At 43.9% G+C, this 143,546-nt stretch overlaps 2 protein-coding genes, 3 long non-coding RNA genes and 1 pseudogene across 47 annotated transcripts in view; 5 read left to right on the forward strand and 1 right to left on the reverse strand.

Moving 5' to 3' along the window:
• Positions 1-956: 956 nt before the first annotated feature.
• RHOT1 (ras homolog family member T1) lies at positions 957-63,160 on the forward strand. Of its 42 annotated transcripts, XR_014079429.1 has the most exons (23): positions 957-1,187; positions 18,660-18,718; positions 20,908-20,989; positions 23,015-23,058; positions 23,346-23,399; positions 23,685-23,737; positions 26,346-26,454; positions 26,849-26,950; positions 33,489-33,587; positions 34,124-34,232; positions 34,988-35,108; positions 37,292-37,376; positions 37,967-38,112; positions 39,342-39,442; positions 40,836-40,966; positions 44,442-44,525; positions 45,529-45,648; positions 46,866-47,068; positions 48,131-48,226; positions 49,910-50,032; positions 57,716-57,747; positions 60,446-60,646; positions 62,066-63,160. XR_014079429.1 is itself a non-coding variant. In XM_081579743.1 (22 exons), exons 1-21 carry the CDS (start codon positions 1,112-1,114, stop codon positions 60,841-60,843), a joined length of 2,049 nt encoding a protein of 682 aa, XP_081435869.1. In that variant the 5' UTR covers positions 957-1,111; the 3' UTR covers positions 60,844-60,855; positions 62,066-63,160. The 42 variants fall into 42 exon arrangements, 35 of the variants coding, with proteins under 35 accessions (XP_081435869.1, XP_081435863.1, XP_081435866.1 ...); XR_014079430.1 differs by lacking the exon at positions 57,716-57,747 and having other exon boundaries at positions 60,573-60,646; XR_014079433.1 differs by lacking the exon at positions 57,716-57,747 and having other exon boundaries at positions 18,664-18,718; positions 60,573-60,646.
• LOC145541960 (uncharacterized) lies at positions 1,789-3,788 on the forward strand. Its single transcript, XR_014079437.1, has 2 exons — positions 1,789-2,225; positions 3,033-3,788. It is a non-coding gene; the product is annotated as an uncharacterized LOC145541960 (long non-coding RNA).
• On the forward strand, positions 8,768-15,855 carry LOC145541961 (uncharacterized). Its single transcript, XR_014079438.1, has 2 exons — positions 8,768-11,356; positions 11,423-15,855. It is a non-coding gene; the product is annotated as an uncharacterized LOC145541961 (long non-coding RNA).
• On the reverse strand, positions 20,091-20,465 carry LOC145541959 (large ribosomal subunit protein eL31 pseudogene; annotated as a pseudogene).
• Positions 63,161-87,951: 24,791 nt separating the features above from the next.
• Positions 87,952-91,026, forward strand: LOC145541962 (uncharacterized). Its single transcript, XR_014079439.1, has 3 exons — positions 87,952-88,149; positions 88,288-88,425; positions 88,709-91,026. It is a non-coding gene; the product is annotated as an uncharacterized LOC145541962 (long non-coding RNA).
• Positions 91,027-96,908: 5,882 nt separating this feature from the next.
• The window catches only part of RHBDL3 (rhomboid like 3), a 56,899-nt gene continuing 10,261 nt past the window's right edge, over positions 96,909-143,546 (forward strand). Inside the window, exons 1-7 of one of the 2 annotated variants that reach the window (XM_081579791.1) lie at positions 96,909-97,346; positions 98,901-98,924; positions 117,303-117,461; positions 121,705-121,929; positions 125,675-125,823; positions 129,751-129,863; positions 135,752-135,852. In XM_081579791.1, coding sequence (XP_081435917.1) covers positions 97,242-97,346; positions 98,901-98,924; positions 117,303-117,461; positions 121,705-121,929; positions 125,675-125,823; positions 129,751-129,863; positions 135,752-135,852 — 876 coding nt within the window. In that variant the 5' untranslated portion in view covers positions 96,909-97,241. The remainder of the gene's footprint in view (positions 97,347-98,900; positions 98,925-117,302; positions 117,462-121,704; positions 121,930-125,674; positions 125,824-129,750; positions 129,864-135,751; positions 135,853-143,546) is intronic. The other variant, XM_081579792.1, reaches the window with a different exon arrangement.

Below are 143,546 nucleotides of genomic sequence, written 5' to 3' on the forward strand. Positions count from 1 at the left end.
ATCCGGGTTTGATCACTGATGCGGGAATTACAATCCTGCATGCCAGCATACCACGGCCAAAAAAACCAAAAAATCATTTTGTAATATTCAACATAGGAAAAAGAGGAATATTATGCTCAGTGTTTCTTCATTTATTCTATATACCTCTCTATCTATCATCTCCCATTGTATTCCAAGCTCTGTTCAAGCATTAGACATATAACAACAAATTCCTCCAGACAGAGAAAGTTAGGAAGAAATTAAGGCAATGTTAGACAAATCAGTAAGAGTTTATTATTCAGTGCCACCTATATGCCCAGTATTGTGCTGGGCAAACCTATGTTAAGAGAAGTATCAGAAGACCCTGCCTAAAGTAAACCATACACAGAGAGGAAAAACATTTAGTTTGGTTACAAAGAAATGAAGCTGCTTACACTGAAAGAGTAGAAACTAACTTCATTATTTGGAATCATATTTTATAAGCATCACAGGTAAAAAGCAGCTAGGATGGTGGACTTTGGGTAGTGGAAAGGGCTCGATCCTGGCAGTCAATCAAGCACTTTCTGAGGGCTTTGGCCAGTAAGGTGGGGGAATACTGCAGAAAACCAGATAGATAGGTCGCTGCTCACCTGGAGCTTATAGTCATTCTGGTGAGAATATTCCCGCTCCGAGTCACACTGCCAAGTTCTAGCTATCTGACCTTGAGCGAGGAACTTCTCCTGCCCCTGTTTTGTAAAAGAAATGGTGTCAAGACTAGTGACTCTGCCACTCAGATTCCGGGTCCAAAGCTTATCCTGGCCGGTGTTCCCCGAGGAGGGTGGGTGAGACTCCCAGGCGATGCGCTCCGGCGAACGGCACAGCTGGGGCGCAGCTGTGGGACGGAGAGCGTTCGCGTTCCGAAACCGCTTGTCCCTCGCGGCGCCCCGTCCTCCCCGCCGCCGCGGCGGAGCCGGAGGAGGCGGAGCCGGCGCCTTCCCGGCTCTCGAGCGGGGAAGCTGCTGAGGAGGCGGCGCGGCGGGCCCGGGCGGCTAAGGCTTGGGAGGGGCGGCGGGGGGAGGCTGGCAGGCGGCGCCGGCGGCGCGGGGAGAGCGGCGCGGCGGGCTGGGCGCTCCCGGCGAGAGGAGTCCGCTCCATGCCTGCGGGCCGAGGCCGGCCCCTGCGAGCCGCCGGCATGAAGAAAGACGTGCGGATCCTGCTGGTGGGAGAACGTGAGTCCGCGCGCGCCGGGGGGCGCCGGGCAGCCCCTGCCGTCCCGCTGCCCTCCCCTCCGCGCCCGCGGGCCTCCCAGCTTCTTGGCTCTTCTCTTTCGGCTGCGGCCCTCGACCTCCCCCCGGCCCTCTTGAGACCTCCCTTCCCGGTCCCACCGTCGTGTTCCACCCCCACCCCCCCAGCCGTGTCTCCATTAGCCCCTGGCCCGGCCTCATTCGGCTGAAGGTCCTCGCCTCCTTTCCTACTTGGAATCCTTTCCTCCCGGGCCTCCCCGTTTCCGAGGCCGCCTCCTCTCAAGCCTCTTGTCTTCCGCGGAGATTCCCCTGTCCCCGCCAGGCAGGTGCTGGAACAGGCAGGCAGACCGGAGGCCAATTGGAATGGCCTGAACCGGTTCTCCCGGGGAAGCCAGGGGGAGGGCTGCAGGACTGGGCGACTTGTGGGCAAGGTCAGGTGTCTATGCCTGTTTTTGCGCTCGCGGTCTCCCTCCTTCTAGACGTAAGACGCGGAGCATTTTTTTAATCGATGTTTACTCTTTGCATTGGAATCGCTCCCGGTACCCTGGGTTATTTTTCCTCAAAAACGGACTCTCAAGTTCAAGTTATCCAAGTGTTCAATGAATGCTTATCTGAGGAGGGTCCGTCTGTTGAGAGAATTATTGTAACCCTGAAGTCTAGTTGCCCTCATCTTTTAAAACATGATTGTAATAGAATACAATAGAATCAAACTTGGTAGTTAATTTTAAAATAACGGGCACACGTGAGACCCAAATAGACCAACATACATGTGACAACACCACCCCCCCCCAACCCTGAGATGCATAGATTTCATTTTTGAAAATGTAGTAAAGGAAGCATGTCTGTTCACTGACTTGGGGACAGAACAGCAGGGACTGCTTGATATCTGTTGTGCAAGGTACATGACTCAGTTGGTAGGACTAAAACAAGAAAGCGGGCTGGGGAGGACTGGATTGTTTGTTTTGAAGCATTTGGTAATGCTCTGGTTATCCCAGGTGTCTCAGTGGTAAAGAAGCCACCTAGGTCAGGAAGATCCCTTGGAGAAGGAAATGGCAACCCACTCCAGTATTCTTGCCTGGGAAATCCCATGGACAGCGGAGCCTAGCAGACTATATAGTCCATGGGATCACAAAGAGTCAGACACAACAGTGAAAAAACAAGTTAAGGCTCTACCTTTGCTTGCTTTGAAGCTTTCTTTTCTAAACTCCTGTTCCATTCTATAGTAGCTCCCCAGGTCACTGTGGTGCTCTCCAAGGAAGAAAACTAACATACTTTTATTCTCTTCTGTAGAGTTCTTTGCTGTTCATTGAAATCCCTGTTCACCTGCTATTGAATCAATAGAAATTTTCCTTTAGAATCAAAATTTAGAAGTAAGCTTAGCCAGACACAGTTTACTTTTTGGTTTAGCTGTGAATTTTAGTTTTAATTTAAACCACGTATGTATCTCAATCTGTGTTTTGCATGGACTTCCTTGACAAAGTTCAGGAAGATGATTCATGTTGATGCATTTGGAGCAAGATAGGGAAAGTAGTGAGTAGATGATGGGCAGAAGAAAACTGCTGCTTGAAAGCAGCAGAAATTTTTTTTTTTTAAAGCAGAAATTCTCTTGGTTTTAGTATTGAATTTAGCAATTACATGTAATCCTTAGTCTGTAAAGTATCTAAATGGAAATGCTATACATATGTAAGATACATGGTCAGCCTTAAGACATTTAAGTTAAGATGTTAACAGTGTTATTTATGGTGGTGGTTTAGTTGCTAAGTTGTGTCTGACTTTTGCGACCCCATGGACTGTAGCCCGCCAGGCTCCTCTATCTATGGGATTTCCCAGGCAAGAATAAAGCCTTCTTTTCTGAGGAAGACATTTTTCTTAAAGAGAATAGTACCAAAAGCTTTAGGTCAGCTACCATATATACATGATTTTATCCCACATTTAAGAATACTAGAAAGAGTTATACTTATTTGAAATATGTAATTTCAGTTAGTTATATTAAAGGCTTATATCCTGGGGGGAAATGATTGAAACATTACTTTTTGAGATTTAATGTATCTTGACAGCTGCTTAGCCTAGCTGTAAATGCTAGATAAACAGGGTGACCAAGACTGTTATTTTTTGGCTCCACTAGCGGCATGTGGGATCTTGGTTCTCCGATCAGGGATCAAACCCACGCTCCCTGCATTGGAAGCATGGTGTCTTAGCCACTGGACCACCAGGGAAGTCCCAGGACTGTGTTAATACTGGTCCGGTACACAGATTTATCAGAAATAATAATTCTGTTGTATTTTTAAGATGGTTCAGTTCAGTTCAGTTCAGTCGCTCAGTTGTGTCCGACTCTTTGTGACCCCATGGACTGTAGCACGCCAGGCTTCCCTGTCCATCACCATCTCCCGGAGCTTGCTCAAACTCATGTCCATTGAGTCAGTGATTCCGTCCAGCCATCTCATCCTCTGTTGTCCACTTCTCCTGCCTTCAATCTTTCCCAGCATCAGGGTCTTTTCCAATGAGTCAGTTCTTCGCATGAGGTGGCCAAAGTATTGTATTTAAGATGGTTAACTAAGGGAAATAGGAAAAGAAAAGAAAAAGAAACATTGTCTCCCTTGTTACTGTTTCTCTATCACTTGAGTACATTTTATTGCTGTTAGTGTCAGTCCCTGCACCACACAGCAGCAGTGTCATTCACTGAGGCTCCCAAATACTTGTGAGTGGTTTCAGCATTCCCTTGGCTTAACCTGTACTGTACTCTGAAGGTGAAATGGATCTTTTCTTGGCCCATCCAGAATTTGGATTCTGAGCCAACAAGATTTTAACACTAACTAGTTGCTTAATGCCTATTGACTGCTTAGATCAGAAAAGCTACGCTGTCTATAAATATTAAAGTGTTTATTTGCAAAGAAAGCCAAAGTATTTTTATGTATCTTCTTTACCTTAATTATTGAGCATATTGAATACTGTTAAGGCCAAATTAAAAGTCAAATACCATTCTTTAAACAACCTTTAAAAATGCAAACACACAAAGCTTAGTTTTTCAGGTTATAACCTTTCATAATCAATTTCATTGGCCAGAGTTTTCATTAAGCTAGATTCGCATTAGTATGCTTAACAAATGTCCTTGTTATAGTATGAGGAATGAGCCTTATTATTATTAACCTTTTATCCAAATCATGTATCTGCATTAAGAGTACACAGGATAGTCTTAGTTTTAGTGGCCTTATTTTAAATTAAACTGAGATATATTGGTCTTCTGGTCAAATTAATTAAGAAAGTGGAACTGTTGTCCTCTTTTTAAATAAACCCGGTAGCTCTTTTTTGTCATCAAAAAAGAGTTTATCATCAAAACCTCTGCCAAACTAGCTCAAGCTTTGGTTGGCTCTGGCCTAGGCTTTTGTAACATCTCCTTAACTGGTGTCCCTGCTTCTAATTTTGTCCATTCTCCATGTAGCAGACAAGAGTCATCTTTAAAAAATATCTCAGCTCCTGTTACCCAGGTTAAAAATTCTCTGATGATTTCTACTTTCACTTAGAATAAAGGCCATTAATTACACTTTGTAAAGCAGGCCTAATGAAGTCCTTCACAGTCTGGCCGTTGCTTTGCTCTTGTACCACTCCTGTAGTTTGCTTTCCCTACAGGAAGGCGTTATCCTTCCTCCCTTGCATAAGTGTTCACTTGTTGTTGTTGTTGTTGTTGCTTGGGCTGGAAGGTAAGCCTCATAAAGACCGTGGATTTGTCTTGTTTATTGCCATTTCCCCGGGGCCTAGAATAGGCCTGGCACAAAGTAGGCACTCAAATAGTTGTTGAAAGAGTGAAAGAGTTCAAGCTAGTTTATTTAGACTTTGTTTCCTAAACCACTCCTCTTAGTCATAAAAATATGATCATTCTCCTTTCTTAAAATCAAATCTGCTGTGGTTATTGTTAGGATTTGAAGGGGCAGCATTCATCCAGTCTCTCGTTCCATGTTCTTAGCTTTATTTTGTTGGGGGAGATTCTTGTGTTCTGGCAGTGCCACGTCTAGTTCATGTCTTGGCTGCCAGGAATTGTAGTCCTTGCCAAAAGAGGTCAGCTTCTCCTTGAACCACCAGAGGCCATTTAGAAGTTTGAAGGAGTTAGAGAAAGATTCTTTAGGTATAAGAGTTAAAGAGACTTCAGGAATAAGCTAGTAAATATTTTAGAGAAAGACTTTCAGTGATCCTTTTTAAAACCACATTGCTCTCCATTCTGTTTGTTGTTAGAATGACATTTAAAGATTAAACTGCTCCAGTTTCAATTATACTGTGTCTGGGTGATAGACACTCAATGCATTATGGTACCTACTATCATCTGGGTGATTGGCCACAGGAAGTCCAGTCTACTAGGTTGGTGCAAATGTAATTGGGGTTTTGGACAGTGAATTTTAAATCATTATAGCTAGGCTCAACCATATCTTTATTAATCAAAATAGGAACCATTACAATCAACACATTTTTGCCAATGAGAAATAAGTTGATTTATTCCTGAAGCAATAAAATCCATGCTCTGGGATTCAGCAAACTCTTGGAAAGCATTTTCTGCCTCCTTCTGGTTGTGAAAGTGTTTTCCCTGCAAAAAGTTGTCGAGATGCTTGAAAAAGAGGTAGTAGGTTGGCAAGAGGTCAGGTGAATATGGTGGATAAAGCAAAACTTCGTAGCCAAGTTCGTTCAACTTTTAAAGTATTGGTTGTGTGACCTGCAGTCAGGTGTTGTCATGAAGAATTGGGCCCTTTCAGTTGACCAATGCCAGCTGCAGGTGTTGCAGTTTTCAGTGCATCTCATTGATTTGCTGAGCATACTTCTCCATTGTAATGGTTTTACCAGGATCCAGAAAGCTATAGTGGATCAGATGGGCAGCTGACCACCAAACAGTGACCGTGACCTTTTTTTGGTGCAAGTTTGGCTTTGTGGAGTGCTTTGGAGCTGCTGCTTGGTCCAACCACTGAGCTGGTCATTTCAGGTTGTTATATACAATCCACTTTTTGTTGCATGTCACAATCCAATTAAGAAATGGTTTGTTGTTGTGTAGAATAAGAGAAGACAACACTTCAAAACGACAGTTTTTTTGATTTGTGGTCAGCTCATGGGGCACCCACTTTCTGAGTTTATTTGCCTTTCCAATTTGCTTCAAATGCAGAATGACCGTAGATTGATCCATGTTGAGTTCTTCAGCAGCTTCTCATGTAGTTGTAAAAGAATCAGCTTCGATGATGCTCTCAATTGGTTGTTGTCAACTTCTGATGGCTGGCCACTGCGCTCATCTTCAAGGCTCTCATTTCTTTTGCAAATCTTCTTGAATCACCACTGCACTGTATGTTCATTAGCAGCTTCTGGGCTGAATGTGTTGATGTGAGTTTTCTCCACTGTTTTACGACCCATTTTGAACTTGAATAAGAAAATCCCTTTTTGTCTAACTTAATTTCCCTAGTCTAAAATAAATATAAAATAAACAGCAAGTAATAAGTCATTAGCAAAAACCCATAAAGCGAGAAATGTACATGAAAGTGGTGTATAACATAACCACATTTAAAAATATATTCCAGTATCAAATGGCAGAATTCTACAGTGCAAAACCGCAATTACTTTTGCACCAACCTAATGCAGTCTGTTTTGTTTATATAGAGAGTCTCTTCTATATCCTCCTTATACATGTACTCAGACTTGTTTTATGCTGTCTTTTCTGCTCTTCTGGCGCCAGTTGGGCACTAGTGTTGATGGAGTTTGAAGGAATGGATAGATTACAGCATTTGTCCTTCTGCAGCTGACATCGTCTGCATATGGTTGATGAAATTTTCTTTTGGAACAGTGCTCAGCTATTTCCCCAAGTACTTAAGTTTTGCAGTTTAAAATACAACTTCATCGTCACTCTCCTCCTCCTTTTGTATTCTAATTACAATAACTTAGGAAGGGCCAACAAGCCTTCTTAATAAAGAAGCAGATAAAAATGAGTAGATCCCTTTGCTACTTGAAGCATGGGGTGTTTGTTATCAAGAAAAATTTGCCAAAATGGCTGGTAGGATGGTAATTGGAACCAGAGAATGTTATTTCTGCTTCATGAATATTAAGAATTTGCTGTCATTTAGAACTGGCTGTTCAAAAGATTTGATGAAAAGACAAATTTTTAGCCTGGATAAATCTAGATAATTTACTCTATAGTGATGAATTATGCTTCCCATGGATGACCTACTTAGAAGCATGGAGTTTCAGACTGAACTGTAGCATGTTGTGTTGAACTGAATCAGAGGGCCTTCTGTCCTTGGGAATAATTGTGGCCATGCTTGTAATTTTTGTAGATCACTTTAATATTTGTCAGGCAAAATAGAGGAAGTAGAGACCATCAGATGGCTGGCTAACAAAGGATAATTTTTTGTCCTCCATATCAATACTTATATTGTATATAATTATTAAATTTAATTACTGTTATAAAACTGTACTATATAAAATATTTATAATATATATTGTATTTATATTAAATGTAAATTTTAATTGATACAATAACTAGAGAAGAGCTTGGGATATTGTTCCTTTATGGAAATAATTTTTATTTTTTGGAGTAGTTAAAACTACATAGTGCTTATACTCATCTGACATTGTCATAGGGACTTTGTGTTTTTTTGGCCTTGACCAGGGATTGAACCAGCACCCTTAGCAGTGAAAGCATGGAGTCCTAACCACTGCACCTCCCAGGGAATTCCTATATGGGACTTTTTTGATCATAGGCTAGTTTAAATAGCTTTATTTCTAATATTCTAAAATATTTTTCCTTATCTTCAAGGCATTCATTTATTTCTCAATTAAAATTACCTTGAAAGTGGCCTATTTTAACTTTAAACCTGCTGCTTTATTATTTCTTTGATAGTCTCACTCAAGGTTAGGTGGGTAGATCTTAAGAGAAGGAAAACAGCTCTAGTTTTTTTTTTTATATGAAACTTTTAGTATTTTATTCATTTTCATAGTTTTACAGTATTAGTAAAGATAATGGCCATTATAAATAAGTATAAAATGAAAGTTGATGAAAAAATAACCCCAAGTCTTCCTGACTCCCACCCTCCCATCAAAAAACTAGCTAGTGTATGGCAAATATCCTTTTCGCACATTATCTTTAGGCATATATTCACTTTGTAGTGGTGGATAGTTTAGTCGCTAAGTCGTGTCTGACTCGTGTGATCCCATGGACTATAGCCTGCCAGGCTCCTCTGTCCATGGAGTTTTCCAGGCAAGATTACTGGATTGGGTTGCCATTTTCTTCTCCAAAAACAGCCCTAGTTTAGATTCTCCAAAGCATTTTGAAACTAAATCATATCTGTGTAACCCTTCATTAGTTAAAGCAGCTAACATCTCACTGCTCCTCCAAATGGAAACCCAAAATGATACTAGTGAAAACATGCCTGCTTATTTTCTTCCCAATTCACTGTACTCTCTCTCTCTCTCTCTCTCGCTGTTATTTTGAACTTGTTTTAGAAAAGGAAATCACTGTTGGATTTTTATGTGGAAGAGATTCATGTTCTTTGATTTTTTTTTTTAAAGGTCTTTTATAGACAATTACTTCAGAAACTAGATAGGATTGTTTTACTGTAGTGAGTGCCACACTGCCTTGGATTCTTCAACAGATGAGGCAGAATATGAATGAGTAAACAGAATATCACAGTCTGAAAGATAGTATCGATACAAATTTATTCATACTTTTGGGTACTGGAAATTTATTCCTACTCTTTGGTACCGCTCTCCTAAGTCTGTATGATCAAGCATAAGTAAAATTTTTTAATTGTTGCTGTCTTTCCAAGGCCTCCTCTCCCTCAGGCTGTTTCCTTTCCTGCCTCTGAGGCCTGCCCTATTGGAACAGACGCAGTGGCAGGTCTGTGCTTTTGCAGGAGTCGCTGCAGAGAGCCAGAACTGCCCTGAAGAGCTGAGCTGTGAAAAATTCTGATTTTCTTCAAAATAGTTATCTTTCTCTTCTGAAAATATCACTGGAGATACAAATGGTCCTTTGGGAAAGCAGAAAGGGACTATGACTAAAAAAGGGTTGTTCTGAGAAGAATGATAAGAATGGATGCACTTTAAAGGTTATGGTCGAGGAACACCTGTCGAAGACCTACATTTTGCTAAGGGAACCTGAGTGATGGTGATTAAGGAGAAACAAGCCCTTAGCTGTTTTAGAAACTACTAGGCATTTTGATATTGTTAAGCAACATAATTTTGAACATTTTGTTTAACATTTTGAGTTGAAGATTCAAGGGTAGGTTTCTTCTGAAACTGGTGAGGGCCTTAGAATGGTAGGATACAGATAAAATTTTTTAAAGATAATGAGTTGGCCAAAAAAGTTCTTTCGGGTTTTTCTGTACACTCTTATGGGAAAATCCAAACGAACTTTTTGGCCAACCCAATAATTCTAAAAAGGGGATTATGAGAAGAATCAGGACATTAAAGTAGGCAGACTTCTCAAGACCCAAGAGTGGGACTTGTTTTCGTGACCAAGGAGTATCTGAGTTATTGAGGATCTGATTCATTTTTTTCTCATTCCTAACATAGTAGATCAAGGATAACGTTGTAGACCTGTACAGCTGACCTTTGAACAGCGCGGGTTGGAACTGCACGGATCCACTTATCTGAGGATCTTTTTCAAAAGTAAATACTACAGTACTCCACAATCCGCAGCTGGTTGAATCCAGGGATGAGGATACAGAAGAATTGCTGATACAGAAGGTCGACTCTAAGTTATACTAGGATTTTCAGCTGTGCATGTATCAGCATCCCTTACCCCCGGTTGTTCAAGGGTCAGCTGTCTACGATACCCAGGAGAGTTCTTCAGAATGGAAGAATTTCTGGGGACCTCTGTGCTGGCGGTAGTTGTGGGGTTTAGGAGACCAGGGAAAAAGCCGGCATCTCTCTTGGGGCCAGAGAGGGCCCAAAGTTCAAAGGTCACAGGTATTGTACAGGCATTGGATCTTTTAAAAGGTTTGGTAAATATCTGGAGTAAGAAGAGGGTGGCTTGGCTCATTTTAAAATAACCTTTTGTTGTTGTTTAGTTACTAAGTCGTGTCCAGTTGACCTTTGAACAATACAGGGGTTAGGGGCACCGACCCTCTGTGCAGTTGAAAATCTGCATGTAGCCAGCCCTCTGTTTACTGTGTTCCTCTGAGTCTATGATTTCACATCGCAAATCTGCAGATTGGTAGTACTGTGGTATTTGCTATTGAAAAAAAGTCTATCAAGGTGGACCCGCACAGTTCATACCTGTGTTGTTCAAGGGTCAGCTTGATTTTACCTCCATTGTGAATAATCATGTGGAACTAGGTGAGATACTATAAATGTGGAGATGAGTACTAACTTGAGCTGGCTGAAGGTTTGGAGTTGCTGGAACCCTAAACAAGGTCGTGATGAAAGGAGTCATTTAAGTTATGAAATGCTGAATGTAAGTCATCATGTACTAGAAATTCTTGGACCCCATATTGGCTTCATGAGTCCCTCTGTGTTCTTACAGATAGATGAATGTTTTTGTCAGATCACTGTCCCATACACAGTTAAAACAGGTAACAATTTGGGGATCTGTCTGCCATTTCGAGGGTACTGCAGGGTAAGTTACCGTTAATGTCACATGCACTTTTTTCTGTTACAGGCCTGTTTTCTAGTTGTGCTACATGCTGGTTTAGATAAATCATAAAATATAAACATTAATAACATCTAATCCATTTTTTTTTTTTAACTGATGGGAAAATGGAGGCCCAGAGAGAGTCAGTGACAACTGAGGGTCACACTGTTAATGGCAAAACCGGTTCCAAAATCCTGCTCCAGTGCTTGCTTAACTCCTTTAATTCAAACTTCTCCTCAACACAACTACTACTGTTTTGTGTATTCAATGTGTGCCAGGTATTGTCCCAAGCATTATGCATCTGTCACCTTAATTAATCCTTTTACCACGTCTATAGAGCTGTTCAGTGTTATATTTTATAGATGAACAAAGTGAGGCTTCATGACTTGCCTGAGGAAACACAGCTTATGAGCGCTGACACTGAGATTTCAGTCCAATTCTGTCTCATTCCAAAGCCTATGTTCTCTTTTTCTTTTTTTGGTGAAATGTTTGTATAAAATGTAAAAAGATTCATATAACAAATACCCATCACCTGGCTTAATAAATAAAACATAACCAATCAGTTGAAGCCCCTTCCTCGTTGTATTCCCCCATCACCTGGCTTAATAAATAAAACATAACCAATCAGTTGAAGCCCCTTCCTCGTTGTATTCCCTCCCTTCCCCTCAAAGGTAACCAACCACTTTCTTGAAATTCAAATATGTGCTGTTAGCCACTATGCTCCATTTTACTAAGTGCATTTGCTAGCAGCTACAGATTCACCAGTGAGCAAGGAAAACATGTTCCCTGCCCTTGTGGAGTTTCCTGTGGGTGATAGTGAAATACTTGTTTCTTAGTCTTTCTGGAGATACTCGTTAGCTGGTAGGACACGTCAGGTTTTTGCCAGGGAGGTCTAGGAAATCCTTCAGGAGACCACGGGTGATGTGCTGGAAGGTGGCTTAGATGTCTTTACTGATTTTTTTTTTCCTTCTAGGGAGCTTCTTTTATGAGCTTTTTGATTTCCTGCTAAATTTAGAGAGAAATTTTCTCTGGGAGGAGAAAATACTCACTTCTCTTCCTGCTCTTCCTTATCTCCCCTTCCCTTTTTAAAACAGAATGATTGAACATGGCACTCGATCCATGCTTATTTTATGGCAGCTTTATCTGTTGTTTTATACATTTTCCATATTATCCCCACAGAGTATCTAAGACTAAACTTTCTTAGAAGACAACTAGGTAAATACTTATCAAATAAACTGGTTAGGAGTCTGCAGAAGAAAGATGGGTCATTAGAAGCATAATACTCTGTGTTCTTCTAGTGTTTTTCCTAGTTTGGTTCAGGCAGGGCACAGCTGTGTCTGAGTGGAACTTATACTCTTGGATAGAAATTCTGTTAACAGTGTTTCTCAGTTTTTTGAGCCATCGTTTCTTTTAAGAAATACAAAACCATCATGCTGTCTACATTCTGACAATTTTCTGAAACTACCTGGGTGTCCTACAGTTGAATTCAATTTTGACACTAACTACCCTGGATCAGCCTCAGATCCTATAAATTAAGGGGCAAGATCCCCAACAAGATCACCTTTACTTTTTAGTTTCCATCTGCAAGTGGGGTCCCCAGACTATCCAGACTTCTTTCTGGCTGACTACAATTAGGGGCTTCCCACAACCCCCTGGGTTCCGTAATTCACTAGAATGACTCACAGAACTCAGGGGAATGCAGTGCTTAAGATTACACAGATGAACAGTCAGATGAAGAGGTACCTGGGGGAAGGTCTGGAAGGGTCCTGAGCTCAGGAACTTCTGTTCCTGTGGAGTCAGGGTGCGCCATCTTTATGGTCCATCTGTGTGTTCACCAGCCAGGAAGATCCCCAGAGCTTTGATATGTCCAGAGTTTTCATAGAGGGCTTCATTAGGTAGCCCCTTCATCGAACGCATCCTCTATTACCCCACCCCCACTTCCCCAGAGGTTTTGGGGTGGGGCTGAAAGTTCCAACCCCTAATCACATGGTTGTTTTTTTCTGGCAGCTGACCCCTATGCTGAAAGCTGTCTAGGCCCTCCCTTCCCCTTTAATAAGTCACCTCATTAGGATAAACTGAAGCATGGTTGAAAGAGACTAGAACAAAGGACACTCCTTTCGCTCAGGAAATTCCAAGGGATTTTGAAGCTGTGCCAGGAACTAGGCATAAAGACCAGCTGTATTCTTTATTGTATCACATCCTCTTTTACTAGTTGTGATTTTGGGATTTTGCTGGTGGTCCAGTGATTAAGAACCGCCTGCCAATGCAGGAGACACTGGTTCGATCCCTGGTCTGGGAAGATTCCACATGTTGTGGGGCAGCTAAGCCCATGCACCACAATTACTAAGCCCGTGCTCTGGAACCTGGGAGCCACAACTGCTGAAGCCCTAGAGCCTGCGCTCCACAACAGGAGAAGCCACTGCAAAGAAGTCCACACAGTGCAACTAGAGAAAGCCCCGTGCAGCAATGAAGACCCAATGCAGCCAAAAATAAATAGATTAAAAAGTTATAATTTCAACATCCATTATTTTTTTACTAAAAACAAGTTGAGCAAAGTAACTTTAGAATTTTTTTGAACTTATTTTTTTGATTGCCTCAGCAGTTTCCTGCTATTCACAACTCTTTAGTTACTCTTAAGAAAAGCTTTGAATGGGAGAGTTCCAGGAGTTCCCAAGAGTAGGCCTGATTTCCCAAATAGCAGTGCTGAAGCTACAGCAATACCATTGTGTTTGGGGCAAGGTGAAATCAAGTTATGTACCTCTGATTTTCTTGAGGAGATCTCTAGTCTTTCCCATTCTGTTGTTTTCCTCTGTTTCTTTGCACTGATCACTGAGGAAGGCTTTCTTAACTCTCCTTGCTATTCTTTGGAACTCTGCATTCAAATGGGTATATTTTTCCTTTTCTCCTTTGCTTTTCCCTTTGCTTCTTTTCACAGCTATTTATAAGGCCTCCTCAGACAGCCATTTTGCTTTTTGGCATTTCTTTTTCTTGGGGGTGATCTGGCTCCCTGTCTCCTGTACAATGTCACGAACATGCATCCATAGTTTCAGGCACTCTATCAGATCTAGTCTCTTAAATCTATTTCTCACTTCCACTGTATAATCATAAGGGATTTGATTTAGGTCATACCTGAATGGTCTAGTGGTTTTCCCTACTTTCTTCAATTTAAGTCTGAATTGGCAATAAGGAGTTCATGATCTGAGCCACAGTCAGCTCCCGGTCTTATTTTTACTGACTGTTTAGAACTTCTCCATCTTTGGCTGCAAAGAATATGATCAGTCTGATTTCGGTATTGACCATCTGGTGATGTCCATATGAAGAGTCTTCTCTTGTGTTGTTGGAAGAGGATCTTCTGAAGGAGATCACCATTATCTTCATTACCTCCACCATAGTTTCGCCCCAGGTAGATAGCAGGGAGGGAACACAGCTCCACCCATCAACAGAAAATTGGATTAAAGATTTACTGAGTATGGCCCCACCCATCAGAACAAGACCCAGTTTCCCCCTCAGTCAGTCTCTCCCGTCAGGAAGCTTCCATTAGCCTCTTATCCTTCTCCATCAGAGGGCAGACAGACCGAAAACCACAGTCACAGAAAACTAAACCAATCTAATCACATGGACCACAGCCTTGTCTAACTCAATGAAACTATGAGCCACACGTGTGGGGCCACCCAAGACGGATGGGTCATGGTGGAGAGTTCTGACAAAATGTGGTCCACTGGAGAAGGGAATGGCAAACCACTTCAGTATTCTTGCCTTGAGAATCCCATGAACAGTATGAAAAGGCAAAAAGATAGGACATTGAAAGATGAACTCCCCAGGTCAATAAGTGCCCAGTATGCTACTGGAGATCAGTGGAGAAACAGCTCCAGAAAGAATGAAGAGACGGAGCTGTCCTTGAGAGATGGTAAATGTTTAGAAAAGTAGACCAGAGATGGGGGAGGAAGAAAACCATGTGAGGGGGGCCAGGATTTATCATGGCTTGTTTGTGCTTGCACAGAACAGAATGGCCTTATTTGAGTAAATCATGTATGAGGACTAGCAGGAAAGACAGATAGATGATCTGGGGTTAAATTATGTATGATTTTCAAAGGCCAGTAGAATAGCGACACTTTGATGAGGTAGGTAATTGAGAGTCAGGGATGGCTTTTGATCAGGTGAGTTAGGAAATGTAAAGAATGTGCAAGAAAGATGGACTAGCATTTGTATTGCTAATATATTAATGAGAGGAGGGACTGGAAAGAGGGGTAGAAAGTTGTGAACTAGAAAGTGTTTTGGTAAAAGTGCTATATTTAGGGAAAAGTGGGAACAGAGAGGAAGGAATGAGTATTAAAAATGTCAGAGGAAGTTTGACAGAACTTGAATGATCAGTACAGAGAAAGGGTTAGGCAAAAATGGTTACGCTTTTTTTTTTTTAATTTTAGCTTTTTATCCTGATGTATAGAAAGAGTGTTCCTTGGTGAAAATCTCATAAATCCATTGGCATATAATCTCCATGAATATAAAAGTAGGGAAAACGTATTGCCTTGATCAGTAGTATCCCCCTGACTTGGAATAGTGCCTTGAGTGTAGTCGTGCTCAAGAGATGCACAGAAGGGATGCAGGAATGCATTTAACATGTCAAAGTTGAAGTAAATTTCAGTTGCCATCTGTAAATTTAGAATGTGACAGTTTTTACCACCAAAGTGACTTTTGTTTTTTAAGAAGGAAAGTTAAAACCTTTATATAGTGAGAGACGGTGATAGGTCAGGTGCTCTGCTAAGCACTTTCACTTATATGATGTTTAATTCTTACTGGAACCTTGAAGAGATGGTATTATTATCTCCCTGAAAGTGTTGACTTTTTCTAGTCCCCCAACTGATACATATTTATAAAATCATATTGTACATGGTGAAGATGATACATATTTGAGACTTGCTTCAAAGTAATTCATGAGAAAGGACAAGAGAGAGTATGCAAAGGAGATGAGGTTGAGTGATGGGTTCACACACTGGGTTACACTGTAGTCACTAATTCTGAAATGTTTCAATTTTTTAATAATAAAAAAAGGAAAGAAGAAAATCATATTGTTCATGGTGATATATACTGGCCTAACTGCCATTGTTTAAAATGAAACAACTTGAGCCTCCAGATAATGACTGTAATGGATTATAACCCATAGAATATAATAATCCATGAGACCACACTCATAAGAAACAGAAGGGAAAGTTTTTTCTTACAGGAGAATGCAAAGTAATATAGGAGAATAGATAGAAATAAAAAATCACCGTCTAGCCGCCACTATAGCAATACTCGCTTTAGGCAAGAAGCTTCAATGGCTGCTAAACCTAATAGCCAAAAGTTTGATGAGAACCAGAAAATTTACATAGTCTCAAAGTACCTCCTCATAAGATGTTTTTTAATTAGAAAAAAATAACTGGAGAAACCTAACACCACCTCCTCCGAGTGATGACAGTGAACATCACAGTAATGGGACAAATTGACATTATCTCCTTTCTGCTATGGCACACTGAGAGGGACACAACAACACTTCTCGCAGATTCTGCCAAAAAAGCAGAGCGTGAAATTAATCGTGGGATAACATCATAGAGACCCAGTTGAGAGAGATATTGCAGAATAAATGACTTGTAGTGTTCAGAAATGTGAAGGTCATGAAAGATAAAGATGGAGGAAAGCCTCCAGGTTAAAGGAGACTAAAGAGATATGACAACCAAATGGAACGTTTGATTCTGGACAGGAAAGATTTTTCTTTTCTATAACGGGTAATAGTGAGACATGAATAAGATTTATAAATTACATAGTAGCACTGTTTTGGGTGTTAATTTCTTGATCTTGACATAACTTGATTTAACTGTGATTATGTAAGAGAATGATACTGTTTCTAGGAAATACTAGAGTGCTTCAGGGTAAAGGGGCATCATGTTTGTGATTTACTCAAATTTTTTTTTTAAATTACATATATATATAATATATATAGAGAGAATAATAATGCAAATATGGTTAAATGCTAACGTGGAGAATTTAGTTCAAGGATAGACATGACTCCTTTGAATTATTTTTGCAATTTTTCTGTACATCTGGAATTTTCTAAAAATAAAAAGAGCCAGAGCTGCTGGATTAGTCACCAGTGAATCAGTGAATTATTTTAATTAATTTACGTAGTATTTGTGTATGCAGTGCCCGCTGACTTTTGGGATCGTCATTCATTTTCTGTATTACTAACGTGTTAGAATGGGTTATTCTCCTAGGTCTGTAACTAGTCTTCTAGTGAGACCATGAGAAGATCACTGTGGCTGGGTCCCAGGCTCTTCATCTGAAATTTCTGTGGGGAGCTGGATAAGTTGACTTCAGTACCTGGCTCTTAGCAGTTCTCTGATGATGGGCTCCAGATTCTCTGACTCAGGGAAATGTTACCTTATTGTTAGCCCCTTGAAGAAGGCCCAAGCCTTCTCACACGTGTAAATTGAAAGGATCGAAGAGTCAGAGCCAGCAGATGCCTGTTAAGCACCTGGACTGCCGTCTATCAGCTGTAGCCGCTTGTTTGCAGGACGCCCTCCTGAGTTGTTTTGACCAGTATTCTCCTCTCCAGCCAGTCATTATTTTTCCGGAGACTTGACTTGTAGTTTTAGTCACACTTTCTTTTAGTCACTTATTTAGCAAAGGAATGTGACTTTCCTTGACTTTAACATTTTCCGGCTCTTTTATATTTAGACTTTTGAAAACTATAGTCTGCTATTACAGCAGAGGTCAACAGGCAGGTGGACTGTTTTCCTCTAGAATCACAAAAGGATTTTAGTTGATAAGCATTTGAATGTCTAATAATAGTAATCATATGATCAGAAAATAATGGGAATGAAAGTCAAGTTTCAGAAAGAAAATTAAGAATTTAAGGTTGTACATTAAAAAAACTGCTAGGTTAGAAAATGTAACAGGAAAGTTTCTTTGCTCTTACTAACCCTTTAAATATGATACCCTAAAAAAGAAAGGATGTAAAGATATGAAGAAATAGACACTCTGATCTTCTATTGGTAAGGATGTAAATTATTCTTTTTTAGCAATAATATAACAGTATTTATTAAAAACAAAAAGATCATGCATGCTAACTTGAGTTGCTCTTCTGGGAACTTATCCTGTAGAAATTAACATTGCAGCACTGTTCATCATTAGATTACATTAATAAATTATGACACATCACACACTGGATTCTTATACACTTATGAAAAAATAATGTAGGAAGCTTTTTAAATGTTAATATAAAATGCATTTATTATTACTGCTTTTAAAAATTGTGATAAAATATACAAAATGACATAACATTTTTACCTTTAGTAAATATTCTGTCAAGGGCATTAAATATGTTTGCAATGTTGTGTAACCATCACCACTTTCTACATTTAAAACTTCTTCATTACCAACAAAAACTCTGTATTTATTAAATAATAACTTTCGCTTCCCTCTCCCAAGAGATTTTTAAAGATTGTCATGGAATACTGCCCTAATACATAACTAAGTGATAAGAATTGTAAAATAGTATAAATACTCTGATTCTACTGTGGTAAATTATTATAATATGTTAATATGAGTGTGGGAAGATCTGGGAGACTACACATATTAAACAGTTTATGGTGGATACTATGGGAGATTTTTACATTTATACTGTATATTTTAGAAATTTTTTGTTTTAAACGGTGAGCATGTGTAACTTTTGTAAGCAGAAAAAAAAGATGTACTGAAAATTGGTAATTTAAATGCCTCTGATCCTCTGATTTTAGATAACAAATAACAGACTTTGCTGTGTGGTTGCCAAATTTGAGCTTTATAGAATCTGAATACTTTATTAAAGTAATCCTTTTTTCTTTTCACAGCTAGAGTTGGGAAGACGTCACTGATTATGTCTCTAGTCAGTGAAGAATTCCCAGAAGAGGTGGGCATTGTGATTTCTTTCCTACATTTAAAATTTTTATCAAAATTGAGTTAAATGAAATACATTTTAGGGTTTTTTTGGCATGTGTTTCCTTTCTGATAGTTAATGACTTTTAGAAAGGCTCATGTTAGTTTTTACAAAACATCTCTGAGATATAGGAGAAAGAGTCAAACCAGTTCTGAGTTCACATAAGGCCTTTGTGTTTCTTACTTTAGACCTTGGCTAGGACATTTGTCATTTCTCTGCCTTAGTTGTCTCATCTGTAAAATGGGAGCTGAAAGGGATATTAGGGGTGGTCTAAGCTGTGTAATTCTTTCTTAAAAATAAAATGTGTTTAAAAGCCCCAAATATAGAACAGATTGCTTTAGTTGAAGTAAGGATGAAATGTCTGGCTCCCCACCTGCCTTCTGTCTGACTCTCCCCAGTCTTTGAGACATCATTAGAGCCTCTAGGATTCTGATACATATGTTTGAAAATCTCAAATATTATCCACCTACATCATTTTACAAATAAAAAATCTTAATTCATTCCACCTTTGCCCACCTCAAAGAATTGTTGTGGGTCTCAAATGAGATAAACTTACTAAAGTAGCACCAAAAGCATGGTGGTTTTGTTATTGCTGGCAGTGTATTTATTTACATGTTGGAAGATACAGTATGGTGAACAGTTGCCTAAATGGTGAACAGTTGCCTAAAGCATTATGTAAAGATATTGTTACAAGGAATGGAATCAGTGCAAATGAGATAAAGATTATTTCTTTTTAGTTTCTTTCTTCATATAATAGATATTACTAGCGCCATGGTTTGCATTTATCATTTATTTGCTCTTGTTTAATTAGGAATATCTGTGCAATTTCATTGTTCAGAGAGGAATTTAATGTATTTAATGTGGTAGTTATTTCAGTAATTACAGTTGTCATGTGACCATTGTTTCTTTCACTTTTTTCCTCTTAAATAAGGTGGTTAAATCATAACTTAATTTCTGAAGTGGAGTGTATTTTCATATGTGGTTTGTGAAATCAGCAACATTAATTATGATCACTTAGAGTATAATACCTAAAAGTTTTTTGTGATATTTTAACTTAGATTAGAATTGTCATTTTATCATAGTCCTTTTGGGTGTGGATAAGGAGTTTTTTTAAATGATGGAATTATTATGCTTAAGGTTTATGTAGCCAAACAGTTATCATCTAGAAGAGATAAATTTTGATAATTTATTAATTTACTTGAGGATTTCTTTTTTTTTTTTCGGCCGTGCTGAGTGGCATGCAGAATCTTAGTTCCCTGACCAGGGATGGAACCCGTACCTCCTGCATTGGAAGTGCAGAATCTGGTTTTTTTTTCAGTTCATAACTTTATTGGACAATCAGCAGTTAGTTCTCATCCACATTAACTGTCTGTAGATTTTTGAAAGTGGTGACAGGCACGTAGGTAGCCCAAGTGTAGAGCTTGTTTGGGGAGTCTTCATCTTAATTTTGTTTTCTGGACAGCTGCATACAGATCCAGTATGGAACATTCCTTATTTCTTTGGCTGAGACAGCTCTGTTGAGCCGTGTCAATGCGAACATCTGGGGTTCCCATCTCCTTCATGGCCAATTTCTGGATTTCTTTGAGTGCCTGAGGGGCATACTTCTTGAAACCCACTCCATGGATGCATGTGAATGTTGATAGTGTATTCTCCTGGCCACCACCTCGGTGATGGTGGGTCAGCCCTTTCTTCTAGCTGTCTTTCTTTGTGTGGGTGCCATCCTGCTGGATCATAGTTGGAAAGGACAGGAGCACGCAATCTTAACCACTGGACTGCCAGGGCAGTCCCTTTAGGATAGGTCTTCAGTTGTAGAATATCTTAAGCCTTCAACAAAATAGAATGAAAACTACATTTTAGAAATCTAATTTTGAAACACTAAATTAATTTAAGTATTGTTTTGGAAGCTGAAGTATCCTTAATATGTCCTGTGCCCACACAGGTATAAATGTGCTTTTTTTTTTTAGTGTTTTATCATATAGCTTTAATATGTATTTGCATCTATGATAAAGCACACAAGTAAACATTTAAAATTATAATAAATACCTGTAAAGGTAAGCATGGATGAAAGGGCTAATTATGCATGAATTTACATAATCTACTAAAAAGTTTGATTACTGATATTCAAAGGTTTTTCCTTCTTTTATATTTGTTTACAAATGAAGGTTCCTCCCCGGGCAGAAGAAATCACCATTCCAGCTGATGTTACCCCTGAGAGAGTTCCAACGCACATTGTAGATTACTCAGGTAGTAAATGTCTTCTTGCAGGTGGAGCTGTAGCGTTAATTTAAAAGTCCTTAAAAAGATACTTACTAAGTGTTAAAAAATGTTTTAGAAGGGGTGTCTCTTTCTCTCGCAGTAAATGATCATTTACTCTTCTTATCTCATCCCACACCCCACAAAAAGCCTCCACCTTGCAGTTCTCTGTCCCTAATTTACTAAGTTGGGTTCCATAATAATAAAAGGGAAAGGGGGATGGCAAATGACCAGATAAATTGTAACCCTCTTTGAATTAGCATATTTGCAGAGAGTTCTGTGTTATTTTGTTATCAGGCATTCAGGCATGCTCTGGTGATGTAGAAAGAGTTCTCATGTGAAAATTTGTTGAGTTCTAAGTTTGTTCTTTAATTTGTCAAGAGTTTGTCCTGAAAAAAAAAAAAAGTTAAAACAGGTTGCTTACATTAAATGATAATGGAAGCACATCATCTATATTGTTTTTAATAATGTAAAGTTTTTCTGCACAATACTACTTACTTTTTAATCATTAAATTATTTTGTCTTGTTCTGGACCTTCTTTGGGAAAGGAAGGGTCAGTTGTAACATGTATCACTGATGAGGGCTGTTGATAATGGGAGAAACTGTATATGAAATCAGGAGGTATATGGGAAATCTCTGTGCCTTCCACTCAGTTTTGCTGTGAACCTAAAACTGCTCTGAAAAATGAAATCTATTTTAAAAAATGTGTATAACCACATTGGTAATACTTTGTTTTGCTGAGCTGGTATCCCATCCATTCTAAAAATGAAATACTAGAACTGTACAGTCTAATACCTGTGACTGTTGAACACTTAAAATGTGTCTAGTCTAAATTGAAATGTGCTCTAAGTATAAAATGTAAGTGGATTTAGAAGACAGTATGAAATAAAGTACAGTATCTCATAATTTTGCTGTTGACTACATGTTGAAATTTTAGTATTTTTGATACTTTGGGTTAAATTAAAAAGTCATTTTACCTGTTTCTTTTTACTTTGTTTAAGGTGACTACTAGAAAATTTAAAATTCCATGTATGGTTTATATCATATTTCTGTTGGACAGTACCGTACTAGAAGCTGAGGCAGGTTGGATGCTCCCTGCTACAGTCAGTCTCATAACTAGCTCTGTGTATAGAATTATTCTTTTTCAGTGTGTGTAGCTACATGTTTAGATTCACGTCAGTATTACAGTTGAAGCTTTAACTGCTTGATTATTCAACTTATGAGAAGATACTTGAAATACGGCCAGTTATTTAGCATTAATTGAGATACCATTGTACTCATTTGTAATATGAGTTTATATGTCAGAAATAACATTTTGAGGGGAAGCAGTAATGTAAAGTGATCTAATATATCAATAATTGCTTTGCTCTTCATTTGTTTACTTTTCTCTCCTCTCCCTCTCCTAGCTATGTATCATGCCCGTCCCCTGCACCTGTGGGATTACAGGCATATCCCTCCATGAGACCAGTTCTAGCCAGAGAGATGGGCGAGTGAGGGAATTCCTGACTTTTCCTTATCATGCTCTGGTTTTGCCTCTGGGGCCTGGTTAAGATTACTTCTGTCAGCTTTCTAGATCTTAAGCTTGTTTTTCCCAGACTCGCACCTGGCTTTTTGACCCTGTGTATATAGACTTTTTGTCTGGGCTTCTGACTCTTTAGTACCCAGTCTTCTAGCTTGAGTTTCTGATCTCTTTTGCCAGTCCCTTCTCAGCTTTGGATCAGATGCTGGCCCAGATTTATCACACGATGCTTTGTGCTCTTCCCTGCCTAACTTATCTTTGTGTAGACTTGTCTCACAGTGCCAGCCAGCTTCCTTATCATAGTTCCACTCTTTCCTTTCTCTCACTTTCTCTGTTCTTTGCCACTTGTCTGGCAGTACATCTTGTAAATGACATGAGAGGTGAGGGAGGTTTTGAGGGATGTTAGATGGATGTCAGATGGATTTTAGCTTGGTTGTTCGTTCATTTTTATGAAAGTGTTTAAAATATGAAAAAAAATTTGAATTTGTCATTTGTAGAAGCAGAACAGAGTGATGAACAGCTTCATCAAGAAATATCACAGGTGAGTTAAAAAAAAAAATAGTTCTAGGTTTGTTTGTGGGAGAACAGTGATGATCCTGTGTCTGCCATTTCCTTCTCTCACAGAGAGGGCTTTTTCAGTTCTTTATTGTCGCTGCTGATTTTGAGTATGTATTTTTGCTGTAAATCCTTTTACTCTTAGAGGCATGCTAAGTTTTTTAATTTTCAAATTTTTTTCTTTGTTTGACTGAAATATATTAGCTAGCTGGTAATTAAATGCTACATTTGTATTATTTTAAAATACCATCGATTTGTTAATTTTTCTTATAGGCCAATGTCATCTGCATAGTTTATGCTGTTAACAACAAGCATTCCATTGATAAGGTATGAATATGTGACTTTTTTCACTATACTTTGTTAAATTTCAGTGGGGGCACTTTTAAAATTGATCCTCAATTTAGAATTTTAGGAGTCCTAGGGTAGAGTATTTTTCAAGGGAGATCTTCATTAGGCCTTGCTGCTGCTGCTACTGCTGCTAAGTCACTTCAGTCATGTCCGACTCTGTGCGACCCCATAGACGGCAGCCCACCAGACTCCCCCATCCCTGGGATTCTCCAGGCAAGAATACTGGAGTCATTAGGCCTTAACTCCTGTTAATTTTCATTTTAGGTAACAAGTCGATGGATTCCTCTCATAAATGAAAGAACAGACAAAGACAGCAGGTACTTTTTTCTCTCTCAAACTTTGTATATTGAACAATTTCAAACTTAGAGAAAAGTCACAAGAAATAGTGCAATGAACATCTGTAAACTATTCACTTAGATCTGCTAGTTAATAGTTTGCCATATGTGCTTTATCTAATAGGTCTGTTTATACACACACACCTTTATCGGAGAGGAATTACTTGAGGCAGCATACCTATTTGAGAGCAGAGCAGAAAATAGAGCTCTGAAACTGTAATATGCCCTCTCTCTTGAGATGCCCTTTTGAGGACTGGCATTACCCCAGTCATTGAATGTTCACCATGTGAAATATGTAAGAGCACAGTCATTATCATTGTTTAAAGTCACTTTGTAATGACTTACTGACTGAGCTGAAAGGAGCTCTCTAGAGCTATACTGTCCAGTGCAGTAGCTTCTAGTCAATTGTGGCAATTTAACTTTAAGTAAAATTAAATAAAACTAAAAATTCGGTGCCTCGGCTGCAGCCACATTTCAAATGCTTGATAGGCGCTTGTGGCTAGAGGTTAGGGTAATAGACAGTACAAATAAAGTTCATTTCTGTCATCACAGAGGTTGTATTGGACCGGACTGCCTTGGAGGAAACAATGCCTCTATGCTCCTGACACTTGCTTTTCATGCTTATTTCTTGAACTGTTTCGAGGACTATTCCAAGAAGTCCGTTCTGCCAGGATCCATGAAACACTAGCTTGAACAACTGAATTTTTAAAATTGACTACCATGACAGCTTCCTAAACTGCTCTCTAGAAACTAGCTGGCTAGTTTCTAAAAGGGGCTGGCATGCCCCTTTTAGTGTACCATCTGAAAGTGTCCTTCAATGTTTGGGAGATCTAATTGAGCTTTCTCAGGTGTGGGTATACCTTTACCCTTCCCTGAATCATAGGAGCATATTTATTTCTCTTGTGGTTGATTTGTTCCAAGGTGGTCTATTTCATTAATGTATGGACTTCACATTTTCCCAGTACCTTCTTTCCTGGGCTTCATACCTTAAGTTTATATTTGTTACACATATGTTCTTATCTAGGACTTCTGTGGACCATTATTATGGTGGGCCTTAGTCAGATGTGCCCATCACTGTCACCTGAGGTACCTTACAACAATATAGATGCCTTTGCTCTACTGTTTGAGTTTAGGATTAGTACGTTTGGATTAAGGCTTGGACTTGCATGTTTTCTTTTTTTAAGATCCATAAGTTATTCTGAGCACACCTTTGGTTGTAAAGCAGTGCATTTTGGGGAACTCTCCTGGCTCTATTAACAATCTATGTTTGGGTTATGTAGTGGGCCAGTACTTTTACACATAAAGCCACACTAGGTGGTTAAATAAATGCCTGCAAGTGCTTCTTTTACAATCTGGAGTCCCAGCTAGATGATTTGCCATCTCTTTAAGCTCTCTTATGGGTTGTAAAAATAATTGTTCTCCACTGGGCTAGTTCTCGTTGGCAATCCCCATTCAGATTTCTGATAGGCCTTTCAGATTTAATTTATTGAAAATAAAATTTTTTATTCCCTGCCTATTCCCCACTGCCCTCACCCTCAGATTTCTCAATCTTTTCTCTCTCAAAAGATCTGTTCATTTTGGGGACTTCCCTGGCAGTCCAGCGGTTGGGACTTCGCCTTCCAGTACGGGGAACTAGGATCCCACATGCCTCTGGGCCAAAGGACCAAAACATAAAACAGAAGCAATATACTGTAACAATTCGATTAAAACTTTAAAAATGGAAAAAAATCTACTCCTTTTGTCCAGCCAAAAAAATCTATGTACTTTTTTTGATTTCTATTTTCCTTCAATCTCCATATCTAATCTACCATTGCTCCTATCTGTTCTACTTCAAAAATATATTTCAAATCTGAAAATTTCCTGTCTTCACTACGCTAATCCAGGATACCACATTAAAAGAACTTTCTATTATTGAAAAAAAATCAAATATTTACAAAAGTAGAGAGAATAGTATAATGAATCCCTCTGTATCATCCAGCTTCAATGATTAACAACTCATGGCCAGTGTTGTTTCATTTATTATCCCTCTCTTTGGGATCATTTTGAACAAATCAGACATCATACCATACTATAACTATTTTGATATGTATCTCTAAAAGATAACAAATGACTGCATTTAAAAATGTCTATCAGATCATGTCATTCACCTACTTATAACCCTTCTGTGGCTTCCCATTTTACACTTAAAACACACTCTCTTTAGCTGTAAAGTCCTTTTGCATCTGGCCTTTGCTCTTCTCTCCAGCTCCACTTCATATGTCTTCCTGTTTGACCAGTACTCCTCAGCTGCTCTGGCATTTTTCTGATCTCCGGACTCATGGGGATGTTTCTTCAGTTTGGGGCTTTTCCACATGCTGTCCCTTCGTCCCAGCAAGCTCTTTCCAGGTTCTTCACCTGTCAGATTCCATCTCATCCTTCACTCCTTGCCTCAAAAGCCACCTTGTCAGAGGGATTGTTCCCTGATTACCATGTATAGTTAGCCCTCTTCAATTACTTTATCATTGTACTTTACCAGGTTACAGTGTACATTAAAATAAAACCTCATGTCTTTTGCCTTCCTTATTATTACCATGTGCCCTGTTTATTTCAGGCTGCCTTTGATATTGGTTGGGAACAAATCTGACCTGGTGGAATATAGTAGTATGGAGACCATCCTTCCTATTATGAACCAGTACACAGAAATAGAAACCTGTGTGGAGGTATGCCTTCTCATTTGATTTTGAAATTTACTCTTGGTGAATTCTCACTAAATTGAGGTTCAGAATAGGAGATGGGGGAAGATGTGGGGTGGGAATAAATTTCCTGTTTGTGAAGTCACATATATCAAATAAAACAGAGAACTTTGAATTGGCCTCTGAACTCTTTGTAGACAATCATATGGTGATATCCACTAAGAAAAATGCATTTTTTCAGTTTCTTTTTTTTTTTTTTTAATGAATTTATTTATTTCAGTTGGGGGCTTATTACTTTACAATATTGTAGTGGTTTTTGCCATTTTCAGTTTCTTAAAGGAATCTTGATAGTTAACAAAAATGTTTTTAGCTCTCTCTCTCTGAATTGCTTTGAGTGAAACATTTAAAATTTTCTTTTCAGTGTTCAGCAAAAAATCTGAAGAACATATCAGAGCTCTTCTATTATGCACAGAAAGCAGTTCTTCATCCTACAGGGCCCCTGTACTGCCCAGAGGAGAAAGAGGTAAACCCTCCATCCCATCAGACCATGTTAGTAAGGACTGGGATGTGTAGGTAGCAACTCCATTATGATACTGATTGTTTGTAACTCTTAAGTATTCATCTAAACTGCTGAAATTTAAATTTATTGCTTATTAAACTGTTATATTTCCTAGATACTTTTCTTCAAAGACAGTCACATTTAATGCTCAGAATAATATGCCAGGTCAAAGACTATTTTAAGAAATGTAATTAAAACAAACAGAAGAATTGGCAACTGTAACAACAAAAGTCCAAAGACTTAACTAATGGTCTGTTTGGTTTGCCACTGTAAAATCCACAAACTTAGTAACACAAGGGAGAAACTTGTATAATTATTTGACATGGATACAATATATAATACAATTAGAATACTCTCTTTTGTTCCATAGCTTAGAAACACAGTAATTCCTTAATGAAATATCTAAAATTTAACGATATTTTACCAGACTTTTTTTCTGCCAAAGTATAAAGGTTTTTTTTTTTTTTATTATGTGTAACAGGCGAAATTATTGAAGTCAATAAACTTACGGAATTTCACACATTCTGGTTCTTTCCACTGCCAATCACCATAGACTTTTAAAATTAAATTTTAAATTGAGATATAACTCACATACCATATAAAGTTAACTTTTTCGTTCTTTTCAGTGATTTTTAGTGTATTCACAAAGTTGTGTGTTCATCATCACTGTCTGATTTCAGAGCATTTCATCACCCCCAGAGAAACCCTGTACCCATTAGCAGTCACTCCCATTCCCTCCTCCCCCTCCCCCTAGTTTTTGGTGACCACTAGTCTACTTTCTATCTCTCTGGGTTTGCCTGTTCTGGGCATTTCATATGAATGGAATCATACAATATGTGGTCTTCTGTGTCTGGCTTCTTTCATGTAGTGTAATGTTTCCAAGGTACATCCATGTTGTAGCGTTACTAGTACTTCATTCCTTTTTATGGTCAAATGACACTTCATTGTATGGATATAGCGTATTTTGTTTATCCATTCAACTGTTGGTAGATAATTGGATTGCTTCCACCTTTTGGCTGTTGTGAATACTGCTAAGAATATTCACACACAAGTTTGAACCCCTGTTTTGAATGTCTGTTTAGCAGTGGAATTGCTAGGTCACATGGTAATTCTATGTTTTACTCATATTGAGGAACCACTACAATTAAAGTCCCAATTTCTCCACATCTTTGCCAGCACCTATTGTCCTCCCCCTGGCCTTTGTTTGTTTGTAGTCATCCTGGTAGATGTGAGTGGTATCTTACGTTGTTTGAACTGCATTTCTGTGATGGCTAATGATATTGAATATCATTTCATGTGTTTATTGGCCATTTGTGTATTTTCTTTGGAGAAAGGTCTATTTAAGTATTTTATCCATCTCTAAATTGAGTTGTTTCTTTTGTTGTTGTTTTGAGTTTTTAAGGAATAGGAGTTTGCTGGGGGAAAAAAGCTTCCTGAAAAGATTTGTTTCAGGAAAAATTTATAGTATAGGTGAATGGTTGGAGAACTGACCCATGGGCCAAATTTGGCCTGCCACCTGCTTTTTTTTTTTTTTTAATTTATTTTTTCATTGAAGTATAATTGCTTTACAGAATTATGTTGGTTTCTGCCAAGCATCAGCATGAATCAGCCATAGATATATATATGTCCCCTTCCTCTTGAACCTCCCTCCCCATCCCAGCTCTCTAGGTTGTTACAGAGCCCTGGTTTGAGTTCCCTGAGTCATACAGCAAATTCCCATTGGCTGTCTATTTTACATATGGTAATGTATGTTTCCATCTTATTCTCTCCATACATCCCACCCTTTCCCCCCTGCCACCATGTCCATAAGTCTGTTCTGTATGTCTGTGACTCCATTGCTGCTCTGCAGATAATTTCATCAGTACCATCTTTCTAGATTCCATATACATGGCGTTAGTATATGATACTTGTTTTTCTCTTTCTGACTTCCTTCACTCTGTATGATAGTCTCTAGGTTCATCTACCTCCTTAGAACTGACTCCAATGAGTCAGTCATTAGCATTGCTTTTTTGGCTGAGTAATATTCCATCATATATATGTACCACAGCTACTTTATCCATTCATCTGTCTACCGCCACCTGCTTTTATGTATCTTAGCCTGTGAGCTAAGATACATTTTGCATTTTTTAATGATTGAGGAAAAAGTCAAAAAGAATAATGTTTTGAGATATGGGTAAATTTATATGGCCTTCAGATTTCATCATTCATAGGTAAGTTTTATTGCAGCACAGCTATGTTCATTCCCTCACGTCTGTCTGTGCTTTCCTGCTGTGAAGGCAGTCATGTGGTTGCAGCAGAGCTGGTCTGTAGTAACTGTCACCACACCACTGCTCAATGCCCTGCGAACTGCACTGGCACACTTCAGACTTGGCAGCAGTGTCTCATATGCCACATGTACCCCTGCACAGTAGCATTTTATATTTTTATTACCAGTGCATGCATATGCCAAAACAAGAGAAAAAAAGTGGACCTTCAGATGGCAAAACAGATATATTTTCTGAGCTATAATTCCAGCATCAGTTTTTTTTGGACCTCGATGCACATGCAGAGGGAGTTTCCTTATTTCCTAATCCATTTGACCATGCAGTTGAGGAGCTTCCACCCAACCTTTAGTTGGAACTGATTAATCTGCAGTGTAATGACATGTTAACACATAAATATCACAAAAAGAATCAAATAGAATTCTATAAATGCCTTCCAAGTGATGAATGTGCTCAAAGAAAGTTATATGTTTATGGATCACTATTGGGACTGCTTATCTGTGCGAAAAGACATTTTCAGAGATGAAATAGTGAAATCTCATTATAGATCAGCATTAATAGCTGAATATCTGCAATTGATTTTCATGATAGGGAAAGCTAGCTTTTTTAAAGTATAGTTGATTTACAATACTGGGTTAGTTTTGGTTGTGTATCATAGTGGTCTTTTTTTTGTAGGATTTTTTGCAGATTTTATTCCATTATGTAATCCATGGGGTCGCAAAGAATCGGACACGACTGAGCGACTGAACTAAACTGATAATCCATTAGAGTTTATTACAAGATAGGGAACATTGACTTTGAACCCCAACTGAGCCAATCGTTATCCCTCCAAGAAGAATTCCATCCTCTGTAATATTAGTAGACCTATAGAGCAAAGGTATACTCAGTTATTATTATATTTTAAATTTAATTAATAACTTTGTGGAAATTTGGTTATCTCTTGCTGTGTAAATACCTACATGATATCCTTGATTTTGCCTGTTGGCCCCCAATGCCTAAAGTATTTGCTATGTCCTTATTTATTGTTAGACATTATTATTATGTCTTTATTAATTGCTTTACCATAAAAGTGCTGACCTCTGGTATAAATATTAATCTGAGTTGTCCCTTAATCTGACCCTGATTTAGTCTTCCTTAATCCTGGTTTATATTCTTAACTGAAATGTTTCTTTCTAACTTGCCCTTAATTCAATATTTCCGAAATTCACCTCATAATAGTCACTAGGTGTCCTTGCTAAAAATACAAACTCTGGAACTTTCCTAGCAGTCCAGTAGGCAGTCTCATTCTATAGAGATTTACCTCTGAGCTTAGCCTGGCAGTACATTGAATCCCCTCTGTTGGTTTGTTCTCAGTTCTCTAACTGCTACTTTTTTCTTAGGCCTATTATTAGTTCTGCTAATCTGCTAATCCTCCCTTCCCTAATAAACACTTACTACCATCTGTTAGTCATTTCTTAGGCAGACCTGCCTAAGGTAGACTCTGTAACTTTTAGAGACTATGTGCCTTGATTTATACAAGTAGAAGCCTTGAGTCTAAACTTAGAATAGAATCTTTTATTTAGATAACATTCATAAGCTTTTAACATAGATTTGAGGTAGGTAGGTCAAATCAAGATAATTAAAGCCTGAATGGGAAATATGTTTCCAGTGATTGATGGACTCTGTATGACCCATGGAATCCTCTGCTTACCTAATAATGAAACAGATCTGTGTGAGGATTAGATGACTTACGTGCAAAGTGAGCTTATTTTTATTACTGTAGAATTTGTCTCTTTTGGAGAGGGATGGGACTTGCCTTGTGGCTCCGTGGTAAAGAATCCTCCTGCCAGTTCAAGAGACATGGGTTCAATCCCTGGGTCAGGAAGATACCCTGGAGAAGAAAGTGGTACCCCATTCCAGTACTCTTGCCTGAAAAATGTCACGGACAGAGGAACCTGGTGGGCTACAGCCCATGGGGTCACGAAAGAGTTGGACATGACTTAGCAACTAAACAACAACATTTTTAAGTTTTATTGAAGTGTAATTTTAAATGTGGTTAAGAAGTAGTCATTTTTTGGTGTTATATTTTAAGATGGTTAATATTTAAATATCATATTGAGCCAGTACCTTAGAGCACTTTAGCTTCTGATGCATTTCAAGCTTTAATGAAAAATGCACCACTGTTTATTTTTCTTCAGTTACTTTTTTTAACATAGCATTTTATGATACAAGGAAAAAACACTTGCAAATAAAGTTATTTTTAGATTCTGGTTTTTGCATCATTCTACGTATTGCTCCTTTTTGAAACATCTAGATTATTATGCAACAGATTTTTAAAAGAAGAGAAAATATAACGTGATCTTTAGTAATCTTGAGTATCTAATATTAGGATCATATTTACAGAAGAAATAACTTATTTTACTTAAAGGGTTATCCATTACATGTATACGTATGGCTGAGTCCCTTTGCTGTTCTCCTGAAGCTATCACCAAAATTGTTAATTGACTATCAGTCAGTCAGTTTAGTTCAGTTGCTCAATCGTGTCCGACTCTGCGACCCCATGAATTGCAGCACGCCAGGCCTCCCTGTCCATCACCAACTCCCGGAGTCTACCCAAACTCATGTCCATCGAGTCGGTGACGCCATCCAGCCATCTCATCCTCTGTCGTCCCCTTCTCCTCCTGCCCCTAATCCTTCCCAGCATCAGAATCTTTTCCAATGAGTCATCTCTTTGCATGAGGTGGCCAAAATATTGGAGTTTCAGCTTCAACATCAGTCCTTCCAATGAACACCCAGGACTGATCTCCTTTAGGATGGACTGATTGGATCTCCTTGCAGTCCAAGGGACTCTGGAGTCTTCTCCAACACCACAGTTCAGAAGCATCAATTCTTCAACACTCAGCTTTCTTCATAGTCCAACTCTCACATCCTCCATACATGACTACTGGAAAAACCACAGCCTTGACTAGACGGACCTTTGTTGGCAAAGTAATGTCTCTGCTTTTTAATATGCTGACTATACTCCAGTACAAAATAAAAATGTTAAAAAAAAGTTATTCATGATTATGGATTTGATAGGTTATAGTCCATTTAGCACTTTTTTATAAAGACATCCCTAACCATGCTCCCTAAATGTTTGACTTCTTTTTCTCAGTTCTTTCTAATCTCTTTATATCTTAGATTTCAGCTTTTTATTACTTTATCAAATTGCTCTCCTAGAGCCCCTATTTAAACCAAAAAAAAAAGGAGGAGGAATTGTGCATATTTTGGAAGATAACCGTTTCTTACTATTTTTAAAAGAAATTATTTTATGCATTTAGGTTTGTTATGTGACCAAAACTCATCATTACTGCTTGCTCTGGATAGCCGTATCATGGGAGTAAATAAACTAACAAGTATTCATTTTCTCACCTCACCATCTCATTTCTCACACTCAGACGTCCATAAGATATCTCCCTCCACATTTGCAGTGTTCAAAAATCTCCCTGAAAGTTTTATTTTCTCAGACTTGTTGACCATGATTTTCCTATAGCAATTATACAAATTAGAAGCACGTGGGCCTTATTTTAAATAGTCAAATATTTGTTCTATCCGTTATAAATCCTAAAATAAAAATTGTCAAAATAAATTTCCAGCAGCTTTTCTTATAAAAGTTTTACAGAGTCACAAAAGGCAAGGTTCTTTTTTTAAAAAATATAATTCTTATCTCATAATAGGCAAGTAGTAAAAAAAAAAAAAAAGAACTTTTGCACATCAACCAGTGCTGTTTTGTCATCTTCTTGGGAAGAAGTACATTTTATATCCCACCTTCGATACATACATATATAAACACAAATTACAGATCAAAACATTTGGTCCTGTTTTGCTGCTAGAAGGTCAAAAATCAGAGAAGTTGAGAGAAAAAAGCCTTTGCTATAGTTTTATAAGTCAGCTCATGGAATGAGAGAGGGCATTTTTTCTAAATGACTGGAAGAATGACTTTTTCTAAAGTTGGATTTCTCTTTTGCTCATCTTCAGAGGTATGTGGTCATGAAGGGAGAGTTTAACTATTCCAGATATTGGTCCCAGTAAATACTGTCTCATTTACTTAAAATGGCTTGAGGATAAAAGTGGCTTTGCTTTAATTTTTCATGTTGTTTATATTTGATGTTATGTATTTGACAATGAAAACATTCAGAATTCTCAGTATATTTATGAAAATCATATTTTAAAATCCTAACTATTTGCATTAAAACAATTTATTTTTCCTCAATGATTTATAGATGAAACCAGCCTGTATAAAAGCCCTTACTCGTATATTCAAAATATCTGATCAAGATAATGATGGTACACTCAATGATGCTGAACTCAACTTCTTTCAGGTAGCCTTCTCTTAGTTCAGATATTTTTATATCTTGATTTTTTTTTTTTTTTTTTTTTGCTGAGAAAAGCTATAAAAAATTTATTGGCATGACCAATGGTATTTTGATAAACATGCATCTCTTTTATGTAAAAGTCTCTCTTTCACATCAGGCTATTTAATCTTTACCTATGGGATAAAATCTCTTTTGCTTAGGAGTTGAGGGGACTCTGAGAGATTGTCATTTCACAGTGTACAATGGGTATATTAAGAATGACTTGAAGTCTGAATTCTGAATTATTTTTCCTTCTCGGTTTTGTATAACATAGTTACACAAAGAGCTCTGTGTTTTAGGAACCCAATGGGGAAGGTAGGGAAAACATGCCCTTCTTGGTCTGACATGCTTTACTTAATACAAAGTAGAGGCTGTCCTAATTCAGAATTTGTTTCCTTTGGTTACAGCTCTTTGATTTAATGTTGCTCTGTGGATTAATATTTGTATTATTTGTGACTTTAGTGCTGATTTGTTTTTAACTTTATTTTTATGTCTTTTGCCAGAGAATTTGTTTCAACACTCCTTTAGCCCCCCAAGCTCTGGAAGATGTCAAAAATGTGGTCAGAAAACATATAAGTGATGGTGTGGCTGACAGTGGATTGACACTGAAAGGTGGGTGAAAGGTGCTTTTGTCCCCTTTTCAAACTTTTAAACAGTTTGGCAGCAGGCAGCAGTCTATAGTGCTATCTAGATGTTTAGGGAAACGTCTGTATTTACTAGTGTAACTAACAATCTAATCTGGATGTTTCAGAGTTGGAAGAGGCAGGCCTTCGGTGGAGATAATTACCTCCACTGTCAGTATAAATTAGAGGTAGGGAAATTTATTGGATTTCAAGAGTGCAGAGTTCCCTCTGAAGATAAAAGAATTCTGAAACAAATTTATCTTAAAATTCTTATTACTCATAAGCATCCTCTAAATAGAAATTATTTTTAAGGAAGACATTTTGTCTCCCAATCAAATTTACCAAGTACCGAATGTTCCAAGTACCAAGTAAAATATGTTATAGAGCCACAGTGAAATCAGAAACCAATTTTCTTGTTATAGAAATAAGCACACAGATGTAGAAAATGATTTCATTTGTTTTTATTGTATAATTTGTGAATGTCAGTATACACCTTGGGATGTGTTTTTGACCCTTTCATCCAGTACCACCTTTTGCTGACCTGGGTGTATATATGAAATGATTCTGAAATCAGCTCTTTGAGACACTCATAAACTTGGTTTTGATCTGACCTTCAGTATGCACAGCTAGTACACATTATGTTCGTGAGTCTAGGTCTTGCCATTGTGTGTTACATGCTTGCCTCCCATGTGACCCTGTACCCATTTTCACATCAGCTATATTTACTAATTTATTTTATTTCAGGTTTTCTTTTTTTACACACACTTTTTATTCAGAGAGGGAGACATGAAACTACTTGGACTGTGCTTCGGCGATTTGGTTATGATGACGATCTGGATTTGACACCCGAATATTTATTCCCCTTGTATGTACCTTTGGCTTCTAATTGATTTCACTTGCCAGTATTTTAAAGTTTTATTTAGCACGTAGGTAGTAGGCTTTGAGCTACTTGGGAATAATTTAGATTTATAGAGCTGTTTATAGCAGGGTTTCTCAACCTCGGCACTGTTGACATTTTGGACCAGATAATTCATTATTGTAGAGCCTGTTCTATGCATTACAGGATGTTTATTAGCACATCCTTAGATGCCAGCAACACCTCTTCCCCTAGTCGTGACAGCCAGAAATGTGCCCGTGGGAGTGAGATGATCCCCACATAAGAGCCACTGATTTATATCATGGCTCAGCCTCTTGCTCTTCTTCTAATGGAGAATACAGTTATCTTTTAAAATTCGTTTTATTGAGGAAGGAGATAAGAGAAGCTAGATGAACTTGTTTTTAGAATCAAAGGAGTAAAAAATACATTGGTTAGCATTTTTCTTTTCTTGAGTCTTTGTCCTCCCTGAGTTTTATAGCCTATTCTCAGTTCAGGATAAAGTACTTTTCCTAAGCAACTAGTCTCTCTGTGGTTATTTTCCTTTAAATAGTGATGTGTTTAAGTTCTGTTTGTTTAGCAATGAACTCAGCATCATCCTGAAATAGGAGACTGCCTTATTGTAGGATGCCTCTCCTGTACCCAAGGGAAGTAGGCTTCTCAGGGAGGTGACTTCCCAGGATCAGGCCTTTGAGCCTTTTGCCTTTTTTCTTCATTCTTTCAATAGCACATTATCTTCATGTTCTCCTTTTTTAATTTTAGCATGCTACTGCTATCTCTCCGTGTAAGGGTTCAGAAAAACTGTCGTTTTTTCCTTCCCCATTACTGAGGAAGCAAAATACTTTCTGGTTGGATTCCTGGTCCATTAATCAGCTAAGTTGAAACTTCCCTTGTCAAAGTTATTCAAACTTGGCTCAAGTAATTTCCCAGATTTTTCAATAAATGTGTATGGAATGAATGCATTTGTCCCAAGACCTTTTTATCAAGCTTTCTTTTCTGTGCTATTTATGTGGGTAGATAAATTCTACAGAACGTAGAAGGTTGCTTATTGCTTTCTAAAATATGACAGGAAGGAAACTCCATCTTTTACGGCTTTGGGACTTACACTAAAATCTCTCTTAATTTCTTTGTGTGCTCTACCTTTAATTTTTTGTAAAATAGCCCCTTTAGAGCAACGTCTGAGTCTCCTCATTAAACTCTCTATTCCCATCCTTCACATTGTGGCAAGAATTAATACTGATAGATACATAACACAGATTTTGCCACGTCACTTTGCCTTCCAAGACAGGATAAAGCCCAAGCTTCTTAACCGGGTATAGAAAGTCATTCACGATCTGTTCTGCTCCGACTCACTCTCTGCCTTCACTCTAGAAGTAAATACTAAACTACTTCTAGTCTGCAAATCAGATATTATTTCCCACCCTGGGCTTCTGCCCATGGTATTTTTACTCTTCCTCCTTCTCCCTCCAACCCAATTCATGTCTGTTATCCTTCAAGTCTCAGTTCAAGTGACAGTGTCTCTCAGCAGTGCTGACACCTTCCCATCTCCAGACCAAGGTGTCTGCTTTCTCAAGAGCTCCCCTAGCATCCGTAGTTTGCCCACTCAGCAGTTGCCTGTTTCTGTTGAGACAGTGAGATTATCTACTTGTGTTCTGTCTCCAGCTTGAATGTGGTTCCTTAGAGGTAGGGAGCCTGTCATGTTTTCATGTCCCCAGTATCTCGATGCATTTGATAAATGTTTATTGATTCAGATTTAGGGTGTGTCAAAAATCAAATCAGGCAGAAATAACATCTCTTCACATCATTTTCAACTCATTACAATGTTGATACTGTATAAAGCTCATAATTTTGACTTACAATTGGTTTGTAGGAGAAACTACTAGAAACTGATTACAGTTTAATCAGTATTGTCTATACATTTTTTAATACAACCTGCTCTTCAGATAGTTATGAAAGTGTATATGTTACCTTGGAAGGAGCACTATTATGGCTCTTCTGAGGATTACCATAGCAATGCAGTGACTTCCCCTGGGAAAGTCTGAATGGCTGCAGAAAACATATTCTGTAAGTGCTTTCATCTTACAAAAAGAACTTGTTGCAATTTCATATTCATTTCTCAAATTAAATTTTAATATTTGATTAATGATTTATTTTACTTTTGTTTTCATCAACAGGCTAAAAATACCTCCTGATTGTACTACTGAATTAAATCATCACGCATATTTGTTTCTCCAAAGTACTTTTGATAAGCATGATTTGGTAAGCTTTCGGCTGCAGCTTTCTGTGATATATGATAAAATGTTTTTCTGTGAATAACGTAGCTCTATTCCCTGAGCTATTGGGTGCTCACGTCATGTGTGCTAAGTTGCTTTAGTCATGTGCGGCTTTTTGCTACCCCATGGACTGTAGCCCACTAGGCTTCTCTGTCCATGGGGTTCTCTAGGCAAGGAAACTGGAATGGGTTGCCGTTTCCTTCTCCAGGGGATCTTCCTGACCTAGGGATCAAACCCATGTCTCTAATGCCTCCTGCTTCGGCAGACACATTCTTTACCACTAGCCCCGTTCATGTCACATAGCCAAAAATTATTCAAAAGCTCTTAAAACTAGCAAAAATACGTTTTCTTATTATTTACTTTATTATTTTCTCAAGATGAAGAGGTGTAGTTTCTGATAGATTCTTGCATAGGTTTCCTTACATACCTGCAAGGAGTTTTCTTGATGAAATGTAAAATTTATTTTCATGGGTTAGTTTTTGGAAGCATAGCTTTGCAAGATTAGGAGGCTCTTGTGTTTGGGAATTATCCTCTTAGATATCTAAACATTATGTATACTTCCTTGTGTATCTTCAGGATAGAGACTGTGCTTTGTCACCTGATGAGCTTAAAGATTTGTTTAAAGTTTTCCCTTACATACCTTGGGGGCCAGATGTGAATAACACAGTTTGTACAAATGAAAAAGGCTGGATAACCTACCAGGGATTCCTTTCCCAGTGGACGTGAGTATAGAGCTCACTTCTTTCCTCTAGAGTTACAGCTGCTTTGAAATTGTGGTTCATTGCATGCATTATTTTGTGAATTTGTCAGGTTGTATGAAATGCTTCAATTTTAGCTGCTTGTGAGCAGGATTTATTAATATGGTGCCACTGCTATCTCTAAGATGAACTATAGATGTTTATAAATTTATCAGGAAGGGATGTGCTTGCTTTTGGACTATGTACAGGGAAACAGTAATATCAAAATGAAACTGAACATTAATACTTTAAAAACAATTTTATTGGAGTGTAGTTGATTTGCAATGTTGTGTTTTAATACTTTTTTGATTAAGGGAATAGGAATCATCACTGCTACTGCACAATTCTTTTATTTTTGGAATATGTGTGTGCTAAGTCACTTTAGTCATGTCCAACTCTTTGTGACCCTGTGGACTGGAGCCTGCCAGGCTCCTCTGTCCATGGGATCTCCAGGCAAGAATACTGGAGTGGGTTGCCATGCCTTCCTCTAGGGAATCTTCCTGACTCAGGGTTCAAACCCGAGTCTCTTATATCTCCTGTGTTGGCAGACGGGTTCTTAACCATTAGCACCACTTGGGAAACCCATATTTTTTGGAACATGGGGAGAACATATTTTACTTGATGTGGAAGACACTTTGAGGGATTGTTGTTTGCTTTGAATACACTCTTAGGCTTAGTGAGGGTATCTACAGTCTAGTTACAGCAAAGTTGACCTATTGTCTAGGGTGATAGGAAAATCCTCTGCAAATACTTCAGCCTTGGTGAGAATGACTTTCTCAACACCAGGATCTGTTCTTTTTTTTCAACTCATAAGAAAGGCTAACTGATTTCAAGTGCCTTTCAGCCTTTTAGTTTTGCACCTTTTGCAAACCCTTTCAGAATTAAATCCTTAACTAGCCAGTATTTGCAATACAGTATGTAACTTGGGAAGCAGATAACATAAAATACCTGTGCTTTAGATCTTACCTAGAGCACTGGGTGCTCTTGGTGCCCGCTGCTCATCTGTGTGGCTTTGCTCTTTCCAGATGTTGCATTCTCCTCTTTCTTCTTTACCTGAGAATGTCACTGGAGGAAGAGCTGTGGTTGGGCACATGGGAAATTAAAGCAGTCTGACAAAAATTATCTGGGTCTGGTGTTAAAGCTATTTGAACTGTTGTAATTTTTTAAAATATATATTCTTTTAGAAACTTCTTGCATTTTCAACTTTTTCCTAGGCTCACGACATACTTAGATGTACAACGGTGCCTGGAGTATTTGGGTTATCTAGGCTATTCAATATTGACTGAACAAGAATCTCAGGCTTCAGCCATCACAGGTAAGTATGTAAATATTTTTTTTTCAAGATTCCAGTTTCATATGTAAAAAGAGCGAAAATAAATGCATCTTCATTAGTCTTCCCATTTATACTCTTGTTTTCCCATGATTTGATAATCTCGTTTGAGTTGAAATGCTTGATTTCTTATTTATCAAGAAAGAAAGAGTAAAGGTTTTACTTCTAGTCTACCCCTGAGGGTACTTTATGGATGAAAGGTAGGGAAGGCTATAGGCATTAGAAGTATTTACAGCCCATCTTGTGTTTTAATTTTCTTTAAACATTAAAAACAATGTGTATTAATGCATGATCCTGATATTGAACTGATTGTACATCTCAGTTTTATAACATTTTACCACATTAATAAATCTTTCACAGATCTTATATTGTTAAACAGGCATTCTTGCCAAACAATGTGCTCCATTTAAAAGTATATATAGATGTAAAATGAAATAATAAATTAGGGAACTGATCATTTCAAGAAGTTTTTTATCCTAATTGGTTGGAAAAAATGCCGTATCTTACAGGAAGCCCTGTTACAAGAAGACAGCCTATGTGAAATTTACAGAGCAAGTAACCTTTGAAATACTTAACCAATTAGACAGTATTTACCTCAGCACCAAAGAATAAGGAACTAATTAGCCAGCATGAGGTTCTTTCACTCAACAAAATATTGTGGACATATTTCTATTATCGATAAGTGTATTTTATATATCTTTAATATTATATAATGTATCATCATATGGATAGTCTGTAACTTACTGAACTATTCCATAATTTTGTGTTTTTTATCATTTTCAGTTTTTTGCTACTATAAATAGTGTCTCTGGTGAGCTTTCTTGTAGTTGAATCTTTGGGTGCAGCTTAAGGAGGTCTCTTTCCCTCAAAAAAGATGCCTGTTGCTCTGCTGATACACGATTGTTTTCAGCACTGCCTCTTTTGCAGATTTACCTTGGAAATCTAGAGTGCCTGTCACCTTTCTGTTTATAGACCCAAGAGAGTGAAGTTTTGAGGTGGCATCTTTCAGTTTATAATTTGTTACGACAGTAATAGAAAAAAAGATGAGATGTAGTGTGGGCTATATTCGTTGTAATTTTCGTTCATTTTGGGGATATTGTTTTCTTACATAAAGGTACTACTTATTTTATGATGAAATAAATATGTGGTTACTAGAAATTTACAACTGACTTTCAGAAATGCACCTTTTTCACTAAAGAGGCCTTTCTGTATTATCTTCTATACTTCATTTTACATACAGCTTGGCTATCATACAGTTTGTTTATTGATCAAAGGCTTCATAAAAATAATGAGTAAAAGTATCATATTTTGCAGAAGGCGAAGTGAAGCCTCAATGAGTCTACATGGTACATAATTAGCATTTTATTTTCCTTTTTAGTAACAAGAGATAAAAAGATAGACCTTCAGAAAAAACAAACTCAAAGAAACGTGTTCCGATGTAATGTAATTGGGATGAAAAACTGTGGGAAAAGTGGAGTTCTTCAGGCTCTTCTTGGAAGAAACTTACTGGTGAGAGCCCAGAAAGTTAGAACTTTACTCAGTAGATTTTTATAGTCATGTGTTTACATAATTTTTTCATAACCATTAACCTTTTTAGATGAAATATAGGTATAATAGTAAAGTACAACTAAAGTGTAACAGTAATCTCTTTGAACTAGCTTTATCTTGGCTTCATTGGTGTTAGCCATCATTTGGGTTTTTTTTTTTAACGTTTAGATGGAGATTAAATAAATACACATAGGAAAGTATCAGAAACACGGCTTGGCATGAAGTAAATGTAGCACTCTACATTGCTGATATCTGATTGTGACTATTGCCTTAGGAGGCTGACATATTTTTAGGTGAAGTTCAGTTCAGTCCCTCAGTTGTGTCCGACTCTTTGCGACCCCATGAATTGCAGCACGCCAGGCCTCCCTGTCCATCACCAACTCCCGGAATCCACCCAAACTCATGTCCATCGAGTCGGTGATGCCATCCAGCCATCTCATCCTCTGTCGTCCCCTTCTCCTTCTGCCCCCAATCCTTCCCAGCATTAGGGTCTCTTCCAGTGAGTCAACTCTTCGCATGAGGTGGCCAAAGTATTGGAGTTTCAGCTTCAAAGTCACTCCTTCCAATGAACACCCAGGACTGATCTCCTTTAGGATGGGCTGGTTGGATCTCCTTGCAGTCCAAGGGACTCTCAAGAGTCTTCTCCAACACCACAGTTCAAAAGCATCAATTCTTCAGCGCTCAGCTTTCTTCCCCGTCCAACTCTCACATCCATACATGACTACCGGAAAAACCATAGCCTTGACTAGACAGACCTTTGTTGGCAAAGTAATGTCTTTGCTTTTTAATATGCTATCTACGTTGGTCATAAATTTCCTTCCAAGGAGTAAGCGTCTTTTAATTTCATGGCTGCAATCACCATCTGCAGTGATTTTGAAGCCGCAAAAAATAAAGTCTGCCACTGTTTCCACTGTTTCCCAATCTATTTCCCATGAAGTGATGGGACCAGATGCCATGATCTTAGTTTTCTGAATGTTGAGCTTTAAGCCAGCCTTTTCACTCTCCTCTTTCACCTTCATTAAGAGGCTTTTTAGTTCCTCTTCATTTTCTGCCATAAGGGTGGTGTCATCTGCATATCTGAGGTTATTGATATTTCTCCCAGCAATCTTGATTCCAGCTTGTGATTCTTCCAGCCCAGCGTTTTTCATGATGTACTCTGCATGTAAGTTAAATAAGCAGGGTGACAATATACAGCCCTGAAGTACTCCTTTTCCTATTTGGAACCAGTCTGTTGTTCCATGTCCAGTTCGAACTGTTGCTTCCTGACCTGCATACAGGTTTCTCAAGAGGCAGGTCAGGTGGTCTGGTATTCCCATCTCTTGAAGAATTTTCCAGTTTATTGTGATCCACACAGTCAAAGGCTTTGGCATAGTCAATAAAGCAGAAATAGATGTTTTTCTGGAACTCTCTTGCTTTTTTGATGATCCAGCAGATGTTGGCAATTTGATCTCTGGTTCCTCTGCCCTTTCTAACACCAGCTTGAACATCTGGAAGTTCGTGGTTCACGTATTGCTGAAGCCTGGCTTGGCATTACTTTACTAGCGTGTGAGATGAGTGCAATTGTGCGGTAGTTTGAGCATTCTTTGGCATTGCCTTTCTTTGGGATTGGAACGAAAACTGACCTTTTCCAGTCCTGTGGCCACTGCTCAGTTTTCGAAATTTGCTGGCATATTGAGTGCAGCACTTTCACAGCATCATCTTTTAGGATTTGAAATAGCTCAACTGGAATTCCATCACCTCCACTAGCTTTGTTCGTAGTGATGCTTTCTAAGGCCCACTTGCCTTCACATTCTAGGATGTCTGGCTCTAGGTGAGTGATCACACCATCGTGATTATCTGGGTCATGAAGATCTTTTTTGTACAGTTCTTCTGTGTATTCTTGCCACCTCTTAATATCTTCTGCTTCTGTTAGGTCCATATCATTTCTGTCCTTTATCAAGCCCATCTTTGCATGAAATGTTCCCTTGGTATCTCTGATTTTCTTGAAGAGATCTCTAGTCTTCCCCATCCTGTTTTCCTCTATTTCTTTGCACTGATCGCTGAGGAAGGCTTTCTTATCTCTCCTTGCTATTCTTTGGAACTCTGCATTCAGACGGGAATATCTTTCCTTTTCTCCTTTGCTTTTCGCTTCTGTTCTTTTCACAGCTATTTGTAAGGCCTCCTCAGACAGCCATTTTGCTTTTTTGCATTTCTTTTCCATGGGGATTTTCTTGATCCCTGTCTCCTGTTCAATGTCACGAACCTCCATCCATAGTTCATCAGCCGCTCTGTCTGTCAAATCTAGTCCCTTAAATCTATTTCTCAGTTGCACTGTATAATCATAAGGGATTTGATTTAGGTCATACCTGAATGGTCTAGTGGTGTTCCCTACTTTCTTCAGTTTAAGTCTGAATTTGGCAATAAGGAGTTCATGATCTCATCCACAGTCAGCGGTCTTGTTTTTGCTAACTCTATAGAGCTTCTCCATCTTTGGCTGCAAAGAATATAATCAGTCTGATTTCAGTGTTGACCATCTGGTGATGTCCATGTGTAGAGCCTTCTCTTGTGTTGTTGGAAGAGGGTGTTTGCTATGACCAGTGCGTTCTCTTGGCCAAACTCTATTAGCCTTTGCCCTGCTTCATTCTGTACTCCAAGGCCAAATTTGCCTGTTACTCCAGGTGTTTCTTGACTTCCCACTTTTGCATCCCAGTCCCCTATAAGGAAAAGGACATCTTTTTTGGGTGTTAGTTCTAAAAGGTCTTGTAGGTCTTCTTGGAACCATTCAAGTTCAGCTTCTTCAGCGTTACTGGTTGGGGCATAGGTTTGGATTACCGTGATATTGAATGGTTTGCCTTGGAAACAAACAGATCATTCTGTTGTTTTTGAGATTGCATCCAAGTACTGCATTTCGGACTCTTTTGTTGACCATGATGGCTACTCCATTTCTTCTAAGGAATTCCTGCCCACAGTAGTAGATACAATGGTCATCTGAGTTAAATTCACCCGTTCCAGTCCGTCTTAGTTCGCTGATTCCTAGAATGTCGACGTTCACTCTTGCCATCTCCTGTTTGACCACTTCCAATTTGCCTTGATTCATGGACCTAACCTTCCAGGTTCCTATGCAGTATTGCTGTTTACAGCATCAAACCTTGCTTCTAGTAGCAGGCCAAATCATAGTGTAATGAGAATTGCCAGCAGGTGGCTCAGTGAATACAGTTTACTTCCTTGTCAGCTACTGCTTTCCCTTTCTGCAGAACAAATGCATCTCTTATTTTAGAGCCTAAGAACTAAGAAACAAAATCAATATGCTCTTTGTACTGATAAATAATATATAGCATAGGGAAGAATGTCCTTTTTTTGGTAACACACCCACACATATACACAAAGTACATGTGCTGATGAAAACTAGTTACTGTGATTTCTTACTGTAAATACTGAGATTTTTGGTTGTTTTCAGAGGCAGAAGAAAATTCGTGATGATCATAAATCCTACTATGCAATTAACACTGTTTATGTCTATGGACAAGAGAAATATTTGTTGGTAAGAAATTTTCTGGCCTATAAAGATTATTAATTATTGGGTTTAAAATGACTCTTTGAGAACATAATTGGATTTAATTTAATGGCTTTTGTGTGATTTTATTTTTCTACCTGACATAGTCATTAGATTTAATTTTAATTCTCTTAAATCTGTACCCTGATTACATGGGTGTAGATACAAGTAAAAATTTATCTATTTGTGTGCTTAATTGTATGTAATACCACCATAAAAAATTAAATGAAATCCACTTCGCTCTTTCTTCCATTTATATTTTTAAAAATTACATCCTTTACTATTGATTAGAAATTAGTTTGAAGGCTTTAGTGCAGGTGTGTGGTAGCTTATCTGTGGTCAGTGATAACCTTAATGTACCATCCTTTGCTTTGTTTTTGATTGGTGGGGAGGAAGAGTGGTGTGGTAGAAAGCAAAAAACTTGGGAATCGTGTGTGTGTGCTCAGTGATGTCCAACTCTGCCACCCCATGGACTGTAGCCCTTCAGGCTTCTCTGTCCATGGAATTTCCAGGCAAGAATACTGGAGTGGGTTATCGTTTCCTTCTCCAGGGGATCTTCCCGACCCAGGGGTGAACCCAAGTCTCCTGCTTGGCAGGCTAATTCTTTACCACTGTGCTACCTGGGCTTCCCATTGGGAATCATCTGAATTCAAATTTTGGTTTGAGTTATCTTTGGCAGTTGACCTAATCTCTGTAACCTGTTTGTTATCTTTAGTAGGTAGAGAATGCATGTAAAGGGCCTGCCCAGCACACTTTAGTCACTCACTAAATGTTAGTTTCTGTAGGACCTTAATCACCATTTTTCAGCTACAAAAATCAGAAAGCTACTTATTTATCTCTGTGTTTTACTTCTAATGAGTCTGAAAAATTATGCTTAACTAGTATTTTTAAATTAAGAAGTCAAGTTAAGCAAGTAATAAAACATCATGACATTAATTTTGCATCAGTGTTATGATACTTATGTTTCTCATTGTCTTTTTCTTTTTCCAAGTTGCATGATATCTCAGAATCAGAATTTTTGACTGAGGCTGAGATCCTTTGTGATGTTGTGTGCCTGGTATATGATGTCAGTAACCCTAAATCCTTTGAATACTGTGCCAGGATTTTTAAGGTTTGTTTCAATTTTGTCCCATAACTAAGTTTAACTTTATGAGGAGTTTAGTGGAATTTTAATGTGTTTTCTAACCAAGGAAATACAACAAAATTATCTGTGGAGCTTTTTAAAGATACATAACATCCTATCCCTAAAGGTTCTGGTTTCATTGTGAGGTGGTACAGTCCCAGACATCTGTATTTTTATAAATACTTTTTTCCATGAGTGATTCTGATGTGTGTCCCTGGTTAAGAACCTCTGCATTAGTGAAAGTTCTTAGGCATGCATATGGTTTACGTATTGCCAATTATACCAAGAAGATTAATAGAGCAAGGGGATAAACATGAGACTTCAAAAGTTGTAAGTTACTTTGAGATTGTCAACAAGTTTCGATAAGAGTAAAAAAACTATATGTACAAAGGAATTTACTCTAGGATTGTTTTTAATAGCAAAAACCTGGAAATAATCCACATATCTAACAATAGGAGGGTAGTTTACCAAATTGAGATAAAATGATCTTGTGAAATTTATATAGTCATTAAAAATAATGGTTTTGAATTCTGAAAGCATGGAAAATTCAGTATTTTTCAATAGTAATATCCAGCATGACTGCCACTATGTAAATATCTGTGTGTGTACACACACACACACACACGCACATGTGCTTAAGGACTAGAAAGTGGAAGTGTTAGTCACTTAGTCGTGCCTGACTTTTCGGGACCCCATGGACTGTAGCCCGCCAGGCTCCTCTATCCATGGAATTCTCCAGGCAAGAATACTGGAGTGGGTAGCCATGCCCTTCTCCAGGGAATCTCCCCAGTCTCAGAATCGAACCCAGATTTCCTGCATTGCAGGCAGATTCTTTACTGTCTGGGGCTACCAGGGAAGCCCTAAGGACTAGAGATAATATAAAAAAAATGAAAATAGTGTGTTTTAGGATAGAAGAATTTAGGTGGATTTCTTTTATTTCAAAGTGTTAGATCTTTAAAAAAAATTTTTTTAATTATAGTGAATTTGAAGAATTGTTATAGATTTGTATCGTTATCTGCATTAGAAAAGTGGCCCTGGGCTTTTATGCCACTGACCTAGACAACTGCCAGTCCTTGCCTCTTCGTTCACTTTCTCCCTGAAACTGTTGATTTGCTTATCTAGAGAAAAATTTCAGTGCCCGTTGAATAAAATTTAGTAATTTTTGAGCTTGTCATAAGATTTTTATTTCACTTTTTATTCTATAGCAACACTTTATGGACAGCAGAATACCTTGCTTAATCGTAGCTGCAAAGTCAGACCTGCATGAAGTTAAACAAGAGTATAGTATTTCACCTACTGATTTCTGCAGGAAACACAAAATGCCTCCACCACAAGCCTTCACTTGCAATACTGCTGATGCACCCAGTAAAGATATCTTTGTTAAATTGACAACGATGGCCATGTACCCGTAAGTACTTGCTCTGCCATCATTTTCATGTTGCATGGTTCGTGGTAACATTGCATGTCATTGTTAGCCATGAGGGTGGAATCTCTGTCACATAGAAGTTGTTCAGCAACAGAGACTTTGTAATGAGAAGGGACAAGTTTGAGTAAATGCAAGTTTAGTTTGAATACCAAAATAAAATTGTATAATTATAATTATATAAAGTATATATAATCTGACAATATTTGAATATTTTTGAGCAGGCTGTAACTATCTTAATAGGATAGTACAGTAAAACTCAGCCCCTCGCCCAGCATTAAAAAAATTAGTCTTACTGCCATAAAGTGGGATTGACATCACGCTAATAAAGCATTTTCATATGAACAAAAAGTTCATTTTTACAATTTTTTTCTGCTGATTAATTGACTTTGAGTATGTGAAGAATTCTAAAATCTTTTATGAATCTTTGTTTAAATTATGGGTATGTTTGAATTCAGGATATAACATCTTTTTTTAGTGCTGTTAAAAGCAGTTGTAATTGGAATTCCCTCTATATAAATGTTTTACATTAAGTGTTATGAGCCACAGATTTTATGTACATTTATTGTATATCTATACATGCATATGCACAAGCACATAACTGTGGTCATCTTTGTAGTTTACTAACTGCCTTAAAATTGCATGGCTCTTAATGGCATTCTCCTCAAGTACTGTGTTTGTATAAATTCTGTTCTGTGACAAGGTAGTTTTTCAGGCAGTGCGTTTCTCAGAACTTCATAGTTTATTCTATTTATTATTATGTTATTCTCCAAGTTATTTTTTTCTTATGAAAATTACAGTATAACAGAGTAATACTCAAAAATTGCTAGAAGCTGAGGTTTTTCCAAAAGGGTGTTAATTTGTACAGATTTTTCAAAGCAGAGTTAACTTTATTGCTATTCCATTAACTAATACTTTAAAAAAATGCAGCAAACCCTTGAAATTCTATTTGTATTGGAAGAGAAGTCATTCCTATTACTATTAGATAAGCAAAACCTTATTTCTGTTTTACCTTTGCTTTAAAACTCTCGTGTATGTTATCTACAGAGAGGATCATTACAAAGACAGACTCTACCGAGACATGGGCAACACTGATAGAATAGAGAATTTGAGAAAAATCTGGGTCTTTCTAAAAACTGCTTTGTAAGTTACTTTTTCTTTATGGCTTCCTTTGTAAGTTACTTTTTCTTTATGGCTTCTGTGGGATTTTGTTGACATTTTCTTGTAGATGACCAGATCTCTTTCACCATAATTAGTAATTATCCAGAAACGCACTGCTTGGTCAGGGTTACTGCCTAACTGTATACTATGGTGTCTTTTTTTTTTTGCTATGTAAATGCACTATCTTAATCTTGTAAATAACTGCAACTGTGTTTTTAGATCTGCATATTTAAAATTTTACTGCAGTATTTGTGAGAGTGTGTGTGTGTGTGTGTGTGTGCGTGCACTTGTGTATATGATAAATGTACATACACGGACACTTGTTTATATGGTTAATCCAAAACTACTTCTCATGAAGCATCTCCCTGTTGCTAAGCATACTTTGCATCCCTCCTTTTTGGTGGGCGGAGCCTGTGTATGTTGAAGAGTCAGATTCAATTATAAAATAACAGATGGATTCCAGTATGACAGCTGGCAGTGACTTAGTACCAGTGCTATGTTCATCATCACAAGTCAAATTTTAAAGTGGAGTATCTTGAGCCTATAAGAGTCTCTTGAAAAATTAATTCTTGTTTTTCTTCATGTTGAGAATTAGGCATTATTGGGATGCTGCTAATTTCCACAACCATGCCACCGTGTGCTGTGGTCTCATCAGATCTCACAAGCTAAGCCAAGTCAGTTTGGGCTAGTCCTTTGAGAAGGACTTCTCCTTTAGAGAAGCCTCTAAAAAATGTTCAGGTGTTACAGGAAGGGATGTAATTGATTCATCAGGTGGCGCTCTTCAGAGTGGGTTCTGCGCCAGTACCTCTTGAGGGGTGGTGTGATGGCCTTGTATGTCTGAGTGGCTCTGACCACTGAGCAGTCATTGGAGACCCCCTGCTTTGGTTTTTAAAGTGGAGGTGAAATGGCTCCACGTGCCTGTACCAACTAGTGCAACTCATTCAACCAGAAAGGAGTCAGAAAGCCTCCCTAAATTTTGTATCTAAGATCAATTGGATCCATTGTTGATTTTTATACCCTTACCCAGAGTTTCACGTTATCATACTTAGCTGCTGGTAGCAGATGAAAATTAACCCCATATTTTGGGTTCAAGTAGAAATATATGAAGCACTTTGATTTCCTTGGGGAGCCATGGTGCTTGATGGATTAAAGACGATGTTCATATCTCCTCAGGTCGAATATACTCGTCTTTTGACTCTCTTGTGTATTTGTCACTATTCTCCTTCCTGGTTTTCAGGCATGTGTGTGTCCTGAGGGAGGAGGAGGGGGTGGTTATTTCAATGCTAGCCAACTCTGACCTTTCGGTGGATGCTGTTGCTTACTCAGTTTTTCTTTTATTGATTTAGATGAGGGTGCCATCTATTGCTGTGCATATTTATTCCACTAAAACCCTTGTACTAATAATTCTATCCCCCCTCCCAAAAAAGCAAATGTGTTAGCTGATTTTCCTCAGATTTTCTGTAGGGAGGGAGGAGGGAGCTATTGCTGTTGATTATATTTTTTTGTAAATGTGGAATTCTGCACAACTTTAGCATGCCCCACGCTGTCCTTTTCCTTAGTGTTGCTTATGCCTAAGTCTTTTTTTTTTTTTAAGTTGGCACACTCTGACTTGTGCCATATTTGTAAGTAAGAACTCAACTCCTGTCCTTCTGTGTGTTTTCGCAGCCATGCCCGGTTACGCTGTATGTGCACCTGCAACAGGTGTACCTTTTGCATCTGTCAGAGCTTCCTCAACTCAGACTTGCTGCAATCTGTAAAGAACAAAATCTTCACTGCAGTTCTTAACAGGTTCTTAACTTTATTTACTGGGTACCAGGCATTCTGTTAAAATACAAAAGGAAAAAAGTGGATGACTATTTATTGCATAGATACTCACTACCAAGACAACAAGCCAACTGATGCCCAACTAACTTCCACTAAAATTCTCACCGTGGTGACAATGTTTAGTTCTGGAATCATCCTCAATGTTTAAAAATTAATAGATATATTTAGGGGACTATAAAGTAAGATTTTTGCCTTTTTAATTCTGAAAGTTAAAGTATTTTTTAAATTAGAGGATAAAAATGTGTAGGGAGATTGAAAATCTTTTGGCTGAGAGTTGCAGAAATAGAATAGGATTTTAGTAAGGAAAAGAGACATTGATCCCAAATGTTATAATGTATTCAGCTTGCATTCAAATAGTACAACTTATAAAACCATACTAATGTGAACAGTGTCTTGGGTTTGAAAAACTTCTCTGTTGTTTGTTTATAGTTTTTTTTTTTACTTTTAAGTAACTTGGATATTTATTTGAAAAGAAGACAATAGCCAACTTTAAGGATTCAAAGGAATATGGAAAAGGGAAAAGATCTATAGTACTAGTTTTTGAGGTCTGTATAACTGAACCCAACACATGAAGTTTGCCTAGAACATAATACGTTTTTAAAAAAGAGCAACAACAACAACTAAATAGGTTGTATACATTCCCTCAAAGCAATAAACTTGGAAGTTATGTTCTTATTCCGGTCATGCTGCCTTTGTTCAAATTGATTTTACATTTTGTGAGCATTTAAGAGCCTAATTAATGTAATATTAATTTACATCCAGTGTCAAATTTTTATATGTCTATGGATGAATTAGGTTTTCGAAATCATCCAGATGTCATTGGGAGTAGGGCTTAATTAAGACAGATGATCAAGCTAAGTAGATTTTGGTTAGAAATGAATCTTATTTGGGTTACTGTTGGACTCCCACTGAGGGCCAGAACTGTACCAAATGAGTAGGCTGTTTTTTGTGTCCACTAGCAGTGTGGACATAGCTACTACTAAACAGTGAGGCTCTATCTTATATGCGTCAGAAACAGACTCTGCAGGCATCCTACAAGAGTCTCAGTGATGTTTTTTGAGCACTACCAGCTCTGGAATAAGAATGCAGCTGTCTGAGGTGATTGCTTTGAAGGGATCACCACTCTCATTTGGTGGTGAAGTTCTGCCTCTTGTCTTTTGAATGACACCTTGTAAAGAGGAGCACAGATTCTCTCATGATGGCTATCTGAGAAAATGCAAGGCTAGTTCAAACCAAACAACATTCAGGAGCTGTGGAGTCAAAAATGGTAGAGTTGGAAAAGATTCTAGGATTCATCTGGCCTAACCTCCCCTTCGACTGACTTCCTGAGAGCCTTCTTGAGAGAGTATTGTTTGTCTGCTGATGGCTTTCCTCATTGGAGAAGGTTTTTACTTTTGTTTTGTTTTGTTTTTTTTTTTTGACTAAAATGATTGCCCTTTAACTTTCTCTCCTTTAGTTTTAGTTCTGCCCTTTAGAACAACATACGACTATTCTACTCCCTCTTCAACATAGCAATCCTTCAGACATTTGAAGACGGCCATCATGTCTCCCCTAATTTTCTCTTCTCCAGGTAGAACATCCCCATTTCTTTCAGCTGTTTCTTAATTTAGTCGGTTTAGTGACCTCATCATTTCTCGTTTCCCTCATCTGAAAGCCCCTTAGGTGTTCAGAGTACCTCTTAACAAGTGCCCCTGAGAATGGAGAACGGTGCTTCAAGTGTAATCTGACTTTCCATAACGGTGGGCAGTCATGTTCCACAGTTAGGACAGCACCTGTCTACTGCATGAACTCACTGTGTAGAAGCCCCAACCCACTGTGGATGTGTATTAATCTTGGGGTTAATTGAAATCAGATTTTTTTCATGTGAAATGCTATTAAAGCAGTGTCCCCTCCTCTCTAATTGTGTCTTTGACATTTTTAGTTGGCTCTCTGAATCTAACTGCAGATACATATATATCTCTATTAAATGTCATATTCTTTTCAGTCCATTTGTTCTAGCTCAGTCATTTCAGACATTGTTTCTGTCATTTGTCCCATTATATATCTTTCTCAGCATTGTGTTCTTTGCGAATTTGGTAGCTATGTTTTTTTATCTTTCAAGTTAGTGATAAAAAGTAATGTTGAATACCCAGCGATTAGAGAGTGAGGTCACTCAAGCAAGCAAACCCCTTTAGTGCTCTACTACAGAACTCTTTTCCCAGTGACACAGATTCAGAATTTTGGGGGAAAGATTATTCTGCCAATTAAAGATATTTTATTATCTGGCCCATGTTTTACTTTGTTATCTTGCAGGAAATTTCATGGAGAGCTCTTTTGAAATCATTAGAATTTCTACCACATTCCTCTGATCTACCAATGTGTTAATTTTATCTAAATAGAAAGTGACATCTATTCGGTGTCTTATTCTTGATGAACTTACCCTTGGCTCCTAATAATTGCTGATCATAAACCATCTATTTCCTTCTAGAAGCTCTCGATTGTACATAATTGCAGATTGATTTGTTGTCTGCATCTTAAGTGACGGTTTTAGTTTTAGGTTGGTTTAGTCAGCTTCCCAGTGAAAGAAGTTGGGTGTGCATTAATGGATGAGATTGCTCATCATAAATTGCTCTGTACAGTGATCCTTGAAGAAGAATCAGTACATTTTGTCATTCCTACTTATAAACTAGAAATAATTTAATGGTAATGTCAGCATACATCACTGACAATTGGTAATCAAGAAGGGAAAGATTGAAAAAGATGAGGAGGGGAACCCATGTACTTTTCAAAGAACTCCTTCCTCTTTCCTGGGAGGTATTTCACTAATTTATTTTCTAGAAGTCCAGTGGAAATTTATGAGTTCCATATTAAAGTTTCTTCTAATTCACAAAAGGATTGTTAGATGAGGTAGGCGAGGATGGAAGCCAAAAATGGAAATGCGTAGAGGGCCTGGATGGATAATGTTAATGAAAGAAGGTGGCCAAGGAGAAGTAAGAGAAGTGGGGACAATGACTGGTCCTGTCTGAAAGAGGCAGCCGTGTCTCAGCTCCAACTATTAGTTGTTGTCCAAGTGTGGTATTGCCAGGACTTGTGATTCTCTGATATCAGATGTCAGGATTTTTATGTGAAAATTACTGCTATTTAAATGAAAGCAATAAAATTTTAAAAATTTAAAGTATTAATCAGAACAAAGAAGACATGTTTACATGCCACCAGTTTGTAACTTCAGTCTTAAGACATAGCCTAGAGTTTTGAAAATGCAGGCCAAAAAAAAAAAAGTACCGTAAGGAAAGAAAATGTCTTTTACGAACACCCCCACATACAGTTTTACTCCTTTCTCTTTAAAAACTTGAAAAAGTAATCTCATTGGTGGAGCGAGAATGGAACCACTTCCTATGGAACGACTTTTTTTACCATTGGTTTGCTGTGCCAGGTATATCTTAATATTACATAAATGGAAAAAGAGATTTAGTAATTGAGTAAAAGTCATACAAGAATTTTTTACTCTTCGTCCAGTAGGGAGGATTTCTTACTCAACAAGTCTTAGGTCTTTGGTTTTATTTTTATTTATTTATTTTTTTAGATCTTTGGTTTTAGAAATCTTCTATGCCTAGCATTTGATTTAGAAGTGTAAATGAGCAATTAAAAATTTTTTGTTTAAGCAAAAAATTTTGTTAAATGTCTGCAAAGAAGTTAATAGACAAATATTGGTATATGCATGTTGTTCCCAAATTAGTACATTGTTTTAATGTGCTCATAATAATGTTGATCACCAAAATAGAAATTACTTCCAGATTCTTCCCTTATGTCATTCTCCTACCACTTTGATTTATTAATTCAAGTACTTAAGTACCTGCATTAGATAGGATCCTGCTGTGAGCTAGGTCAAAATATCATATAAATATGAAGATCTAGGTGTGTATTTAAATACCTTTCTAAATATTATGTTAAAATTTTTTAAACTTTGATTGTATTTTCAGTGACCTTAGTGCCTTATGCTAACGAAACCTGATCTGAGAGGATCTATGTCAAATTAATTAATTTACACTTAGGCAGTTTCAACAGTTCCAACATTTCTGAAATTGTCCGTGTTTCCTCTGTCTTTGACCAGAAAAAATTGTCCTTTTTTGTTTTTGTTTTAGCTAATTGACTATCATGACATATTTTAAGTAGAAAGTAGTAATAAACAATTTTTTTCTTTCAACTTTAATTGAATGAATATTGGTTTCAACATGTGTGAAAAGTGTTTAACTACATATCTGACGTGTGACTTCGTTCTTAGGTAATTATGATCTCAGCCTTCAGATCTGGATAGGTTTATGTTTTTCATGAGAACAATTTACGAATAGCTGGAATTATTTGAATTTAAATACATTTGGAGGGTGATTCACATGTGGCCAGATGATTTCAGTCTTTGGCAATGCTTTCATTTCAAACTATGCAAATCACGTTATTGGAGAAAAATACCTTGTGATTATATTTTAGTTATAAATACCTCTTAAATCTAAAGGTGTTAAAATGAACTATGTAGGAGTGGACTTGCTTGTTGGTTTGAACTCCCCAGGGTTTTAGTCTATTAAGCATTTATTGTTCTAATTTCAGCACACTTTTGTTTTGCATGAAGATGTTGCTCTACTCTAGTGTGCAGTGTACTCCAGCGCACCAGTGTACTCCAGTGCGCAGTGTACCGTAGTGTGCAGGGTACTCCAGTGCACCAGTGTACTCCAGTGCACCAGTGTACTCCCGTGCACCAGTGTACTCCAGTGTGCAGTGTACCGTAGTGTGCAGGGTACTCCAGTGCACCAGTGTACCCCAGCGCACCAGTGTACTCTAGTGCGCAGTGTACCGTAGTGTGCAGGGTACTCCAGGGCACCAGTGTACTCCAGCACACCATTGTACTCCAGTGCGCAGTGTACCGTAGTGTGCAGGGTACTCCAGCGCACCAGGGTACTCCAGTGTGCAGGGTACTCCAGTGCACCAGTGTGCACCAGTGTACTCCAGTGCACAGTGTACTGTAGTGTGCAGGGTACTCCAGCGCACCATTGTACCTTAGTGTGCAGTGTACTCCAGCGCACCAGTGTACTCCAGTGCGCAGTGTACCGTAGTGTTCAGGGTACTCCAGTGCACCAGTGTACTCCAGCACACCAGTGTACCCCAGTGTGCAGTGTACTCCAGTGCACTAGTGTGCACCAGTGTACTCCAGTGCACAGTGTACCATAGTGTGCAGGGTACTCCAGCGCACCAGTGTACCGTAGTGTGCAGTGTACTCCAGCACACAGTGTACCGTAGTGTTCAGGGTACCCCAGCGCACCAGTGTACTCCAGTGCACAGTGTACCGTAGTGTTCAGGGTACCCCAGTGCACCAGTGTACTCCAGCATACCAGTGTACTCCAGTGCGCAGTGTACCGTAGTGTTCAGGGTACCCCAGTGCACCAGTGTACTCCAGCACACCAGTGTACCCCAGTGTGCAGTGTACTCCAGTGCACCAGTGTGCACCAGTGTACTCCAGTGCACAATGTACTCCAATGCACCAGTGTACTCTAGCCAGCACTTTAGTTTGTCCCTTCCTTTAGATGCTCACTTTGATTTGTTTGTCTGTGCCACCTAGTCATTCTTTAACTCCTCTTGATCCTTTTCCCAGCTGCGTTTCAGTGTATAGTCCTCCCATTTTTCCTAAACTGTAGTTTAATCATATTGTTTATTTTACAGTTTATCATTTTGGTGTAATTTTCTTTGATACATATTTTGGTTCTCTTATTTCTTTGTATAGATTATTTGTTCCTGTTGCTTCCTGAGTTTGGTAACAGTATTTTACTTTAGCAACAAATTGTGTAGCTCCACACTGAGTATGATGGACGATCATACCCATGTATTTTTTTACTCTGCTTTTTAATATATTTTTAAAAATTGGATACATGAGACATTTATTTTAATCCATTCATTAATGACTTACTTCATTTGCCCTTATTACTTTACTAATCACCTAAGCTCCTCCACATCGCTTAAAGTCATGTTACTTAATATAGGAACTCTATTTTTGAAGAAAGGTGTTTTACAGTTGTCACACCAAAATGAACTGTCTTTTCACAGGATTGCCTTATAAAGAGGATGGTTTCCTGGAAATCTTAATGTTACAGAGATTCCGTTGGGAACATAAGAGTCCGTAAGATACTATGTTACAGTAAAAGACTGTATTTCAAGGAAGTGCATCCTGTGTTTTAATTTCATATGAAACTTTTATATTTATATGAAAGGTCCTTACAAGGCTTTTCTTTGAATTTGAATTCATATACATGATCATACATTTAAAATTGCACCAGAGTTGTGTTATAGATTCTTGCCAGGTAAGCTGCTGCTGCTTATAATTTTAAATTTTTTTGCCATTTGATTAGTATTTTAAAGGACACGACAGAGTGGAGTTTGCTTATTCTGACCTTTATCAGTAGTTAACATATAAACATTATTTATTTCCCATGTACCTACAGTCATCTGTGAATTTTTATTCCTCTAATGCTTGGTGAAGCATTTCTTGACATTGCACACCTGTGTCATCTTCCTAAGTTTGTTACTGTTTAGGCATGCTCAGTTAACAGCTTTCTTACGATTTGTGTTGCAGTTCATCTTCGTTGAACACTATATTTTGATTTCTTAACCTATTTTGAGAAATATTAAAATATTTCATACCTACTAGGTATGAATTGTTCAATTAGGAGAATTGTCATTATTAAAATTATAATTAATAGTAATGGCGTTATTATTAGAGATAAATATAAAAAGCTACTTCAACCAGGAAGAAACATAAAGCAGGAAGAGGAATAAAAGCAGGGAGATCCAGAGACATTTTTTTTAAAAGTTTAAACACAAAAGATTTAACTATAGTTTTGATGACCTCAGTACAATTTTCAATTTGAGATATGTAATTACAAATAGGAAAAAGCTATGTATGGTATCTGTGAGCCCTAGTTAACTTTAGGTTACATGTATTACAGTTGCGTAGACTGTTTCAGAGTATTAACTTAAAAATTCATATCTGAGATACATGTATGGAAAGAATTATAATACTAGGAGACCATTCATTTTTAGTGCCTTTGCACACCTCGGTGTTGTATTTGAGAAGGGTGAAGTGGTGAGATTGAAGAATAAAAAATAGGACATTCAAATTTATTTCTGAGAAGTTGTATGGGAGGACTGATAAAAGTGACTGGGCGGAAGCTACTCTTCCACAGTCTCTTAGCTTCACTGCTTTTGAGTATGTACTATTGAGCTTTTCTTTCCTCTGCATAATAGCCTGCAATCTAAGGCTAGATTAGTTGATAGCTGGGCCTTTCTGAATTCTCCTCCTGCCTCAAATTCTAATTTTTGCAGACGTTTAGGTCTCTGCAGTATAGGCATGCCTTATTTTATTGTGCTTTGCTTTATTGTGCTTCAAAGATATTGTGGTTTTTACAAATTGAAGGTTTGTGGTAACTGCATTTTCAGATGACCGTTAGCATTTTTTAGCGATATTTATAGTATTTTTAAATTAAGTATGTGTATGGTTGTTTTTTTAGTAATAATGGTATTGCACACTTAATAGACTACAGTATAGCATAGACATAATTTTTCTATGCAGTGGGAAACCAAACAGTTCATCTGACTCACTTTATTGCAATATTCACTTTATTACAGTGTTCTGGAACTGAACTCATAATACCTCTGAGGTATGCCTGTATAGTTTTTATACCCCATATATAAAGTCTTGTAACACAGTATGGAGAACAAAATTAAAAATACCTATTTGGGAATAGCTGGAATAGGTTTAGTTCCATTGAGCCCTTTATAAAGAATTTGATTATTTTATGATTCTGAACATTGCAATTGATAACATTCCCTTTATTATTGGTTAAATACACTGAACCCCATAAAGATTTTAGTTAATGTTCTTATATTTACTATAAATTGCAGAGTTAATCAGAGCATGTTGTATGCCTTCTTTAAGGCATTCTGTGCAAAGGTACATAGGAATTTTGGTCTGTTGTTATGCACCTTCTGTGACCTTCACACAGTTTTTAATTTACTTCTTTATTGCCTGAATTTTGGAAACATTTCCTTCTTTCTGCCTTATTAAGTAGCAGCCTTAATAATACCCAGGTCCAAACTTGCTGATTTGCTCCCATACTTTGGTCAAAGAGCACTTGTTATCTGATTGACATATGGACCCAGAGCACTTTTAAGCCAGAAAGCCAGCATTCAGGACACAGGGATTCTCTGCCTAAGAACTCAAAAGCTCTAGCAAGCTTCATATGATTAATTAAGGTTATATTTTACCACTTAGTCATTATTTCTTATGTTGTAAAAAGAGATACTGCTCAACCTAAATTATTTTATTCCACATACAATAGGGAAATGTGTGATTCTGGTATATCAATTGTTTGGGAAAAAAGAACCTTTTTACACACACACACACCTTTTTGACCCTGTAATTTTCATTTTGCAGAAGTCTGTGCTAAGGAAACTTTTAAATGTAGTGAAAAATCTTATGTAAAATAGTGTTTATCACTTTAGTTACAGGTATCTGTAAATGGAGATAGCCACCAATAAAAATATAATGCAGCTATTTAAAAGGATGTTTCTATAATTCATGGAAAAGACCTTATGTAATATATTTAAAGGATATAAAATATATAAATTATACGCATTGTGTTTGCAGCTATACAAGAAATACATTTTAAAAAGTCTAAAAGGAAATACCACAAATTTTAATTAGTTGCCTTAGGTGACTTTAAGTGGTTTTTTCCTTCCTACTTTCATTTTCTCATATAATGTGCTTATATTACTTTTTTAATAGCCAAAAACTTGAGAAAAAATATGCAATAAGATATTATAATTTATTCTGAGATATTTTATATGAGTCATTTGGAAAGAATTATACTTTTGAATTGTGGAAGAATTGCTTTTTGCTTGAGTTTAGACATGAATTAGGAAGCAGCTTTTTGAAACTGTTACTCTGCTTCTGCTTGAGACCTGAAATGACAAGCATGGCTCAGTCCTTCACACTTCAGGGGTGCAATTAAGATCACACTCTGGTCTATTCAGGTGTCACCAGGCAGGCAATGCAGATGTGCCACCCATTATAAATGTGTTTTCCTTATAAATAGAGCCTGGTTAATGTAGCTTTTAAATGCATATGGTAAAAGCGTAAAATAATTCTCTAAGTAGCTCTATGTCTAAAAAGTAGTTTTCCATATCTAAAAGTATCTTAAACAACCACTGTAACATTAATGGAGTCGTTGAAATATACTTTATGAGTTAATGGTTGCCTTGAGATTAAAACTAGCTGTATATTGAACATGTATCTATATTGTTTCTCATCTATAAATATGAAGCACTGTTTTGCCTATTGAAGGCTATACTATAGCTTAGGGAAAAGTAATAATTACTGTCTGGAAATGCGAAAGAAAGCTAAGCTTATTAGTCAGGCGGAATATATTATTTCACGAATGGTAATACTTCCCAAAATACAACAAAAGGTGAGGCTTTCCCAGCGGTCGGTTCAGTGGTTAAGACTCCCTTGCTTCCACTGCAGGGGATGTGGGTTCGATCCCTGGTTGGGGAACTAAGATCCCACATGTCACGCAGTGTAGAAAAAAAAAAACACAACTACAGCAACAGCAAAGGGAGCTAAGCTGTGTTAACAGATTCCATACTTGAAGAATACTTATAGAAATTATTTTCACTGATTTTAATGTCACTATAGCTAACATTAAGCCTAACCTCGTTTTACACTTTCTTTATAATTAAGTGTAAAAAAAAAAGTAAGTATAAAAATATTTGCTGTCAGTGAAGACACATGAAAATCACAGAGAGACCAAAGCCGAATCAGAACTCTGGTGTGCTTTGAGCCCGTGTTCTCACTTTCAGTCCTCTATGTCTCTGCTGACTTGGAGTTGTAAACTTTGAAACTCTCGTCATAGAACCATGACAGTCAGAATTTGGGATGGTTTACTCTTTTTTTTTTTTTTTAGAGATATATGTTTGTAGTTTTTAGTAACCAGAAATTAGAAGCATCTCTCAACTTCATGACTAATAGTTGTTAGCCTCATTTTGAGTCAGTACTTCTAGTCACTGAATATTGTCAAGTACTGTTTGTAGTATTGGTTTCAAGGGCTTCTCTTAGTCTTTCAGATATACCAAGACCAGCCTCTGGGGGATAGATAGAGAAGGTATATAACAGCCTTAGGTTTCCCTGCATGGTATGTGAGCGTTTTAAAAGAGTACATATAGATAGATTTTTTTTAAGTTTGGCAATATTCTATAGGATAAATTCATTTTAAATATAGAAATCATGAGATGCACCATATAATAGGGTGGCAACTCAGTTTATGTGTGGGATGTTTAATCAAGAGATATTACTTTCAGTCCCCTTCTTTTGTGAGCTGTGCTGTGAACTGCAAACTGTGTGCATGTGTATAAAAGGTTAAGAGCCCGGGTAGCTGAGTGGGGTGCCATGCTGTTAGCAGACGACGAAGGCAGTATTACTCACCAGGTGCACGCCGTCAGCTCGGTAGAAGATTCCATCTTCATGGAGTCATCTCACGGTCCACTTTTTCTTGAAGCCAGGTAACATTTCCCACAACCAGTGGGGTTGGCTATGTTAGAGTTTTTCCTATTGGAAAAACTAGAAAAAAAACTAAAAAAAAACCTAAGTATTTTCTTCCCTAACTCTTTTTTTTTTTTCTTTTTAATGAAACACACTGCCTGTTGGAAGAACTAACTTGCAAGGTGGCATGAGTCGGTGTTACCCCTTTGCTGTGTAAAATGATGCTTCTGTAAGGAGTGCCTTTGTTTAAACGGAAACTGGGGAGGATAGGAGTTGGAGTGCTTGTGCTGTTTCTCTGTGGTGATGAGGCATGGGGCACTCTGCTTGTACTACAGCCTTGCCTCTTAGGGATGTACAGACTGCATTTTGTGATAACTAATCTGATTGTTCACTCTTGACTGTTACTGAGGCAAAGGAGTTTTGTACAGTTTATATATTCTTGGCTCTTAACTCTTTTGCTTGTGTCAGTGTCTTGGTCTTTTAACGATGTCTGACTCTTGCTTCAAATCTGTTTGTTTATTAGTTCAGTTGTAAAATAACCTAGACAGTTTCTCTAAACTCTTAATCCTGTAAGTTTTCTACATCACCTCAATTGTGTTCACTTAACTAAACCTTCAGTGACACTTGAATAAAATGTTCCAACTTTTTCTTTAAAGCTTAATCTTCTTTATGGTAAGCTGTCATACTTGAGACCCTTGGGGGTGCTTAGCAGTGTTATTAACTGAGCATGCTCACAAACTCAGTTTGTGGTACAGGCTGTCCCTGTTCTTGTCATGCATAATATGGCTTCTTTTGTGTCATTTGCCTTTCAGTCCATCATGTTACATTATGTCCTTTAGTTGGTACCATTGTCACTGCCTGTCTAATACCAGAGTTTGGTTTGTTTGTTTTTTCTTCTTTAATCAGCAGTAACCAAATTAATGCAAAGTGGTAAATCTTCCCCCGCCCCTTTTGGGATTTTTTTTGGTAAATTTTTATGGGACTCGGTGTTTCTAAAGTTGATTTTAAGCATTGCTGTTAGAAAAGTATTGTCACTTGTCACTTAACTGCTTACAAGATAGCTTTTGGTTCCTGGGGACAGGAGATTCCATGAAATTGACTCTCAAAATTGTGTGGTTTCAGTCTTACCTCTCATTTTGAAGGACCATGCTGGTATTAAAAAGTGGCATGTTGATGTGTCTAAGTTCTCCATTTCCCTTGTGAAGAAAATTCGTAACATTTTAGATGTTGTTTACTCCCAAATGTCTACAGTATGTCTTAAGACAGTGACTATCTAAGCAGTGTACATACGGCCTTATTGACAAATGCTTTTGGTGACCATTACTGTATGCAATTAGTCTGACAAGTGTGCTAATACTTCCCTAAAAGTAGACTGTCCACATAACTGTTTTTTTCATACTAATCATGTTTTAAACATTAATTATATTTTTTGACTGCAGGCACGTGACACAGGCTGACCTCAAGAGTTCCACGTTTTGGCTTCGAGCAAGTTTTGGTGCTACTGTTTTTGCAGTTTTGGGCTTTGCCATGTACAAAGCATTACTGAAACAGCGATGATTAAAAAAAAAAAAATACTGGCCCTACCAAAAACAAATACTTTTATGTACATTCTGAATGCTTTAAATTCCGCTAGAAATATTGAGATATTTATACATTGCAGAGTTACTTTATTAATATTTGTAATTCATGCCTAAGAGTATTTTAATGATAGTTATAACTGCAGTATTGGCTAGCATATGGAAAGAAACAGCTTAACAGCCAAACTAAAATGGCTAACTTTCAGAGGCCAAAAGGGAATATTTTGTAAATAATGTACATATTCAGGCAAGATACAGTCTCCCAGACTGAGTTCTAGAAACGATGTTTCTGGACGTTTCGACATGGTATTGTTAGTGCTCAGCTGGCTCACTCTCCTCGATTTAAGTCAGCTCTGGGATTGTATTTTACTCATTGATCACTTATTTATTTCACCTTTACTCAGAATGATCTTTGGGTACTTTGAGTACACAAGGCACAATTTGCCATTTTCTCTCCGTTTTTAACAAACATGACTTTCTTTCAGTCCCATCCCTTATGGTAGGCCAGCCTTGAAGTCATCATGCAGTCTAAAAATTGTGTAGTTGAACATGAGGCTCACCTCTAAGGAAGGAGGAAGCTAAAGGCACTTAGCAGAGGTGTCACTCGTGTGATTATGTTGCTTCCTTTGTCAGTATGTTGAATTTTATAGCCCTTTCAATCAAAAGAGAAAACAGATTTGTATATTATCAATGTTTTTAGTTTAAATAAACGGTCACCATTACTACTACTGAATTTCCTCCCAAAGTGTAAATTGTTCTATAATGGCTGTGTCTATTATAGTATATTACAGTAGCTGCATGTGTCATGAATTGTTCTATATCTGGCTAGGATAACCTAGAAGCAGCACTTTTTTAAATGGTAAAATAAATCTGATGAATATAAACTCTCATGATAAACCTATTTTTTCCATCATTGACCTTTTCAAGTATTTAAATAAATAACTGCTGTGTACTGTGCTCTTGAGTTTTTTGTCTCATGAAAGTAAAGATTTCTGGGAATTTCCCTGGTGGTCCAGTGGTTCGGACTCGGCCCTTTCACTGCTGTGGCCCAGAGTTCAATTCCTGGTCAGGGAAATAAGATCCCGCAAGCCACAGAGTGTGGCAAAAAAAAAAAAAAATTATTATTATTATTTCTGTACAGATGAAATGAAATTCCTCTAGTTTCTGTCTTTCTTATCTTGCAAATTATTTTTTATGCAGAAAGATAATATTTATCAGGAAAGAAGACAAGTATAATTTGTATGTGTAGGAGCAAATCTATTTTAAAGTTGTGGGGAAATCTATTCTTAGGAAAGGGCAGTTGTTTTTCCCTACACATACCTAACTGATGTAGTTTTACTACTATGATTTACATGTTTATTTTCTCCTTTAACATGGATTTTTTTTCCCCTTTGCCATTCTCAGGAGTGTTTTCTCTGAAGATCCCATTCCTTGAGCAGCTAGTAACAATATAATTTACTAGCTATAAGCTTGTAAAATATTATGTGCCATGCTCCCCTGCACACTTCCCCATCTCCCTCCCTCACATTTTCATTCTGAATCTGAGGAAAAGGAGAATTGAGTGAAGAAAAGTCTGGTGACTCCTCATTTTCATTATTTCCTGAGAATTCCTCATTTACCAAATACATTTCAGTTACACAGCTTCCAATTCAGTTATTTCTTTCCTTCCAAGTTCTTCCTTGTTCTGACTGAAATGTTATTGTACATGAATATGCTTTGTAGATTGTTGTGTTTGTGAGAAACAGAGGAAGGAAGGTAGTTTGCCAAAAAGGTGAAAAGTAGTGTGTTTACATGTTTAGATTTTTCTCTTAATCTTTTCATTTGAAGTGTCTGGTTGTCAAGAAGGCAGACTGGCAGCTGCCCTGTTTCTTTACCTGCTCTTGTCAGCAGCCTTCCTCTCCTGTCAGTCCAGGCGGGGGTATGTTTGCAGAGGAAACACTGCCTTCTCCTCTCTAACTTCCAGGCTCATGCGGATCTTTTTCCTTCTTTCATATCCATGTTAGAGACTAGTTAATGTAAGAAAATGTGTGAATGAATACAGCAAAAGGCTTCTTCTGGCTTTTACAGTGTTCTCAGAAGATCGTTATAGGAATTCAAGGGTTGAAAGGAAACCTTTCACTTTGTGCCAATTGCATTCTCTTTTAAAAGGACAGTTCTGAAACTGTTTGCTACAGCGTTTTAATGAATTTTTGAGGCGGTCCTGTGAAGGAACATCACTTTGAAGGTTTGTAGTCCCTTATCATGATGTAGTAACTTAGCCTTCATGAGCACATCCCGTGCTGTTGCTTCTTGCCCTCCATCTGTTCTTTCTCTTTCATATTTGACCAAAAAAATGGTCCATGTCCCGCATCGTCAAATCTCCCAGTGCTATGGTGGGAGTGGGCCCAGATATTAGGAGTTTGGGGAGCATGTCACCATTCTGAAGTGGTGTGTGAAAGAAGAGATAGGAAGGCTGTAGGTATCTGTGCAGATCAGCCCATCACCTGTCAGGGGAAGGCACCACAGAGGACGCATCCTGCTGAGCTGGTCCTGAATGAAAGGAGAGGAGGCAACTGGATAGTGATTAGCAGAGGGGAAACAGAGGTAAGTGCTCAAACTATATGGAGTGGAAACTTTTCCTAAACAGACCTTCAGAATGCAACTGGTGTTAGCTTTGATGCCTCTTCTGTCTGAACTGTACTAGTAAATGTCCATGTAAAAGTGTCTTTCTTTTCTTGTGCATGCCTGCATGCTAAGTCGCTTCAGTCGTATTCAACTCTTTGTGACCCTGTGGACTGTAGCCCACCAGGCTCTTCTGTCCATGGGGTTCTCCAGGCAAGAACACTAGAGTGGGTGGCCATGCCCTTCTCCAGGGTATCTTCCCAACCCAAGGATCAAACCTGTGTCTCTTTCGTCTCCTGCATTGGCAGATGGGCTCTTTACCACTAGCGCTACTTGTGAAGCTCTTATTTTGTTTTATTGGAGTATAATTGCTTTACAGTTTGTCTTCGTTTCTGCTGTAAAACGAGGTGAATCAGCTATGTGTAAACATATATCCCCTCCCTCTTAGACCTCCCTCCCATCCCCACCCCCCATCCCACCTATCCAGATCATCACAGGGCACCAAACTGAGCTTCCTATGAAAAGTGTCTTTAAAATATATGTGCAAATCTTAAAAATGGGTATGTGACATAATTTTCATTAGTACATTTATCTATTTGGCATCATCCTCACATTTTTGAGTCCATGTGTTTTTAGGAAGCTGACTCTGTACTACATGCTTTTTAAGAAACACCCTATTGCAAGACTCTAAATTTATTTAATGTTTCTATTAATAATATGAGAATACACCATGCTGGTAGCCTGAACCAAAAACCTTGATCCCCAGTTTCACAGTCCTAATAACCCATTTGTTAAAACCTCTAATGTTGCAAGTAATTCTTGTTTTTTAAACCCTATTTATCAAAAGGCTCCATCAGTGAGAGTGAATGTCTGTTAACCTGTTTGGCTCTCAGCTCTGTGGATATCTCTGACCTGTGAGTATCATAGCTAATGTGTTTCAGATCTCTCTAGTGCATCCCACATTCAAAAACTGTGTCCACTTGCCTCCCGTGGCATGCTCACACTTGTCACACCCTTTGTCCCAGTTATATTTGTTTCAGAAGGTACGGACACCTTACTGGAAAGTGAGATTTTGATTCATTTGGAAACATTTCCTAAGTTCATGGTGCCATTCTGGTTCCCGGCTAGTTTCCAGTGATAGTGTTTTGCTCTGTAGATTTTCTCTTCTCCTTTAACATAGAGAGCTGCAGAAAGTCAGACAGTGAAACTGAGAGATTGAAAGCTGCCTCTCAGGTGCACACACACAAGGAGGCGTTGCTAGTATTATCTTCATACGTTGAAAAATCCAAGTTCCATGAAAACACTTTTCCTCGTTCAGTATTCCCTACTCATTCCCTACTCATTCAGTATTCCCTACTCATTCCCTAGATATAGGTGTTTTACTATCAGATAACCCTTGGAAGTGTTCGTTATTCGAATGACATTGGTATATAGGATGTGGTGTAACTTAAGGGGTCACAAACTTTTTCTGTAAAAGGTCAGAGAATAAATATTTTGAGACTTTTGCCACTGTTCAACTGCTGCTGCTGCTGCTAAGTTGCTTCAGTCGTGTCCGACTCTGTGCGACCCCATAGACGGCAGCCCACCAGGCTCCGCCGTCCCTGGGATTCTCCAGGCAAGAACACTGGAGTGGGTTGCTGTTTCCTTCTCCAATGCATGAAAGTGAAAAGTGAAAGTGAAGTTGCTCAGTCATGTCTGACTCTTAGCAACTCCATGGACTGCAGCCTACCAGGCTCCTCCGTCCATGGGATTTTCCAGGCAAGAGTGCTGGAGTGGGCTGCCATTGCCTTCTCTGACTGCTCAACTATGTCATAGCAAAAAAGCACCTGTAGAAAATTGCATAAACGAGCATGACTGTGTTCCAATAAAACTTTATTTATAGGCCCCGAAATTTGAATTTTTTATAATTTTCATTTGTCAAAAAGCATTCTTATTTTGGTTATTATAACCACTTAAAAATGTATAAACTATGCTTAGGTCACAGGTTGTAGAAAAACAGGCTGTGGGCCGGATTTGACCAACTCCTTGGTGTAACTGATGAAGATACTAGTAGTAAACACATAGCACGTTAAAAAAATTTACCTGATTGTTTTGGAATTCAGAAAGGTGCAGTACTAGGAAGAACTTAAAATGACTGTAGTCATGTTTTGAGTGTTTGATTGGTTTCTTTCTTACTGAAGATACTGTTCACTAGAACATGGTGCCCTGGACGAGCTGGCACCACCCTCAGAGGGCAGCACTGTGCTCAGAGCATAAAGGGAGTGCCCCCCTTCTCTAAGGACACCTGGAGCCATTCTCTTGGTACCTTATCAGTGTTGGCTTTCCCTTTGTCCAGTTACCTTATTGACATATGTAGAAGGTGGAAGAGTCCCACAAGAATGTTTAGTTTGACCTCTCGTTATCTGGGACTCTCCCTTGTATGCATGACAGTGTCATAATGCTTCTTACTTCTTTAGAAGGTAAAGTCAGAATTTCAGAGCTTAAATAGACCACAAAGATCATCTGTCCAACTCCATACTTTCATTGCATAAACTAGGCACAAAGCCACACTATTAGTGTATGCCTGAGCAGGGCTGGAACCCAGATGTCCTGACTCCCAGTTCAGCCCTCCTTCCACTGGAGGAGCCAGCCTTAACACTTGCCCTGACTTTATACATTTAGTAAATATGCTGTATGTTCAGTTTAAAAAGGCCAACAACAACAAAAAAGAGAGAGAAAGCAAAAAAAAAACAATAAAGAGTTTGACATTTCTATCACTAAGAAGGGTTAAAGTTGGCAAAGCAGATTTTCTGGATGCTTTTCAGTTCCTCCGAGGCATTTTGCCTTCCCTTCTGGTAGCTGTCACCAGGTAATTGATGATGTCTATTTAGAGGAGTGCAGGCTTGGCGGTTAGGTTTATTTCAGGTGTAGATAATTGAGGGAAGGTAAGGATGTAACTACTCTTTTAAAAACAGTCTTTATGGTTTTTGTTTAATTGTTCTAAAATTGTTAATGTTGAAAAAATTACTGTTTTTATTTATAAGCAGAAAAGTACCTTGGAACAGGGGCTTTAATTGAGGGGAAAACAGAAGTTTTGTCATTAACTGTTTTTATCTGTACTTCTCAAGTCTGCCTCTGGGATTTCTGTAACTCCAGTGTCGTTTATCCCAGTGTGTTCTGTATACCGTCTAGAAGAGCATCAGGAAGTGAGTGTGTCTTCATTTCCTGGTGGTGGTTATAGTCACAAAGTCGTGTCTGCCTCTTTGCGACCCCATGGACCATAGCCTGCCAGGCTCCTCTGTCCTTGGGATTTCCCAGTCTAGAATACTGGAGTGGGTTGCCATTTCCTATGCCAGGGGCTCTCCCCAACGTAGGAATGGAACCCACATCTCTTGTGCCTCCTATATTGGAAGGCGGGTTCTTTACCACTGCTCCTGCCTAACCTTAAAGTACCCAAGGGGATACATGCCAATCTGCTTGTGTCTAATTTAATTTTCTTGATTTACTCAACCTTTTCTTGAGAAACAGCTTTATTCAGTCACTGCAGCCCTTGTGGATACACTTGACTAGCAGCCCTGGAGAGTAAAGGATCTCTTAGTACTACTGACAGTTCACTAGGTTGCTGGCAGAGGAGCAGAAAAACATGGACCGAAGAGCTAAGAGTTGGAATGCCAACTCTGCCACATTCATCGTGCAAATCCCTTGACTTTTCTGGTTCTCTCTCCTGTCTCTCTAAAATGAAGATTAGGGTCATTGTGCACATTCACTGAGCTCTGTCCCTGGAGGTATTTCACCTTCTTCCTTCCCCAGGAAAATAGATCTTTGTCCCTACAGCAGACACCACCTGGGTGCAAGCCTCTGCCCCCGCCCCCTGCACTTGAGCAGGGCTGAGCCGTTGCATCTGGGTGAGCTGCTGAGGCTTAGGTGGCAGCCAGATTTTTTTCCTACATGTGTCTGACAAATGTCTTGATTAAGCTGTCTGGGGTATTGGGGCCAGTAATATGTCCCTCACCCCTATTGTCTTGGCAGGCAGTGCAAATATCTGATTTTCCTATCTGGCTGACTGCTTTCTCAGTCTCTTGCTGTTCAACCTGTGTTGACCCTTTTAAAACTGTTAGCACACCGAAGGTTCTGTCCTGAGTTTCCTCATCCTTTCTATCTCTGCTGTCTCTCGGTGATCTCATCAAGAACCCTGATTTTATTTTTTTTTTTAACTTTTTATTTTGAAATAATTTGAAACGTTAAAAGTTGCAAAAATGATAATAGGGTTTGCCTATTCTGAGCATTTCATATAAATAGAGTCTACAATATGTGGTCTTTTTGTGACTGGCTTTCTTTTTTTTTGGCTGCGCTGGATCTTCATTGCTTTTTTTTTTAATCAGGCTTTTCTCTAGTTGTGGCAAGTGGGGCCTATTCTTCATTGCAGTGTGTGGCCTTCTCATTGCAGTGGCTTCTCTGCTTACAGGCCACAGGCACAGGCTAATGGCATGTGGGCTTCAGTAGTTGCAGCACATAGGCTCAGTAGCTGTGGCCCGAGGGCTCTAGAGTGTGGGCTCAGCAGTTGTGGTACACAGGCTTAGTTGCTCCTCACAGTGTATGAGATCTTCCTGGGACAAGAGATTGAACCCGTGCCCCCTGCATTGGCAGGCAGATTCTTATCCATTGTGCCATCAGGGAAGTCCAGCTTCTTTCTCTTTAGCATGTTTTCAAGGTTCATCCACATTGCAGCGTGTATCAGTGCTGCATTCTTTCCTCTGGAGAGGAAGCGGAATCATATTTCATTGTATGGCTATGCAATATACCTCAGCAATATTGCAAGTTTGGTATCAAACCCCAAAATAAAGCAAATGTTGCAGTAAAGTGAGTCGCTCGAACTTTTTGTCTTCCCAGTGCATGTAAAGTTCTGTTTACACTATATTGTAGTTTATTAAATGTGTAATAGCATTATGTCTTAAAAGAACAATGTGCATACCCTAATTTAAAAATACTTTTATTACTGAAAAAATGCTCACCACCCTCTGAGCCTTCAGTGAGTTGTAATCTTTTGGCTGGTGGAATGTCTTGCCTCACTGCTGATGGCGGCAGACTGAGGAGGGTGGTGGTTGCTAAAGGTTGGGGTGGCTGTGGCAATTTTTTAACAAGATAACAGTGAAGTTTGCCACATCAATTGACTCTTCCCTTTCACAAGTGGTTTCTTGATAACATGGGATACTGTTTAACAGCACTTTACCCACTGTAGGACTTCTTTCAAAATTGGAGTCAATTCTCTTAAACCCTGTCACTACTTTATCAACCAAGTTTATGTAATATTCTAAATCCTTTGTCGTCACATCAACAGTCTTCATAACATCGTCTCAAGAAACCACTTTCTTTGCTCATCCATGAGAGGCACCTTCTCACCCATGAAAGTTATATCATGGGATTGCAGCAATTCAGGCACATATTCAGGCTTCACTTCTAACTCTAATTCTCTTGCTATTTCTACCACGTCTGCAGTTACTTCCTCCACTGAAGTCTTGAACCCTCAAAGTCACCCATGAGTTGGGATAAACTTCTTCTAAATTTCTTTTAATGTTGATATTTTGACCCTTCCCCATTTATCATGAATGATCTTAAAATGTTGAATTCTTTCCAGAAGATTTTCAATTTATTTGCCCAGATCCATCAGAGGAATCACTCTCAATGGCAGCTATCGCCTTACAAAATGGATTTCTTAAGTATTAAGGCTTGAAAGTTGAAATTACTCCTTGATCCATGGGCTGCAGAGTGGATGTTGCATTAGCAGGCATGAAAATATTACTCTTATTCTGAGTCACCAGCTGCATTAGGCCCTAGTGAGAGTTAACTTGTCCTTTTGATGCTTTGAAGCCAGGCATTGATTACTCTCTACTAGGAAAGTCCTAGATGGCATCTTCCAAAATACTGTTTAGCTGACATTAAACACCTGTTGTTCAGTGTAGCCAGCTCCATTAATTATCTGAGCTAGATCTTCTGAGCTAGAGCTTCTGCATCAGCACTCGCTGCTTCATCTTACACCTTTGGGGATGACTTGGAGTTATGGAGATAACTTCTTTCCCTAAACCTCGTGAGCCAACCGCTGCTGGCTTCAAATTTGTCTTCTGTAGCTTCCTCACCTCTCTCAGCCTTCATAGAATTGAAGAGAGTAAAGGCCTTGCTGTGGATTGGGCTTCGGCTTAAGGGACTGTTTGGCTGGTTTGATCTTCTACCCAGACCACTTAAACTTCCTGCACAACAGCAGTCAGACTGTTCTGCTTTCTTCCCGCTCGTGTGTTCACTGGAGTAGTGCTTTTCATTTTTTTCAAGAACTTCTCTCTACGCACAGCTTGGCTGACTGGCAAGAAAGGCCTAGCTTTCAACCTCTCTCAGCTTTTGACATGCCTTCCCTGTTACGTTGAATCATGTCTAGCGTTTGATTTAAAGTGAGAGACATGTGACTCTTCCTTTCACTTGAACACTTAAGAGGTCAAGGTAGGGTTATTAATTGGCCTTATTTCACTATAGTTGTGTCTTGGGGAGTTGCGAGGCCTGAAGAGAGGGAGAGATGGGAGCAGCTGTTCAGTGGAACATAGACACCATTTTTCAATTAGGTTTGCTCTCTTACAGGGATGCGGTTCATTGTGCCCCAAAACAATTAAAATAGTAATATCAAAGATCACTGATCACAGATCACTATAACAGATATGATAATAATGAAGTTTGAAATACTGCAAAAATTACCAAAATGTGACACACAAACATGTAGTAAAGCAAATGGTTTTGGGAAAACAGGCATCAACAGAGTTGCTGGACACAGGGTTGTCACAAACCTTCAGTTTGTTTAAAAAAAAAAAAATCAGCAAAAACCACAGTGGTCTGTGAAGTGCAATAAAACAAGATATGCCTGTACCACATTTTGTTTATTCATCAGTTGATGGTCATTTTTATTGTTTCTCGTTTTTGACTAGTATGAATGATGCTTCTATGAAGATTTGCATACAAATTTTCGTGTGGACATCTGCTTTGATTTCCATTGGGTACATACCTGGGAGTGGAATTCTGGACCATTTGGTAACTCTGTCTTTGAGGAACTGCCAAACTGTTTTCCAAAGTGGCTACACCATTTTACATTTACCAGCAGCGTGTGAGGGTTCTTGTTTCTCCACATCCTTGCTGAGACACTTGTTGTTATCTCTTTTTTGTTGTTGTTGTTTTAACCATGCTAGTGAGTGTGAAGTGGTACCTTCATTGTGATTTTGACTATTACCAATTTTGCCCAGAATGGTTACTACTGTGATATTTGCCAAATTTTCCACTTCTATCATTTCTTCTACATTTACTAATGGGAATTGTTATGTAAGGGAAAACAGTGCCTTTTCCCCCATTTATTTATTCAGTGATTTATGGGCTAGTGTGTATTTACTTTTTTCTTTGGATCATAATCCATTGCTGTCATTTACTTTGTTGCTCAATGCTGCTTGTTGTTCTTATCTCAGGTTTGGCCAACGGCGGTGCCTTCATCTTGGTTCATGTGCCGTTTTAACATGTGCCCATTATTTTCTGAGCCCTCCTGACTTTCTGGCCCCACAAGAGAGGTTCCAGGCAGCTTTTGTACTTATGAACTTCCCAGGCATCCTCCTGTACTTTCCCTGTCCTAGTCCTGACACAACTATTTCTCTAAGAAACACTGGTCCTTTTATTATTTTATTAGAAACCAAGATCCTGGAAGTAGGTATAGCTCACTGCTACTAGCAGCCCCTTGGCTTTAAATCCAGTCCTCTGGTAACTCCCAAATCAGTTTTACCAGCCTTGACCTCATTCCAGAAATCCACACTTCTATTTTGTTTCATGCCTATTATTTCCTCTTGGATTTCACCTTAAATAGAGCCCTAGGTATCCAGCACTAACCACTCCCTTCCCAGTTTTCCCATTTTACCAGAGTACACTGCACACTGTTTCTCAGGGCAAAGCTCTGGAAGTTATCTTTTGCTCTCCCCACCCCTGCAATCCATCAACAAGTCCCGTGGGCTCTACTTCCAAACGACATAACTGTCCACTTATCTCCAGTTCCACTGCAACCACCTAGTTGTGGCCTAGAGGTCTGGGCCTCCGTGACTTCCCACTTGGACTAAATGCAAGTTAATTATTGGTTTCCCACTCCCGTTCTTTCCCTTTTAAAACCTATTCTCTCATTTTGCCGTGACTATCTTTCAGGGTCTCCTCATCACACTTAAATAAAACCTAGACTCCTTACCTTTATAAAGTCTACCTGAGGTGCTTCTTGCCTGCTTCCTGGCCTTACCTTTTGTTTCTAGACCTATTGTGTACCTGCCTCAGAGCCTGGGCACTGACTGTTCTCTGCCTGGAATGCTCTTCTCTCTGATTTTTGCCAAGCTGCCTCATTCTTGTCATTCACATCTCAGTTGAAATGTCACCTCCCCAGAGAGGAACCTTTCCAGACCATCTAATCTAAAAAAGAAAAAAAAAAAAAAATCACAGAAACATCACCCTGAATTCTTAGCATCTCACCATCTGTGTTTCATCCTTTTTTTTCCTCATGTGTATTCCTTCATTTGTTGAGTATCTTCCCATGCTTGCGTATAAACTTTGTGAGTGTAGGGCCATGTCTGTCTTTTTTAAAATTGAGATATAATTGACGTTATATTAATTTCAAGTGCACAACATGATTCAATATCTGTATATATTGTGAAATCATTACAACAAGTCTAAGTTAATATCCATCATATACACAGTGACAAATTTTTTTTTTGTAATGAGGACTTTTAAGTTCTATTTATTTAGCAACTTTCAATTATGTAACACAGTATTACTAACTGTAGTCACTATGCTGGACCTTAACATTCCTGTGACTTATTTATTTTATAACTGGCTGTTTGTACCTTTTGACCCCCTTCACTCATTTCACCTACCCTCAACCCCCAAGCCCTCACCTCTGGCAGCTACCAATCTGTTTTCTGTCTGTGAGCTTGGGGGTGGTGGTTTTTTAGATTCCACATATAAGTAAAATTGTATGATATTTGTCTTTCTCTTGACTTATTTTTGCTTAGCATAATTCCCTCAAGGTCTATCCATGTTTGTCGCAAATGGCAAGAATTCATTCTTTTTTATTGCTGAATAATATTCCAGTGTGTGTGTGTGTGTGTGTGTGTGTGTATACACCACATCATCTTTATCCATTCATCCATTGATGGACACTTGGATTGTTTCCATATCTTGACTGTTGTAAGTAATAACGTAATGAACATGGAGGTTCATATTCTTTTCAAGTTAATGTTTTTGTTTTCCTAGATAAATATCCAGAAGTTGAATTGCTGCATTGTAGGCAATTCTATTTTTAATTTTTTTGGGAACCTCCTTACTGTTTTCTATAGTGGCTGCACCGGTTTATATTTCCACCAGCAGTGCACAAGGGTTCTCTTTTTGCCATATCCTTGCCAACATTTGTTCCTTGTGTTTTTGATATTCCAACAGGTGTGAAGTGATAGCACATTGTGGTTTTTATTTTCATTTCCCTAATGATTAGTGATGTTGAGCATCTTCCCAGGTACCTGTTGGCCACCTGTATGTCTTCTTTGGAAAAATATCTGTGCAGATCTTCTGCCCATTTTTCATCCTTTTCAAATTGTTGTTTTCCAGTTGAGTTTCATGAGCTCTTTGTGTATTTTGGTTATTAATTCCTTATCAAATATGTGACTTGCAAATATTTTCTCACATTCAGTAGGTTGCCTTTTCATCTTGTTGATGATTTCCTCTACTGTGCAGAAGCTTTTTTAGTTTGATGTAGTTCCACTTGTTAATTTTGCCTTTGCTTTTGGAGTCAGATCCAAAAGCTTATCAACCAAGATTGATGCCAAGATGTTTTAATCACCACTTGTATACTCAGAGCCTCGAACAATACTTGGCACAGTTGTGCTAAGTATTTTAATAAATATTTTATTTGAATGAGCAGACAAACAAGTGAATTGCAGGCTACTTGCCTTAAAACTCTGTGGAAATCAGTGCAGCTTATTGGACTGAGTGAGGAAATAAAACTAAAGGGAAAGCCAAATATTTTCTGCTGAGATGACTCTGACAGCTGAGACTGTGCTGTAGGGAGGGGCCTCAGCAAAATCAGATACTGAACAGCAGAGATTCAGGTAATTCAGATCCAGTGGTCATAAGCTTCAAAGTTGAGCATGGGGTGTATGTGTGGGCTCTCCTTCAAGCCATCTGGTCAACTGTCCTTAGCATGAACTCAATGATTTCCCTCCTACTGCTGCACTGTCAGGAGGGATTCCATACTGCTTGGTCATTCATTCATTCAGAAATGTATATCTGGAGGCTTCTGTGTATAAAATACTGGTCTGGGTATTGTGAGAACTAAAGATATGATGAGATAAATTTTTATCTTCCAAGAGTTACTATGTAAATGTCTGCATTTACACGTAGAAAAATAATTAAGAGATAAAATCAAGTGCCATGGGGATTCAAGCAAAGGGGAATTTTCTCAAGTTGAGGAGCTCCCAAACAGCTTTATGGAGGTCATGTTCAATGTGGACCTTGAACAGTTCACACCTAAGAAGTATTTAGTTAGTTTCACTTGGGCTGAAGGAATTCAAGTTCCTGTGTGTCTCCTACTTCTGGAGCTGGAGACCAGCAATCACCTCTTTGAAAGAATTTCCCTCAGTGTGGTATGTAAAGCATTTTTGACACATACTTCTATTAAAAAATACCGAGGTTGCAGCTGAGTTGAAAAATACCCTGTGTAATAATGCACTTGAGGTGTCCCTGGTGATCCAGTAGTTAAGAATCCACCTTCCAATACAGGGGACATGGGTTCGATTCCTGGTTGGGGAACTAAGATCCCACATGCTGCAGGGCAACTGAGCTCTCATGCCACAACTACAGAGCCCATGCCACAACTAAGACCCGATACAGCCAAATAAATAAATATTTAAAAAAAATAATAACGTACTTGAAACAGAATAGGTGTTCATCTCAAACAATAGGAAAGCTTTGGTTACCTGTTAAGTGTCAATGGCAGCTGAAACATGGACCGAGTTTTAAGCCCGGTGCAGTTGTATCATCTTAACATTGCACTCAAGATTCTACCACATTTTAGGACTCACTTGTGGGGAGTGAGAGTTATTATTTATGAAAAATGACCTTTAAAACCAAACTAAAGAAGCTCTGCCTGCCCAGCAGTCAGTGAAAAAGAATTAAGAGAGGCATGCCATCTGCCAGGAAAAGCCCCTCTCACGTGGCCAGGACCGTGGAGCTCCCAAGGCCACGAAAGGTGAGAGTGGGCAAGGGAGCTTGCCGGAGAGTCTCCTGACTGACTTCTCTGTGCCAGTGGAGCTTCCTGCTTTTAGAGCTCCCTGCTCCACTCTCTGCTGAGCTTATATTTTTGCTAAATCGAATTTTTCCACGGATTTTCTCTTTGTGAATCATAAATTCTGGAACAGAAAACATGTAGTTCTGGAAGGTGTGTGAAACAGGGAGAGTGGTATGTGTTGCTTCACGGGGTGGTTGTTTAGAAATGGAGGACCCAGCCCAATAAGGCATCTGGTCTTTACACTGCATTCCCTTAAGGATTGACCTCCACCTACTACCTCCAAGGAACAATTCAAGTGCTGCTTATGGTGTATTTGAACTAAGGATCTCAAGAACAAAATGGAGGGAATTCCCTAGCTGTCCAGTGGTTAGGACTTTGAGCTTTTGCTGCCGAGGGTGCAGGTTCAATCCCTGGTCAGAAAACTAAGATCCCACAAGCCACACAGCCAGAAGAGAAAAGGGCAATCTAGATTTTGGTATTTCAAACAAACCTTGGCCTGGGAGAATCGACAGATCATCATTCCTCCTGACCTTAGGTCAGTCCGCATGTGTAGGAGTGCTTGGTGAGGCAGTATCCATTTCTTTCCTCTTTGTGTGATATTTTAAATGTGCTTACATTAAGAGGACGCCCAGGGACTTCCCCATCAGTCCAGTGGTTAAGACTGTGAGCTTCCCCAGTGGTCTGGGTTTGATCCCATATGCCATGGGACAACTAAGCCTGCTTACCACAACAAAAGATCCCACATACTGCAGTGAAGATCCTGCATGCCACAGCTAAGACCTGACCACACAGCTAAGTAAGTAAGTTAAAAAAAAATTTTTTTTAAAGAAGTCACCCAATCTGCGTATATCTTTGTGTGTGTCTATCAGTCACTCAGTCGTGTCCGACTCTTTGCAACCCCTTGGACTGTAGCCCACTGTAGGCTCCTCTGTCCATGGATTTCTCCAGGCAGGCATACTGGAGTGTGTGGCCATTTCCTTCTCCAGGGGATCTCGAACCCAGGTCTCCCTCATTGCAGGCAGATTCTTTACTATCTAAGCTACTCGGGAAGCCTGCATGTATCTTTACGCACTTATCAGTATGAATTCCTAAATTCCCTAGCTCATGGGTTGGATTCCCATTCATCTTGTTGATAGGATGGGTCTATTAGGGTGCCTCTTCTCAAAAAACAGAAACAACAAAAAAGGCAACAAATCCTTCTAAGAGAGGGTATGGGGTTCTAGCAGACAAGGGTAAAATGCCTGTCCCCAAAGATAACCTCTGACTCATCAGTGAGTCATCTGTCCTTTGATTTCTCAAGGTCCTGGAGAAACAGGAGCCCAGCTGGCAGCACCCCTACATGTGCTTCAAGCAGTGGGTAATTTGAGGTGGAGGGCAAGGGTCGTGGGCCCTTCTTGGTTGAAAATGAATGAAGTCGCTCAATCATGTCCAACTCTTTGCAACCCCATGGATTGTAGCCTGCCAGGCTCCTCTGTCCATGGAATTTTCCAGGCAAGAGTCCTGGAGTGGGTTGCCATATGCTTCTCCAGGGGATCTTCCCAACCCAGGGATTGAACCCAGGTCTCCCACATTGCAGGCAGACGCTTTACCATCTGAGCCACCAGGGAAGCAGAAATAACTTCTGATTCCTTGTAGAGGGCAATACAGCATAGGACATTCTGGGTTGCAAGATGAGAATGTCCATGCACCAGCATGCTTCTGCCTTCAGGATCCGGTCTGAGGCCCTGGGGATGGAGGGATCATCAAAGCGCTTTGACCTCTTGCCAAATCAGAAATGGAGATGTGGTTAGAAGCATCAGGATTTGATAGGTCTCGATTTCCTTCCCCACTCCCTGCCCCTCCCCCCCACAAAGCCCTAGAAGGAAAGAGCAACCTAGCCCCCTTACCAGCAGTACTGAAGAATCACCCCCACCCACCTCCAGATTACCCCCCTCCAGCCTATATGGGAACCACGATCCTGGGAGAAAAAATGCTACCTACGAACTCCCCACCCCCCATTCTCCTCGAATGCACCCAGGGCAGAGTTTTGACTGAACTCATCAGTCCTTTCTTGGGAACCTGTTCTTCCAGCTTCATTTTCCTTTCCTTGTTTCCTTTATTTCTAGAATTCTGAGAGCTGTACTGTTCATTGTTTCTACCCATCATTATTAAGGGAGAGATATGGAAACATTCCCATGGTAACAGTTTCATCTCAAAATATCTGAATGCTATTAGCTGCTTTCCCACTCCGGGGAAAAGACTAGATCCTTTTTTTTTTCTCTTCCTCATCTTCAGAGTACAGTTGACAGATTATCTCTACACTGCAGGGAGACCTGCCCAGGTCAGGAGCAGAGACAGGAAAGCCCAGAAAGTCAGATTTGTTTCTTAGCAGACTTCACTTTCTGAACTAAGTGGAAATATTTCAAAAAACTTAAAATTATATGGCTCTCACACTGGCCCAGAGAATTGCTGGTGGGAGCCGTGATGAAAATACCAGCTTCTCTGGGGAAAATCATCACCTAAGAACTCGTGAGAGGGGCCAGCACAGACGTGGTCCAGAGTCCCACGTGCCACACTAATTTACTGCAGAGCAGCCTGGTTTGAGCAAGTTCGGATGTACATGCTGATGGTCGTTAGGGAGGCAGGGACAGACAATGGGACAAGAGAGGATTATATTCAATAACTTTATATTCATGACAGGCTTTATGGCCACCCAGAGATTTTCAGATTGAAATATGTTGATGGAAGAGACAGGACACACTTGTCTTAAATAAGTATATTCGTTATCTCACTGTTTTTGTGGGTCAGACATTTAGGAGCGATTTAGTCAGGTGGTTGTGGTTCAGAGTCTGTAATTCGGTTGCTGTCATCTGAAGGCTTGACTCGGGCCTGAGGACCCCTTTCCAAGATGGCTGGCTCATACGGCTATTGGCAGGAAGCCTCAGTTCCTCACCACTTGGGCCTCTTCCCGTAGGGCTGCTTGAGTGACACCGCAGGCAGCTTGCTTCACCACAGAGCAAGTGAGTCAGGAGCTAGAGAGCAAGGGGGAACTTGCACTCTCTTTCACGACCTCGTCTTAGAAGATGCACATTGCTTCTGCCATATCCTGTTTATTAGGAGTTCCTCAGTCCAGCCCACACTTAAGGGGAAGAGAATCAAACTCCACCTTTTGTTTTGTTTGGCCTCACTGCAAAGTATGTGGGATCTTAATTCCCCAACCGGAGATTGAACCCGAGTCCCTTGCAGTAGGGGCTTCCCCGGTGGCTCAGCGGTAAAGAATCTGCCTTTGATCCAGGAGATCCCTGGGTCGGGAAGATCCCCTGGAGAAGGGCATGGCAACCCACTCTAGTATTCTTGCTTGGACAGTTCCCATGGACAGAAAAGTCTGGCAGGCTACAGTCCATAGGGTTGCAAAGAGTCGGGCACGACTGAAGCAACTGATCATGCATGCATGCCTTTACAGTAGAAGCTCGAATTCTTCTTAAAAAAATATTTAATTGTTTATTTGGCTGCACCCGGTCTTAGTTACAGTACATGGGATCTTCGATCTTCATTGCGGCGTGCAGGATCTTTTTCGTTGCAGCCTGTGGGATCTAGTTCCCTGACTAGGGATTGAATGCAATCCTCCTGCATTGAGAGTGCAGAGTTTTAGCCACTGGACCACCAGCGAAGTCCCTGAAGCTCCACTTCTTGAAAGTAGGACTATCAAAGACTTGTGAACATTTTTTAAAACCATCACATCATAGTAGTTATGTAAAAGAATGAGGCAATGCTATCTGTAGTGATATGAGGCAATCTCCAAGATGCATATTCAGTGAAAACAGCAAGATGCAGAACAGAAAGTCTGGATACCATTTGTGGTTTAAAAAAGCAATGAGGGAGACATATGCAAATATACACACATATGGTCTCACATATGTAGATTATCTCTTAGAAGATATACAATAAACTGGCCTTGAGGTAGGAGAGAGATTGGCTTCTGAGCTTTTGAATTTCATTTGTGCAACTATTACTCTTCAACAATAAAATTTTATTTAAAAATAGACTAACAGAGATAAATAACATTGTTGTAAGAATTCAGGTTAAAAGAATGACCAGTTTGAGTGGAATGAAAGCTACTGGGGCAGATAATTTCTGGGGACTGGTTTGCTTGTTGTCTTGCTAATTTTCTTTGAAGCTAGTTTGCTTTCTTTGAAGGTGTGTGTTGCGATAGGAGGCTATAAGCAAGATGGTCAAGGAAAATAGACTGAGTTCTCTGAAGGAAGGCACTTGGAAGAGAACCTCCTGTAGCTCCCACACCATATATACTGTTATAGCCACGCGTTTTGGGAAGCAAACTCACTCAGAAGGACAATGCAGGTAATGGAGTGCAGTTTATTACACTGGCGGGCCCAAAGCAGAGTCTCCTGTTAGCCAAGGACCCCGACCAGCATTTGTGAAAATCTTTTATACCCCATGTGTACGTGTCCGAACTCACCACCCCAGATTTCTTGAGACTTACATAAACAAAGGAAGGGTAAATACAACCACAATAATCTCATCATTTAGGTGTTATGTGTTCAAACAGTTAAACAATTGGCCAATAATCAATAAGCCTGAGGTTACACTCCGATAGGTACAGAAAAATTTACGGCCTGTCCAGAGACAGGGGTGATTAGTGTATGTTTGCTCTTAGGCGATGAGTAACCTGGATACAATCTTCAAGGTTCCCCTGTCCAGAGGGGGTCTTATCCTTTTATTGTCGTTTCCACAGGCACTAGGCACAGAGTTTAGAGTCCATTAGAGAGGTGGCCGAACATGATCAGCACGAACAGGCCTAAGATGGAGTCCAGGCCCTATGAATTCCTTTTTCATTACCAGCATTTTGTATGTATCTGTTGTCCTTTCTCTCCTGTCACTACAGATAAACTGTCCACAAGGCAGCCCCATTACTTTAGCACTAGCTTCCAGTCCCTCTCATCTGCATCCTTCAGCAATTCTTTTTCTTTCTTTGTCTCTCTCCCTCCCTCCCCACACCCCACTGTCATCAGCTTTTTTTTTTTTTCCTTTCTTCTGGATTTGTTTGTTTGTTTGTTTTGGCCTCACTGCCTGGCTCATGGGATCTTAGTTCCCTAACCAGGGACTGAACCTGGGCCCTCGGCAGTAAGATCTCAGAGCTCTAACCACTGGATGTTCCCTGTATGTTAGAGAACCGCCCTCCCCTGGATGTCCTTATACAAACACGTTGTTATTTCTGCCATTTAAAAAAATTATCTTCTTGTCCCCTGCTTTCTGTTCCCCTTTACAATAGCATTGCTTGAAAGTTTCTCTCATGTCTTCTGGTATGTCATTGTGGTTTTAATTTGCATTTCTCTAACGGCTAGTGATGCTGAGCATCTTTTCATGGGCTTATTGGTTATTAGTATGTCCTTTTTAGAAAACTGTCTGAGTCCTTTGCCTATTTAAAAATTGTTATCTTTTTTTATTATTAAGTTGTAAGAGTTTATTTTCTCATTCTGTGAGTTGTCTTTTCATTTTCTTAGTAGTGACCTTTGAAACACAAGTTTTTAATATTAAAGAAGTCTGATTTATTTATATATTTGTTGTGTTGTTTGTGCTTTTGGTAACATTTCAAAGAAACTGTTGCCTAACCCAAAGTTACCAATATTTATACCTATGTTTTCTTCTAAGACTTTTAGCTCTTATATACATTCAAACCTTTGGTCCATTTTGAGTTAATTTTTTATATTATATGAGCTTATATACACTGAATATCTGCTTTGCATGTGGATATTCAATTATTCCAGCACCATTTGTTGAAAACACTATCCTTTTCCTATTGAACAGTCTTCTCTAGGTCCATCCATGTTGCTACAAATGGCAATAGTTCATTCTCTTTATGGCTGAATAATATTCCATTGCATATATAAATACCACACCTTCTTTATAAATTCATCTGTCAGTGGACACTTAGGTTGCTTCCATGTCTTGGTTTTGTTGTGAATATTGCTGCTGAGAATGTTGAGGTGCATGTATCCTTTAGAACTAGAGTTTTTATTTTTTCTGGATGTATGCCCAGGAGGGGGACTGCTTGATCATACTGTAGTTCTCCTATCCTGAATTCTTGATCTTTCTCTATTACTCTTACTACCACTCTTCCTACTATACTTTTTGTATAATTACTTTCATTAGTTGTTTCCCCGACACTGTAGACTCTGTGAGGGCAGAGTTTGTTTTCTGTTTTGTTCACGGCTTTATCCTCAGCTCCCTGCACAGTGCCTGGTACACAGCAAACACTCAGATATTTGGTTAGTGAGTACATAAAGAGAGCCTGTTGGCACAAGGGGGTGGGTGGGACAGTGTAATAAAAAGGAGGGGAAATTAGCACATTTTATAGAACTGTTTCCAAAGTCCTTTTCACATATTTAATTCTCATATCCAAGAGGTATAGTATTATCATCATCCTCATTAAAAATATAACAGAGCTGCAGCTAAAGGAATGTAGGTAACCAGTCATGGATCCAGCTGAGTAGCAGGACTGGGACTTGAACCAGTGTCCTCTGTCAGATGCCTTGATTGAGGTTAGTACCCGTTAGCAATGGCTTCATGTGTGTGTGTTAGTCGCTCAGTTGTGTCCAACTCTTTGTGACCCCGTGGACTGTAGCCCACCAGGCTCCTCTGTCCATGGAATTCTCCAGGCAAGAATACTGAAGTGAGTTGCTATTCCCTTCTCCAGGGGATCTTCCCAACCCAGGAATCAAATCTGGGTCTTCTGCATTGCAGGCAGATTCTTTACCATCTGAGTCACCAGGGAAGCCCTCTTAAGCTCCTTTTGGCTTTAATTTTTGCTTAGGACCACATCCCAAAAGAAGGAACAGAGCTTCTGGCTCGGGCTTGGCACAGGCAGCTCCACATTTCCGAATTAGAGCACCTTAAGAAAACCCCGGCATGACAGAGTGAGCACAGCACCTGCAGATGCTCAGGAGAGCCTGGCACTTATTTTTAGCCAGAAGAGGAAAAATGCCGAATATCTTCTAGGAGAGTTGGCAGCTGGCGGGCTGCTGATACAGCTGTGTTTATGTAAGCCAGCGGCAGAGGAGAGCATGAGGGTTAAAAAGGAGGCAGGAGTTTGCTGAGTCCACCTATCCACTTACCAGTGCTCTGATGTCCACTGCCTTTTTGGGGGGAGTTTTGGGTCAAGAGTTATCGCTGAGGAGAGAGAGTTGTGCAGATCATCTAGAGATTGTAGAGAACATGGGAGCAACCCCTGCCCCCATATCAGAGCCTTGTCAAAGCAGTCCCTTAGAAGATGTGTCCACTGGTTCTTGGCCTCTTCCCACCCTATTATCCATGAGTAAATAAAAGAACAGGACTGCCCTTGTGGCTCAGTGGATAAGAATCTGCCTGCTAGTGCAGGGGGCACGGGTTCAATCCCTGGTCCAGGAAGCTCCCACATGGCGTGGAACAGCTAAGCCCATGTGCATGTGCTACAACTACTGAGCCCACGTGCCGCGTCTACTGAAGCCCCTGCACCTAGAGCCCATGCCCCCCAACAAGAGCAGCCACCACACCGAGAAGCCCAGGCACCGTAACAAGGAGCAGTCCCTGCTCGCTGCAACTAGAGAAAGCCCACGCACAGCGAAGAACACCCAGCACAACCAAAAATAAATACATAAAATTGTTTTTAAAAAATAAAAGAACAGAAGCTCATTCAAATGGTACAGCTGTAAAGCATAGCAGTTCATCTGATTCTGATCGTATTTCTCAAGTGAAATACCCGGAAATATTTCTCCAGGTGAAAGCAATCCCTAACACCCCATCCTACAGAAGTTGTCTAACAGTGGGCTCCTGTTTTCTCATGTGCCATGCTTAGTCGCTCAATCATGTCCAACTCTGCGACCCCATGGACTGCAGCCCGCCAGGTTCCTATAACCATGAGATTCTCTAGGCAAGAATACTGGAGTGGGTTGCCATTTCCTGCTCCAGGGGATCTTCCCAGCCCAGGGGTTGAAACCAGGTCTCCCGCATTGCAAGCGGACTCTACCATCTGAGCCACCAGAAAAGTCTATGTTTTCTTGTAGAGTCAGAGAATAAAGCTTTAAAGGAGCCATCGGCAGGTTCTCTTGAGAATTAAGGTGGAAACTTTCCAGTAGGGATTGTTTTTTTACCTTTAATTATGAAAATGTTCAAATAAAAACTGAAACAAAGCAGACAGCATAATGAACCCTCACGAACCCATAAACCACCTTCAACAATCATCAACTCGACGAGTCTTATTTCATCTGTTCCCCCACCCACTCTGAAATTGTTTTGAGCAAATCTCCGACAGCACATCATTTCATCTGAAAATGTTTTGGTGTGTACCTCTCAACGATAGGGCATCTTTAAAAAAAACAAAACAAAACAAAACACGATACCATTTTCACACTTTAAAAAAAAATAAACAACTTCTCAAGATTAAAATAAGAGTTCAGATTTCCCCAGTTGTTTAAAGAAGTTTTTCTTCCCCCCTCCCCATTTTGTTTAAATCGGGATCCAAAAAAAGATTCAGCTCTTTTCCTCTCTGCTTTGCAATTTATTGCTGAAGAAACGAGGTCATTTGTCCTGGAGAGTTTTCCACGGTCTGAATTTTTTCTAATCACATCCTTGTGGTGGTTTTCAACATATTCCTCTGTAAGTTTGTTAACTGTCAATGTTTCATGTAAGTTGGTGGTTAGATCTAGAGACTGGGTCAGACTCAGGTTTAGTTCTATTGTGAACATCCTTCAGAGGAAGTGATATGTGCTTCCATTGGAGGAAGTGAATGACCAGTTTCTTTTTGTGTTGCTGGCAGCCTGGAATCATTGTCTAGACCCCACTCATTGACTAATGCCTAGTCATTTCAAGGAACAAGTATGGCTGTCTCTGAGTAATACAATCAGAAAAGCATTTCCTTGAATATGCGCTGTTCATTTGTTTGTATTTCCCAGTCATGAAGACAGCTCTGCAAGTCTTGGTGGCTGCACCCTGGGGCCTATCCCAGAGCCCTTTAGGGAACTGCTGGCTGGGATTTGTGCAGCCCGGTTGGCCCTGTGGGGTGCTGTGGCTACTTTTCCCCACTAGAGGACACTGTGGCTCCAGGACTTCATGTGGTTGCCAGCCAACCTTGCAACTCCCAAGCCTCTCAGAAGGCCAAGCCTTTGGTGTGCCATTATTAGGCACCAATTGTATGCCTCCTGGGTCGAGGGGAGAAAGGGGTCAAATGTAAAATCTTGTGGCACTATTTCCCAAGCTAGTTTCTTTGTATTTTCTTTTAAAAATAAACCCAGGTACTTCTCCATCTTTTGGGTAACACTTTAGACCTCAGTGCTGTAAACTGCAAATTTGATTCCTTGGTTTGGGGGAAAAAAAAGCAAAAAATAGCAATATATGGGCTTTTCAGAATGTGAAGGGATCCAGGAAAGATGTCAAAGTGTATTAATCTCTGAAATAATTATTCATGTATTGAGTATCCAGGAGGAAAGGGGTGCTGATTGAGAGGTACTCTGTGCCAGGCACTGTCTCTTCCTTGTTGCTACATGTGGCAAGCTGTGTCATATTGTGTGTGTGTGTGTGCGTGCTCAGTCAGTCATGTCCAACTCCTTGTGATCCCATGGGCTGTAGCCCGTCGGGCTCCTCTGTCCATGGGATTTCCCATGCAAGAATACTGGAGCGGGCTGCCATTTCCTACTCCACAGGATCTTCCCAACCCATGGATCAAACCCACGTCTCTTGAGTCTCCTGCATTGGCAAGTGGATTCTTTACCACTAGTGCCACCTGAGAAGCCCTGCGTCATATTAGCCTCATTCAAATCCACGGAAACTAAGGCTCATTGAGCCTAAGTGAACTAAACTGTTGGAGGTTATCTTGCCAGATGCAAATGGAGGTCTGTATGAATAAAGATATGTGTTTTCCACTAACCCCCTGGATACCATGTCAAAGGGCATCATTCTCAGAGAAAGGTGATTCTAAAGGCATCCTTTCCTTGTGGAGGTCCTGCTGTAGCATGGACTCTTACAGGTACCCCGATAAGTGGTCAGCCTCACAACACACAGGCTCTGCTGCTGTCCTTATGCGAGGGCAGGTCACAGACCACTAGTCAGAGGGCACCACTGGGCTCTGCTGTCAGGATGCCTTAGTGTGGACTGCCCACTCACCCTCCCCCACTCTGCCCTGCGACCAAGGCCCTCAGGGGCATCTTTGGGATTCAGGCTTTGACCCATCCATCCACTTGGAATATGTAGCAAAGCCAAGACAGACATAGCCCCTACTTTTCGCAATCTAGTTTCATGGAGGAAGACAAAGGAGACACGTGTTATCAGGGGAAAACAACAAGCTCTGGCAAATTCTGTGCTAATGTAGCAAATAATTTCAAACCCACTCCCAGCCTCGTCCCCATTACCTCACAGTTCAGTCCTGGCGGCACAGCCACACTCACAGCATAGGAGCCCCAGCTGTGTAATTGACTAAATGCAGTTACATTAAGGAGAGAGAGTGGCAGCTGGCAGTTGGGAGGATGGACTGGCGGGCTTAAGCTGGGAAGGAAGATACAGGTGGCGGGCATCTAAAGACACAGAGCTTGGAGTGCTTGGAGAGGCCCAATTCCCCTCGACACCTCAACCTCAGGCAATCAGAGCTTCAAGGTTCTGGGAAGGGAGGACGAGCGTGGGTGTGCTCCAACCACCAGCCTCCTCCAGAGGAGCCCTGGGATAATGAATGAGCCATCAGCCCGTGCCTCTGCTCTCCCGTGAAAGGACCTCCCACTGCAGACCGTTCCTCTGCAGATACAATTGTGCCCCAGGAACCATCTGGCAAATGTGCCCGCTCCTTCAGCGGTTCTGGTATTTCCCTGGCTTGCAGCCCCTTCCTCTTGGATATAAATTGTTGCAGCAAACCACGCCAGTAGAATGCTTGCTGGTGCTTCACTGGCTTTCCCCGAGCCTGGTTAACCCCATGGCTCACAGCCTATGAGGCTGTTCATAGCTAATGGATGTCTCGGACGCCTGCGCGTCCCCTCTCTGCTGTTCTTGTGTATTTGGGAGTATGCAGAGCAGGCATATAAGCTGCAGACCGGAGCTGCCTCTGCTGCAGACACCAGCTTGAGCGGCTGGGAGGACAAGCGCATTTCCGTTGCAGGACGTCCTTCACGGAGAAGGGACAGGTTAACTCCATCTCTCTGCAGAGGACTCGGCCCGCTCCCCGAGGAGCCACAACAGGCCGCCACAGCTGTAGGACAGATCACGTGCTCCGGCCTCACGCGGGAGGCTGCCCAGCAAACCCAGACAGACTGCCCGCGCCAGCCAGCCGCTGGGCCCCCATTTTACACAAAGCCATGTCCCTCCCCTGACCCAGGCTGATGGTGTGCAAGGCTGGAGAATTATGGGTCACCTTGGAGCCACTTGCCAGCCAGCCCCCTATTTCCAGCCTGCTTTCCTGATTCTAACTTAGAGAATAGAGAAAGGCAGGAGATGGAAGGGGAGCCTTGGTGACGATGCTTTATGGACAGGGGGGCCGAGCAGAGTCATCAATCATAAGCCCCCCTCACCCCCATTCAGGGAGTGCTGGATTGTTCCAAAGGGGTGGGAAAGGAAGCAGTCAGTGCAGAAACTCCCAGAATGTCTCCATCACCCTAACAACAAGCGGGCAGTTTCTATGCAGATTCACACCTTCCTGCCTCAGTACGTGCAGTTCCCTCTGTCTTGAACGCATCAAGCTCCATCCACCTGGCCAACTCCTACTTGGTGGTCTCTTAAGATTCAGCACTGGCATCACTTACTTGGACCCCTTTTCTGCCACCACGTGCTCTGCATACATCTCTACCCAGTACCCATCACATTGTACCGTTTTTTTTCCCCCTAGCTTCTTAGCATGTCTCCTCCACCCGACTTAGACCTCAGTGAGGGTCTAATTCATCTCTGTGTCTGGAGCCTCAGCCTGTAAAAATGTTCATTGGCAGTGTTTCGGAGGGGAAAATCAGAGATCGCAGAATTGAAAGATGGATCTTCCTACTGAAATCCCCTAGTCCTACCTACATGGTTCGCAAAAGACAGAACTGAGGTTAGGAACCTGTGCCTTCCCCAGGGTCACCTGTCTACATAGTGGGCAGAGCTTGGACATGAACCCAGGCCTGTGGACTCCTGGGCCTGCTCGCAAGTGCTGAGGTATCCCATTCTGATGTGCATTTGTCCTCTCCAGACTGCGTAGAAGGGCTGACCAGAAATGATCAGGCTTCTGAGCCAGCAGCAGGAGGATGAAGGACTAGAATGAGAACAATTGAATTTCAGAGCCAGAAGAGATGTCGCAAGTCATCTAGTCTGACCTCTGCATTTACAGGTGAGGAGACGGAGGCCCACGGGGTTGAGCTGCTTGTCCCAAGGTTGCACAGCAAGCCGGTGGCAGAACTAGGGCGAGAATGCAGGCCTCCTAATCCCCAGGAGACCTGGAGCGAACCTCCCACTCCAGAACGATGATGGCCAAGCCCGCCTGACCAGCTGCTATCTGAGGGGTGGGTCCCCAGAGTCCTGGACTCTTCTGGGCTTTTCTTTCCCTCTCTCGGTGGCACGGCACTTAAGTAGGGTGCATGCTGCATAAATAATAAAGCACGACTCCCTTCCAGGGAGGAAGGCCGCGTCTGGGCAGGCAGTGTGACAGATGGTATTTACAATGTGTACTGAGAAGTTCTCACACAGCCTCACTTGGGCGGAGTGGCTGAGAGATGGAGGAAGCAGATTTGCGTGCCCACCGTCTCACTCCTGTGCCTGGCGTTCCTGCTGCTGCTGCTGTTGCCGCCACTGCTGCGTTTCTGTTCAGTCTCCCTTGCGCTGGTTGCCCTTGCCATCCTGAATCTGGAGCTCCAGGATGGTTGGCTGCTGCTGCTGCATCCTCATCATCAGAAAGGACCCCAAGGCATCCTTCACCAGAGCAGATGCTGGACTCACTGACATTCTCCCCGAAGGAGGCTGAGGAAGTCTTCTGAGGCCAAACCCTGGACTGCGTTCTTAGGAATTCTGACATGTGGGAGCCCTTCCCCAGGCCTGGAGAAGGAGAAATAGGAGAGGTTTGTTCATTGAACAGGTTGTTATTGTTGTTCAGTTGCTCAGTCGTGTCCGACTCTTTGCAACCGCACGGACTGCAGCACACCAGGCTTCCCTGTCCTTCACTGTCTCCTACAGTTTGCTCAAACTCATGTCCATGAATCAGTGATGCCATCCAACCTCGCCCCCTTCTCCTCCTGCCCTCAATCTTTCCTAGCATCAGGGTCTTTTCCGATGAGTTGGCTCTTCGCATCAGGTGGCCAAAGGATTGGAGATTCAGCTTCAGCATCAGTCCTTCCAATGAATATTCAGGGTTGAGTTCCTTTAGGATTGACTGGTTTGAACTCCTTGCTGTCCAAGGAACTCTCAAGAGTCTTCTCCAGCATCACAGTTGGGAAGCATCAATTCTTCAGTGCTCAGCCTTCTTTATAGTCCAGTTCTCATTTCCATACATGACTGCTGCAAATAGTCATAGCTTTGACTAGACGGACATTTGTTGGCAAAGTGATGTCTTTGCTTTTTAATATGCTGTCTAGGTTTGTCATAGCTTTTCTTCCAAGGAGCAAGCGTCTTTTAATTTCATGGCTGCCATCACTGTCCCCAGTGATTTTGGAGCCCAAGAAAATTAAATCTGTCACTCCTTCCACTTTTTCCCCATCTATTTGAGCAGGTACTTGCTGTGAACCTTCCTGGTACCAGGAATCATTTTAGAAGTTCAAGATTCTGCTGTCAGCCAACAGAACCAAGTGCTTGTCCTCATGGAGTAGATGCTCAAGCAGGAAGTTTACCACAGGCTTTGTGGCAGATTGCCTCCCGACTCTGTCCCTTTCACTCTGCACAAGCTCCCATCTGGCTCTGTGCAGTGGGGAGTGACAGCAAACCATTCCCCCTCCTGGGGACATCGCACATGCAGCTTAACAGCAACAAAGCAGAAAACAATCCAGTGGCTTTTGCTTCTCAGCCAGAGACCCTCCCAATGTTCTGACTTCTACCAGCCTATAGCTTGACAAGCCCCACCTACTTGCCCTGGGAGAAGGTCACTGCAGGCCGTGGTCAGGACTTGTGTATTTAACTTTTTTTTGGCCATGTAGTGCAGCTTGCAGGATCTTAGTTCCCTGACCAAGAATCAAACCCTGGCCCCCTGCATTGGGAGCATGGAGTCTCAGCCATGGAATTGCCAGGAAAGTCCCTCTTTCACTCTTAAAATAAGAAATTTGGGGGCTTCCCTCGTGGCTCAGTGGTAAAGAATCCACCTGCCAATGCAGGAGACACGGGTTCGATCCCTGGTCTGGGAAGATCCCACATGACGTGGAGCAACTAAGCGCATGCACCACAATTACTGAGCCTGTGCTCTAGAGCCCGGGAGCCGCAACTGCTGAGCCCACGTGCTGCAGCTACTGAGGTCTGTATGCCCTAGAGCCCGTGTTCCTCAGTAAGAGAAGCCACCACAATGAGACGCCTTCACACCGCAACTAGAGAGTAGCCCCTTCTCACCACAACTAGAGAAGAGCCCACGCAGCAACAAAGACCCAGTGCAGCCAATAAAGAAAATAAAAGCCCAGAAAGCCTCATTTTCATTTAAAAAAAGAAAAATTTGGTGAGAGGAATGGAGAATCAAACCCCCTCTGGGTCTGGGGAATCTTACTGTCCCCCCTTTGTATCTGTTCTGCTACCTCAAAAAGGCCAGCTTTTTGAGGATGAAATGAAATGACAAATATGTAAGTGCTTTGACATAAAGGCAACAGAGATACAATTGTATTTTTATTATGCAGAGAAATCTTTTCTGTAAAACATAAAACTTGTGTCTTATCGAGGGCTGAGACTAGTAACTGTGTAATTAGAGCCCATGTCAGGTCAAGAGACATGCTCTGTTTTTCATTAAAGAGACATTTGTTCGGCTCCTACCGTGTGCAGTGTTGTGTTTTGTGATGGCTGTGACACTGAATAAGCCATAATCTCTCCTTCAAGGAATATGTATTTGGGTACAAGAAAAGCAAAACTTAGATAATGTAAAGCAAGGTCAAAAGAAAAAAGTGATCCAGGGGAAGCAGTGGTTCCACTTGGGCTTGGAGGGTTGAGTAAAGACTTGTAGAGGAGAAAGCATCCATCAGACAGCACACGACTGAACTCGAAGGTGCTGTTTGCTCGGGACACAGGGCCTACCTGTGGCATAACCAGAGGTCACACAGAGCGTTGGCGGCCCAAAGAGAATCCAGAAATGGGACCCTGGGGACAGCCTACCCCAAGGAGATGGCAGAGAAGGAAGAGGAGACCCAAAAGAGCAGCTGAGAGTTTCCCTGCATGTGTGTGCATGCTAAGTCATTTCAGTCAAGTCTGAATCGTTGCAACCCCCTGGACTGTAGCCCACCAGGCGCCTCTGTCCATGGGATTCTCCAGGCAAGAATACTAGAGTGGGTTGCCATGCCCTCCTCCAAGGGATCTTCCCGACCCAGGGATGAAATCCACATCTGCGGCTCCTGCATTGCAGGCAGATTCTTTACCACTGAGCCACCTGGGAAGCCCTTCCCTGCATGTGCGATTGGCTAAATCTTGGAACTGGGCAAGTTTCCCCTGTGCTTTTCTGAGCTTTTCCCTTTTGGGTGCCCACGCCTCTCTTTGAAAGGATCTGGTGTCTATGGACCTAGACGTCTCTCAGTGATTTAAGTTCCCTGGAAAACTGGGGGCCCTGGAGTGAGGGGGGAAGAGACGAAAGGCAAGAAGAAAAGAAAAAGTCCGTTTAGCAGCCTTGTTGCGTTTGATCTCAGAGACAGCGGGCAATAATGGAAGAATGCTGGAGCTGGGGACGGAGGAGGGTTGGATTCCAAGTGTCGGTCTCCTCCCTGAGCCGCACCCGCTGTTCGGACTTGCAGACTTCAAACATGACTGGGGGATTCCGGGAAGACAAAAGAATTCAGGGCCGGGGCTTGGATCTCAGTCAAAAATAACTCATGTCTTCATCTAAAGCAGCTCGGGGCTGTTTGCAGGTTTCTCAGAAGATGGAGCTGGATGCAGGCAATGGAGACCGTGAGGGTCAGTTTTAGGTTTGCTTTGGGGAGAAAAAGTGCCTTGAGGGGTGTGGGCCTGGCTGAGGGAGACATCAGGATAGGAAACTGCTGTTGCAGACGAGGCCTAAGCTGAGAGGTTCTGGAGAAAAAGTCACCCCCGTTTACCCCTCCTTCTCGGTGCTGCCATTTGCTTTGAGCGGTAATTACAGCCCTTAATGTTTCTTCCCTGTCTTCTCATTAGCTCACAGTGTCCACAGACAAACTCCTGGGGCCCCCTCACCACCTTCCCTCTCCCTGGCTTTCCTGCTTCTCCAATAGCAGACCCATTGTGCTGGTGCTCCAGGCCCATCAGAACATCAGTTCCTTAAAGAACCCCTGCTCCCTCTCTTGGTGGGTGCATCTTAGACACTCAGCCCCCCAGACAGCTCTTCCTCCCTTATCCCACTGGGCTGTAATTAGAGGATTATCTGATTTTCTCCCAGGAGGCCAGGGTCTGGGTCTTATTCCCTTTGTATTCTCAGCACCTCGGCCAGGGTCTGGCAAAGAATGGACACTCGCAGTGTGTTAGTTGAATTGCTCTCCTGGGCTGCTGCCAACTTAATCTTCCTAAAATGCCGCTCCAGTTAGAAGCCGCCACCCCTTACTTTTTCCATCGCCCATTAAGCAAGGTCCAGGCGCCTCAGACTGGCACTCAAAGACTTTGTCGACACGACTTCTCACCCATCTGGCCTTCCCCAGTTTGTGCTCACCCACCGAGTTGTTCCCAAGACAGTCAGTGGCTTTCCTGTCTCTCTGCTTTTACTGCTTTGGTTCTGTCCCCCAAGAAACCCTTCCACACTCTACCGCAAAGCTGCCCCCTCTGTCAAGGTTCATCTCCATAGCTCATCCTGCCCCTCTGAGTTGAGTTTGACGCTTCAGGGTTTGAACTGCTCTCTCCCAGGCTCTTATCCTGTTCAGCGTTGACTTAGTGTCTGGGTGTTGTGTGCTTAGTCACTCAGTCGTGCCTGACTCTGTGACCCCATGGACTGCAGTCCACCAGTAGCTCCTTTGTCCATGGGATTTTCCAGGCAAGAATACTGGAGTAGGCTGCCATTTCCTTCTCCAGGGGATCTTCCCAACCCAGGGATCAAACCTGCGCCTCCCGTGTCTCCTGAATTGCAGGCAGATTCTTTATCTACTGAGCCATCGGGGAGCTTCAAAAGAGGTCATGGATGTTGAGCTCTTATACAATGAAGCTGCTGCTGCTGCTAAGTCGCTTCAGTCGTGTCCGACTCTGTGCGACCCCATAGACGGCAGCCCACCAGGCTCCACCGTCCCTGGGATTCTCCAGGCAAGATTACTGGAGTGGGTTGCCATTTCCTTCTCCAGTGCATGAAAGGGAAAAGTGAAAGTGAAGTCGCTCAGTCATGTCTGACTCTTAGCGACCCCATGGACTGTAGCCTACCAGGCTCCTCCGTCCATGGGATTTTCCAGGCAAGAGTACTGGAGTGGGGTGCCATTGCCTTCTCCGTATACAATGAAGAGCAGAGTGTAAATGCCAATCAACCTCTACTGACTGTCATCCCCAGGCAGACCCAGGGTTCCCTTGGGCAGGGCCTGTGAGCCTAAGTGCCTGGCGTTGTAGCATCCAGTGAAAGGGGGTGGTCACCATGCCCTTTCTCTCCTCTGTCCCCATGAGGGCTCAGAATGTGCTGGTCCTCAGGTCGTCTCAGAGTGGGACAAGAGCTATCAGAGAGCCTGGCCACTCCTACCCCTGAGGGGTTCTGGGCCTTGGGACCCAAGGTCCACGTCCCACTGCCTGCTGGGGAGTGGGCTGGCCCCAGCTGCACTTTCCCTCGAGGCAGAGGAGTGCCACGGGCTGGCTGGTGAGGCGGGGGCAACGCTGAGGGCAAAAGGGGCATGTGGCCTCAGGTTCATAAGAGCTGCCGGATGTCACAGCTGGTCTCCAAGTCCAGATGCCAGCGTTCCTTCCAGCGGGGACTGGGGAGGGACAGGGGAGCGGGCTCCTGAAGTGAGAGTCCTGGCTGGAGTTCAGGAATTCTTCCCCAGGAGACTTGGGAACGCTGTCTGCCAGGGTGGGGTGCGATGTTCCTAGGACTGATGGAGGAACAACATCCCCTTCCAGATACTTCCCAGAGCCCCTCTCTCCCCTTTATTCTAACTGCTGCTGCCCTCATGACCACTTCCTTGGATCGTTGTTGTTGTTCAGTAGCTCAGTTGTGGCTGACTCTTTGCAAGCCCATGGACTGCAGCACACCAGGCTTCCCTGTCCTTCACCAACTCCTGGAGGTTCACTCAAACTCATGTCCATTGAGACCTTGGATGGCACCTGCCATGACCCTATGCTTAGGGTTAGGGAAACCAGCCTCCTGGGCAGATTTTTTTTTTTGACCAGGGATCAAAAGGCAGTGGAAGTGTGGAGTCCTAACCACTGGACCTCCAGGGAATTCCCTGGAGGGATCTTTTCAAATATTACTTTCCTGCTCACAATCCTTTGGTGTCCCCCCATTGCCCTCAGGGCAAAGTCCAAGTCCCTTTCTCAGGAAACTCACAGCCCTTTAAACTTTCAAACCTTCTGCTCCAGGCTGGGTTCTTTTTTTTTTTTTTTTTTGATGTGGACCATTTTTAAAGTCTTTCTTGAATTTGTTACAATATTGCTTCTGTTTTATGTTTGTTTTTTTCTTTTGGCCTTGTGGCATGGGGGATCTTAGCTCTCCACCAGGGATTGAACCCACACCCCTTGCACTGGAAGGCAAAGTCTTAACCACTGAACCACCAAAGAAGTCTCCCAGTCTGGGTTCTCTACATTGAGTTCCTTGCTCTAATTTCCAGTCATGCCAAGTTGATTGTAGTTCCTTTCCCAAACCATACTGCTGCCCAAGCCCAGCCCCTGTCCATGCTGTTCCCTCCGCCTGGAAGGTCTCCCCTCCAGCTTTCCCATATCCTTTGGGAAGCCCTCTTGGACCCACAGGAACCCCCTCCTTTGGGTTTCTATACTCCTTGGACTTCCCTGGATGTCACCCCCAATTAAACAGTTTCTGGAGGTCTGGGTCTGGATCCTCTCCACCTCTCTATTCCCAAAGTTCTCTCTGACACTTAGTAGGAGCCCAGCAAAGGTTCAGGGAACTGAACGGAGCCTGCTGAGGTCCCTTCCACTGGAGGGGATGACAGAATTGGATGGGTTGATAAGAGCTGTCCTTGGGCTGAAGAAAAGGCAGAACCCAAAGGGCAGCTGAGGTCAGAGACTACCTAGAGACCAAGCCCTCTCTGAGCTCTTCTCCTCCCCTCTCCCCTGGAACTGCCCACTTCCTGACCACTTCTCCAGCCCCCAAGATCTAAGTGTAACACAGCCAGCACCCGGGCAGGTCCTGTAAATGATAGCAGTGGGGGGGGGGGGCGTGCCACTGACCTCAGGGCCCCCAGCTGCCCCTTGTCCTTTGGGCTTCTTTCCACAAAGGAGTCCATTGGCCTCTCTTCTGTCCCCTGAAAGCTGTTTCCAAAATCACATCCTATGCAGACAGTTTTATTTACAAGGAAATCTTGGCAGGATATTGACTTGTTAGTAGAGTAGGGATGGGGGAAGGGTGGTGAGAAACAAAAATAGTTGGAATGATCACACTTTCTGAAACCAGAGATGAAAATTGGTGTCTATAGCAAACTCACCTAATTAGAATGGAGTTAATTTCCTTCTCTGGGTTTATGGGGAGCAGTTATTGTTGGCTGAGATGGTCACAGGTTGGATCCTGGGGTTATATGTTTGCTTTATGAAGATGAGCACATTAATTGCAACTTGCACTACTGGAAAAGAGCATCCATTTCTGAGAGGGAGAGAGTGGAGCAAAGGCCAGCGGGTGAGTGGGTGGTGGTAAAAGGAGTGGAAGGAGGCACCTTTGGTGTGGGCTGGGGGCTGACTGGGGGACATCCCCAGAAATGAATCCCTGAGGTCCTGGGAGAGCAGGGCACCTGTCTCAGCCCGCCACTGGCACCGTTTATAGGCAGAGCCTCTGCTTAAGGGAGACTGCCTCTCCTGGGAGGTCTTTCCTGCAAGCAAACAGCACCAATTTTTTTTCTTTAGAATATCCCTTACTCCTCTGCCTCTACCTCGATTCCTACTTGCTGTGATTTCTTTACCTCCCATCTTGCCTGGTCCTACCTTGGTCAGCCTGGTTCAGTGAAGCCAGGACACTGTCCCATAGCTCTGGGTGTGCGGAGGGCAAGATTTCAGGGTTTGGGGTCCGGGACTCCCCTGATTTCTCCCTACCTGAGCCTACCTGGACCTCCCAGGATCCCAGACCGAAGTGAGGGAAGGGTGCCAGTGGGGGCAGGGATCCTGTCTTCCTAGCATCCTGTCCCCATTTCACTCCCAGTTAACCCCAACATTGCCAACTTAGTGAGAACCTCGCCCCTGCCACCTTCGCGCGTCTGCTGCCTCCAAGTCAAGTTAGCCTGGTGGGTCTCGGCAAGTAGACACTGCACCCCCTCATCCCTCACCCCACCCGGTCCCGCACGGAGAGACAAACCCGGGCCGGGCCTGAGGCAGGTGGCGATGGGGCCCGGGCCCGCGCAGCCCCATCCCCGCCCGGGGCCATGCAGCCACTTTTCCGCCAAGCCCGTCGCAGCCCTCCTCCTCCCCGGGCTGAGGCGCTCTGACCGACTTGGCCCGGGCGGTGGCGCCCGGGGGTGGCGGGTGGGGGGCGGCGGTCCCGGGAGCAGCCCCGCCCCCGCCTGCGGACCGCCCCCGAGGAGTCCGCGGGGAGGAGGAGACTCGAGCGCAGAACGGGGGCCGCGGGAAGCGAGGAGGGAGCGCGCGGGGAGCCGCGGGGCCGGGGCCGGCCCAAGGGCGCCCTCGCCTCGGAGCCGGGAGCTGGGGCCCGGGTGGAGGCGGAGGCCAGCGGAGCCGCGGGCGCCGAGAAGTTTGCGGCGGAGGGCCTGGCGTCCCGGGGTCGCGAGGCGGCGGCGCGGGGGCCAGGACCATGGGGGCGGAGGCGGAGGCGGAGGCGGCGCGACGCGCACAGGCAGCCCAGAGCCGCGCGGCCGCCGCGGCGCAAAGTTAGCCGGGCGCCCCGGGACTAGCCCTGCAGCCGCGCCGGGCTCCGGACGCCGCCCCGGCATGGGCGAGCACCCCAGCCCGGGCCCCGCGGTGGCCGCCTGCGCCGAGGCGGAGCGCATCGAGGAGCTGGAACCCGAGGCCGAGGAGCGGCCGCCGGCGGAGGACGTGAGTGTCCCCTCCCCCGCCCGGGCAAACTTTCTGGGGGGCGGGGGCCGCGGTGGGGACCGCTGCCCGCGACTCGCCCCCCGCGGGGTAACTGGGAGGTTTCAAGGTGATGCGGGAGCGCCCCGGATTGGCCGGGTCCCCGCGGGCTGGAGGGGGCGGAGGGAACCGGTCTCCCCGAAACGCGCGCGCGCCATCCCCTGCTCGGGCTCCCGGGGCTTCCCCGCGGAGCGCAGCGCCCGCCGCTGCGCCGGGGACCCGCCGGCCGGCCGCCGAGCCCCCTCCTCGCGGCTGATGCAGTGCCCGGGACACGGCGTTTTCCCGCAGAGGCGGCCGCGTCACAGCAGTGGCTCCCCTCCCCTCCCACTCGCGACCTGCGGGCTCTCGGAGCCGGGGAAGGAGCGGGCCCCGCAGAGTCCCCGGAAGCCGGCGGCGCAGACCGCCCTGGCGACCCCTTCCCCGTTCGCTGATGAGCCCCGGCCCGGCACCTGACCTGTCCACGACCCTGATCGGAATTCTAGCTGGCCCCTGGCCCCAAGCCCCGCCGGAGGACGGACAGGAGGAGTGCCGGGAGAGCTTTCGCTCCCAGAGGGGGGCTTAGGAGTCCCAGACCGCGTCGGTGCCAGCGGCGGTCCCCTGGGCGAGGATAGGGAGGGGCTGCCCCACAGGGCTTCCCTGCCATCTGCTGCCGGAGTCTCCCCACCTCCCTCCGGTCCTGGGAGCCATGGGCAAAGCCGGCACCGAGGAGTCCTGGGAACTGGAGTTTCTTAAGCTTCTCCCTCCCGAGGTTAACCTGCTCCGCAGAGGTGAAAAACTGGGCAGACGCTCCGCTCTGCCCCTGACCTCTCAGGGTGGGCACCGGGAAGTGAAGCCCGGCCCCCCGCCAGTCGACCCAGCCTCAGCAGGGAAGTCTGAATAGGGTTGTATCCCCTCTGGCTCTTGTGCTTAAACCCTCTCTGTTGCTTTTGGTCCCATCGCTTTGGCTGACTCTTGGGGGCTCCTCACCTAGGTTCAGCCTGCAAAGAGACAGGGGTGGGTTTCAGAGCATGCGGGAACCCCTCCTCCCAAAGTAGAGGCCAAACCTTAATGTTTATGCCCGGATGTGTTTTCCGGATAGCGGGTCTTTGACCCCCAGCAGGTGGAGACTGCTGCAGCTGGTCTGATGGAATCGCAGGAGATGCATCCGGGCATGCATTCGCAGGCCTGGGAGCAGACACCGAGATAGGAGCTAAGCGGCAGAAGTTATGAGAGGCCCTTGGACAGAATGGCACGCTTTTTTTTTTTTTTTAAGGAAATGTTGAGAATCATCCTTGCTCTGTTCATGTCCCCTCCTGCGTGTCCCAGAATGAGGGATGCTCTCCCTCTGCAGTCTGAGTTCTCTCACCTTTGCTAGGTGTAGACTCATTTGGGAAGCTCTTCCCAGGGGTCCCTGAGCCTGGGCCCGCAGCTGGGAAGCTAGGTCAGAAACAGCAGGGGGCTGCAGAGGCCTTGGTGATAAAGTGTGTTTCTTTCTTTCTCTCCTCTTCCTCCTCTCCTGCATGGCTCCCTCTCTACCAGCACTGGAAAGTCCTGTTTGATCAGGTAGGTGAGCAGTTAAATACCCCCTCCCTTCCTGCCAGCCCTCCCGGCAGTTTCCCTGCCTGCGTGGGCTTCCCCAGCTCTGCACTCCTGAGACGGTGACGTGGGGGTGGGGGTGTGGCCTAAGGCAGCAATGGGTCTGAATGGTACTGCTCTCCACGTTTCAGGAGGAGGCTGGGGGGGGCTCCTTTAAGAGATCCTTCCCTGCCTCCTCCTCCCAACGCCACTTCACGGGAACCAGCTTTATACCAGGGAGAAATCCGACAATACGCATCGAAAGCCCGGGATGTATGTTCTCTGTGTGCCAAGGGATTGCCCGTTTGGGCTGGGGAGGTGGGGGAAGGGCTCAGGTGAACATCCCTCCCCCCTTTTTTTTCTCTCCCTCCACCATCACAGACCCACGGCCACCTCTGAGGTCAGATCTCTGCCATCCTTGGTGGGTGACTCAGATATGACCCTATTTGAAAGCTGACCGCTCATGATTTTGCCTTGGGGATGGGGGAGCTATAGACGGAAAACAGTATGTGATGGTTTGCAACACCTCAAGTCGAGGTGTGGGAAGTGGAGCATTGGCTTTGGAACCAGGAGACGGAAACTTGACCTTCAGCAGGGAAATGGTTGTCTTCTTTGCTGGGAACTGCTTTTGCGTGCTGTTGTGTGTTTCCTTCCCCCTCTGGGTTTCACGAGCTGCCCGGGTGTGGGGGAATAGTGAGCATGGTGCTCTGGGGTGAAGACGATTATGCCATGAAGTGTGTGCGACTTTAAGACACCAGTCTGGTTGGGTCAGAGGGAAGGTGTTGGGTTGGAGAGGCAGATAAAGCTGAAAAAGTAGCCTGGACCAGACCTCATCCTGTTGAATGCAGGGGAAGCCTTTCAAAGTATTTTTGGCAAGTTTGTTACAAGATCCAAGGGGTACTTTGGGAAGATGCTGTGTGAGAGTGGGGTAGAGATGAGAAGCTGGCTAGGAGCCTGCTGCAATGTATGGAGACAAGCACCTTGTCTTGGAAAAGTGGGAATGGAAAGGAAGAGAGACATGGTGATGGGAGAATTGGAAGATCTTATTAAACCGGAATAGATGAGGTGAACCACATGTATTACTTTGAGGTTCTAAATGTAGATTTGGGACTTCCCTGGTGGTCCAGTGGCTAGGACTCTGCACTCCCCATGGAGGGGACCAGGGTTTGATCCCTGGTTGGGTAACTAGGTCCCATGCTACAACTAAGAGGTCCATGCTGCAACTAAAGATCCTGCATGCTGCAATGAAGATCGAAGATAGACCCAAATAGATGAGGTGGACCACATGTACAACATTGAGGTTCCGAACCTGAAAGAAGAAGGAAAAGTAAGGGTTTATAAAACTGACAACTTTGATTTCAGACCAGTTCAATTTGAGTCAGCTAAATGCAGATGCTGAGTGGGACTGAAAACATGGAATTCAGGGGACTTCCCTGGCTGTCCAGTGGTTAAGACTTGCCTTCCAGTGTTTGTAGGGGTTCTATTCCTGATGAGGGAGCGAAGATCCCACATGCCTCCGGGCCAAAAAAAAAATCAAAACATGAAACAGAAGCAACATTGTAACCAATTCAATAAAGACTTTAAAAATGGCCTACATCAAAAAAATCTTTAAAAAGAGAAAACATGGAATGCAGCTTGAAAGACAGGGTGGGCCTGGAATGGAGATTTGGGGGTGTCATCATCTTAACACAAGGCCTAACTGTGATGTGGGGAGCTTCCCACCGCTCTGGTCCCACTGGGGTAGACCGACTCCCCTTCGGGCTCCTAAGAACACAGCAGCTGCTGGCCTGACGCCCTGGAGCAGGAGAGAGCCGCCTGCTGCCACCGATGCCACTACCAGCAAGCTGCCAACCCTTCACACCTCCTGCCAGATTTAGAATCGAAACCTAGAACAAAGTGTATCGTTCTTTTTTCCCCTCTGTCTGTGTCTTTCTCATTTGATTAATTTCTCTTCACCAGTCCCTGCTTGTGTGTTTACACTGTGAAACGAACGATTTGGACGAATGGAGGGAAATTTTTAGGAGGAAGGATTTGGAACTTGAGGGAGCAGAGAAAATGCATCGCACCTGATAGCAGTGGGTAGTCTATGAAATCCAATTTTTCCCACTGGAGGAAGACCCTGAGTGTCACAGAACACATCCCGCTGCTTTTGGGAAGGCCCACCCAGAGACCGTTATGGACAGACGCAATTCTAGGAAAGAAACTCCCCAAACTTATGCTGGACAGTTTTTTTTTTTTCTCACGATAAGTTCTGCCTTATGTTCGCTCCCCAGCCCTCATACCCCGTTTCTGTTGTCTTCCTTCCTATTGGTGCTTTGTGTTTGAGGAGGGCTGCTCGTGAGCGGGGGGCCTGACCTCTGGCAGATACCCATCCTTCTGCGTCTGTTCCCCCTCCTTTGTGCAGCTCCCCTTGGACCATCCCCCTGATGGGGCTGAATGCAGAGCAGGTGTGAGGCTTCATAAATGGTCGTACAACTTCAGAAGGGCCCCAGGAAAGCTAGGGGGTCTTATCCTTTCTGACTCTTCCTCTGGGCCTGCTTAAAGCAGGATTTGGTGATGGTGAACTTGGTGCACTCAGGAAGAAATATTTGGCTGGGGTTACAGGCAGCCTCCCAACAATTTCTTACAGGAATAGCCCTGATGGGTTAACCTGTGCTGAATGGGGTGGGATTCGCCTGACACCTCTCAGAAATCCCTGCAGGCTAATGTGGCCCTGGAATTCACCTTTCTGAGGTCATGGGATGGGGAGGCTGGCCCCAGTCAGTCCACCTTCCTTTCCTGGGTCAAGGGGATACCAGCGATCACCTGGTTTCAAACTGGAATCTGCCGGGACCTTTTTCCAGTGTTAGAGATGGTTTTGGAGCAGTCTCTCTGTGCTGTCTGGTTCTTCAGCATGTAGAGTGGCTTTTACCCAACATGATGCTTATTGGAGCCAAGGGCTAGAAACCATGACCTTGGCCTTTGATCCTATGTGGACACCCCTCCACCAGACTTTCTTGGGAGTTGGAGGTGAAGAAAACAGGTGACCTCAGCCCCATGGAAGTTTACCCAGCTGGCCCCCACTGACATCCTGGGCATTTGTCTGGTCTGTTCAAGTAGGAGTGCAACACGCCACCCAACCTCACCCCCTCCCCTATATTTCCCCATGGATCCCAGAAGTTATAATAGGCAGGAAGGCTGAAGATCATCACTTCAACCCCCAGGTATTCCAGGTGTTTGTTTCCTGTTAGAACTTCTCATTGAGAAAATGATCTTTTCATAGCCTTGGAATCGGAGTGGTTTTCCCAAATACTGGATCTTAAAGTTTAAGTATTAACCTGTTGTTATGGTGTAAAATAATGGTAAAAATGTCTTCTTTTTTCTGCAGTTCAATCTATTGGGCTTTTCCTTCATGGTTCCTTATGTTGCTTCAGAGCTGAGACACTTTCCATCCCTCTTCAGATCCCATAAATTGTTTTTGTTGTTCAGTCACTCAGTTGTGTCTGACTCTTTGCAACTCCATGGACTGCAGCACACCAGGCTTCCCTGTCCTTCACTATCTCCTGGAGTTTGCTCAAACTCACATCCACTGAGTTGGTGATGCCATCCAACCATCTCATCCTCTGTCACCCCCTTCTCCTGCCCTCAATCTTTCCTAGCATCAGGATCTTTTCCAGTGAGTTGGCTCTTCACATCAGGTGGCCAAAATATTGGAGCTTTACCTTCAGCATCAGTCCTTCCAATGAATATTCAGGGTTGATTTACTTTAGGATGACTGGTTTGATCTCCTTGCTGTCCAAGGGACTCTCAGAGTCTTCTCCAGCACCACAGGTTTTTTTTTTTTTTTAATTTATTTATTTATTTTAATTGGAGGCTAATTAATTTACAATATTGTAGTGATTTTTGCCATACATTGACATGAATCAGCCATGGGTGTACATGTGTTCCCCATCCTGACCCTCCCTCCCACGTCCCTCCCCATCCCATCCCTCAAGGTCATCCCAGTGCACCAGCCCCGAGCACCCTGTCTCATGCATCGAATCTGGACTGGTGATCTGTTTCACATATGATAATATACATGTTTCAATGCTATTCTCTCAAATCATCCCACCCTCGCCTTCTCCCACAGAGTCCAAAAGTCTATTCTTTACATCTATGTCTCTTTTGCTGTCTCGCATATAGGGTCATCATTACTATCTTTCTAAATTCCATATATATATACGTTAATATACTGTACTGGTGTTTTTCTTTCTGACTTACTTCATTCTGTATAATAGGCTCCAGTTTCATCCACCTCATTAGAACTGATTCAAATAGCACCACAGTTTGAAAGCATCAGTTCTTCAGCACTCAGCCTTCATTATGGTTCAACTTTCACATTCATACATGACTACTGGAAAAACCATAGCTTTGACTATATAAACCTTTGTCGGCAAAGTGACGTCTCTGCTTTTTAATATGCTGTCTAGGTTTGTCATAGCTTTTCTTCCAAGGAGGAAGCGTCTTTTAATTTCATGGCTGCAGTCACCATCTGCAGTGATTTTGGAGCCCAAGAAAATAAAGTCTGTCACTGTTTCCATTTTTTCCCATCTATTTGCCATGAAGTGATGGAATTGGATATCATGATCTTAGTTTTCTGAATGTTGAGTTTTAAGACAGCTTTTTCACTCTCCTCTTTCACCTTCATTAAGAGGCTGTTTAGTTCCTCTTTGCTCTCTGCCATTAGGATCTCATAAATAGGTGCTTCTATTTCCTACTTCTTTTTCTCTGATTAAAAAAAAATCCTCTAACCCTTTACTCCCTCCAGATCTAATTTCTATCCAATTATACTAGCATCACTTATTAAGAAAGTCTTCCCTTATATATTGAGAAATTTTATCATTTGGTAAGTTTTTATTAATATATGTGGTGGGGTTTATTTTTATTTCTGATCTAGTCCCCTCATATTTACAATTTTGCCCAGGTAAAGTACCCTTTAGTTATTGCTTTACATTTCTTCCATAGGTTTCCTCCAAGCTTCTCTTTTTCAGGTTATGCTTTGATAGTCTCCCAGTCCTTTCCTGAACTCCAGGGAGTTACCCTCAAGGACCTAAGGTCAAGCAGCAGGTCCGTGGCAGACATGGGCCTGGAGTCTGCCAACTCATAAAAGGCTCTGGGGTTGGAAAACCATTGCCACATTCACACGTACAAGTGCTTCCAAGATCTCCAAATGTTTAATGAGCAAAACGGTTTGGAGCAGAGTTCTGTTAAGTCAACAGAGCACAATTGCTTTCCAAGCTCAAGCATGTGAGAAGGAAAAGGAAGAATTAGAAGGAACTTGATCATGTTTCCCATTTTCCCCTTCCCACTGGGAACATGCAATTTTTTAGTCTCCAAGAAGGGACCCCTAACTTTGCTAATCTCCCAGAAGGGAAGCAGACAAATCTTGACTTTCCCTCCAAAATTATAAACATGTTACAACCACAACAGGGGGCTGCTTGGAGAAAACCCTGTATATGGGGCAGATAGTCCTGGGTTCAAGCCCTAGTGACTCTGTGATTGGGGTCAAGTGACATTAGCTCTCTGAACCTCAATTTCGTTATCTCTAAAATGACGAGGATCATCTTTAACTCCAGGGAGTTAAATGGAAGTGGAAACTCTCTTAATAATGTCTGATACCCAGTGGACATTTTTGATTGGTGTTTTTGTTTGGGTGTTCCTGTTTTGTTTTTGGTTATGCTGAGTGGCATGCGAGATCTTAGTTCCCTGACCAGCGATTGAATCCATGCCCCCTGCGGTGGAAGCATGAAGTCTTAAGCCGCAGAATACATTGGACAGCTGTCTTTTGACAGGGAATCAGAATTTGCTAGAATAAGCCCCGGGTCATTTCTGAGATCCACGCCTCTATAGGGAAGGTCTCTGCCTCTAGACCACCTCCTTCCCAGCCCCAACTCCTGGAGACAGAGCCACTTGTGTGCCCAGAGGAGTTTTCTGCTTGCTTTCCCGTAGTATCTCCTCTATCCAGTCCCCTTGCCCCCAGCCTGGGGTCTTCCCTGAGCCTGACCCCAAAGCCGACCTCATTTACAGTCCTGCTGGCTGGCTTAAGACGGTCCTGGGAGCTGAAAAGAGGTGCAGATGAGACTGCTGTATGGATTAGTGAGGAGCCGCAGAGAAAACGCCTGCGCCAGACGGGGGCCTTGGTGGCACCCCGGGGACATAGGATTAACTGGCAGAGGGGTTGCCTTGCCCGGGCTCTGTACCTCCAGCCCTTATCAGGTGGTGTCCAGGTCCCTAGAGTCTGTGGACTCTCCTCCATCAAAAAGGCAGCTCCCCTCCCCTGCCCCCAGGGACCCCAGCGTTCATGCAGCATTAACCCTTTTATCCCTGACCACTCCCAGAAAAGCACTGGATAGCAGTTGAGCAGTGAGGCCGAGGGAGCTGTGGTGGTGTGCTGCCTGACTGCTTGCCTGACACGGAACAGACACCCCGCCTGTCGGAGCGAACAGGTCCAGCTACATCCCTGCCCACACCGTCTCTAGCTCTAATGTCCTCTCCAGGCGCCAGCCCTGGCTTTGGGGCCCCCTCGCCCCAGTCGGCCCCTCTGGGGCTGCAGCCACCTCAAGGACCTCGGCTTATCAAGAGGTTGATGGAAGCATCTTGTCCAATCTGCTCATTTTGCAAATGAGGAAACAGAAGTCTGTGACCTTCGGAGGTCACTTAGTGCTGGAGTATCAGACTGAGATGAGAGCCCAGCTCCGCTTTCTCTCTCTCTGACCTGTGTTCCTGCCACCAGGCCATGCAGACTTCTGGCTGCTTCCTCGGCACCCCAAGTGACTAAGGGATAGGCCAGGACACGGAGTCTGGCTTGAGTCCCAGTTCTGCTCCTCCTCGCTTGCTACATGACAAGGGGCCAGCTGGGTGACATCTCCAAGCCTCAGTTTTCTCATCTGTCAGCTGCCTGCCCTCAGGGCTCTTTCGGGGCCTGATGAGATGCTGTGTGCATAGCACGTGGTGGTGTGTAGTGAGCCCCTGATAAACACACGTGGTTGTTACCGCGTTACTGGAATTTGAAGAAACTAACACCATTTTCAAAATTACCTCTGGGTAATAGTTCTAGATCTTGAATCAAAGTGTCCATATCCCTATTCTGGGGTTCCTTCCATCTTATCAAGCTGACTTCTTCAGGGCAGGAGCTGGAAAACCATGTTCCCTCTGAACTTTCCACAGAGAGGAGAGAAGTTTTTGCATAGAGACTGCCAGGGCAGGAGGAGGTGGACGTCCAAGCGTTTTTCCCTCCTCTCACTGGCTGTGGGATAGTCATGGCGAGAACAAGGCGGCAGGCACCAGGTGATCAGAGCCCAGGGTGGGCCTCCTCTACCCAGGGTTCCCATTTGACAGTTCCTGGTGAGCCTGGGCACAGGGCAGTGCTTTGTGTTATGGAAATGAGCTGATGAGTGTCTTGAGTTGTGGACAACTTGGCCAGCCTTGTTCTACCGGCTTTTTTATTTTTTTTATTTTGAAAATTTATTTATTTATGGCTGCACTGGGTCTTTGTTGCTGTGCGCGGGCTTTCTCTAGTTGTGCTCAGCCTTCTCACTGCAGTGGATTCTCTTGTTGCAGAGCACCAGCTCTAGAGCGGTCTCAGTAGTTGTGGCACATGGGCTTAGTTGTGCCTCGGCATGTGGAATCTTCTCAGAGTAGGAATCCAATCCATGTCCCCTGCATTGGCAGGCGGATTCTCAACCACTGGACCACCAGGGAAGTCCCCACCAGCTTTTTAATTTACTTATTTTTTAACTTTTTTTTTTTTTGGCCACACCACACGGCAGGCAAGATCTTAGTTCCCCAACCAGGGATTGAACATGAGTCCCCTGCAGTGGAAGCATGGTCTTAACCCCTGGACCACCAGGGAAGCCTCCCATTACCCTTTTTTAAAAGGACGGTACAGGTTTGAGTTGGAAAGTATTCCTTTGAGAGAGCAAACACTGAGCATCTGCTGTGTGTACACAGGTTGTCTCATTTTGCTCTCTTAACAACCCTGGGAGGTGAATGATGCAATCCCCTCTTTACAGAGGGGGAAACTGAGGTCTGGGGGGGCGGGGCCCAAGACACAAAGCAAATGAGGACCCTCTGCAGAGGGGTTTGTGTGTGTGTCCACAAGGCTCCTGGGTGGCTTCAGAATCAGGGTCGAGGGCCACAGGAGGCGAAGGAGCCTGGTGACCCTGCATCCTGCCCACCCCGCTCCTGGTCAGAGGTCTGCATCCCACTTCCCTCCTCCCTGCATCCAGCAGGACCCGTTGGTGGTTTCCAAGAGAAACAACAGGAGGAAATGGGTTTAGGCTGAAGCGGGTGGGGTGGGGAAAATGTAAGACCCTCTCCCCACTCCCATCTCTCCCTGCCAGCGGCCACCCTGCCTTTACAGCCTCAGTTCCCCAGTGGCTGTGACGACCGGGCCTGGATGAGTCAGCACAGGCCTTCCGTCTGCTTCTGGGACCCAAGGGGCCAGCCTCTGAGTCACAGCCCCCAGCTGCCCCCTCAGGGCCTGTGCTCCTCCAAGGCCTTCTTTGGGAGGGGGCTCCTGAAGGGGAGAAGCGGGGTCCTCCAGGAGGCTCTCTTTCAGGGTGGAGATGGGCAGGGCCTGGAGGGAAGAGGTGGCCCCCCACGCCTCGGTGCCCACCTGACCCCAGCTTTCTGCATCCTGGGGGAGGTCTGAGAGCTCCTCTTCCCCTCACGGCCCAGGTATTGAGAGAGAGATAGCTGGATAGTTTTCTGGAAATAGACCAACTGCCCAGCAGCTCAGCCTGGACCCAGGCCAGGACATCCTTGGCTTCTCTGCTTGAGGGAATGGTGTTCCAGCTTCCTAATCAGCCTGCCAGCCTCAGATCTGGGGGATCAGCTCTTTGACTAATGGGGGTTGATGTTCAGGAGTCTGGCCTAGAGCTTCTCGGAGAAGCCCCTTGGGAGGGATGGAGCCCTGGGCTGGCAGCTGGAAGGACAGAAATAATATAACTGGGAATTCTAGAATTGCGGAAGGCTCACTAGCTGACAGATGCCCAGCCAGACTCCAGGGGAGCACCAGCGCCCCTCATGCCTCCAGGTGGGGAGACTGGAAGGCAGGAGAGGTCAGAACCAGGCTTTTAAAAACTGGTCTCTCCTTCCTAGGGAGGCTTGAGGTCTTCATAAATCCACTCCTAGCTTCAGCTGCTTTAAAGCAGGCCAGAGGGTACCCTGTTCTACTCACTGAAGTGCCTCTGGGCAGATCGTTCATCTTGGTGTGCCTCAGTTTCCATATGTGTTAAATGGGACTTATCACACTTCCGCTCTAGGCTTGATGTGAAAATAAAAGCGATCAGAGGAACTTCCTGATTAGGAATGGTTAGCGTGGTTAGGACTCCTCTCTTTCACTACCTAGGGCCCAGGTTCAGTCCCTAGTCAGGGAACTAAGATCCCACAGACTGTGTGGGGCAGCCAGGAAAAAGACAAAACCATGAAATTGTGAAAATAAGTATTTCAGGTCAGGGGGAAAAGATGGGATGGTGTGAGGTGGTTTTCTCTGTGGGGCGAATTAGCATCCTCATTTGCAAGGCAGAAGTGCTAGGGAAAGCTGCTACTCCCATAACCTCGCCTCCTGACCTCGGCAGCTGCAGGCCTGGACCTAATTTATGGGGCTGTAAATAAATGCCCATGAATGGACCAGAGTTCCCTGGTGGGCTGTAGCTGCTGAGTGGGGACAGCTCTGCTGAGCCCGAAACCCCAGGGCCGCCTCGTTAATTCTGCTCAGCCCAGAAGCCGGGTAATGGTGCAAGGAGCCAGCAGAGGAGCTGTGATAACCCCCTGGGTGGGGAGGGGTGGCTGTCTGCACCCTCCCCTGCCCCAGCACTTACTATGTGGTCCTTTCCCAGGGATCCTTTTGTCTCGGTAAACAGGGGACAGTGGGGCCCGAGATGGAAGCCTTCCTTAGATTCTAGGTCCTAACCTTCTGGGTCTGAGAGATCTGTACCAGGATGGCTCTCCAGGTGGGGCTTCCCAGGTGATGCTAAAGAACCTGCCTGCCAGTGCGAGAGACATTAGAGACAAATGTTCCATCCCTGGGTCGGGAAGATTCCCTGGAGGAGGGCATGGCAGCCTTCTCTGGCATTCTAGCCTGGAGAATCCTATGGACAGAGGAGCCTAGATCACACATATAAATGAGCCATCCAGTAGACGTGTTCCTTCCTCTTTCTCCTATGCCTTGCTGCTGCCTAAGCTTGGCCGGGCTCTCTGGCCTGCGGCAAGGAGGGAAGTGGCGCCGCTGTCCTGGGTGCTGAGCAGGCAGATCTCAGCTCAGCAGCCCATTAAGCCCATCACTTCCTCCTCTTTCTCTCCCAGGGTCTGGCACCCTCCTCAGCCCTCTGGCTGGGGCCAGGATTGGGGAGATTTCTAACTTTGCTGGAGGACACCGGACAGTGTCAGCTGCCTCGAGGGCCTGCCATTCATGATATGGGGGTGAAAGGCTGGTTCAGAACCACCGACAAAGGGGCCTGGTTTCATAGAAGAGAAAAGCAACTCTATTATGGATTCATGCATTTTCCCCAAAATGTGTTCCATGGAGTGTTGCTGTGAAAAAATATTATGATCAAAGATCCAATAAGTTTAGAAAATGCTGGGCTGAACAATTCAGACAGGTTTCTCTACTTATAAGATCTTGAATAACGCTTTATATGGTTTTACGCACCATGCCCTTCCAAAAGGGTTCCCCCCAGTTTTCTTTTTTAATTTTATTTTTTGGCCACCTTGCATGGCATATGACCTCTTAGTTCCCTATGTGTGTGTGCGTGCTAAGTGGCTTCAGTTGTGTCTGACTCTTTACCACCCTATGGACTGTAGCCTGCCAGGCTCCTCTGTCCATGGGATTCTTCAGGCAAGAATACTGGAGTGGGTTGCTGTGCTCTCCTCTAGGGATCTTCCCAATCCAGGATCAGACTGTGTCTCTTCCGTCTCCTGCCTTGCAGGCAAGTTCTTTACCACTAGCACCACCTGGGAAGCCCCTTAGTTCCCTGACTAGGGATGAAACCTGTGCCCCCCAGCCCCCGCCTTGAAAGCATGGACAGCCAGGGAAGTCCATTGGACCGCCAGGGAAGTCTCAAGCGTTTCCCAAACTTGTAGAACCACAACTCCCTTATTACATGCACCATCTTGGGCCTGGTGTTTCATGAAACACACACTGGGAAACACTGAGCCAGTTATATTTCAAATGACAGAACAGGACAGAGAAAAACAAGGAAGAGCAAAGCTGCACCCGCCAGCCCCCTTGGAGGAACCCTGAGCTGTTTCCATCTTGACCACTAACTTGCTCTGTGACCTTGAACTAGTTCCTTTTGCTCTCTGCACCTGTTTCCCTGTCCATAATACAAGCATGATACCCAACACATAGTTGATCCTTGGCAAGTATTTGTTCAATGAGTGAATGAGAAGACTGAATTGGGGTCTCTCAAACCCTTCAGGATGCCACAGCATCCTGAAACTGGGAGAGTGCAGGCTCTGGCCCCTCCACCTAGATGTGAGTCCACCTGCCCAGTTACTAGCTCTTCAAACCTGGGCAGCTCTGTTCTGAATGCTTCATTTTTCTCCCGTGTAAAATAGCACCTCCCTGGTAGGACTGTTGTAAGGTTTAAATGGGGGGACCACATAGTTTATTACCCAAATCGGGACCGTTTTGAGAGTGAAAGGGGCACTATTACTAAACATGCTGGGGGACTTCCCTGGTGATCCAGTGGTTAAGAATCCACCTGCCAATGCAGGGGACGCAGGTTTGATCCCTGGTCAAGGAACTAGGATCCCACAGGCCTCAGGGCAACCAAGCGGGTGTGCAGCACTACAGCTGGAGAGCCAGCACACAGCAGTGAGGTTCCCACAAGCCGCAACGAAGACCTGACGCAGCCCAATGAATAAGCTGTAATAAATAAATCATCCTGTCATCGCCACTTCCTGCTCACCCAATTCCTTCTGAAACATGCTGAGACAATAGGTGTAAACCAGGACTGTCGCAGACAAACCAGGACATAGGGTGACCTGAGGTTTCCACGCGGTAGTGCCTGATACCTGGCAGGCACTCTGCATATGCAGCTACTATTGCATTGCTGTTCAACCAGGGAGTCTGCAGGAGACCAACAGAGCAAACAACTCAGGAACTTCCCTGGTGATCCAGTGGTTAAGACTCCAGGTTCCCGAGGCAGAGGGCATGGGTTTGATCCCTGGTTGGGGAACAGAGATCCTGCAAGCTGCACAGTGCAACCAATAAAAAGAAACAAAAAACTGGGAAAAAACAAACAAACAAACAAACTCAGATGGCGCCTCTCTGGCTGAGGGGGCAGAGGGAGCTGTTCAGCAAACCCTTCCCCACCTCTCTGGGCCTCAGAGGTCCCCCCAACTCCTAGAACTCTGCAGAGCAGCTTGAAAACCACTGAGGTTCCTTTCAGCTCCCCTGGACCATGAGCTAACAATCTCCTGATCTGTTGCCTGTCTCCCCAGTGTCACCAGCTCCCTCCTACAGCACAGACCTCAACCCCCACCTCCAACCCACCCTCACCTCTACCATGTAGCTGCCTCATCCGGATTCCAAATTTCCCGTCACCCTTTGACCAAGCAAAGATGCAGAACTGATCAGCCGCTCCGTGCACTGTATGGGTTGTGAATTTCTCTTTCCCTGGCCGTCATCTGCATACAGTGTGTTCATGTGTGCAGGGCTGGGGACAGACCCCTTTACTTCCCTCCAAGAGGGGAGAGTTCCTCCCATATAATGGATAGAGAAATCCAGGCAGTGTGGCTAATGCTCTGCCCAACATGGCACAGCAGCTGAGGGTGAGGTTCTTTCCAGATCTCCTCCCCAGCTCCTCGCCCCAGAGGAGGGGAGGAGCCCTGGGTGGTGACGATTCAGAGAGAATGTGGTGGGTCCTTTCCACAGTCAGCTTCCCCAGTGGCTCAGACGGTTAAGAATCGGCCCACAATGCAGGAGACGCAGGTTCAATCCCTGCATAGGGAAGATCCCCTGGAGAAGGGAATGGAAACCCACTCCAGTATTCTTGCCTGGAAAATTCCATGGACAGAGGAGCCTGGCGGGCAGCAGTCCATGGGGTCACAAAGAGTCGGACATGACTGAGCCGCTAACAGTTTGCACAGCCGAGGTTGTACGTGAGCCAGGAGGGGGCCCAGGGCGGGAGACAGAGATGTATATACACACATACGGCCGGCCGGCGGAGCGTGCGTGGGGCCCCAGGCTGGGGAGAAACTGGCAGCCCAGAGGATTAAGGGGCCAGGGGGCTGGGCATTCCGGGATTAAGCGCCCCACCACCCCAGTCTCGCAGCTCTTTTCAAGACCCAGGCAGGTGGGCGGGAACTGCTGGAGGATCACTCCTCATTCTGTGTTTTCCTCTCTTTCTGCCCCAGCAGCCCCCACACAGGCCGAATGTGGGTTTGGCTTCCCCTTCACCCACCTCCACAGCCGGGCCTATGTAGGAGGCAGCTGCGAGGGTGCTCCTGGCTTCTGACTCCCAGGGGGCCCCCTGCCTGGGGCCTGTTCACAGCCCTGCCACCCTCAGACCAGCTCCAGTCAGGCTGTCTCCAAGCCACCCAGCCTAGACCTCACCCTGAGAGGGCCCCGCCACCCCGCCCCACCCAAAGTGGGTGAATCTGGGCTTGGAGCACCCAGGACCCGGAGCTTCAGGGCCTTCAGCACGAGTATGTGCTCAGTCACTCTGCCACGTCTGATTCTTTCATGACCCCCATGGACCGTAGCCCATCATGCTCCTCTGTGCATGGGATTTCCCAGAATTTGAATGAGGCAAGAATACTGGGGTGTGTTGCCATTTCCTCCTCCAGGGGATCTTCCCAACCCAGGGTTCAAACCTGCCTCTCCTGCATTGGCAGGCAGGTTCTTTCCCACTGAGCTAGCAGGGAGCCCCATTCAGTACATTATTGATGAGGAAATGAAATTGCATTCGTTTGTTGGTGTGTTTGTTTTGGCCATGCGTTCTGTGGGATCTTAGTTCCCCGACCAGGGATCCCCGCCCCTTGCATTGGCTGCGAGGAGTCATAACCACTGGACCGCCAGAAACTACATTTATAGGGTTTGTCTCGCCCAAAGCTCCAAACCACGGTGCTCGTATGATCCTATCCCCATCGCTGCCCTTGAGGAGGCCCAGGGTGGGAGTTGTGTCCAGGAGAGTTGGCCAAGCCTCCGTGACATGGCTGCTCTCCCTTCCTTTGAATGAGGCAAGTGGAGCTGGACCCTGAGTCCGGACGACCCTGGACCCTGGAGAGCCCAGCCCTGCATTTGCTTCAGCCCACTGCACCCAGCGGGAAGGCTCACTCTGCTTGACAAGTGGGGCCGAGGCAATTATGGGTCTAGATGATTACCTGAAATTACGCAAACTGCTCAGTGGCCGAGGCAGGAATGGGATTTTGCCTTGTTCATTGCAGCCTCCTTTAGAAGCTCTCAGCTTCCTCCCGGGGCAGTGGTGCCCACCTCTCTCCGCCTTCTGCACGAGTCCTCTCTCTGTGTTTCTTTCTGTCTCCCCCTCACTCGCTCCCTTTGTTCCCCGGCTCCCCCTGCCCCATCCATGCCCTCTGTCAGCCTGTGCTCTTGCCCTCCTCTTCCCAAGTGCTGGGGGGTGGTGGTTGGAAGGTGTCCTGTGTCCATTCCCTTGGGGCCCAGGCAGCCGGCCCCCTCCCTGCCTCTGCCTCCCCCCAGTCACCCTCCTTCATCCCTGAGGCCTCATTATTAGAGTAGCCGTGACCCCCCATTGTCTGGCCTGTCTGGCCCTGGCATGAAAGGTAGAGTTTTGGCAGAGAAGGGGAAGCTTGGCCAGCTTCCAGCTCCTTCTCTGTAAAGTGCTGGGGGCAGAACCAGCGGGGGTGGGGTTGGGGGATGGGGTAGGAGCCACAGGGCAGCCCCTGTCACTAGGGTGACAGCAGGGAGCCCTGGGTTGGGGGGGAGGGAGACCAGGGGAGCAGGTGGTTCTTTGTCTGGAGCCAGAATGAAGGAGAGGGGCCCTTGCCTGATCCCAGCCCCTCCACCCCATCCCTCAGGAGAGCCTTAGATGGGCCCCCCCGGGAGGGATTGTCTTCCCCCCAACCCCAGGCTGAGGCAGGAGACGCCCTCTGCCGTGCTCACCAGGGGAGGGGCAGGGAAGAGTGAATGTTCCCAGAATTCAGAGCTGCTTATGAACACCCCCTACTTGGACACCCCTCCAACCCCCATCAGCCCACCCAGGAAGAGGGCCACAGGGAACCAGGCAGGGCCAGGCTGGGGAGTCCCTGTCGCCCCGTGCCAGCCTGTGGAAGGGAGGAGAAGGGTTGGGGCCCAGGCAAAGGGGGAGACCACCACCCCAGCTGCTGCCACTGCCACTTTGCCACCACAGGCATCATTTCCTGTCTGAGCTGTAAGGAGATCAGAGCTGTTGCTGTGTGAGTGCTTTCCTGCTTTAAAAATCTGTTTAGAGTGGACCCAGGAGGCTCCTGGAGCCCCTCCTTTCTGGGCTTTGCGCTCACCTCTTTGATCCTTACATTTGACTCCTGAGCAGCAGAGCAGGCTCTGAAGGCTGAAGGGCAGCCGCAGCGCCGGGCTGTCCAGGCCTGGAATTCTGGGGTCTTCGGCTCTGGAGCCTGCGGGCATGTCACTTAACCTCTCTACGCTCATTTTCCTGAGTCTTCACTTCCTCATCTGTGAGACTAAAACCATGTAACTCAGATTGGGATTCGAACCCACATCCCTGGACTTGAACCCACCCAGTCTTTTAACTGAGATCCCACACCTGGTTTCAGGACTTCATGAAGCTCAGGCTCTTGATGTCTCATCACAGAAAGAATTCAGTGAAAGACCAACTGATAGGTAAGAAGTGGATTTATTTAGAGAGAAACACAGTCCACAGCCAGAGTGTGGGCCATCTCAGAAGGTGCGAGTGGCATTGAAATAGGGCGTGGTAACTTTTTAGGGGCTGGGTAATTTCACAGGCTAATGTGTTGGAGGATTAGTCCAGCTATTTGGGGGAAGGGGCAGAGATTTCCAGGAAATGGGCTACCATCCACTTTTCAGTCTTTGATAACCAGCCTTGGAGCTGTCATGGTGCCTGTGGGGTGTGTCACTTAGCTTGCTGATGTGTTATAGCGAGTATATACTGAGGCTCAAGGTCTAGTGGAAGTCGACTCATCGGCCATCGCGCAGTCATTTAGTTCTTATCAGTTTATGACATGTCGTTTGGCTGTGTCATTCTCTTAAAGGCTGTGCCCTGCCCCCTTCCCTCCTGTTTCAATTATACGACCTACTCATAAGGTTGTGGTAGGAAGTTAAAGAAATCATATACATGAGGTGCTTGGAACGGTATTTGGTCCCACGAAAACATTCAGCAAATAGTAGGTGTTTTTGCTTGTAGAGATCTTTCTGGAACAGGGTGGAGGTGAGTTTCCTGCAATACTCCTTGGTGGGACCCAGAGAAGGGTTGTCCCTGAAATCTGTTATTTTGGGTGGAGGGTAGGGAACAAGTGCAGACTTTTCAATAGGCCTCCTTCAAGATGTTCCCTCTCGTTGAGCTCTGGGGAGGACTGAAGGAGTCATATCTCCTGGGTTGTCTTAGAGAGGCTGCACACAGAATCAACCTTTCCAAAAATCGTCTTCACTGACCTTATCCAGGAAAGGCGGAAAAGTGGGTTTGCTTTTCTGGGCTCCCTGTCGCGCACGTGCAGATGTCTGAAATGTCTGTTCGCTCATTTTTTAAATACCTTTTTGAAAAAATATATTTTATTTATTTATTTGGCTCTGCTGGGTCTGAGTTGCATCCTGCGGGTTCTTTAGTTGCAGCCTTGTAGCATCTAGTTCCCTGATCAGGAATTGAACCTGGGGCCCCCTGTTTTGGGAGCACAGAGTCTTAGCCACTGGACCACCAGGGAAGTCCCTGTTTGCCTGTTAAAATCGAAGCAACCTACAGCAGCATCTCCAAGTGCAGCGAATTCATATGGGGAGGCAGTTTGTGATCAGGAACTGCTCTGGGTGTCTGTAAAGCCAGTTAGTGTGTGCTGAGTGGGGACACTGGGTGCGTTCTGTGGGGAAAGAGAGAGGAGAGGTGAAACGGGGACCTGAAGGTTACGGGCTTCTCTGGGGGAGACGAATAAGCCCCTTTCCTTTTTCTTCTCTTTTGGCCACTCTGAGTGGCATGCGGGGCCACTCTTAGTGCCCCTTCCGGGGATTGGACCTGCACCCCCTGCAGTGTAAGCACCAAGTCTTAAACCACTGGCCGCCAGGGAAGTCCCAGCCCCTTTTCTAACGGAACCCCTGAGCTGTTCCTTGGAAAATGAGTGCCCATCTTTCCACCCAAACATCCACTTATTCACGCAACAGATCTTCAGGCATCAAACTATGCCAGCCTCTGTGCTGAGCCCTGGGGATAAGTTGTGATGCCAGCCTTTCAAGGAACCAGTGTCCAGAGAGGAGTTGAAAATAGATAGTGGGGTGGAGGCCGGAGGGCTGTTGGAGTTTCCGGTGGGGAACTGATCGTGTGATGGGGGAAGGCTTGCTGGACACGGGACATCTGAGGAGTTGGAAGAGTGAACCTGAGTCTCCCAGGGAGATGAGGGGGAGTGGGAATCCTTGGCAGAGGTACCCATGTGTGCAGAGCTACAGAGGGCAGGGACTTCCCTTGAGGTCTGGTTAAGCTGGACCTTGGTTAAGGTCTTAAGGACCTGGAGTCCTAAACTTGGTTAACACTCCAAGCTTCAAATGCAGGGGCCAGGGATTCAACCCCTGGCTGGGGAAATAAGATCCCATATGCTGCGTGGTGTGGCCAAAAAATAAAAACATTTAAAAAGAAATTATAGTGAGTTTTTAGAAAGCTGCAGAGGGCAAAAGGGTAGCATTAAAAACCCAAACAGACGTTCAGAGAACGGGGTCTTTGGGGAGCCATGTGTGTCGGGTGTGGGGTGCACATGGTCTGGGCATGGGAGAGGGGCTGGCAGGCTGTGCTCCCCACTGCCCGGGGCCTCTTGCCTTCCCCCACTCAGCCCCTCCAGCCCAGGCTCCAGATTTCCTCTCCTTCCTCCACTCATCACCTTTTCATTCCCACTTTCCGCTTGTCCTGGGTCAGAAGTAGGGCAGAGAGTCACCTCTCTGAGCCTCCATTCCCCTTCTCTGTGCACCAGGTGGTCGGATTGGGCGATCTCAGAGGTCTCCAGGGCCTTCTGGGGTTGTTCGTGGTTGTCTGCCCTATTTGAATGTTTCCCCTGGGGGCCTCGGGAGCAGTCCAGATGCCCTCTGGTCCTCTGTCAGCAGAGGGTTGAAGACAAAAGCCATGAGTGGTGACAGTGACGGAGCATCTGGGGCCACGCAGAGGAGGGGACAGAGCCCCGCTGACCCTGCTCCTGTGTGTGCTTCTTCCTCAGTTCGACCCTGGGAACACAGGCTTCATCAGTACAGGCAAGTTCCGGAGCCTCCTGGACAGCCACAGTTCCAAGCTGGACCCACACAAGAGGGAGGTACTCCTGGCTCTTGCTGACAGCCATGCCAACGGGCAGATCTGCTACCAGGATTTTGTCAACCTGGTGAGCACTCTGGGTCCCTCGCCTCTGGGAGGGGCCTGTTTGGGGGTGTGGCTTAGAGGACCTTTTTGGATAATTGATGGGATTGGGGGGTCTTCAGCACTGAAAAACTCCAGGCTTCAGCAGATGAAAGAAAATCACCAAGGACCGGATTTTTCTTTATCTCTGGGTTCTGCTTTCCATAGCATCAGCACTACTCAAAAGAGCCCCTGGCCATTCCAGACCTGACTATGGCAGCAGCAAAGTGGCTGCAGCTGTTCCAGCCCTCACACCCTCAGACCTCACCCCGCAGGAGAGCAGAGGAGCTCTTTTTATGGAGCTCCCGCATGAGGCCTGGGATTTCCTTCCTTCCATTGGCCTAGATTGGGTCAGTGGGATGTGCTGATTGACTCAAACCAATCAGTGCCCACCCTGGGGGTTCAGAGTGGAGTCACTTCCATGGAAATGAAGGGCTGGAAGTGGGAAGTCATCGTTGGCAGGAGAAGAGCTGGGGAGTGGACGTTGGGAGGATCAGGCCAGACCTTTCAGGAGCAACAGGGCACATGGGTGAAGGTTGAAGCTCTTCAGACCTGCTGGCAGTGGTCCTGGGTGATCGGAGGATCTGGAGACAGGAGGCCCATGAATCCTGCCCAGTGGTCTGGTGTCTTGGAGTCAGGACTTCCTCCTCACTGGGGTTACTGCTGTGCTGTTTCGGGGCTACAGTGGCAGGATTGGAATGGGGTTCGGTGGGGTTGAGCAGGAAGCACCCCACTGTGGGTGGAGGAGACGTGAGCAGAAGCTGCATGAACTAGCAGGATGAACACAAGGCTGGGAGATTCCACACGGTTTCCCTTTAGGTGGAATGGAAGAGTCGCCTCTCTTCTTGTCACCCATGAACTAAATGACTGGTATGAACAGTCAGTTCATGAACATCCAGGCTCCTGGAATTCAGAGACGTCAGTGATGGGGGAGCCAGGACCTGCCATCGTGCCATGTCCGCTCTCTGATGCGCAGGCTTTGGTGTTATTTTAATTGCCTCTTGATTGAGGACCTGCCTTCATCCAGAGATTAACAGATGGCAGCGAGCAGCTGTAAGGCTTTTAGGGGTGAAGTAATCTGCTGTTCAGATTGGGCCCAGGGAGCAGACCTTTTAGAGGGTGGGAGGCAGAACTCAATTAAGCAGGGAAGTTGGGGACATTTGGGATTCATGGGATGGGTCATGGAGGTGAGTTGTGTGGCTGGGAACCCAGCAGTGCCAGCAAAGATCAGGCCACGGGTTTGAGCTCGTGGCTCCTCCACAGCCCCAGCGCTAGCACGTTCGGGGCATGCTCTGCTGAGCCAGGGGCAGAGCGAGAGCATGGTGGGGCCAGTGAGTGGCTTCTCTCCAGCTGGGGGTTCGGGAAATCTTCTGTGTGAATTCGCAACAGCAGGTTGCTTGTTGCCCTCAAGATTTCTCTGTTCGAGTTCTGAGCTGGAGTGGCCAGCCAGAGCCTGGATTCCTGTGAGCAAGGCTGCCCTGGAGGGTGGGACTAAGAAGGGGCTCACCAGGAGGAAGGTTCTGGGAAGGGCAGAGAGCTTGGGGGCTGGAAACAGGCTGACCTGGGTCCTGCTTAACGCTTTGCCTTTGCCACTCAGTGGGAAAGATTCTCGGAGCCCATTTGTAAAATGAAGCCAAAGGACACCTTCTTCAGGGTGGTGGTGTTGTTTAGTCGCTAAGTCATGTCCTACTCTTTGTGACCCCTTGGAGAAGCCCACCAGGCTTCTCTCTCCATGGGATTCCCCAGGCAAGAATACTGGAGTGGGTTGCCATTTCCTTCTCTGGTTGATCTTCTTGACTCAGGGATCAAACCTGTATTTCCTGCATTGGCAGGCATGCTCTTTACCACAGAGCCACCTGGGAAGCCTCTTCAGAATGGTGGCGAGGATTAAATAAGATGAAATGTTTGAAAGTTTTTGTTGCCTCTTAATGTTCTTCCACCAGGTTAACTCCTCTGTATCCTTTGTGAGCCTTTTCCCACGCCAACCCAGGCAGAATGAACTAACCTTATCCTGAGCCCTCACAGTGCTTTGCGCAAGCCTCTCTTCTAACACAGACCACATTGCATTACAGCTGAGTGGTCAGGGTTGTCATGTATGGGTGTACAGGTTGGGGACTGTAAAAGGATGCCAGGCAGAGAGATGAATGAGGACTGAAGTGGCCTGGGCTTTGTTCAGCAAGGCCTGGAAAGGGTGCATCCACCTGGAAGAAGAGGTTCCATTATCTAACTGGCATGAAAGCACCATATGGGCCAGCATGGGCCCCAGAGTCAGGCAGATCTGAATCTGAATCCTGACTCCATGATTTACTAACTATGGGACCTTGAGAAAATTACTTTCCAAGGAAAATTACTCTCCAAGCTCCCATCTCCACCTTTATAACACCGGAATAATGCGATGCGCCGGATAACAAAGGAGACATCATCTTTTGCTGCTGTTTACACCTCTGTCTCTCCTGTAAGCTCTGTGAGGCCAGAGACCATGGCCGCTGCTGTGCCCAGCACAGTTCTAGGCACATCAGGGCAAAGGTGAATGGTGAGTGTGTGTGTGTGTGTGCATGCACTGCTTCTCCCATACTCATGCTGAGCTCCTCCCCACCATGAGTCTGAAGCTGTGTGTTTGTGAGTGCACGTACATGCCTGGAGATTGGGGGAGAGGATGGCTACAAACTAATCTGATCACCTGGTCTTGTCTTGGGCTTGCAGTGAACGCAGAGCCCTAAGCCCTGCCTGAATTTACAGAGCTGCCAAGCCACTGAGAACCAGGCCCAAGCTTTGCAGGCATGGAGGGGATGGGAATAGGGAATTGTTGGAAGGGGTTCATCTGGGAAGGCCTGCTAGAGGGGGGAGCCTTAAACCAGATTTTGCAGGTGTGTGCAGAATCCAGGAGAGGGGATGGGCACTGCTGATGGAGACTCATTCGTCCTGACCTGGTCTGAACCCAGATCCTCCCCAGCTCCCTGCCCCCAACAGGGCTTCAAACCCCTATGCCTTTGTCTAGCTGGTTCCCCTCTGCAGCCCTGTCTGGACTCCTGCTTTCCGGTTTAGCCTGATGTCTACTGCTGGGCCCACAGTCCCAGAAATACATTGATAATCCCTACCCAGCGACCATGAGGCAGCCCCCAGGCAGCACTGTGGACTCTGGGGTTGGGAGAGCTGTGTCTCTAGAATATTTCCCTATATGGAGGGTCTAGAGTGGTTGGGGAGAGTGTGTGGGAGGTAGCAGAGGCCTCTGAAGGCTGAAAGTCAGCAGATCTGCCTCTGGGAGTCAGGCTGCCAGGGCTCTGTGGGGGAGGGGCCTGTCCTGGGGCTCCCTGAGTATCACAGTTCCCTTGGGGTCACTCAGGACTGATGACCTTCCACAAGCACAGCTTTGGGTTCTGGTTCCAGGGGCTGGGGATGCTGACTCCTACTTGTCTTGCAGTTCTCACTCATGCCACCTCCTCCAGGAAGTCCTCCCTGACCACCTTGGAACCAGGTTGGGCCTCCCTCTTGTGTGCTCCCACAGCAGGCTTCACTGTGAACCATGATTGCTGGTTACTTAGGTGGCTCAGACAGTAAAGAATCTGCCTGCAATGCAGGAGATCTGGGTTCCATCCCTGGGTTGGGAAGATCCCCTGGAGAAGGGAATGGCTACCCACTCCAGTATTCTTGCCTGGAGAATTCCATGGACAGAGGAGCCTGGTGGGCTCCAGTTCATGTAGTCCCAAAAAGTTGGACATGACTGAGTGACTAACACTTCCACAGTTTCTTCACTTTCACTTATCAGCCTTTGACACCCCTGTATTCCCATGTCTGGCAACACCTGATGCTTAATAGTTGCTCAGGAAACTGTGAGGGATGACAGGCTGGTGGGTGGGAGGAGGTATCGTGGATATGAATCCAGGCTCTGGAGCCTTATTGGGTTCAGACTTGTTGGATTCTTAGAAGTCTCTACTCTTTGGGCTCCTCATCTGGTGGGATGGGGATATTCATGGTCTTTATCTAGCAGGTAGACTAGTTGCATCAAATGATCTGAGCTGTGATGTGCTTAGAACAGCCCCTGACACAGAAGAGCTTGGTGAATATTGCTTCATGTTAACTTACATTTAACTCCTTGCAAACTATTACAGAAGAAAGAGGAAGATGGCCTCAGGCCTGGGCAGTCTAAGGAACTGGCTGGCTGGGACATGGGATGGGGCTCCCCTGAGACCCTGGTTCTGACCCCCTCCCCCACCCTGTTTCCCATGTAGATGAGCAACAAGCGGTCCAACAGTTTTCGCCAGGCCATCCTGCAGGGGAACCGCAGGCTCTGCAGCAAGGCCCTGCTGGAGGAGAAGGGGCTGAACCTCTCCCAGCGACTCATCCGTCATGTGGCCTATGAGACCCTGCCCCGGGAAATTGACCGGAAGTGGTACTACGACAGTTATACCTGCTGCCCCCCGCCCTGGTTCATGATCACGGTCACACTGCTAGAGGCAAGGATGGGGGTGGTGAAGGGGCTGCTGGAGGGTCAAAAGGATATCATTTTTTGTTTTCCCTGCACCCTGTAACATGTGGGATCTTAGTTCCCCAACCAGGGATCGAACCCGCACCCCCTGCAGTGGAAGCATAGAATCCTAACAATTAGAACCACCAGGGAAGTTCCAGGAGGATATCTGAGATCACAAGGGGAAAGGCAGCACCTTCACCACCGAAAGGTGATGGTTGAGGATCAAATGGCAGTTGTCACGGCAGGTCAGGCCCTGGTACAGGGCATGCAGGTGTTGTTATAACCCCTTGGCCGCAGAGATATTACAGAGATCATGACTTGAAGTCATATGCACTGCAGCAAAACCCCTGTATGACCCTCCCCCCCCCACCCAAACCAACAGCAACAAGAACAGTGTCAGAAGGTCATTGATTGGGGGTGAATTCATTAAAGCAACATCTGTTAGTTCCTCCCAGAGTGAGTGGAGTGAGCCTCATGGAGGGGTCATTTGTTCCCCCCGGACTCCATCTTCCACCTGAAAAGTGAGAATAAGCAGACTTGCCCTCCTTCTCCCGTGCGATTCCTCTGTTTAGAGCCAGAGAGTGGCTGGTGGTGCTTTCTGAGCACAAAAGCATTACATCAGTACATATGGGAAGGAGTGTTTATGAAGAGGTAAAAGTGGGCTTCATGTATTTTGCAGGAACATTCTCCCCTTAGGGAATCATCCTTACCTATTGTAATTCTAAAAGTCTCATCTTATGCAGCACGATCCAAAGTACCACTTTCTGAATCAGCGCTCCTGTATGAGGGACTCTGAATTCTTCCCGCTCTTCAGCCCCAGAACCTGCTGGCCCCCACCCCCAGCGCCAGCTCTCAAACTGATGCTTGGCTTCCTTTTGGCGTTTTATAATCTCCACCGTTGCTCTTCCAGAGCTAGGGGCCTAATTACCGCCCCTGCGTACGTTCCTGTAAAATTCCTGCGGAATCAAACTGCAGGATCATTAAGCCTCATGGCATCCTGCTTCTTCCTTTCTTAAATCAGAATATCTGGACTGCAGACCAGAGCTCCTCTGTTTGTTGTTCTGGCTTCCTCCAAGTACATGTTGAAGTTGCGATTTTTCCGAGATATTCTTGGACTTGTTCTCCAAGCGCTTACTGTGTTGGTCTATTTATTAACTTCTATTTGAGGACCAATAATAACGAGTTGGCTTGCAAGCTGTGTTTGCTGCCAGGCCACCCGCACGCATGGTGGTAGGTGAACAGATTCGGCTCCCAGGGAGTCCAGCTGCTGGAAGCCCTGAGCCATTCCCAGGCTCAGCCCAGGAGGGCTTAACCCCAAGCTAATTACAGCTGCCTTCCCTCAGCTGATGCTGTTCACAGGGCTGGCTCTTCATGTACTTTATCTTTAAAAAACAAAACAAAACCTTATTCATTTATTTTGGCCACGCCGGGTCTTAGGGCTTCCCACTAGGTGGCACTAGTGATAAAGAACCTGCCTCCCTATGCAGAAAACATGACATGTGGGTTCGATCCCTGAGCAGAAAGCTCCCCTGGAGTAGGAAATGGCAACCCACACTAGTATTCTAGCTTGGAGAATCCCATTCTAGCTTGGGGAATCCATGCTGAATCCCATGGACTGAGGAGCCTGGCAGGCTACAGTCCATGGGGTTGCAAAGAGTTGGACACGACTGAGCACGCAGAGACAGATCAGGTCTTGGTTGCAGTGCGCAGGCTTAGTTGCCCACAGCATGTGGGATCTTAATTCCCTGACCAGGTGTAGAACCAGGTCCCCTGCATTGCATGGTGGATTCTTAACCACTGGACCACCAGGGAAGCCCCTGGTGGGAAGCCCGCCTTTTAAAAAAATATTTTACAGTTTATCATTTTTAAACCTCACAATCACCATGGAAATGTAGACATGAGTGTTCCCATCTCCAAATGGGAAAACCACGTGTCGCTCTTTGCAACCCCTTGGTCTGTAGCCTGCCAGGCTCCTCTATCCATAGAATTTTCCAGGCAAGAATACTGGAGTGGGTTGCCATTTCCTACTTCAGAGGATCTTCCCAACCCAGGGATCAAACCCACATCTCCTGCATTTCAGGGGGATCCTTTACCACTGTGCCACCTGGGAAGCCCCAGAGAAACAGAGGACCAGTGAATTAAAATAATTTGCCCAAGGTCATCCAGAGGAGCTGGATCTTTTGTCCAGATTGGTTTCCAATTTTCAAAAACCTCAGCTGTGTAAACTCGAACCACCGATCTAGAAGAAACTGGAAAACGATGAAATAACTGTTTCAGAGTCCTTATACCAAAGCCCAAGCCTTTTGTTTTACATCTAGTTCCAGTAACCTAACTTTCTGATTCCATAACAGTGAACATAATGGGAAGCTACTGGAAGAGGGCCTCCTCCCCACCAACAAGAGGAAGTAAGAACCTGGTTGTGGTAACTGGTTAACAACTTGCTAACACCCAGGCATGGCAAGAGAGGACAAAAGAAAATGTACAAGCAAACCTGAGTCACAAAGAAACACAAGAATTTGGGATCATTTAGTACAGGAGCAAAACCCCCATCAATTGCTGGAGAAGACATTGCTGCTATAGCCCAGATCAATACCTGAGGCATCCTTAAAATTAAGAACCTAGGGACATGAATTATGCATTGTAGAAAGAGTTCCAGGGAGAAATAGTTAAAATAAACACTTTTTTAGGGCTTAAACAAGTATGCTTCAGTCATCTTCACAAAACAACTTACGTGAAGTGTTGATGAGAATTCAGAGAAATTGAAACCCTTGTGTACTGTTGGTGGGAATGTAAAATGGTATAGCCATTGTGGGAAACAGTATGGCAGTTCCTCAGAAAATTAAATCAGAATTATCATACGATCGTGCAACTCCACTTCTGGGTGTATACCCAAAAGAATTGAAAGTAGGGACTCAGATATTTATACCCCCATGTTCATAGCAGCATTGTTTACAATAGCTAAAAGGTGAAAGCAACCCAAGCATCCATCGACAGATGGATGGATAAACAAAATTTGGTAGATACATACAGTGGACTATTAGGAAGCAGAGTTTGACCTATGTTACAACATGGATGTATCTTGATGACATTATGCTGAGTGAAATAAACCAGTCACAAAAGACAAATGCTGTGTGATTCCACTTCCACACAGTCCCTGGAGTAGTCGCGTTCACAGAGACGGAAAGCGGAATGGTGGTTGCCAGGGGCTGGGGGGTAGGGAATGGAAATTAATGTTTCATGGATATAGAGTTTCTTTCATCACTTTTACAAGATGAAAAGAATCCTGTGAATGGATAGTGATGCCCATTATGAATGTATTTAATACCCCTGAACTCTACACTTAAAATGGTTAAGATGGTAAATTTTATGTTACATGGCTTTTGCCACAGCTGGTTTTTTTTTTTTAAATCAACTTATGTGGCATTGCCTCAGCCCCCAAGTGGGTATGTGAGTTATTACTGGAATTAAAGTATAAAATCCTCCAAACCCTTTCTGCTTAACGCTGAGGAAATGTGGGCAGAGACCATGAGACCATTTTGTGAACACTGAACACAAAATAAACAGAAATGGAGTGAGAAGTGGTGGGAGCTAGCTTGGGTGCTGGTCACAGGGGTGTGAGAAGGACAGATGGCAACTTCCCAAGGGATTCCTCATGGTAATGAGCACAGCGGGGCTTCCTGGGCAGTTTGCTACCTAGTAACAGCCTCTCTGTACTCTCTGCTCTCCTCCAGGTTGCCTTTTTCCTTTATAACGGGGTGTCGCTGGGCCAATTTGTACTGCAGGTAACCCACCCACGATACCTGAAGAACTCACTGGTTTACCATCCACAGCTCCGAGCACAGGCTTGGCGTTACCTGACGTACATATTCATGCATGCGGGGTGAGTACTGGTGTTCTTTCATCAAGACTCCTTGCAGAAAAATAACTGGTCCAGAGAGCCTGAATTGAAATACATTTTTTTTTAGTTTATTTTTATCTACCAGCACACAGGATTTGAGATGGCTTCTTAAAACTTATCTAATACCAAACTGTATGTGTAAATTATTAGGAGTATATGGGAGATGAAAATATTTTACAGTTGGTGGTGGTGATGTTTGTGCATATCTGTGAACATGCCATTCAGTTCAGTTCAGTCGCTCAGTCGTGTCTGACTCTTTGCGACCCCATGAATTGCAGCACGCCAGGCCTCCCTGTCCATCACCAACTCCCGGAGTCCGCCCAAACCCATGTCCATCGAGTCAGTGATGCCATCCAACCATCTCATCCTCTGTCGTCCCCTTCTCCTCTTGCCCCCAATCCTTCCCAGCATCAGGGTCTTTTCCAATGAGTCAACCCTTCGCATGAGGTGGCCAAAGTATTGGAGTTTCAGCTTCAACATCAGACCTTCCAATGAACACCCAGGGATTGATCTCTTTTAGGATGGATTGATTGGATCTCTTTGCAGTCCAAGGGACTCTCAAGAGTCTTCTCCAACATCACAGTTCAAAAGCATCAATTCTTCGGCGCTCAGCTTTCTTCACCGTCCAACTCTCACATCCATACATGACCACTGGAAAAACCATAGCCTTGACTAGACGGACTTTTGTTGGCAAAGTAATGTCTCTGCTTTTAAATATGCTATCTAGGTTGGCCATAACCTTCCTTCCAAGGAGTAAGCGTCTTTTAACTTCATGGCTGCAGTCACCATCAGCAGTGATTCTGGAGCCCAAAAAAATAAAGTCTGACACTGTTCCCACTGTTTCCCAATCTATTTCCCATGGAGTGATGGGACCAGATGCCATGATCTTAGTTTTCTGAACGTTGAGCTTTAAGCCAACTTTTTCACTCTCCTCCTTCACCTTCATCAAGAGGCTCTTTAGTTCTTCTTCACTCTCTGCCATAAGGGTGGTGTCATCTGCATATCTGAGGTTATTGATATTTCTCCCGGCAATCTTGATTCCAGCTTGTGTTTCTTCCAGCCCAGTGTTTCTCATGATGTACTCTGCATATAAGTTAAATAAGCAGGGTGACAATATACAGCCTTGACGTACTCCTTTTCCTATTTGGAACCAGTCTGTTGTTCCATGTCCAGTTCTAACTGTTGCTTCCTGACCTGCATACAGGTTTCTCAAGAGACAGGTCAGATGGTCTGGTATTCCCATCTCTTTCAGAATTTTCCACAGTTTATTGTGATCCACACAGTCAAAGGCTTTGGCATAGTCAATAAAGCAGAAATAGATGTTTTTCTGGAACTCTCTTGCTTTTTCGATGATCCAGCAGACATTGGCAATTTGATCTCTGGTTCCTCTGCCTTTTCTAAAACCAGCTAGAACATCTGGAAGTTCACGGTTCACGTATTGCTGAAGCCTGGCTTGGAGAATTTTGAGCATTACTTTACTAGCATGTGATATGAGTGCAATTATGCGGTAGTTTGAGCATTCTTTGGCATTGCCTTTCTTTGGGATTGGAACGAAAACTGACCTTTTCCAGTCCTGTGGCCACTGCTGAGTTTTCCAAATTTGCTGGCATGTTGAGTGCAGCACTTTCACAGCATCACCTTTGAGGATTTGAAATAGCTCAACTGGAATTCCATTACCTCCACTAGCTTTGTTCGTAGTGATGCTTTCTAAGGCCCACTTGACTTCACTTTCCAGGATGTCTGGCTCTAGGTAAGTGATCACACCATCGTGATTATCTGGGTCGTGAAGATCTTTTTTGTACAGTTCTTCTGTGTATTCTTGCCACCTCTTCTTAATATCTTCTGCTTCTGTTAGGTCCATACCATTTCTGTCCTTTATCAAGCCTATCTTTGCATGAAATGTTCCTTTGGTATCTCTAATTTTCTTGAAGAGATCTCTAGTCTTTCCCAATCTGTTGTTTTCCTCTATTTCTTTGCACTGATCGTTGAGGAAGGCTTTCTTATCTCTCCTTGCTATTCTTTGGAACTCTGCATTCAGATGGGAATATCTTTCCTTTTCTCCTTTGCTTTTCACTTCTCTTCTTTTCCCAGCTATCTGTAAGGCCTCCTCAGACAGCCATTTTGCTTTTTTGCATTTCTTTTCCATGGGGATTTTCTTGATCCCTGTCTCCTGTACAATGTCACGAACCTCTGTCCATAGTTCATCAGGCACTCTGTCCATCAGGTCTAGTCCCTTAAATCTATTTCTCAGTTGCACTGTATACTCATAAGGGATTTGATCTAGGTCATACCTGAATGAACATGCCATTAAAACTATACAGTTTAGGGGACTTCCCTAGAGGCGCAGTGGATATGAATCCTCTTGCCAGTGTAGGGGATGCAAGTTTGATCTCTGATGAGGAAGATTCCACATGCCGTGGAGCAGCTAAGCCCGTGTGCCACAACTGAAGCCCGTGCACAACCCTGCATGCTGCAGCTACTGAAGCCCATACACCTAGAGCCTGTGCTTTGCCACAAGAGAAGCTACTGCAATGAGAAGCCTGTGCACCTCAACGAAGAGTAGCTCCCACTTGCTCAAAGTAGAGAAAGCCTGCACAAAGCGATGAGGACCCAGTGCAGCCAAAAATAAATAAAATTTTATATATATATATATAAATTGTACAGTTAAAAAAGAAGAGTGTATGGGAAAGAGAAAACAAAGTGAGATCAGCACACACATACACAGCATGTGATTCTATATATTTGCTGTAGGTAGGTTACAAATTAACTCTGAGCTTCCTGGTGGCCAAAGCAAAGAGGGAAATGTGGTCAGCCACCAGGTTCATTGTCCATAAACTATGTGTGAGTGCCCCTATAAGTGAGATAAAGCACCGATTTGCTGAAAGGAGGTATACCTATATGGTGACGTAAGTCTTCCTGAGGAACTCTGGCAATATTACAGTTTCTGTTTATAGAGCCATGTGACCTCTTTTGGGACCTGGAGTGCCACCAGTTCTCACGGGCTCATCTTACTCCATGATAAGGACCTCCTAGCTGGTCAGGTGACCACCCAGGTCCAAGTCTCTTGAATGCATGATCTTGGCTGGAGACATTTTTTACATAGTGGAAGCGTGGAGTTGGAAAGTCAGAGTCCCTGGACCCTAGACGTCTGCAGTGTCTTCTACAGACTCTAGAGAAGTGGAGGGAAAGCGTGGAAAAAGCCCCGAGGGTTCCTGTCCCTGGGGATGCCAATGGGAAGAAGGTTACCCAGGCCCTCATGGCTCTTTGCTTGGGAGAATGACCCACAGTGGCCAAGAGGAAGCTCCACTGTGAACCTCAGCTCCTGCTGAGCTTCTAAAGGGGCCACAGAGCCCCCACCCCCAACTGGCTGCACCTGCTGGGGAGGCTGCTTTGGGGTGAAGAGACTTCTCTGATGGCCGCTGATGAATGTCTCTACTCTGAGCCTAAGGGGTTGGCAGCCTGGCCTGTTATGTCCTGGCTTCGACTTCAGGGCTGAGGAGGAGAGTGGGGAGGCCCTTCATGCTTGGGTATCCTCATGAGCCAAGATGTGGACACAACAGGAACTGGGGAAATAACTTTGACTTACTAAGTTATTTTTCAAAAAATATTTATTTATTGCTGCACTGGGTCTTCATTGCTGCATGCAGACTTCACATTACAGTGGCTGCTCTTGTGACAGAATGTGGACTTTAGGAGTACGGGCTTCAGTAGTTAATGACACATGGGCTTAGTTGCCTGGCAGCATGTGGGGATCTTCCCAGACCAGGGATCAAACCCATGTCCCCTGCATTAGCAGGTGGATGCTTAGCTACTAGGCCACCAGGGAGCTCCCAGCCATAGGGTCTTGTCCACTGCTGGATCCCCAGCCTCTTGACATGCTGAGTGAATGACTGTGGTCTCTCTGTATAGGATAGAACACCTGGGACTCAACGTGGTGCTCCAGCTCCTGGTGGGGGTGCCTCTGGAGATGGTGCATGGAGCAACCCGCATTGGGCTTGTCTATGTGGCCGGTGTCGTGGCAGGTAGGCAGGTGGGCCCAGAGTCCATAGGGGTGAACCCCCCCAGGGTGGCTGATGAGACCTTGTGCCGTCAGGCAGGCCCCAGGCTTCCAGGGGACACTCATCACCCAGGCTCCTGACTGCTAGGGTTCTCCTCCGGGTACCTCTCCCCACCTCCCCAGGGAGACCAGACGGGGATGCCACCCAGAGAGGGAGGCATGTGGCAAAGTGAGTGGAGGGTACGTGATTTGGAGCCGGCAGACTGACCGAGGTTTCAGTGTTTCACTACCATGTCGTAGCCGTGTGAACTTGGGGAAATTCCTAACCTTCTCTTGGCCCCCATTAAGCTTTAAGAGGAAACTAATGAGATCTGCCACAGAGAGTTGGACACGACTTAGCGACTGAACGACAGAAAATGAGATATTTGTGCCAGATGTGAGGAGGGCGGGGCGAGGTGAAGAATGAAATAAAGTAAGGGTACTGAGACCCTGGGGGTGGGGGGCCACTTGTACCCGAAGGGCAGTCTTGCCTCTGCCCGGGCCAGCCCTTGATTGACCCACTATGGGCAGGAGAGAGTCTGGCCCAAGAGGTCCTGAGCACTTGTGCCAGCTGGAGGAATCTGGGCCCTGGCTGACTCGGCCCACGTGGCGGGTGATGAGTGTAATCACTGTGGCCTTGAGGACGGTGTCCCAGCTCCCGGTCCCCTGCCCCGGTGGGAGGGGAGGTGGACTGGGGTGAGGTGGACAGAGGACAGTGTCCCAGGTCCCGGTCCCCCACCCCAGTAGGAGGGGAGATGGACCAGGGTGAGGTAGGGAGAGTGGAGGAGATTTCTGCAGAAGTCTGCACCAACTGGGCTTCTGAACAGAGGAATCTCCCGGGTGATGTCTCCAACTTTATTGCTGGCTTTTTTCTTTACAAGGTTTGCTGCTTCAGCTCTTCACCTTGACAGCGGTGCCCAAGGGAGCTTTGCATGTGTGTTTAAATAAGATCTTAATCCTTTCTGAGTGGCATTAAAGCTGTCATCAGGAGAGCAGGGCAGCATCGGCCTTGTAAACAGTGGGCAGGCAGGGACCCAGGAGTGAGTGGGAGGGCTTCTGGAATCAAAGAGGGAAGGCTCCCACCCCACCCACCCACCTATCCATCCCAGGAGAGGCTGGTCTGCTCGTTTGTAAACCCTCAGCCTGGGAGGTTGGCCCAGCGCCATTCTTCACTCCTGTGCTGAGGTTGAAAACTTGGCCACCTTGGACAGCGCCTACGCCAGCCTCTCCCAGAATCCAGCACCTTCTGCATCCTTGAACAAAGGTCTAATGAGCATCTCTGTGTGCCAGACTTCCTCAGCCACCCACATACCCCTGAGTGTCGGCATCTGGAGATTCAGAGCCACGTTTTCCATACCTACCTACTCAGAGACCCAGATGGTTAATGGCGAGGAACAGGGAAGTGCTCGTAACACTTTCAGTTCGTAGTCAATTAGGTGGGAGTGCTAGAGTAACCTAGAAGACAACACAGATTCAAGATGACTCAGGCCTCGTCCAAACCAGATGACGTGCAGCGGGGAGGCAGTGCAGGTATTACTTCCCAGTGACACCAGTGCAGAAGGGGTTGGTGTACAGGCAGAAGGGGGCTTGCCAGCTGAACCTGAGGGTGTGGGTCTGTACTGCAAAGCAAATGACATGTGCTGTCCTAATTGAGTCATTGATTCAGAGCAGAGGGCATTCTGGTCACCACATCACGTCATTGATCTCCAGGATTGAGCTGATTGATCCGCCTGCACCCTTTCCTCCTCCTCTGCTCTGTGTGCCTCCCTCTTCAGAGAGGGGGTGCCCGTTCAGACAGTTAGGCTCTGACCAGATAGCCAAGTGCCTGTCCTGTGCAGGCTGTGTTTAATCCCCTCAACAACCCCCTGAGGCAGGTACTATTACTCTTCACCTGTTATAGATACAGAAGCCAAGGCTTGGAGAAGCAAAGTGACTTGCCTAAGAAGATGCAGTCATAAGTGGTGGAGCTGGGCTCCGATCAGGCTGTCTGACCCCAAAGGCTATGCTCTAACATGACCTTAGCATTACGAGACCCAGAGGCAAGACTTATCCTTTATGCATGGAATTTATCGGAAACCAAGGGAGGCCTTTTTTTTTTATTTTAAAGACTTTTTTGATGTGGACCATTTTTAAAGTCTTCATTGAATTTGTTACAGTATTGCTTCTGTTTTGGTTTTTTGGCTGAGGGCATATGGGATCTTAGCTCCCAGACCAGGGATCGAACCCACACCCCCTGCATTGGAAGGCGAAGTCTCAACCGCTGGACCACCAGGGAAGCCCTCCAAAGGGGAGCGGTGTTCATAGACATTATGCCCTGCTCCTTAATTCCTGCCCATTGAAAATATTCCAAATCCAAGGCCATCTCATTTTGTAACAATTATAACTAATCTCTGCTCAGCATATCTGATGGTCCAGGCATATGGTAAAGGGTTCACATGTGTTATCACCTCATCACATTCCTCTGAAGTGGATACTGATACCCCCATTTTATAGGCAGTTCAAAGAAGTGGAATCTCCCTATTTGCTCAGCCAAGAAATCCTAGAACTGGAGTAGAAACTCTTCCCCACACCTGTGCCTCTAGCCAAAGCTTGAAGCCAAGGTGTATCTCACTTCCGCTAATGATTATAGGGCTGAATTTAAATACTTTAACACCCAGTCTTGGGACTTCCTTGGCAGTCCAGTGGTTAGGACTCTCAGCTTCCACTGCAGGGGACATGGGTTGAACCCCTGCTCAGAGAACTAAGGTCCTGCAAGCCATGTGGTTTGGCCAAAAAAATCAAAATAGCCCAGTCTTTTTGCTGTTTTGCCCAACTTTGATTATAAATTCTGTAGATCAGAAGCCATGGGTGCACCCCCAGAGCCTGGCACAGGGTTTGGCACATGGCAAGCACTAAATGAAAGAGGACATACACAAATAAAGTTATACTGCTTAAAGGTAGGTGTTCTGGCAATTTTTATTTGGATTTGCTTTTCTTTAGCAACCAAGGGAGATGCTGGAGGACACCTGCTTTAAATTTTGCAGGCTAAAATTATCACAGCTGTGCATTATGGCAAAGTCGCCAATTCATCACCATGCTGGCATGGACCCAGGGTTTCGGGGGGTGGAAATTCACAGCCCTGACTAGCACTAGTCCTTTGGTTTGTTGCTGTGCAGAGGTATGGCTTGTCACTGTGGCTTGCTTCTCTGTCTTCTGCCTTCCTGACCTCCGTGGGTTCACACTGGACATTTATTGAGCTGTCATCCCTTAGGTTTGTCAGGAATCCTCCCTGGCCCTGGCTTCCTACCCTGGGATGGCTCTACTCTGTTGATATGCAATACCAGCCCATACTTCTACTTGACTTCTCCCAGTCCCTCTGAAAATGAAAGTGTTAGTCACGCAGTCCAGTGTGACTCTTTATGACCTCATGGACTGTAGCCCACCAGACTCCTCTGTCCATAGAATTCTCTCCCACCAGACTTCTCTGACCATGGAATTCTCTCCAGGCAGGAATACTGGAGTGGGTAGCTATTCCCTTCTCCAAGGGATCTTCCTGACCCAGGGATCGAACCCAGGCCTCCTGCACTGTAGACAGATTCTTTACCATCTGAGCCACCAGGGAAGCCCATAGTCCAGGACTAATTTGCAGTCATTTAAGGAAAGTCTTTCTGCCACAAATGGAGGGCAAATGGGTCCAGATCATTACCTTCTAGATTCTAAAATCAATATTCAAACCCCAGACCCTGGATCTTAAGCCAAGGCTTGGATTATTGTATTTCTGATCTGGAAAGAACCCTGGAGGTCCCCTCCAGTGAATGGCAAACTTTACTCCCCATGTCTCACCCCCATTCAGCCTGAGCAGCTGTCTGCCCTCTGCTCCATGGGATAGGGGTGTGGGTCAGGTTTCTTTGAAAAGAGAGTCTCACTGCTCAAAAATTGGACAGCCTTAGAACTAACCTTCTCATTTCACAGATGTAAAAACTGAAGCCCAAAGAATTCAGGGGCTGTGTCCAAGGTCACACAAGTAGCCAGTCCCGCCCCCAGTTGACCATCGTGCCACCATCCAGACTGACCTGTGGCCCTGCCTGGGGTCAGGACTCCCATCCATGGATAGGGTGAGGGAAAGGTTGGTGCATGGAGGCTGGACCCTGCCACCTCCCTGCCCTGGTGGATCCCACCGGGGAGGCTGAAGGAACAAAAGCTGGGCCTGTCTGTAGGGACTCACCCAGAGGAAAGAGGCCAGCCTGGGAGCTTCCTCTCTCCAGATGGTAATTAACGAGGAGTGAGGAGCTTGGGCCGCCAGCCCTGCCCAGCCCTGCAATGCAGCCTTCTCCACCAGCCCTAGCTGGGAGCGTGGGAATCCTTTGTCATGCAGATCTCTGCCTGCCTGCAGGCCACCCTGGGATTTTTTTCCCCCTCCTGTTATATAGGGTTGACCCCATGGCTCAGCAGTTAAAAAAAAAAAATTATCTGACAACAGATCAATATCTAATTAAAGCTGAAGGGGAAGCATGAAAGGGGAGAGGAAAGATTTATAGTTGCCCTGGGAGGGGAGAAGGACTCGGGTGTTCTTAGTTCATGACAGTTTGTGTTTTCCTTGAGAGATGACATCCCCCTGGAGACAAAGACTCTGTTGTGGGGAATCTCTTCTTGGTAGGGTCTCAGTGAGCCTGGAGCCTTGAGAGCCATCTGGGGTGGGGGCGTCAAGCGATGGGGGGAGAAGGCAGATGATATTGCTGCTACCTCTCCAGGTCCAGGGTGTCAGGTACCCTGGTTCCCAGGCTGGCCCCAGCCTCTTCCTTAGAAGCTGACCCTCCACCCCCATAGGGCCTGCAGAACTTGGCCTTCTGCCTTGCCCTCCTCTCTCCACCCAGGCAGGGACTAATTGGCTCAGGAGCCTGCGGGCATTTTCCAGTGGTGATTTCTGCACACTCACCCCGCCAGCCATCTCTCATCCTCTGAGCCCTGGGTTCTAACTCCCAGTTATTTTTAGTCTCCTGTGTCCTTCCCTGGAAGCCAAAGCATTGATCACACTTAAATGAGACCAGAACAATGCATTGCCCATCTCCTCTCTGCCCAGCTTCCCTCCCAGCACCAAAGTTTCTCATCCTCCAGACCAAGAGTCTGTACCGTTCCTTCCCCCTAGGGGGTATGACATCATCTTTCTCTCTTCCCCAGAACTTCTCAAGGACATTTTTCCTCCAAAGATGCCCAGCTCTAGAGATCCTGTTGGCCTGTTGTAGTTTCACTCAGTTGGAAGTGATACACAGCAGGTTTCTGGGTGCTATTGAGCATGGTAGAGGGTGGAAGTTGACAGTTTAGGGAGTGGCTGCTGGAGAGGCCAAGAGTACATGGGTTTTGTGTCAGGCAGACCTGGACTCATGTCCTGGCTCCAGCTCTTCCTACGAGGTGGCTGGGGCCTCAGCCTTCTCGTCTCTGCAATGAGGCTGTTAGCGTCTGCCTCAGCAAGTGGGCTTGAGGGTCACACAAAACGTTTGGCAGGTGTCTGACACATAACGCCCCATAAGGGTGGCAGTTTCTGCAAAACTACTGCTACCATTTTCTTGTCATTGCTCAGAACCCTGAGATAGCACCCGGTGAGGCCAGATGGCCAGGCAGATGATCTGGGTTGGAGCTCTACTGTGGACAAGTCACTTCTCTCCTTGAGACTTTGCTTCCCAGTTGTAAAAGGAGAAGTTTGAACCAAATGGTCCTTTCAGTTGTAAATGAATCTTTTAGGAAGCTCCAGGGTGATGTGGGATCCCCCAGGAGGAAGAGATGGAGCTTTTGCTCTGGAGTCTCAGCACTGAGGCTGCAGCATCCCAGCACCTGGGACTGGGGGTGGGGAGCGACTCCAGCATCCTTGAGTTCTCTGTCTCTCTCTCTCTGCACCAGGATCCTTGGCGGTGTCTGTGGCTGACATGACCGCACCGGTGGTGGGCTCCTCTGGAGGGGTGTATGCGCTCGTCTCTGCCCATCTGGCCAACATTGTCATGGTGAGCACCCCCATCCCTGAAGTCCTTTCTTGGCCCACCCCACCCCCTCCCCGCTGTCACTGGGCCTGGGTGTTAATCTTCTGGAGTTGGGCTTTAGATTCCCTTCAGTGCTCCAGCCTGGGCTCGGCAAGCCCCAGGTGGCCTTGACCAGTAGCCAAATTCAAGGACACTTCCTCACCCTCTGCTGGGCCACTTCCAGTGGGGCCCTTCCATATATGATCCCAATTTTCTCCAGCCTGGCTTTGCCTGGCTCCCTATTCCAACTCTTTGCTACTCAGTGGCTTTAAAAAGTGAAAATTCTTGACCACTAGCACCCATCAAAATTGTAATTCATTGTTTCCCATAGTTTGTTAAAAGTAAAGGCCTTAGGGGCTTCCCTGGTGACTCAGTGGGTAAAGAATCTGCCTGCCAATGCAGGAGACACAGGTTTGATCCCTGATCTGGAAAGATCCCACATGCCACAACTACTGAACCTGTGCTCCAGGGCTCGGGAGCCCCAACTGCTGAGCCCACGTGCCGCACCTACTGAAGCCCTCATGCCCTAGAGCCCCTGCTCTGCAACGAGAGGAGCCACCGCAATGAGAAGCCATCACACCGCAACTACGGAGTAGCCTCTGCTCACCACAACTAGAGAAGAGCCCCTGAAGCAGTGAAGATCCAGCATAGCCAAAAATAAATAAAATTATAAAAAAAGAAGTATAGGAACCTTAGAGATGATCTCATCAAAATTCTCAAATAGGAAAGAAGGCTCTGACAGGTTAAATGATTTGTCCAAAGTCACAATCAAGTTGGTGACAAAATGGGGTGTTGAACCCACATCTCTTGGCAACCGTTTAAGTGTCACTGTCCTCTACCAGCCCATCACAGTGTCTGGACACCATCATCCCGTTTCTCATGTACTTCCTCGCCTTTTCCTGAAAGGCAGTCTAGTGAACTAGCTAACAGCAGGGGCTGTTATTCAGCTGAGATCTGAATGGCAGCTACCTACTTCCTGAAGAGTGACCTTGAGCAAATGACTTTAGTGCTTTGTGCCTCAGTTTCTACATCTGTGAAATGGGATGAGGTAGGACGAATGAGATACAGTGAAAATAACCACTTGGTTTAAGTGTTAGCTTCATTCCTGACCCCTCACAGAAGAGGCTAGGGTGGACTCAGAGTAGAGACAGGACCTTCAAGGCAAGAAATTGAAAGCCATCTGATAGTCTTGGAGGAGGCCAAGAAAGACAGCTTCCTTGTTTTGGAAGCAGTCTGAAGTTTGGAGGCTGAAAGAGGAGTCGTTGGCGGTGCTTGGTTCACTCTGCCTGATGCCCCCTGCAGAGGCACAGCCCAGGTCTTACCCATCTTTTCCCCAGTGCCTGGAATAGGGCTGGATGCATGGCAGAGGGTACCCACTAAATCTGGGGACAGGAAGGAGGGAAGAGCCCGAGGGAGGGGAGGAGGGACAGTGTCCAGGAAAGGAATGGCTTCTCTTTGGGATCCTCTTGTTCTCACTTCCCTCCCTCATCACTGTCTTCACCCACGTGGCAGATATTCAGATGCTCAGTTACAACAGTTCATACAGTTCCTAAATTCCCCCACATCTTATTTATTTTGCCCGCGCTGCCAGGCATGTGGGATCTTAGTTCCTGGACCAGGAATCAAATCCGTGCCGCCTGCAATGGAGTCTTAACCACTGGACCACCGGGAACTCTCCTCCATTTCTTCTTTATCATTGCTACTGTCAGCTGTCCTGCTCCTCAACACCATTCCCTGTCTTTGCACCAAAGTCCCATTTGTACCCTGAGAGAGAAAGAGCTGCCACAGAGGCTGGAAAGCCCATGTGAGGGTGTGTGGGGGAGGTTGGAGGGGGTGAGTGTGTTTACACACAGGGTGCGTGCCTCTGTCTGCTGAGCACCTGGGAGCCCAGGGCCGCCTCACATGGCCCTTTAAATGGGTCATTCTGTATCAGTGCCACCGCTTTCCCCATACACAGCTTTTCCTCTGAATTCTGCTTCCGCCACTCCCCCTCCCCCTGCCCCAATTCCTTTCTGCAGGGGGAGGAAATGCCACCCTCCCCCAGCTGTTCCCCACAAGATGCGTCTGTGTGGAAGGACATGAACCAGCACAACTGAGAAAAAAGAGGCAAGTAGGACTTCATAACGGTGCCCTGTTGCCACCCCTTGCCACCACCTGGGAAGTAGCTCTGGTGTTCCGGAAGTTCCCATGATGAGGGCAGACCCAGAGCCCAGGGTGGGGCATGGGGTTGAGGAGGGGGTGTTTGAGAGCAGCTTTCTTCCCAATTTGTACTTCTTTCTGCAAGTAGCCAGCAGTGGTGCGGCTGAGCCGTCCCATCCGAGAGCCCAGTGCTCTTCCAGAAGGACGTGGCTTTCTCTGGCCAACGGGGAGCTTTGGGGTCCCTTGGAGTGTGACATTTGGTAGCCCTCCTTTAAAAAGCTGTGTGCTGCTTATTGGACAGTGAAGAATGCTCATTTCACTCATTTCCTTCTTAGAAAAGTCAGTTTCTTTTCATCAAAAGTCTACCTTTACCCAAACTAGCTCAGTGCCCAGCAATTCGGAGATGCATTAGGACAAGCCAAATGAAATTGGTATTTCTGTGGGTCAGAAGCCTTGGCAGTTTCATATGGTTCAGCCTAATAGATGATGGATTTTTTTCTCCCCAGAATATTAGCAAACGTAAGAGGAGAGTTCTTTTTTTCCTTTATTTTTATTTTATTTTGATGCTTTCAAACTGGTGTTGGAGAAGACTCTTGAGAGTCCCTTGGACTGCAAGGAGATCAAATCAGACAATGCTAAAGGAAGTCAACCTTGAATATTCATTGGAAGGACTGATGCCAAAGCTGAAGCTCTGATAGCTTTGGCCACCTGATGCAAAGAGCCGACTCCTTGGAAAAGACCCTGATGCTGGGAAAGATAGAAGGCGGGGGGGAGAAGGAGACAACAGAGGATGAGATGGTGGATGGCATCACTGACTCAAAGGACAATTGAGTTTGAGCAAGTTCTGGGAGATGGTGAATGATAGTGAAGCCTGGCATGCTGCAGTCTATGGGGTCACAGAGAGTCGGACATAACTGAGTAACTGAATAACAAATAGTTGATTTACAGTGTTGTATTAGTTTCAGGTGTACAGCAAAGTGATTTACTTATACATATACATATATCTATTCTTTTTCAGTTCTTTTCCCGTATAGGTTATTACAGAGTATTGAGTAGAGTTCCCTGTGCTGCACGCTAGGTCCTTGTTGATTATTTTGTGTATAGTAGTGTATATACATTTAGGGGGCTTCCCAGGTGGCACCAGTGGTAAAGAATCTACCTGCCAATGCAGGAGACTCAAGAGATACATGTTTGATCTCTGGTTCGGGAAGATCCCCTGTAGTAGGAAATGGCAACCTGCTCCAGTAATCTTGCCTGGAGAGTCCCATGGACAGAGGAGCCTGGCGGGCTACTGTCAGTGAGGCTGCAGAGTCAGACACGACTGAGTGACTGAGCACATACATTTAGACTGTTGATCTTTAATTCCAAAGTGAAGATTTGGTCTGTGTGTATATACCCAATAAACCACCTCATTGGAGCAGAAGGAGAAAGAGTATGCACCTGTCAGGAAATGTGGATTTGAGGTCTGGTATTACCTATTTTATGCTATGAGTTCCTTAACTCCTTAGGGATTCTGTTCTCTCATCTGTAATCCTTTCTTCACAAAGTAGTTGTGAGAAAGACATGAAAAAAATGCAGGTGAAAATGTCATTTATGTGGCAGATCACCATACTGGGAGATCCTGTAGGTATATGTGTGTTTATATTAGTTAGTTAGTTTAGTTGCTCAGTTGTGTCCAACTCTTTGCAACACCATGGACTGCAGCACGCCAGGCCTCCCCGTCCATCACCAACTTCCGGAGTCCACCCAAACTCATCTCCATTGAGTCGGTGATGCCATCCAACCATCTCATCCTCTGTCATCCCCTTCTTCTCCTACCCTCAATCTTTCCCAGCATCAGGGTCTTTTCCAATGAGTCAGCTCTTCGCATCACGTGGCCAAAGTATTGGAGTTTCAGCTTCAACATCAGTCCTTCCAATGAACACCCAGGACTGATCTCCTTTAGGATGGACTGGTTGGATCTCCTTGCATTGCAAGGGACTCTCGAGTCTTCTCCAACACCATGGTTCAAAAGTGTTTATATGTATATATTTTTTTTCTTTTTAATAATTTGTTCCTTTATTCAGCCTGAAATGTTTTATAAAGGTAACAATTAATTTTAAGGATGAATATCATCATCATTTTATTTGAGCTCTTTTGATTTAAATTTTATTATTTTTTCTTTATTTTTTAATTGAAGGATAATTACTTTACAATATTGTGTTAATTTCTGCCATACATCACCATGAATCAGCCATAGGTATACATATGTCCCCTCCCTCTTGAACCTCCCTCCCACCTCCCACCCCCAACTCCTCTAGGTTGTCACAGAGCCCTGGTTTGAGTTCCCTGAGTCATACAGCAAATTCCCGCTGTCTGTTTTACATACGGTAGTGTATATGTTTCCTGCTTCTCTCTCTGTTCGTCCTACCCCTACCCTGGTGTCCATAAATCTATTCTCTGTGTCTATGTCTCCATTGCTTCCCTGCAAATAGGTTTATCAGCACCATCTTTCTAGATCCTGTGTGTGTGCTGTGTACTTAGTCCTTCAGTCACGTCCGACTCTTGTGACACCATAGACTGTAGCCCGCCAGGTGCCTCTGTCCATGGGATTCTCCAGGCAAGAATACTGGAGTGGGTTGCCAGTTTCCTTCTCCAGGGAATCTTCCCGACTCAGGAATCGAACCTGGGTCTCCTGCATTGCAGGCAGATTCTTTACTGACTGAGCTAGATTCTATGTATATGCATTAATGTGAGGTATTTGTTTTTCTCTTTCTAACTTACTTTACTCTGTGTAATAGGCTCTAGTTCATCCACCTCATTAGCACTGACTCAAATGTGTTCCTTTTTATGGGTGAGTAATATTCCATTGTATATATATGTACCACAGCTTCTTTATCCATTCATCTGTCAGTGGACATCTAGGTTGCTTCCATGTCCTAGTTATTGTAAATAGCACTTCAATGAACATCAGGGTAACATGTGTCTTTTTCAGTTATGGGTTTCTCAGGGTATATGCCCAGTAGTGGGATTGTTGGGTCATATGGTAGTTTCATTCCTGTATATAGATTTTATAAATATTCTTTAATTGTAAATTCCACTGGATGTCTGCACAGGGAATAATCTGAAAATGTGTACTTTATGCTTCAGATACATAACAGAAAAATGTCAAACCCTTCTGTTCTTAGGACTGTACTTAAGCGAGAGAGTCTGCCTGAAATGAAAGCGTGTCCTATTTTTCATAAAAAGAAAAGCACTTAGAGTTTCAAAAAGCTTGTTTACATCAAGGGATTAAATCTAGAAAATATTTCAACAAACAATCTGGATGGCATTAAAGACCTGCAATCAGGACTTCTTATTTGAAATTCTAGAAGTATAAAGACACACGTAATTGAATAATTTATTAATTGCTTTTTGCTGCGGCCCATAGAGCAGAGTTTCATTATTAAATATACAAGATATTTTCTTATATTTTGCCCCATTCAATAGATGTTTTTCTAAAACGTTTTGAGATCTAAATTTTCACAAATTGAACCATACTGTCAAAGCACAGGAGAGATTGTTGTCTGAAAGTCGCAGAAGGTTGCTGTGTTCCAAGGTTCAGTTTATTAAGTAAAAAGCCTGCTGTAGGATTTTTACTTAATGACATCTAATTTTATCTATGTCATGCTTTCTTGTTCCCTGCGTTGGGTTTTCGTGAAGTGATTTGACAAGAAGTTGTTTCCACTAGGGGTATGTAAAGCAGTCTGGGAACAGAACCTCCTGCCTGGGTTTCAGCCTGTGAGCTCTTAGCTGGTTGGATGAGCAAGATGCTGAGGGGACTGGTTACCGCCTGGTTTGGTGAGTTACCATCTCACCCTGCAAGGCTCTGGGAGAAAATGAAATTAAAGGACCTGAAAAAAGTTTATATTCCCCAGGGGCCTGCAGGCTTTTTCAACATTTATAGCAGCAGCAGTGCTGGCGCTGTGTGAGGTTTTTTTTCCCCTTCTCCTGTTGTTTCACTGTGCTTATTTTATTGGAGGGAATAATGGGGAGGGGGGTGGGAGATGAGGCAGCTGGTGCAAAGGAGTGACTTTCTATTTTAACCCCTCAGCTGCTGGGAGGCTGGTCACTCACTGACTGTTCACTCAGCTTTGGGGGGCAGCTGGGGGCAGCCGGCAGGGACAGACAGCACAGATAGACAGAACATAACCTTGCCTCAGAAGTGTGGGCAAACAGAGCCCTGGACTGGGAACCCTGTCAAGCTCCACCTTAACTCGCTGTGACCTTGCCCTAGCCCTCCTAGACCAAGTGCAGATGAGAGGGTGTGACTGGATCAGCTTGGCAGACTCCAGTATCTTCTGGGGCCAGGCAGGTATGGTGGATGAAGCTGGCTGGGGGGTGGGGTGGGGGCAGGGCACCCATGTGGGAAAACTGGAGTTCCCTGGCTTCATCCAAGGTCCTTGAGATTCTGCAGGATTTTTTTTTTTTATTTCTTTAAAGTTTTTTTTTTTTTTTACTTTTTATACAGTTGTTACAATTAATTCATTTATTTTGTTTGGGGCTGTGCTGGGTCTTTGTTGCTGCACACAGGCTTTCTCTAGTTGTGGTGTGAGCTTCTCATGGTGGTGGCTTCTCTTACTGTGGATCTCGGGCTTTAGGCGCACGGGCTTCAGTAGTTATGGCATATGGGCTTAGTTGCCCCACATTACGTGGGATCTTCCCAACCAGGGATCGAATTCGTGTCCACTGCACTGGCAGAATTCTTGACCCCTGGCTTCCCAGGTAGCCCAGTGGTAAAGAATCTGCCTGCCAATGCAGGAGATGCAGGTTCAATCCCTGGGTCAGGAAGATCCCCTGGAGGAGGGATTCAGGGACTCCAGAATCCCTGGAGTCAGATGGACTCACTGCCTGTGGGAGTGGCAACCCACTCCAGTATTCTTGCCTGGAGAATCCCATGGACATAGGAGCCTGGTGGGTGAATGTCCATGGAGTTGCAAAGAGTCAGACTTGACTGAGCACACAGACATGACTTGCACACTTCTTAAGCACTGGAAAGTCCATTTTTGTACAATTTTAAAAGGTTACTTTCCATTTACAGTTATTACAAAATATTGCCTATATTGCCTGTGTTAAATAAAACATCCTGAGCCTATCTTACCCCCAGTAGTTTGTACCTTCCACCCTCCTACCCCAATCTTGCTTCTTCCACTGGTTACCACTAGTTTGTTTTCTATATCTGTGAGTCTACTTCTTTTATGTTCTATTCACTAGTCTGTTATATTTTTTAGGTTCCACGTGTAAATGATATCATACAATATTGGTCTTTCTCTGACTTATTTCACTTAGCAGAGATTCTGAAGTTTTAAAACTGTTCTACAGGGCAAACTCACTATCTCTGCCTCCGGTCTAGATACTATCAGACATTTAGATAGATGACTTCTCCTGTGTTCCAGTCTGTATTCTTTACACATATTAATTCATTTCACCTTCGCAACAAGCCATGAGGCGAGCAATGACATACGTACTGTTACCTCAAATTTATAAACAAGGACCCTAGAGAAAAGGAATTCTGAGTCATC

This window comes from Giraffa tippelskirchi, chromosome 3 (assembly GCF_054371585.1).
Source record: "Giraffa tippelskirchi isolate mGirTip1 chromosome 3, T2T-mGirTip1v1.2.pri, whole genome shotgun sequence".
NCBI classification, from domain to species: Eukaryota; Metazoa; Chordata; class Mammalia; order Artiodactyla; family Giraffidae; genus Giraffa; species Giraffa tippelskirchi.

Excerpts from the sequence above, each read along its gene's own strand:
- RHOT1 (XM_081579737.1), top strand. The coding sequence starts at position 1,112 with ATGCCTGCGGGCCGAGGCCGGCCCCTGCGAGCCGCCGGCATGAAGAAA. Across the intron at positions 40,967-44,441 it reads TTCTTGGAAGAAACTTACTG|AGGCAGAAGAAAATTCGTGA; the intron begins GTGAGAGCCCAG and ends GGTTGTTTTCAG. Across the intron at positions 45,649-46,865 it reads ACTGTGCCAGGATTTTTAAG|CAACACTTTATGGACAGCAG; the intron begins GTTTGTTTCAAT and ends TTTATTCTATAG.